The 101918-nt window shown below is 46.3% G+C and overlaps 6 protein-coding genes across 13 annotated transcripts; 4 read left to right on the top strand and 2 right to left on the bottom strand.

Moving 5' to 3' along the window:
- Positions 1–5462: 5462 nt before the first annotated feature.
- Positions 5463–21429, bottom strand: esrp1 (epithelial splicing regulatory protein 1). 4 transcript variants are annotated; one of them, XM_036539317.1, is made up of 16 exons: positions 21088–21429; positions 20643–20771; positions 19835–19939; positions 19350–19464; positions 18100–18198; positions 17932–17986; positions 17485–17595; positions 17136–17268; positions 16192–16234; positions 15349–15650; positions 13668–13889; positions 12575–12773; positions 10961–11129; positions 8787–8937; positions 6580–6707; positions 5682–5758 (listed from the first exon to the last, which is right to left on the bottom strand). In XM_036539317.1, exons 1-15 carry the CDS (start codon positions 21217–21219, stop codon positions 6624–6626), a joined length of 2049 nt encoding a protein of 682 aa, XP_036395210.1. In that variant the 5' UTR covers positions 21220–21429; the 3' UTR covers positions 5682–5758; positions 6580–6623. The 4 variants fall into 4 exon arrangements, with proteins under 4 accessions (XP_036395208.1, XP_036395209.1, XP_036395210.1 ...); XM_036539318.1 differs by having other exon boundaries at positions 12587–12773; XM_036539315.1 differs by lacking the exon at positions 6580–6707 and having other exon boundaries at positions 5463–5758.
- A 1981-nt stretch (positions 21430–23410) lies between these two features.
- virma (vir like m6A methyltransferase associated) lies at positions 23411–52115 on the top strand. Of its 2 annotated transcripts, none has more exons than XM_036539266.1 (24): positions 23411–23486; positions 26095–26207; positions 26657–26743; positions 28903–28951; positions 30414–30576; positions 30723–30857; positions 31439–31708; positions 32093–33275; positions 33730–34242; positions 35809–35963; positions 36784–36866; positions 37583–37676; positions 38511–39055; positions 39978–40213; positions 40556–40811; positions 42450–42667; positions 44662–44794; positions 46040–46195; positions 46936–47096; positions 47357–47453; positions 47677–47843; positions 48562–48908; positions 49012–49158; positions 51752–52115. In XM_036539266.1, exons 1-24 carry the CDS (start codon positions 23424–23426, stop codon positions 51970–51972), a joined length of 5592 nt encoding a protein of 1863 aa, XP_036395159.1. In that variant the 5' UTR covers positions 23411–23423; the 3' UTR covers positions 51973–52115. The 2 variants fall into 2 exon arrangements, with proteins under 2 accessions (XP_036395159.1, XP_036395160.1); XM_036539267.1 differs by having other exon boundaries at positions 31439–31675; positions 51752–51972.
- A 1040-nt stretch (positions 52116–53155) lies between these two features.
- Positions 53156–63613, bottom strand: rnf41l (ring finger protein 41, like). Of its 3 annotated transcripts, none has more exons than XM_036539605.1 (8): positions 63381–63613; positions 59701–59898; positions 58827–59118; positions 58272–58411; positions 56528–56690; positions 54681–54801; positions 53797–54068; positions 53156–53456 (listed from the first exon to the last, which is right to left on the bottom strand). In XM_036539605.1, the coding sequence occupies exons 3-7, from the start codon at positions 59030–59032 to the stop codon at positions 53802–53804; spliced, it is 897 nt and encodes a 298-aa protein (XP_036395498.1). In that variant the 5' UTR covers positions 59033–59118; positions 59701–59898; positions 63381–63613; the 3' UTR covers positions 53156–53456; positions 53797–53801. The 3 variants fall into 3 exon arrangements, with proteins under 3 accessions (XP_036395498.1, XP_036395496.1, XP_036395499.1); XM_036539603.1 differs by having other exon boundaries at positions 58827–59057; XM_036539606.1 differs by having other exon boundaries at positions 58827–59037.
- Positions 63614–63745: 132 nt separating this feature from the next.
- Positions 63746–89254, top strand: rad54b (RAD54 homolog B). The gene is made up of 18 exons (XM_036539581.1): positions 63746–63789; positions 64838–64991; positions 65116–65302; positions 69201–69561; positions 72433–72898; positions 77382–77430; positions 77511–77642; positions 78352–78636; positions 79139–79301; positions 79804–80029; positions 80904–81111; positions 81252–81391; positions 81676–81966; positions 85382–85557; positions 85849–86110; positions 87237–87303; positions 88320–88520; positions 89010–89254. The coding sequence occupies exons 2-18, from the start codon at positions 64839–64841 to the stop codon at positions 89252–89254; spliced, it is 3612 nt and encodes a 1203-aa protein (XP_036395474.1). The 5' UTR covers positions 63746–63789; position 64838.
- LOC118784884 (fibrinogen silencer-binding protein) lies at positions 68991–73318 on the top strand. Of its 2 annotated transcripts, XM_036539349.1 has the most exons (3): positions 68991–69561; positions 71050–71065; positions 72464–73318. In XM_036539349.1, the coding sequence occupies exons 1-3, from the start codon at positions 69161–69163 to the stop codon at positions 72953–72955; spliced, it is 909 nt and encodes a 302-aa protein (XP_036395242.1). In that variant the 5' UTR covers positions 68991–69160; the 3' UTR covers positions 72956–73318. The 2 variants fall into 2 exon arrangements, with proteins under 2 accessions (XP_036395242.1, XP_036395241.1); XM_036539348.1 differs by lacking the exon at positions 71050–71065 and having other exon boundaries at positions 72433–73318.
- Positions 89255–98923: 9669 nt separating the features above from the next.
- On the top strand, positions 98924–101765 carry gem (GTP binding protein overexpressed in skeletal muscle). Its single transcript, XM_036539248.1, has 5 exons — positions 98924–99034; positions 99452–99786; positions 99930–100006; positions 100297–100501; positions 100927–101765. The coding sequence occupies exons 2-5, from the start codon at positions 99459–99461 to the stop codon at positions 101202–101204; spliced, it is 888 nt and encodes a 295-aa protein (XP_036395141.1). The 5' UTR covers positions 98924–99034; positions 99452–99458; the 3' UTR covers positions 101205–101765.
- Positions 101766–101918: the final 153 nt, after the last annotated feature.

Below are 101918 nucleotides of genomic sequence, written 5' to 3'. Positions count from 1 at the left end.
AACACACAGCTCCTGGCTTGTCCTTAGTGAGTCAGAAGGAACATGCACTCACAAAAACAAACACAAGATCTGGCTATGGTATCTTTTTTCTTTTTTTTTCCGTAAGTGAGTAACATGTGACCTCCAGAGTACAGGGAATGTTGTCAGAACACGACTTATGTGTGTACTGTTCATCTTATATGCCTTGTTTTGTGGGATAGATAAACATTGGCATCTGATTTAAATTTTCTTGGCAAAAAATGTGGTAACACATTGTATTTCTCAGCAAAGAGTCTTGGCTGTTTGATGGCTGTGTTTTAGATGCGATCTTCCATTCCGTTTGCCTGTTGTTACAGCTGGTGGGCATTGTTTGGCATGTAATGCAAGGGTGAGATGAATCCAACTGCAATGGTGCAACAAATGTGTTTGGTGGCAGCAGACTTGGTGCGTGTGCAGCTCAGGAGTTCTCATGTTTTCAGACTGGAGGTTACCTCGCTCAGCGGTGTGGGCATGTAACGTGAGTTCCCGGGAAGAGCCAAGATCTCGGCAACGGTTTGTGGGATGCGGAAAAGGAGGTGTCGGAGCGCCTGAGAGGGCGTTGCGTTTTTTAGGGTGCTGTGTTTCACCACGCACTCCCGTCCCTTCAGGGCGTGGGGGCGCGATCCTGCTCAGCGGAGCTCAGAGATAATCTCCTTATTGTGTCACCTTTCCTCTCCCACCGAACCCCACCCCACTTCCATCCCCACCCCCACCCCCACCCCCCCCCCCCCCTCCCATGTTTGCCTTTCCATGCAGAAGAAAACCGCTGCTGCTGGGACACTACCCAGTGTCAAATGTTTGAGGGAAACAATAGTTTACAGTGCAAGGAGAAAGTCAAAAGGGTTTCCAACACCAGCCTCTTGGCTAGGTTGTGTCAACACCACCTCCACCCCTGTTGCCTGGGAGTATGGGGGGGGGGGGCACCTTTGAACAAAAACAACAACAAAATGAGGTTATTGTGTAAGAGAATACAGTAATAATGACCCTGCGCTGTTATGTAAGATTACTTACCCTGAAGAGAGGCTTTGGGCGAATATAATGCAGACCCACTTGAGTGTGTTTGCTGTGTGGGTGGGTAGGTTTGACCCTGTAGCCTCCAGCCCTGTTTTCAGATGTCTCCTGCTGAGGGGGCTTCCCTTCCTGGGTCAGGGAGCCATTTTCCACTGCTCTGTCCACATCAGCCTGATGCCCCCACCAGGACAAGAGTAGATGAATCTCAAGGATCATGTGAAACTGTCCATGCATTCATAGCAAATTTAAAAGAATAATCAAGAGTTAAATGAATCCCCCTGGAAGCTGCAGTCATAGTTAGACTTTGACCAGAATGCCAGGAATTCTCCCGCGACTTTCAAAATGGAGTGGAGTCACTGCGTCTAACGCACTGGACACAATGCCAGTGGATATGCTGAAAGCACTACATCCCTGAGGACTGTGCTATGGCATTTAATCTGATTCACAAGGTTTCATCTCGGTCTGCTTATGCTACTGGAAATTCCAGAGGGGACGCTCAGCTGAGTCTGTGATATGAGAATGAAGGCCACTTTCGTTACTCTGAGTGAAGAATAGACCACCTTTATGTTTCTGAAATATTACCATCCTTCATTGTGAATTGAAGAACAAAAAAACCCATGGAGGAAGGTTCCAGGATGATAGCAAATGGTTTGTTAAAGAGACAACAAACTCTTTTCCCTTTTCCTTTTAATCTATTCATTCCTAGGTAACCTTTATGGAGAGGGATTGGGTGTCTCTTTTAAATTTAAACGGCACTGGACTCAGGAAGTAGGCTGTGGGATGTGAGTTTGTCATTTAATCCCTGATGCCCTCATTGAAAGGGCAAGTAATGCTTGCTTACGTATGACTAACAGGATTTGGGAAGTAACTGAATACCTGTAATGGAAACATATTCAGAACACTAAAATACTGTGTTCTATTAGAGTTATGCATGTAAAATGAGTATATAAATCACCAAGACTCTAATGGTTGGAATTAGTTGTAAATACTTTGATAAAACATCTGTAAGTGTCAAAATGAAGCATTCCAAATCACATTTCTCCCTTTCTCTGTGGAACTGGGAGTGCAAATGCACCCATCCCCCTAGAGCAGCATTTCCCAAACCTCTCCTGGAGGACCACTTGTCCTGTATGTTTTTTTTTTTTTGAAATGATCAACTCATTATGAACTCCTGAAGCTGCGTAATAACAAACTGATCATTTAAATCAGCTGTGCTGGAGCAGGGAGATATCTAAAACATGCAGGGCAAGTAGTACTCCAGGAGAGGTTTGGGAAACACTGCTCTAGACAGCTTTGCTGCTCTATACATGTAATGGGACCAGGGGAGTGGTGGTGGAGGGGTGCTATGTATCTGCAGAGTGGCTCCATTCTCTGGAGGACTGGAGCCAGGACACATCTTCCACCAAGCCCGTGGACACACACCTGTTGCCAATGAACTCTCCCCTTGCTTATTTAAGGTGCCGCAATCTCTCAATGGGTGTGAAGTACTGAAGAGGGAGAAAAAAAGCAGTGCAGTAGTGCAGTGCAGTAGTGCAGTGCAGTAGTGCAGTGCAGTAGTGCAGTGCAGTAGTGCAGTGCAGTGCAGTGCCTCAGCTAATAACTAAATCTGTGCACCAAATAATTTTGTATGAGAAACCGCTTCGGTGTTTGATCCTGGGTTGTGTTTTGACTACGCTCTTGCCTGCTGGCTTGCTTTTGTTTACTGCACTGGTAACCAGCTTAGCCAGTAACAGAGAGGGACTCAGAGGTACAGGTAGGCTCTAAAGAGAGCTAGCATTTGTTTTGCTTTTATAATTTGTTTTGTGCCATTGCTGTGGACGCACAATACAATACAAATTCAGTGGTCCTTGTCATATTACCCTGTGTTTGGTCCTTAATTTTATTGCTCAACCCTGTGCCTCCCCTGTGGTCCTGTCACAATGGCTTATTTTTGGCTTGTTTTAAAATCAGTTATTTTGTGCAAGGGTAGAGTATATTTAAAGCTCCCATGGTTACTAGGTAAGCTCCTGGATGACTTAATCATAAGTTTTATTTGAATTAGTGATGCATTTGCTAAAGAGCTTTGATGGGATATTACTTTCCTAAAGATTACAATAACACACCGCTACACTGTTGAATATAAAAAAGTTAAACTATTCAATTATTGCTATTAAATTAATACCTAATTTTCATGAGGTAGTATAGAGGAGTGAAATGGTGTATTTGCAAATATCATGCCTGAGGCTTGAGACAAGTTCTCCACTACACAGTAAATCATATTAGATTTGCTTAGCAGACATGCTTAACTTAAAATATACAATTTTCACATTATCAGTTTATATAGCTGCATATTTACTGAAGCAACACTGCCTAAGTATCTTGCCCAAAGGTACAACAGCACACTGCCTGAAAATCGAACTGGCAAACGTTGGGTTACAAGTCCTGCTCTTTACCATTATACCACACTGTAGCCAGTGGCACAATGTAATGACTTGAATGAGTTTTTCTTACCGGTTTACACAACTGGATATTTGAGGAGGCAAAGCATCTAAAAGAAACGCATTTAGACATGTTCTACCACGGTGATGAATTCAGTGTTGTTGCATAAAGTCACTGCGTAACCTGCGTATTTTGGCTCAGGCTTCAGAGACCATACCATGTGTAAAATATGGAACACTTGACACACAACTGAATTTAAAATGTACTTTTTATTATTGTTCTGGTTTGGTCCATAATCTCTGCAGACCTCTTCACAATGGGAGACCACAGACAGACTTAACTACCTTCTATGTAACGTAGTGCTTAGTGGTAGATGTATCATTTCTACACATTACAGCGCTCTCTACTTCAATATGCATGCAACTCTGATCAAATATACTGACCAAAGCATATGTACATTCCTTAGACTGATTATACACAATATATTCCTAAATTTTTAACGTACAATTGAAAATAACTAGACATGCACATTATTTATGGCTACTTCACAATATATTTGCAGCAAATAATTTCACTACAGTATACTGTAGATATATCTTGTTCCTGACCTGAATATTTGGATAGTGACAAAAATGGTCTCCTTTTTATTGTCTTTACATATATTAGAAAAGCAAAGAGATGCAGGAATGATATGCAGCCTTGGTAAACACATCAATATATCAAGGCTAGAGTCGGGTATTGAACTTAAAGATTCAGAGTCATTACAGGAACAGATCAGAGGATCCATTCACAAGTTCAGCACCTCATTCTCTGTCTGCATTCATTTTGCAAAAGGTACAGCTCACAGCTTTCATGGTGCTTTTTTTTTTCTTTGCTCACACCACACACATCTGTGATTGGCTGGCGCACATCAAGTGGAACAACATGCCAATCAGCAGAGAGTGCACTGTTTGCAAAGGGAAAAGCAACTTGCTTCTGGTGTCTGACAGTAGTTTCCTGGTCCTAATTTCTAAGTGAAAATGTTTTATGTAAAAAGTTCCTGTGACTCAGAAAATATACACTCTGTAGATATCTGTGGATTCAGCAGTGCATTGCTTTTGGCAGGGTATGTAAACATCGTACAGTGTAGCCCTTTCTTCACCTTCATCATGCAACACAGCATTTCAAACAACTGCCAACAGAAAACAGATTACGAATGTGTGCGTGGTTGGCTAGGAATGTGAAACTCTTCGGCAAAACATATACAGTAATTATTGCAAGAAAAGTCTCGCTGCGTGCATCCTCTTTTCAGAGATACTCGTCTGAAACTCATTCAGCAGTATCCATTTCTACATCCAACAACAATCACGTGCTGCAAGCAGCCACAATAATGTGTTGATATATTGGCAAAGGCTAATATGAAACTGAAACATTATGAAACACTAAAAAATGCATTCTTGTATATTGAGACAATAATAGATTGGGTCTTATAGCTACACAGAGCTGCGTTAATTTTCCTGAGAGCCAATTTTTCAGACAGGCAAAATATTCTTAGAAAGCTTATGCACATCTAACACACGTGACACAGAATGAGAACCTTAGGCAAAGTGTTGTAAGTCACAGCTTTTTTTTTAAGCCAGTGACTCAATGGTATGAAGTGTTCTCTCACTTGGTGCACACACAGTGTGTGAACTTTTTCCAATCTATTTCAATTGTAAGTCCTCGCGGTCACACAGATGCCCTATGACAAGTATCCATCGACGGACCGCAGCATGAACACAACACACGACCACAATACAGGAATCACGTAAAAGATTCATAAGCACAACAAAGCTAATGGGCATTTCTTGCATATGCAAAACGATATGTCACCATGTAATATCTTTTCTAATGCATTAAAAAAATACACTGTGCAATTTATAACAAAGCTACTATTTGGCAGAAGCCACATAAAATTGGTAGAAAATGCACACATTTATGCTTTTACATATATATTTATATATAAATATAGATCGCTTAGACAATTTGCATACCTAAGCATGGCATTAAAATCCAATGGAAAAAATCTGCCAGGGAATGTTATCCCCGGTTTTAGTTTCCCTGTGTCTGGAGTCCAGCAGTTCCGCTGATGGTGTTAGCAGTGGGATCTCTCTGTGGCTGGTGACCCACTTTACAGCAGCTGCAGGTCAAGGAAGGGTCCCCCAAGGTGACTGTGGGCTCTGTCTTGCACAGGTTGCTTGGCAGAAAGTAAAGCTGGAAGGGTCACGAGAGCGTCGCTGCTGCCGGGCTGCCCACAAAGGCTATTCACAAGCGTCATCGATTCAGGGGGACTCTGCAGAAAGAGAAAGACAGAGGATGGGGAGGGTCAAGGTTTTGATGGTATGGATCAACAGCTGAATCATAGGTCAGCAACCCTGGTCCTGGAGCGCTGAGGATGTGTCTGGTTTTTGTTCCACCTGAGCTGTTAAACAATTGGATCAATTTTTTACAGTGAATTCACACAGGTGACCATGCGCGTTTGGTGGTGTACAGCACATCTGACACTCTTCCCTCCCAGCATTAATCCAGTCTGAAGATTGATCCAATCCCGTGATTCAAAACTCAGTCACATTTTTAGCACTCCACAATCAGGGTTGCTTTCCCCCAGCCTAAGTGGAAGACCATGTCCCGGCACCAAAGAGGGAGTCTCAGAATGCTCCCCTACCCATCACCTCTCTGTGGCCTACAGGTGCCACACCCACAACTCGCTACAGCACCACCTAACAACCAACGCCACCCCCTGTTCACGGAAGCTGTGGCCCATTACTTGCTCTCAGCAAAAGAGCAACACACCAAACAAAGGCAAACACGTGAGGTTCCAACCAGGGGAAAAACTCATTATCTTCCCAAAAAAAGAGAATGAGGAAATAGATTTTTTAGAGTCATTTCGTTTTCGAAACGAGTGTCCTCTGAAGCAAGTCACCGGCAACAGCAGCAGCATACCTGAACAGGAAAATCTCGAAGCGCAATTAGAGCTACACCGCGCAAAAGGTCGAATTAACCGAAATCTAAGTCGATTTGATGGCCAACAAACCCACACCGCTGGCACCAGGGAGACAAGACGAGGAGACAGGTGCCCTCTGACCCGACGGCGTGGCCCCAACAAAGCCTTACCTTCCGTTTCTTCAGGAAGCTGAACAGTACCAGACTGGGCCCCTTTAAATACACACCCACTCTTTGGGGTGAGCGAGTAATGTCCTTGCTTGGTCATGTGAGTGCACAAGTCCGTCTTCAGAAGCATACTATGGTGTAAGTTTGAACAGAAATAGTACACGCTAAATAACAGATCTTGTTCATATGTGCAACAGCTGCTCCCTACAGCACACACGTCTTATTGAGGAGAAAAAAAAAATGTTTGGTAGAACTGGAAACAGCAGAACACAGGTAAATAACAGTTACCAAGGAATTTAAAGGCTGCCTAGGACTGTTTAATGAACAATTGCTGGTAGATTCCAATAGATAAGCATCCTGAAAATGGAATTTGGAATGAATTTATTTAGAGTTTATGTTTTCCCACAGGTTTTTTTTTTTTTTTTTTTTTTACAGAAGAAATCTGCCTTTAAAAGGCACTAGGCTGATGTTGCACAAAGTAACTTACATGCAACCTAAAGTTGTATACAGTATTGGTATGTGACATAAATATATGCAACTGTGCAGTTGCACAAAGCAATTCACAGGCAATTTAAACTTGCAAACAATATTTATACTTATTTATGTAAGTACTTTCATTTGATATTGCATCTATCAATTCTACACTTTTATGGTATTAGCTTGTATCAATTGTTTATTCTTCACCAATTACATTAGTGCTATAATTTTTGTGAATGAAAAAATATTTAGCTAGTTGGCAAACTAGCTATTGATCAAACCCTGAATTAGTTATAATACCTGTACAATATCTGTATTACAATATCTGCATGTTGATTGGCTGTTGCATGAAACCAGTTGCATGAAGTTGAATTGCTGTAAACTTTGAGCAACTCGGTTGCAGTGGAGTTGCTCGTTGGTTGTAGTTGCATGATGCAATCAAGGTACAACTTTGTGGCGAGTGATAAAAATTTGCATGCAAGTTGCTTTCTGTAACATCAGCCTTAGATTGCAAGTTATGTAACCAGAGAAAATGTTAACCCTTTAGACTGGTTTCTTCCAAATTGATCTGCCCTCAATGGAAAGTCTGATTTATTTCTTATGGGATTACCATCCAACTATTAGGGATTTTCTACAGTAATTGCCAGTTGATATAATGTACATTTGCCATACCCGTACATCTTTAAATGGACAGATGGCAGAGAACATTACAAAATATTGTAGCAAATCAAGTCCACACAAGCTGCCTTGCAAAACATGCAGCCCCACCCTAGATAATAGCCTGATGAGTGGGAGAAATTTGCAGACCTGACAGGGAAAACCTGTTTCACATAGGTAAAGACAGACAAATACGATAATGTAAGGACTCCACTGAAATATTCCTTCTTAAAATTACTGATCAGTTTTCATTTTTAAACATATCATGTCAAGGGGTTTACAACTGTACCAGCACATGTGCTCATGCATTAGCTAATGAACACGGATATGTAGCAAAGAGTAGATCTGGTTTGCGCGTCACGACATAACTTGAGGCAATCTCACACATTGTCTTTGTTCTGTGTTTGACATGGAATGCAGCCAATCTAAGCACAATTCAAATCTAACACATCATGTATTCAACCATATTGTGAGCCTCAATATCAGATGTCCTCCCTGCAGTTTGAACCCACTGTCTTGATAAATGAGTTGGTATGGACAAATGAGATTGAGAAAAAAAAATGCTGAAACATGCATACAAAAAACAGTGATACTGATCATTCCATCAGAGTTTGCCTTTCGCTGAACATTCAATTTTTACAGTCATTCCAATGATGCAGAAATTGATAAATGTCACTGCCAGTAACAAGATGAAAACTGTTTTTTTTTTTTTTTTTTTTACCCAGGGTGTTCAATGCAAAAACCCACTTGGCGGCAGTGCACCCATTACCTTGCTACAACAGACTGGATTGAGGCCAAGCCCTTAGAAATGTACACCTCTGCCACAAAAGGGATATTCCCCTTTTCTATCAGTATCAAATCTCAGGTCCCAGGTTGAAAAATAATCATAAGACTTTCACCTGTTGTTCACTTTGCCCCACTGTCCGCACCTCCTTTTGTGACAGCATGACTTCTCCCCATTAGAAATGACACTAAACCTGCTATTAGCCCAGAATGTGCGATCTGATTGGGTGGTGCGCCAGAGTTTTGAGTTAATCTAACCTATCAGGTTCTGCTGCAGTCAACAGGACACATACCTGGTATCCCTGGAAGATGTTGAGGATCTCCTTGACTCCATTGTTATAGGTTAGGCCATGCATTCTGACCAAGGCCCCAGGTTGGGTGGCCAGGGCGGGGGCACTTGCAGGGGAGGGGAAGTAGTTGAGGCTTGTTGGTGATCCAGGGGGGCTTCAGAGGACGAGGGAGAGAAAATTGTGTCACTTTGATGCCAAGTGAAAAACATTCCCTACAACATGACGCTTACGCTGAATCAAGACAAGTTAGAAGTTAGGGCACATCATGTAGCAGCTTCCACAGATCACAACAGCCAGCCAATGGGCAGGGCCTTAGGAGGGGTCTGTGGGTCTGTGAGCCCCTTTGCCTCTGCAATGAGACAATAATGCTGACTCAACATACCACCTTTGGATGAGTATGGAGGTGTAACATGTAATTGTAATTACAGTTGCTTATCAATTTGCATAGCTTACAGTTTTTATACGTTATCCAAGTATGCAGGTGGATATCTACTGAGGCAGTCAGGTTTAAGTACAACAGCTGTGGCCCACCTGGGAATTAAAAAAGCAGCCTTTGGGTTACAAGCCCAGCTCTTTATTGCTACACTACACTGCTGCCGGTGTAAATGAGCCCAAGGGTTTTGCAGCCCCTCAGAGATTAGATCTGTAAATCCCCTCGTGAGATCTCTGCTGATGTTCATGCTCAGGATCAACACTGGAGCTTGCTGATGGTGGAGGAGCGTGCCTATCAGCTAGTGAGCTAACTGGTACCGTTAACTGAATCGAGTTAAAAAAAAAAATTGAGACGGACGTTGGGCCGGACAGACATCCTGACATGAATGAAGCACATTTGTTCCTGAATAGCACTCACAATATCAGATATCCACGTTTGCATGACATTTGCATGGACCAAGGGAGAACATCTACCCTGCAAATGCAAATGCCATTTCTGCCACTGGCCCGCTTCTCTGCCAGTGTCTCATTGGCCCAGAGATATGGGGTGCAAAGCCAATCAAATGATCATAATGAACCTGACACCCAGTGACAGGGTGGTCACTGTGACTTACAAACCCACCCCCTGTAATGTTACCATGGTGTAGTCCAGCGGTCAGGGCTGTACTGAACATGAGGAGATACAGGTAGCAGGATCAAGCCCTGGGCACAGCTCTGGGCACTGCCGCTCCACTTGAGGAGTAGGTGTGTGGCTCCAGGCAATGACAATTTACACCACAAAACCAAATGGCATAAATCACCACCCAGATAGATTAGAAATACACAACACAGCTTTCAAAAATGCGGCGAGGGCGAGCTCACTTGTCTCTTGGGACGGCTGGCCGTTTTGCACGCGGCAGTGACAAGCTGACCTTCGCTGAAAAGGGTGTAGTCACAGAGCCTGCGGAGGAGGTCACAGACTCCCACTGCTGTTTGCACTGGATTCAGATACTGCACTCCGGCTCAGTGATTAACTACCCTTACGGCGTGCCCTTTCCAACCCACAAACCTCTACGTGGAACCTGCAGTAACGTACACCACTCCTTTATTGGGCAAGGCCATTCATCTAGAGCTTTCTTAAATACACATCTGTGGCACCCTTCTCCCCTCTCTTTTTATTCTACTATAACATGTGTACTACAGCTGGACTGTAAGAGCAATTACTGATTAAAAAAATGCACAGCAACTGTGATGCACATCAGCTGCAATTTTCACCGCGCAACAATAATGTAAAATCCCTCTCGTTGGGTTTTCTCTCAGAGACAAAACGAGTCACCAGAATGTACTTTTGCTCATCCTGTTTCACTTTCACACATTAGGCTGAACGTTTCCTGACAAACCTGTTGTTTCATTAGAGCTTGCAGTCCGTTTGACTTGAAAGGCCTGAAAAGCCCACACTGCCGCGCCCCCGGACCGACAAGCGGTACCGCCCAGGCTAGTCTGACGTCCTCCCGTGAGCCTGCACACAGCGAGTGCCGGGGGCATTTCGCAACATGCCTGCAGCGCGCTGCGTCACGCGGGCAGAAACAGGATGCACCGGTGCGCAGACGGCCGTTGTGTAAAAAAATAAATTAATTAAAAAATCTGAAAACGGCACAGCTGTCGAGCGGGGTGACGCAGAGCCGGGAGCAGAGGAGAAGAGTGGAAGGAGAACAATAAACAGAACAATAAACAGAACAATAAACCTGCGTCCCTCCCGTTCCTACCTGGGGTAGTAGGCGGTGTAGTTCATGAAGAGCTGGGTGCTGGCGGGGTAGAAGGCAGCAGAGGGCTGCATGGGCCGGGGGCTCAGCAGGACCTGGGGCTGGTAGAGGGCGGCCTCGGCAGGCATGACCGCCGTTGGGGGAGGGAAGGCGTAGGACGGGGGAGAGAGGCCTGGAGGACAACGAAAAGGAGGTCAACGGGTCAGATAATGCTGGGGGCTGCAGCAGTGCTGTCCCTGGCTGGTTAATTGCCCTTTTTTCACTGTACTTTGCCCCCCCAGAGGACTTGATTGCTGGTGAGAGACATTTGAAGCAGCGGTGAAAGTTTTAAGAACCTGAGAATCATCCCATCTTTTTCCAGTGCGGTGTAAATTTTGGCAGCGTCCTTGCTGGGTAGACAATATGGATCATGCTTTTATGTGAATTTGCAGTTGTGATTATGGTAGTTTGCTGATCGATAAGCGAAGGATTTTGCTAAGGAAAAGTGAATGAATTGCCCAATACGAACAGATTCTGTTTCGGTAATGTGTGGCAGACACAGCATATGTTACAAACACAATCCGTTTTTTACACTTGGTTCATTGTTTGTATTCGGGGGAAGCTCATGCAAGAAGACTCTCACAATGGCAAGAACCAGTACCCACAAACAATGAAGACACATTTCAGTGTGTATTTTTCCATCTGTAAAAGCAGGGGAATTCCTGCCAGTCCTGTTCTCTGTACAGGTGAGTGTTTTTTTGCGAGCTAGCGAGTTTCACTAGTAAAGCAGACTGACACACCAGTCTTTCCCCGCCTCAATCCCCACCCCCCCTCTTAAGCCCAGGACCTCTAAAACAGCCCCACCCTCACCATGACTGGCCAGTGACCTGCCCACCTCCCTCAGGCAAGAGACCAGTGTCACCATGATTCCACTACGCCTATCAGAGCGCAGGTATGCTCACCTTGCCCAAGCTACAACAGCCACTAGCAGCCATTCCACTTGCATGGCACCTGCAAACCAGCAGGCGTGTCCCGTTTCATAGTTTATCACAGAAGAGTTGCCTTTTTTGCCTCACTGTATTTATACAGTGTAAGTTTTTTTAGACATGGTTTGTCACTGTTGCGATTTGAAAGGTGAGCAACCTGGTTTCTTTTCGCTAAAAGAATTGAGTGAGAGTACACCTAAACCAACCCAAACAAAAGTTACTCTTAAATTGCTTAAAGTGCTTTCCGGCTTGTTGCATTAACAAGGTTTATTATTAGGTTTTTCTTAAATTGTTTACAACACGTTCATGTAATGATGACTGATCAAGTCATGATTACATTTAATCAAATAGGTGTAAAATTATAAGAGTAAATAAAAATGCTGTTCACTTTCAGCACTTTCATCAATTTTTACAGAATTTCAGAGGTGGTTTTGGTAGAAGAAAGCATCAGAGTAACTTGGATTATCCACAGGCGAAGGAAACACAAACGTATCCCAGATTCCTTCTGATCTGCAGAGAGACTTTTTTTCCCACCCCCCGTAACATTCTGAATCAAAGAGAACCCAGAAAAAATGGAAAGATTTCAAAAAGGAGCTCCAACACCTACCAGCACGTAGCTCAGAGCAGCGCCAAGACCCCCAGCAAAACTTACGTCGTAACTTACATGGCGGCGGCGACAAGCCATTCCTGTTCAACGTGCCCCCCATTAACACAATGTTCATCTCCTCCGCAGAGCACTGGAACACCTCCACGTAGCGGTCTTTCATGGTCCGCTTGTGGCACTTCTGAGCCGCCAGGAAGGCCCTCTCTGCCGACTTCATCTGGATGAATGAGTCTCCAGAGGGTCTTCCCTGTGACAGAACCAATATGCAAGACAATGATCAGGTTTTGATCCGTCTCCTCAGGGAGAGGGGAGTGGGGAGTGGAGGGGAGTGGGGAAGTGGTCAACACTGGCTCCAATTCCCTTAAGCACTTGTTAGCGCCAATGATCTGCCACAGTTAATCCAAGTGATGGTCTTTGAGATGGCTGAATGGCTGAATGGCTGAAGACCCATGGAGTCCGCAATATTGCAGCTTTTCAAAGTGGACACTGCAGACATATTTGCCCAGCAGGAGAGGATAAGACTGGTACTCTTTAACCTCACAGTACACCTTTCCTGTTTGCCTTCACCTGTCAAAGTGAAAGTAGGTATGGGTGGATAAAGCCTCTTTTGAACACGTCAACAGCAAGACCTGATTATGAATGGCACTTCCTTGTATTTGACTTTAAAACCACCAGGAAACAATAGCATGTGGGATCAAGTCTCGACAAAACCTTGCACTCCAAAACTATTTGACATCTCAGTATATCCTTCATCAGAAATAAGGGTTTGACTTTGAACACCTCAGGGTGGGGAGGCTGATTGTTGATTTAATCATGAAAGCTATGCAATCTGCTTCAGACAGGCACTTGTGGTTACACTCACCAGCAGTTCTCGCTGGAGAATGAACCCCTGACACAACAGGAGGACACAAATGTACCCATTCCCCATCAGGAAGCGACCTCTGTCCCGGAGGGCCAACATCTTACAGCCTACCAATCACTTCAATTCTCGCACACATCAAAACCAATCAGGCGGACAGATACGCTTGATTGCTCAATGTGCCTCAGGGCGAGGTAAAGGGGGTGTTTAGCCAAATATGCAATGCAGCTCCGATTGGGCAGACTCCCAGCCGTGGGTGGGAAGGAGGGGGGAGGCGGGTACCTGCTGGTTCAGCACCATGTGGACACCGTGGGGCCGAATGTCGGCAGTGAACTCCCCCAGGAACTCCAGGATGTCCTCGATGGTGGCGATGTAGGGGAGCCCCCTCAGACGGATGCAGTCCCTCACCCCGGCCGGGGGCACGAAGGGGGGCTGAGGCAGCACGGGGATGATGGGAGCGGGGGCCACAGGGATGAGAGGGGCCGACGTGTACCTGTTCAGCACCTGCAACACACATAAAGCACACACCTGTGGTCAAGAGCTATCCATGTCACCAAAAAAAAAAGAAAAAAAAGGCGCACAGCTGTTGGGCTGTTAAGGCCACCAGAGCACTGGGGGTGTCCGGCACAGTTTCTTTGCTCAGTGCAGGCCCTTGTTTGAATAATCCATCATGAGCGCTCTGCAAGTCACTTAGGACCCAGAAGGCCCTCTGGGATATGTTATTGACCCGTCTGATGTTGACTCAAGACATGATTGGACGATTGCCAACAGGACATTTTGTTGTTTGCTGTCCTGAAAAGGGACAATAAACCTACCAGCAACATCGCATGCCACTTCCCTATTCCCTCATACAAAATACTACGAACACAGGGGCAGTGAGACTTGTCCACAGAGTTTCTCTAAACCATTGTGAAGGAAAAAAAGATTTATATTTTTAAAAATTCTGGCTACTTTTGAAGTACCTGTGAAATTTTTTAAAGACTAATTGAAGCACAAAGCAGTGCAACCTCTATTATGTGCTGTTAAGTGAGCTGAAATGCAATTTTACAGCTTTCTAAACAGATTACAATCAAATGCTTAAGGTGACAATGCTGGAAGAATAGGTTCATTCAGGGAAATTTGTTTATTAGTGGTGAGGAGCTAATCTTTTACAGCCTTTGGTGTTGGGAGTTGTTTGCTCAACACGCCTCAACTGTAATCCAGAGGGTCAACAAGCGAAGAGGTGGGTAAACAATGACATGAATGCATCAGTCCACTTTCTGACACTTAATTCCCTTCAATAGGCAGGTAATGACTAATGCCCGAGGTATCTGAATGCCTGAACTATAAATTTCGCACAGCAATTCGGCACCCTGGCATGCCGACTGGACTACCGGAACGACCTCGGGATATAGCTTGAAAACCCTCCTTTTATTCTCACCATTAAACACATCACAGCCATACTTGTTTGGAGCAAAGACATCCGGTTTCACAACTCTGCTTCAGCATTGCATAATAAACACCCCGCCCCTCCAAGTCAGTTCTCATTAGATGAGGAAGCAACTGCAGTAACACTCCTGTCTGTCCACATCAGTGCGGAACGACACTGACGCGAAACTCAACTGAAGCAGAATAAATAAATGCCAAGGATCAACAATTCCACTCTTTGATGACTAAAAAAGATGATCTTGTCGTTCTGCTTCAGGTCTTTGTTGTTTCATCGAGGCTGATCTTCGATGAGGAGACCGCCTAACCTAGTGTGCTGAAGTACGTATAAATTGTGCTGATTCAGTGGCAGGTAAGACCTGCAGGATTCAAACCCTATAAGCTTGGGGATTTACTATCTCTGCTGGATGGGGAAAAAAAATCAGGCCCCTTTACTGGAAGCCAGAGGAAAGTGGGTTCCAATCCCTTAACGGGGAACATTTCTGGTTGTTGCCGCCGATCCCTCCACTGAAACGCGGAGAGCGTGACTGCCACCCACCTGCTGCACCTCTGCCGCCGTGCTCTTGAACAGCTCGATGTATCGCTTCCCCAGGATCTCCTTGTGCTTCTTGAGGGCGTTCTGGGCGTGCTCCTCGCAGGAGAAGAGCACGAAGGCATCCCCTGTGGGCCGCCCGTCGGGGAACTTGACGAAGAGGATGCCGTCCTTGCCACCTGTGACGGGGCAGGTGGGGCTGAAGAACAGGAGCACGTCATCGGACGTGGCAGTGAAGGGGAGGCCCCGCATGCGCACGATCACCTGGTTCTCCTTGGATAGGAAGTGCGCCACCTCGTTTGATGTACCTAGGGAAACAAAGGACAATTTTTCAGTCATTTCATGGATCTGGACTGCATGTCTGTACAGGACAGTATTCAACAAATATTGCTGGCCTTTAGTCTTTTTTAGTGTATTTTGCTTTAGTCTTTATTGATTTCTCGTTATAAATACATGCATTTAGGAATCTCACATCTAGCGTGACATCAGTGAAGACCTCACAAAAGAAATGCAAAGAGAGGAAAAGAAATACATCTGAGGATCAGACTGTAACCGCAAAGTGTTACCATTTTAAAATGGTTACCTTGATAGAAAAGGGTAGTTTGCATCTATGTATCAGAATTCAACATATATAGCTTCCTATTGCCCTCATACATTGCGTAGACACATGCATTTAGAAATCCCACTGATCTTCACCAAGAAGAGGCAGTGAGATCAGTAGGAAGGTAAACATATACATAGTGTTGTGTTGTATCAAAGGAACAGACTGGAACTGCAAAAGTCACCGATCATTTTCGCTTCAGTAATGCTTTACTCAAGAAAATTATTAACTTAAAAAGCAGTCTTTACCTCCAGCTATTTTGAGAAAATCTTCACCGGTTGCCTTGTACACCTGCAACAGGAATAAAGGTTTAAATTCACAAACATGTTCTTGATGTTCCAAATCTCGAAGAAACAAAGGGGATGGAATATTGGTTAGAAGAAAAGTGAATATACACTATATGGACAAAAGTATTTGGCCACACCTGTTTTTCAGGGTTTGGGCTTAATGCTTCAGCGTACCAAGACATTTTGGACAATGCTAGGCTTCCAACTTTGTGGCAACAGTTTGGGGAAGGCCCTTTTCTATTCCAACATGACTGTACCCCAGTGCACAAAACAAGGACTATAAAGACATGGTTTGATGAGTTGGGTGTGGAAGAAATTGACTTGCCCGCACAGAGCCCTGACCTCAATCCCATCGAGCACCTTTGGGATGAACTGGGACGGAGATTGCGAGCCAGGCCTTTTAGTCCAACATCAGTGCTTGACCTCATAAATGCTCTACAGAATGAATGGGCACAAATTCCCACAGAAACACTCCAAAATCTTGTGGAAAGCCTTCCAAGAAGAGTGGAAGCTGTTATAGCTGCAAAAGGGGGACCAACTCCATATTAAAGTATATGTATTTGAATACAATGTCATTACAATGTAATGGTCAGGTGTTCGAATACTTTTGTCCATATAGTGTATCAGTATTGAACAATGCAGTCTCAACTATATGTATTTCCATAGTACATGCTTACATAACAATGATAAGTTAAGGCTCAGGAATGCTCAGAATAGTCTGCCCTCAAATTATAGACTTGGTGTCAATAAACAATGTGCAACAAGGAATGTCAGTTCCACCTCACAGAAATGTAAATTGTTAATAAGGAAATTAGAACTATAATGTTAAGGTGCAAATCCAAGCTTTGGTTTCATCTGGCTTTTAGAAGAATGCTGTAGTGCTGTCGGGCGGCTGATGGACAGACCTCGATGTAGCGGCTGCCCATGTGGTGCTTGTGCCTCTGCAGGGCCAGGTCCCTGTGCTCCTCGCTCACAAACCGGACCAGCGCCTCCCCGTTCCTCCGGCCCTGGGCGTTCAGACACAGCGCCGCCCCGCCTCTGGAAAACACGCAACACACATCCTGTCACACGGGCTGTCACTGGGGCCTGAGAGAGACTACGGAAAATGTGCTAGCATTTCCAAATAGCAACAGGTCCCACTGTTGCACTAATTAACAAGTTCCTGACTGCTCCAGCAAAATATCAGTGATCTCTCTAAACCGCATCTGCTTTAATGGATGGCTAGCATGAGCAGGTGGCGGTGAAGGGACTGACTTTGCGATGTTGAGGCCCCTGAAGAAGCGAGCAATGTCCTGGTCAGAGGACTGCCAGGGGAGGCCGCGGGCCCGGATCACCGTGTTGTCATCCACTCTCTCCATCTTGCTGCTGTGAGAGCCAATGTGTACATGTGTTCAAGTACGAGAACCCCGCAAACATGCCTAATATCTCCTAGCACTTGGTGTACTTTACTCCAGTACCTGCCAATCAAGTCACGTAAGAGCCCACTTAAAAAACGCAAAAACTGGTCTGGTCTCCTGTCGCCTTTACTTAAAGAATTTTATCCATTCATTCAGTTGCAGAACATACAAAAGTAGTAAGACTTTGCTCAATCCTTTACTCTTTAGGCTGACTGGTAAAGACCACATTTCAAATTGCTTTACATTTTAGCATTAGTTTATTATGAGTTTAGATGTACATGGGGAAAATATGTTTTCATCTCACCAGGTTCCAGTTTCAAATTTGTCATTCACTCTCTCAGGGTGGGTGAACTTGTAACCTGAGTGACAGAACAATTAAATTGAAGATCAGGATTAGAATTACCACAATGATCCCAGTGTCCAGTACAAAAGCCCATCGTTCTGTACATGAGAACAGATAACAACAGCTTACATATTGGGTCTGAAATGAGTGTGAGGACAATGTTGACCATGGTCTGGACCTTGAGCGATGCGAACGTGTATGCAGATGGATCGGCAGTTACGTTCAGATCTAAGTGTGGTCCTGGTTAAGGAAAGCGGCAGAAACAGCAAGAAAAATACATGTACTTCTTTTGAAGGACGAGACACATCTCTCTAAGCACTTCACTGTTTTGGACTTTTGGGGAATTTTTTAAACCAAGATTTTTAGAACATAATCGGATGTTCAAATACATATCTGAATGTACACACATTAATTTAAAAAAATGCACCTACTTCAATAACACCTAGGAATCTTTTGGCACCATTCAATCTAACTACTACAGTGCTTTACGCTTAATAATGAATTACACATCATTACACCAGCAGTAGTCACTTAATTTCAAAATTTTAAAAAATTGGAGTCTTAAAAAAAGCAACACTTGCTTAAATTTATTACACAAAGTTAGTGCCAAACCCTCAGTTGCTTCACAACACTAGAGTTTGAGTGGGGTTTCCACATCAAGGCCCTGCATGAGGGCCGCGCTTGGCCTGCCCTGACTGTGACGGTCGTTGTGCGGCGGGGGGCGTGAAGGGCCAGCCTGTTGACTAAACATGCTGGGCTTTGACACTGCTCTCCCCTATTTGCATTTCAAAACCCCCGGCTCCAGGAGCCCACACCCCTGTGTGTAATTCAGACTTCTCCTGCCCCACACCTCAGGGCTAGATACTACGCAGGGATAAAAACACCAGCCCAGCAGGAGTGGTTCCCATCCCTCCTCTTTCTCAATAACAGCCCTTACGGAGTCAGTGCCACACCAGCACAAACAGACAGCACCGGGCCAATTATCCTGAAATACTGGGGTTTGTATGACAGCTGAGACACAGGTAAAGCACTGTGTAGTCATAACATGCTGCATCATACAGCAAGTCTGTTTGCACGCTATGCAACCTGTCAGTCGACCGTTGCATAGCGATAGGTCAGATCAAATACTAACCGTGTTGGACATACATACTAGTCCAAAAATAGCAAACACCAAGTTGCCATTTTATGTAGTGCCCTATAAGTTCATTTTCACTTTCTGCAACCTATAAATATGTTTCCCTTTCCCAAGACTGACTGGATGTGAATCACGTGGCACAATTTAAAAAACAATATGTAAATACAAATTTGTGCTCATGGGAGCTTTGCTCCAGTGCCTGGAGCATATCTATCTGGTTTTTGTTTCCACAGAACAAGGATACAATCTGCCATGACTTGAATGTCCAGGTCCTTTAAATCTGCTGACGAAGGGAAGTTTTTCTTGAACTCTTTTCGAAGGTCAAAAAAGGAGTAGAAACAGTCAGGGAGCATGATATTCTGTAACAAAACAAAATCATAAATGAATAACAATAAAGTGCCATATTTAAATAACACAGATGATTTAATGTTTCAGCTGTCCTTCTGATTTAGGAAGATTTAAAACACTGAGTGAAGTGCATATTGTTTCTGGGTTTTAATGAGGAAATATTCTATCAAAGCACAGCGAGGGCTGGCCTTCCCTCTTAACAAATTTGTGGGGTTTTGTCACAATTATCTTACAAAGCTCTAATTTATATTTAGCTGAAAAAAATTGTGAGAGCAAAACATTGGACTCATTAACTCATAAACATTGAAGTAAGGCAAAACCACTGCGGGCTGATCACTCCCTGATATCCCTCCTGAAGACATTTATCCCCAGGTTTTTTACCTTGCTGGAAGCTTCAGGGTGAATTACTTGGCGAATGTGAAGCTGGCCATCAGTGCATAAACAGAGAGAGTTCCCATTTGTTTCAGTGCTCAGGCGTTGACTAAACTGCAAACCACAAAAATGATGATTTTACCTGCACCTGGAAGTCACATACTTTGAATCTTGCATTAACAAGTAACACAAGAAGTACAAACACAAAACAAAGAGGTACCTAAAACATACTGTTAATGCTGCATTTGTAAACTTTCACATCTAAAAGCATCTAGAACATCAAATCACATACATTAATGATGCTGAGAACATTTTAAGAACATTAGTTTCTGTTTCACATGTCATAAATTGAAGCACAATGGGTTCACATCATCATATTATTCAAATTTGCAAATTTGCCTTCATCTGTCGATCCAACGCTTCTCGTGACCTAACTGGCCTCCGCAAGGGTGACAGATAAAGCTGACAGATCACAGTGGAACGTCATCTTTGACTGCTGCCTTAATACAGTCATAATTGATCATATCATCAGTTATCATTTATCTTTAGGAACAACTAGTTTAAAGCCATAATAGCAGTGGCCCAATTTAATGCGAGCTCACAATATCACACATAGGCCTATTAATGTGAAATAAATTTACATAAAGTGCTCGCTCTTAACACATTGTTACACAGATGAGGTGTCCAGATGAGGTTATAGATACGAATGATATAATCCAGTGTCGAGTCGCGGGATCAATGCCCAACTAATATGAAACTGCAATTGTTCGTTGGTGCGTTTCCTGGTTTATAGGATAATACGTTTTAAAATGCTCACCTCATTTAAGGCATGTTCCAAGGGTTCTGCTGAAGAGATTGTTTCCTCGCTAATCCCACTTTCCTCTTTGCAATCATCTGTCAATTCCAAATGTTTGGGTCTGACGAAAACTTCATTCAGTTTCCCTGTCTGAAGTTTCAAAAGATACCGTCCTCAGACAATCGTGGTAGCATAAAGACATGCGGTTAAAACGTGGCCCTCAAGTGAAAACTAAAAATTAAATTAATCCAGGTTTGCAGAGATTAAAAAAAACTCAATAGTAACCTTAAATGTGTGCCGTAAAACGAAAATGTTCTATTGCATTTGAGAGATGTGCTATATCGGGTAATATCCTTATAACAACAATACACCTGGATGTACAGAATAGGTGTTTAGAGAAATACCCCCCGCCCCAAATGGTTTGTTTAAGATGTTCCGAACAAAGGAGAACAGATTTCCGAAATACCTTCTTGTTCGTCAAGTCCACAACTTGCCACACCAATTGAATGAGCTCCTTTTCGTCCGATCCCAACAGATCCCCACTAGCACCAGATGTTGTTGTGAATAACACCACCAAATAGTCTATATTCGCCGTCATGTTGAGAATAGAAAGAAAAAACTACTCTAAACGCACCTCGAGTAAAGAAATCCACCCCAAAGAAATCAATCCAGAAAATAAAACCACCAAAGAAAACCAGCCGACCCACACCTACAGACACCTACTTCCAAAGCTAGGTGTGTTTCACTGGCTACAGGTATTTAGTGGCTTTTTTGATTGCGTGAGAACCTATGCAAAACAGGCAGCACCCCTTCATAGCCTCGTAATGGCTGAATGTTCCCTATTTTTGTGTGCACCTACCTGTCTGCCACCCACGTGACTCAGGTAACAGATACCTGCCCTGTTATGGGCCCTCTTCTATTGGTGCTTTTAAACAGGGACGTGGCATTGCATATGGAGCAATCCATCATTCGCCGCAAGACCTAAATTATTTCCTACTTTTTGGTTTAATAATTCCAACCTGAAACACACTTTGCTGATTTACACTCACACGAAAATTATGGGCCTATCCAAATTATTATTTTGATAACTTAATAGTAAGTGGATTGCTTTATAAACGGCCGTGAATTGTTCGATTATCATACAATTCTCACATTCTTTCTCTTTTAATTTCACTATGATGCAATCTTCGCGACTTCTGATGGAATTGAATTAAAGTGTGTAACTTCTTTTGGGGGCTTTACGGATTAGTTGTTCGATTTAGTATTATTTATAGAAATGGATTTGGCTGTGGCGGATCTTTTCATTGTATTTTAAACTCTTGATGAAAGGCGTACGGTTCCGCTGCTGATTATATTTACGAGTGCTTCCTTTGCTTTGTATTGCTCACGTTGAAGGTTTTGTATGATATAATAACAATAATAACATTAGTACTGATAATACAAGTAATGAAAGCCTAATAATTATAATTACTACAAAAGCCTTTATAGGCTAGGTAATGGCATTAGCCGTAAGAATTTAGAAACGATGCCCCTCTGCAGTTTTCTTGGCCGATTTTATTTGAAACGTCCGGTACACGCTTCATATTACCACCATGGTAGCCTACGATATCTGACAGTATGTATTATACTTCCTAATCTCTTAAACTAATACGATATACATAGGTGTCCATAGGGTATTCTTGTTCAATGTTCGTAACAGGTGTTAGCGATGTAACCTAGGACATAGCCAACATGTCATACATTTGAGCATTAGGGAATATTTGGTAATAATGAATAGCCTACATAAAAATAAGTACGTACCATATAGGTAAAATGTTTTCAAACGGAAAAATCCATGTACGAATACTGTACATTGCAAAGTGCTATTAATAGACCATCCTAAATGCGTGAGAGGTAGAGGCTGTCGATACCTGAATTAAAAGGCACATCGCATGACGCATAATTAAGGAAGGAATAACAAGGAGGGATATCTTCGAAACCACTTGAATAGACCTACTCTGCTGTAATTCTACTGATTTAACTGTCTAACTGAAACTCATTAACGACTTTTGGTGTTGATGTTTTTTTTATAAGGGATTTATTGGTGACCACTTTTAAGGTGGATCGGCTTTGACCAGTTTAATAAGAAATGCACGAGTGGATGTAGGCTAATTATGCACATCACGTGTTGAATGCAAAAATAAATATTTCAAAACTAAAACCTGTATGTCATGTTTCGACCCTATGAACCTTAACAATTTGGTTTTGGACACACTTTGTTGATTCATGTAAATAGCCTAAGGCTCTTTCAGGTTTTTTTCATATTTTTAATAACCTCCTGAATAAACATATTAAGTACCCAAACCATTGATTATTATTCATTTTCATTTATTTTTAAAAAAATAAACATCCAATTTTATGATAGCTAGGAACCACCTACAGTTTCTAAAAACCAAAAGGTTTTACTACTTGTTATTATGCGGGTAAACAACAAAAATGGTCTATATAGCTAGAAGTGCAACCTACTGCCAACAGGTTGGATCAACACCAAGTTAGCTAGCTAGCTCTGCATGCATGCAATACTGGCTAGCAGCAACGTGCTGTTGTGATAAACAAAATATGATTGCGTACATAAAAAAACAACACTCAAACTAATCTGCCTCCAGCACCCCATCTCATCAATACATCTAACAGTGGTATTTCATGATAGCTTTCTAAGATATAGTATTTCTGATCTCCTCTTATGACCTCAACCAAAGGCTACACTATGTACCGGAAGTGCTCTTCATAACCCGGAAGTTTATGCCAATGTGAACAAGAAAGATGGCGGGGGAGTCTTCAATGGAGCTCCTGTTTTTGGATACTTTTAAACATCAAAGCGCAGAGGTAAGATATCAAGATTAAGGGTATATTGTTCAGTTATTACGTATACGTGCTGCATAGACACCAAGCATATAGTTCATGCACTGTATGGAAATCGACGAATAGACACTGTGAGGTACCTTGCTGTTACTGCATCATACGCGATGTTCCCACTGTATAGCTATCTAGTCAGACTCGTCATATTGCGATTGCAGTCACTGTGTTGGTTGTGAGCTATCTGAAATATTCACATTATGACAAACGCAAACTTGACATTACACGGTAGTCCTTATTCTGTGAGATATGAATCTGCATAATAATTAGAAAACGATACATGCCGACATTAGCCATTGTATTGCTATCTGAATAACTAGCTAGTAAATTACGTTCACCGATGTTAAGATGGCTAACCTTAACTAACAGATTTTTACAGAGCAACCCCAAGACTCGTTAGCGAGGTGCCAAGCTGCAAACTAAGTCACTTGGCTAGCGTGCAGCAATAGCAATGCATTAAAGCTAAACGTGTCAGGGAATTCAAATAGACACGAGGAGGCCCTTTGATGTCAGTAGGCGTGGCTCACTTTCCATTGATACGATGTTGTCATCGTGGCTAGTAAATGTGATTTTAGCGGTAGCAGCAAGTTCCACGAAGATGGGTAGCCAGCCAAATGACTGTATAGACTGCTTCATAATGCATTATAAAAATGCCAACGTTGCCTAAAGCACGTTCTTTGCCTTCCAACTACTCTGCGCAAACCTTTTCTCAGTGTACGAAACAGGCTGCGTTGGTCTGAGCTATAAAATAAACTTTTGAAAGAGGAATTCATTTATTTTCGAAGGTAACTACAGAAGAAATTAAAGTTACCATAAATTCAGCGGCCAACCCACATTTAGCTTTAGTTAACCCCATCGGGCAAGTAAAATGCCCTTACTACAATGTTGTGTTCCATCGTGAACGTGGTGCTGCATGGAAGATAAGGACGAAACTGCGTGGCTTTTCCATGTCCATGTTTTTTTTTGCCTCCAATTTCCTCCACATGTGGTCTTTTAAGTCAATTTAGCAGTAGTGTAGGATGACTCGGTCATTTTTTCGATTATATTGTCTTATTCGTTGGTCTCCCGCCTGGGCGAGACACAAACGTAGAGGACACATTTCAAGTTGAGTCAGTCTTAACAGATTGACAGCCTGAGACAGCAATGACAGGAGGGGTTAAGGATGAGAACATTCCTACTGAATAGACTGTATAATCGCAGAAAAATAAAGGCATCCTCAAGGCGCTAGAAGTGCCTTTTCACAGTGTTTAGGTAGCCCCGTAGGCATCATATTTGATTTGTATTTAACTGTTGATATAACCTTTGGCTGACTCTTCTCTGAAATGCATATGAGAGTACATTGTAAACATGTTTTGTAAAAGTCATAAAATGTACCAGAGTACTTTGGAATCCTACAATGTGTATACAGTGCACAGACAAAGGAAGAGTTGACACAGTCTTCAGTATGTGTTAACTTTTCAAGGCATTGAAAAGTTAACGCATCGTGCATTGATGTGCATTTAGCTTGGGTAATGAATATTTGAAGAGCCAGCATAGCTGAACAGTTTTATGTTTTGTGGTTGGGATTTACATACCTTAGAAATGCTGTCAGACCTCAATAATGACACTCCACACAAGTTCAGTTTTTCACTGGAATTAGTTCCGTAGTCATTTAAATTTATTTTCCCGGAGCATCTGAAGATGAGCCTAAAAATGGACCAGTGAAGTATATTTTAGGTGTTTGTTTAGGCATGCTGCTTAGCTTTGGATTAGCCATTGCAGTTCTAAGTGGTCAGCTGGTTCATGGATATCCATCTTTTGACCACAGCCCAATTAAAAGCTACTAAGCCAAGTTAATATTTGACACTTAATTTGGCTGTTTAACTTTCACTTTTGTGCTGCTGTGCTGCTCCTGGCTTGTGTAAACACTGTGTGTAATCACAACAGATTTGTTTATCTTGATTTTGAAACACAAAATAGACTTTTTTGCACCCAGTCTCTTTACTGTTGTTCATTTATGTAAGGAAACTTAAATTTCCTTTGGAAGGTAACCGCCTCTTACGCCTTCCTTTGTCATTAAAAAAATCCTGACAATATTAAATTTAAGGATAGAATACAAATAAATGTAAAGATCGTGTGGGTTAAATTGTCTCTCATATAGTGCAATAAATGACTTAGATCACTTAAATCACTTAGAGCTTTTAAACAGTGTGCAGGGACATAGCTTTCTATGTTTTTACTTTAATTATGTTGCACATGCACAAATTTTTGTACATATGTGTGACTTCTTTGTTCCTTTTTCTTACCTCTTTCTGAAGTTGTAGAATCACATAATAAATGAGAACAACTGTGGCATCACTAATCGTCTGTTAGTCTTAGCCTCCTCCTAATGTCTCAGTACAAGGGCTTGACCAATTGGTGACACTCAACGCGATGATCCTAACCACTATGACCTGTGCATGTGTTTGCTGTGGCCAGGCAAAACAAGACGTCTCATCAACGTTGACATGGTTCTGGCAATAGCACCTGTACAATGGCCGGCATCATTGAAACTGTGATTGTTGTTAATGTGTGTTGTGTACGTCTCGTCTCTCCTCAGCTCACAAACGTCGACGTGGTGCGGTTCCCGTGCGGGGTCCTGATCACCGAAGTTCGAGTCATTCCTCCCGGCATCAAAGCCCACAGCAGTCTCCCGGACAACAGAGCCTTTGGGTGAGGGACGGTTTTACCCAGCATTCCTCAGGGGTTGGGGGGGGGGGTGTATCCAGCAGAAGGAAACCCTTCTTATTGCAATGAATGAAATGTTGTGGGTTGGCTCAAAACCTTGCTAGGCCTGGATGTGTCAGGAAAGCACATCAAGACAATGTCATCCTCCGAGGGATGGTAACTTGTACAATGAGCTACATGAATCAAAAGAAGCCCTCATTCTATAGTGCTTCTCACTGAGTTCTCCTTATGACCTCATACCTGTGTCTTTGTATGGTCAGCATTAACAGTGTTGGTTAGGTAACTTATGTAAGGGACTGAGAGATTCTCTCACTGCCCCCAGGGGATCTCTCTCCTCCCACACATTCAGAGCCTCATAGTTTGCCCAGAGACCGGAGGCCAGGGCCGAGGTGTAACTTCCTCATGAGTTTTTCTGCTTCTTTTTTCTTCCTCAGGGAGACCTCGCCCCACGCGTTCCAGCTCGACCTGTTCTTCAACAATGTTGCCAAGCCCAGCGCCCCCGTCTTCGACAGGCTCGGCAGGTGAGCGGAGCGGCGGCTCCCGGCGCGCTCGGCACACGCTCCCGCTCGGAACGCGGTGTACCCTTTCCGCCTCCTGCCCCCTCAAGAGTAAAATAACGCCACAGTTATGCGGGTGGTTTGCCTAGTGTCCCCCAGTAGAGCAGTTTCTAACCTGCCGCTCAGAGCGGGCTGGCGATCGCGAGCACCGCGCTTGGCTGCTGGTCCAGTGAGCTCGTAGTTGAGCTGGTAGCCGGGTGTGGTGACTTTGCTAACACGCTCAGCTCACGCACCCGTAAATGAAAGGAGCACACCTGTTTGTAACCTGTGCTCCCGACTGGCGGGTACAAAGGGTTTAATTTTCTTCTCTACGTCACTGGTAGATTTGCTTTATATGTGATGGCTGTTTTGTGCTTTATGCAGCCAGTTCACCAGTCTTTACAGTTTTTTATTCTGACGCAGCTCATGCTGCCCATCCCAGAATTGCTCAGTGCAACAGGCTAATGTAAACTAATGTTATGTAATGCAGTTTTCAGAGGAATTTCAGAGGGGATCATGAACGGTGCTATTAAAGCAGAATGCAGAGATTTAAATGACACTTGCAAAACCTGAAACGGCTCTTTGCTGGTGGAAGCTGTTTGTGTTACTAATTGGCTCACAGTAGTCTTTCATGTTTTGTCTTTTGCTGTTGTGCTTTCTGCAAATAGCTGAGATTGCACAATCAAACTTGGCTGTTCCTCAGTGCCTTAATTCCTTTATGAAAATTATAAAAACCCGCAATTATTTAATCATCCCAATGTAATACTGTTCTTGACATTTGGTATGTTTGTGGTTGGAGGGAATAGCACACCTATCATCATGCTGATTAAACTTCCCTGTGAAGCATTTCAGTATATTTTTGAGTCATTGATGTTCCCATTGTTGGAAGTTACTGCACGCAGATGCTGTAGACAATCAAGGCCATCGTTTTTGATTGCATTTGAAATCAAACATCCGTTGACCTCATTTAGTTGTTGAGAGAGTGACCCCATAACGTAACCTTTGTGAGTAATGGTTGTAGGGAATCTGTGGAACCTGAAACCCCACCAGTTCTGCAGAAAAAAAGCTAGCCAAATCAGCCACCTGCACCCATCCAACTTAGGGTTGGCCCTGACAGTGAATTCAGTTTCCTTAAGTCATTCTGAATTTTAAATGGAACATTGATCTCTTAATGAATTCACCTCAGTTGACTGGAATCTTTATTATTTTGCACTTTCTTTGTTGTTTTTGACTAGTGTTTCACAGAATGGGGTGTGGGTAACACTATGTATGCCGTCTGGTTTTCTGGACCTACAGTGTGAAAAAACAAAGACTGTTTTTGCAGATCCCTCAGTTAAGCAGTTACTTAAGTCATTATTTCAGGCACAAAGATATATAAAGCAGCTATAAACTGTAATTGGGTGTCTTTAGCGGGTTCAGATAAGTGTTTATTTGTATGTCAGTTCCAGATGGGTATTTGATCGATGGCACTCTGAAACCTTATTAAGAGCTGAACTCTGAGGAAAACCAAGCAAGCCTGTAATTGACAGTGTGCTTTCCCTTCAGAGGACACTGTTTTTCGTTCAGATACTCAGACGTGCCTGGTGTTTCCCAGTTATAGTTCCAGTGGGCATGGAGACTTATTATTTTTTGAAAAACATGTAGACAGTTTCCCTTGTAAGTCACTGACCCAGCCCCTGGGGGAAATGAGACTGGTAATTATGTGTGCTGTGTATGCTGGAACGTATCCAACTTTTCACTTAAAAAAAGTAACAAGGTGAAATGACCGTTCAAGAAAAAAGTTATTTCCTGCTCTACAGCTAGACATTAAGTGTAAGGAAAAGGAAGACAAGCAGGGTTAAATATTGGCATGCTCAGGAGCATTTTGAGGACTCAGCCCAAAGCAGGTGTGCTGTATTGATTGCAGGGGAAAGAATACTTTGTTTTGATGGATGCTGACTGTGACCTTGCAGGTTAAAATGCGACCGGCGTTCAAGCTGGTTGTGTGCTTTGAATTGTGACAGCCTCGATAGTCTGGTTCTCTGTGCACGCTGACCTCTTTCACCCCAAACTCCCTGAGTTTAGACTGTAAAACAGCTGCGGTACAGTTGTGTTAAATTATCTGCAGCTAAACCCCATAACCAGCTCCTGTTCTCCCCCCACAGCCTGGAATACGACGAGAACAAGTCCATCGTTTTCAGACCCAATGGAAAGGTAAGGCTTTCGGCCTACTTTTAGATTTTATGTGTTCCACTTTCTTTGTTGTTTTTTGAAGCACTTCAGTTTGACTGTATGGTTACTTGAAGGATTGTCCTGACATGGTTATGGTCAATATAGAGTAGTAAATGTGCACTTTCCATGTTACTCTTTGTTAGAATACCATAGCTATCCTCTGTTGAATTATTTTGAGTTCTGAGACGTTTATATGTCCTTAAGATCAAGTATGTATTAGTAAACTGCATATTGGTAATGAAAGTACAGTTTAAATTATCATATAAAAACAAGTTTGTATGTGTGTATATATTTATGTATACGAGAGGCAAATTCCCCTCAGAGCTGAAATGGTCTGTCAGTGGCAGATCAAGGGCTGCAGGTAATGCAGGCGTAAAAAGATCATGCAAATCATACTCTGGTAGGTATGAGTCATTTGCGTAGTTCAGCGCTGAGGTGGTTGTGTCTCTGTCAGGAACAGGCAGGCTGCCCCTGGGGCTTCTGGGTAGGGAACGCCACACCCACCCAAATCACACAGCCCCAATGACCCCATCTCACAAAACTGGTCAGGTGCCATTAGATCTCTGCTGCTGGAGCTATGCTGAAAGGGGCGGAGCCAGGAGAGTGAAGCATTCTGGGTTGATGCTGATTTATGGAGCTTAATCTGTGACATGCAGTATTTAATTAAACTATTAAAGTAATTTGTCTTTTTGCAGAAAATGTATGTCTTGTTCAAGAACCTTGCGTGATTTTACTCCAGTCCAGGAAAGTCTCCTGAGCTGAACAGGTTTTGTGATTTTAAACTAATCCCAGTAACTTTCCTGAGTTGACACATTGGGCTTTATAAAATTCCATTCCCATTCAGTTTTAGAGTGGAAACCTAACATGGATCCAGGTGTGTGTGTGGGTTTATGGGTATACATTCAGAAGTAGGAAATTAATTGAAATTAAAGCCCTAGTGTTGTTGTTGAGTTTAATGTTATTTGCACAACAGTAATAATCATTGATTTTAACTTTTTTTTTTTTTTTTTTTACGTGACTTATGTTATGTGGCGCGCGTGTTACGTTACACGGTTCCTTATGTTTTCATTAGCATTATTAAGCTTCTCTTACTTTTCACCACCATATTTGCTATTCTCGGAATCACTGTTTCCTCAAAGCTAACGTTAGTTAGAATTTTCCAATCTAGTGTTCAAATCACAGTGGTTTGACCGTACGCGGGAAAGCGCTAATCACACCAGTGTGACGGTACACATGAAAGGGATAATATGTGGTTATATATCTGGTTTGCTCAGGAACTGTAGGGCAATACTTGGCACATTGTCTTGCCTGGTGTTGTGGAGTGGTTGTGGGTGGTAGTCCTGATAGGGTGGTGGTGATGTGCTATATGTTGCTCACAGTCAGGCCAGGAGAAGCCCTCCATCTCCTGTGTTGTGGCTCACACCTCTTGTTCTGTGATTGCCAGGTGAACACAGATGGCCTTGTGCTGCGTGGCTGGTACACCAGTCTGACGGTGGCGGTGTACGGCACAGCGGAGCGGTTGCATGGCCACGACAGGGACTCCCCGCCCCCGCCCCCGCCCCCTCCTCCCCAACAGCAGCCCGGCCTGAAGAGGAACGTCAAGCACGGTGCGCAGAACGGCCCCCTACCTTTCCTTCGGCCCCGGGCCTACTGTAATTTAACATTGACATTGCTGTAGGGTGCCTGTAAAAGCTGTCAGTCAGGCTGTGCATGTACTGTCTTCACTGATATGTGTTTGGTTTGGTGCTCACAGGGTCGTGTGCGTCAGACTGGGATAAGGAAGACCAGTACAATGGCAGCCCCCCCAGGCCACAGCCTAGAGGGCCCAGGACTCCCCCAGGGCCCCCGCCTCCTGATGATGACGAGGAAGAGACCGTCCCAGTGACAGGTGAGGGGCCTGCCTCCTTGGCCCACAGAGAGAGAAAATGGCATGCATGTCCAAGAGTTAGTACAGGCACAGGGTAACAAAACTAAAAAACAAAAAAAAAAAAAAACAGAATAAAAAAGAATTTTCCTGTGCACTTTTTAAATGCTCCCATGTGATGTGCAACAAAAATGGTCATGTAGGATGAAATGTTGCAATCAGAATCTTGGGAGCTTTTAATCAGATACATATTTCTTTATTCAGACTAAAGGACCAATTCTGTAGGAAAGGAACTGCACTCAGCCAGCAACTGAAATGTATTTCACATTTAAGAAAACGTTTAATTTTACAATGAAAAAGCACCATGTAACTGAACAGAGTTAGTTTTTTTCTTTAGCCTTAAAAACTAATTATTTTTAAATATAATTGGGGTTATTCCAGATATGATTGGAATGCAGGTCCTTTGGATGTGAGGCTCGGTCAGTTTCGGACACTGGCACCCCAGTAAAAGTGAACGATCTGTACAGGACAGAACATTTTCCTTTGTTAGACACTGTTGTTGGGAGACTCAGCTGTGCTCACTGTTTCCCCCGTTATGGTTCCAGTGGGCGTGGAGAAGGAAGAGGGCGGGGAGGGCCGGGATGACTACCTGGAGCCCATCTCCCCCGAGCGCGGCTCCCTGCCCCTGGAGGAGCCCTACTCGGACGAGGCGGAGCCCGAGGAGGAGGGTGAGGACGAGGAGGAGGGCGGCCCTGAGGAGGACGAGGACGAGGATGAGGACGCTCGGACGGAAGGCAGCCTGGTGGAGGATGAGGAAGATGAAGATGAGGATGAGGAAGAGGGTGAGGAGGAGGAGGAGGAGGAGGAAGGAGAAGGTAGGGGGGGTGGCGATGCAGGGGGGATGGGAGCGGGACTGCAGCCCGGACTCTGGCCGTCTCTCTCTCCTGTGTCAGATTACCCAGCATGCAGTTCTGGCTCCCCCGGCTTAACGGCACCTCGCTGTCACACTTAACAGTGGTCACCGCGATATCCCTTAACACCTGCTATTCTCAGTCTGCAACGAGAGTAGAAACAAGACAAGAAAGAAAGGTGACAGTTAATCTCTGGATTAACTCTAGATAGGGCCACACTGCATGTGAAACTAATAGACATGCATGCAGCTAGCGATTATTCTGCGTGTGTGTGCTGTGCTGAATGGGTGTAATGGCCTTTGGCGCAGGAATGCCTGTTTGTCTAACCGCTTGTACCCGGTGTTGCAGGGGACGATGGCTACGAGCAGATCTCCAGCGACGAGGAGGACCTGGAGAACGGCAGCTTCAAGCTGCCCAGCTTCGACATCGACTACACGGCGGAGGACCTGGCGGCCGTGCCCACGGTGCAGTACGACCCGTACGAGCGCGAGATCCGGCCGCTGCTTCACTTCAGCCCGCCCTACAGGACTAAGTTCGAGACGGAGGTGAGCAAGCTGAGGGAGGCCGACGCCGGGGGGGACGACGACGCTGCCGGCGGCACGCCGGCGCCCGCGGCCGAGGCGGCGGCCAAGCTGAACGAGCTGCTGGAGGCCCACCGCGAGGACCGGGGCGCCAAGTGGGTGACGGCGCTGGAGGAGGTGCCGGGCCTGCTGGTGAAGGGGCTGAGCTACCTGGCGGTGCGCGACGCGGAGGAGGCCGTCCTGAGGCAGCTGGTGGACTGGGCGGCGCAGGCGCTCTGCCTGCAGATGGCGCTGTCGCAGCCCATCGCCCTCAACGTGCGGCAGCTGAAGGCGGGCGCCAAGCTGGCGTCGGCGCTGGCGGAGTGCGGCGCCCGGGCGGCGGCGGCGCTGCTGGAGGCCGGCGTGGCGGACCGCCTGCTGGAGCTGCTCTTCGCCGAGCACGTCTCCTCCTCCCTCAAGCTCAACGCGCTCCGGTCCCTGGACAGCCTGATCAGCGCGCCGGAGGGCGTGGAGGCCTTCGTGGGCGGAGCGGCCGAGGGCCAGGAGAAGAGCGGCTACCAGCGGCTGCTGGAGCTCATCCTGCTGGACCAGACGGTGCGCGTGGTGACCGCCGGCACCGCCATCGTCCAGAAGGGCCACTTCTACGAGGTGCTGTGCGACCTGCAGAAGACGGCCGGGCAGTGGGCCGAGAGGCTGCCCCCGCCGCCCCCGCCGCCCGCCCCGGCGACGGGCGGGGCCGAGGGTGACCCGGAGGCGGAGCCCGGGCAGGAGAAGGCGGCGAAAGAGGAGGAAGGGGAGGCGGAGATGCCCATGGACATCGACCACCTGCTGGCCTCGTCGGACATCAGCGAGGGGGACCTGGAGAGGCTGACGGGCGTGCTGGACGAGCTGCTGCACCTGCTGGAGACCGCGCCCCACACCATGATCCAGCCGCCCGTCAAGTCCTTCCCCACCACCGCCCGCATCACAGGGCCCCTGGAGCGGGACGACCCCTACCCTGGCCTGTTCAGGTGAGGGCCGCACTGCTCCCGCACTGACACTGCGTCAGGACTGACCCAAATCCTAGCAAAGCAGAGTTTGATAATGGTACTGGTGAGGTTTTTAAGGGTTTTTAAAAGGGTTCTAATTCTCACCTGACACAACATATTTACCTATTTTAGGCTTTTCCCTGCCTGTCTTATCACATAACAGCCCCGCCCAGCCATTTTTTTGTTCTACCTGCGCTATATAGATTCCATATTAAATTAGTCCAGTGAGTTATTGCTGTGTGGGATTTGATTAACCATTATGAATGTGTAAACCTGATCCCTAACGTTTATTCAGATAAATTTTTTTTTTTTTTTTTTTTTTGCATAATTGTATTTTGATTGGACTTGCTTCGGATATGCTCTCAGCATCTGTTGTCACAAGTTTGGCTAGTTGTGTAAAAACCTCCTTAAAATCCCACCCGCATTTCCCCCACAGGTACATGCACTCGCGCCACTTCCTGGAGTCCCTGACGGTGGTGCTGTCCACCCCGGCGGCCAGCGTGCACCAGGGCGTGGTGCAGGCGGTGAAGGACCTGCTGCGCTTCCTGGCCCAGACGCAGCAGGGCCTGCTCTTCCTCATGACGGAGCACGACGCCACCAACCTGCTGGTGCGCGTCCTGACGCAGATCTCGGAGGCGGACGCGGAGGACGGGGGCGTGGCGGTGGGCGTGGGCGGGCCCGGCGAGCCGCCCGGCGAGGACACCTTCGCCGTGTGGCTGATGCAGGCGCTGCACACCCTGCAGGGTGTGGCGGAGCTGCTGGCGCACTGCAGCGCCCCCGGTGGCCTGGAGGAGGGCGACAGCGCGGAGGTGCTGGGCACGCTGCACGCCCTCTACCTCATCACCTTCAGCGCCACGGGCCGCGCCGCCGTCTCCCACGTCTTCAGCCTGGAGCACAACTTCTCCTGCCTGGTCACGCTGATGGAGCACTACTCCAAGGAGGGCCAAGGGTGAGCGCGCCGGGGAGGGGTGTGTCATGGGGAAATGTCCGTCAGCTTTCAAGAGCTCCCAGCAGCTGAGAGGCTCACAAGCTGAGACTCGGAGTGTCAGAGTTCCAGCCTCAGGGAATAAGAGGCTGAGACTGAGGGGCTCAGGGTTCCAGACTCTGGGAATAAGAGGCTGAGACTGAGGGGCTCAGGGTTCCAGACTCTGGGTATAAGAGGCTGAGACTGAGGGCTCAGAGTTCCAGACTCTGGGAATAAGAGGCTGAGACTGAGGGGCTCAGGGTTCCAGACTCTGGGAATAAGAGGCTGAGACTGAGGGGCTCAGGGTTCCAGACTCAGGGAATAAGAGGCTGAGACTCAGAGGCTCAAAACTATCAGCAATTATCCAAAAGTTTCTGGCAGTCACATTGAGAATACCAGTCCACCAGGTAAGCTGTGATTTGATATGACGTTCCTTCCTGTAAAAACAGTAGGGGCGTTTTCTCTCGTGTGCCAGATATATTCAGGTTACCCAAAACTAAGACATGTTCCCAAAACTTCTGTGTTACCTGTGTTCTCAGCAGCACTCTGTGTTGTGACACATTGGGGTTGTAAGTGTCTGATGAGAATTTAATTCTGCATCGACACGTTTGCAGTTTTCCAGCTGGGACACTAACATGCTGCACTCAGTGAAGAGCTCTGTGGTGTCCTCTGGGAGTGGAGAGCTTTGCTGAGCGACTCCAGGGGAGAACAATTGAGACGTCTTCAAAAGGCACTTTGGCAAGAGACTATGAAATATTAAAACAGCCAATCGGGGGAAAGAACAGATTGGCCTGCTGGGCTGGGTGTGGCAGGCACAGCAGACGCTAAAACCCGCAAAACACAACTGAACTCTAGCTCTACATCTGTAAACCTCCAACCCTGCGCTGTGAGCGGTTTGTTGCTAAGTGACGGTGATCACGACATGCTACTTTGACTCTTTCAAAGGAAAAGGAACATCTTATTTAATTGTGCGTGTTTTTTCTTTTTTTTTTTTGGCAAGGTGCACCTTCATCATCCTGTCCAAGGGACTGAATGTTCTTCCTCGCTAAATGTTTGACTTCAGGCCCTTTTTGAGATAATAGGTTCAATACCTTTCCATTGCATGCCTCAGAGGTCGATTCAATGCCAACATCGAGCAGGCCCATTTCCAAAGATCTCTTAATCCGCTATTGATAGATCTTCCTGATGTCAGATTACCCAGCACTTCTAGCACACTGGACAGGTGTTGGAGATGCTATCAGCAGTTCCCTCATTTCTCTTGTAATTGTCTGCATGATTGGTGCTTGAAGTGGAATTTGAATCTTCCTCCAGATGAAAAATGACATTAAGACCTTGAAAACAAACCTCAAGGAGTGTGATCGTAATGCACCAAGCATACAGGAAACTGGCTCTTGGCAGAACCCGTTTAGCAATAGCAATGCTGTGTGCCAACCAGACATTTTCCCCAGGTTTTCGTTAAACGCAGAATAACCTTCTTGCACTTGAGTTGGGTTTCTACAGTGCCGCCCTGTGATATAGCACTAAGCTGCCGTTGCCGTTTCGCCACTACAGGGAGGCCAAGGCAAGGAAGTCGGTGACGTACAACTACGCCTGCATGCTGGTGCTGCTGGTGGTGCAGACGTCGGGAGACCTGCGCATGATGGAGCACTACGCCGCCCCGCTGCTCAGCATCTGCAAGGCCGACGAGAACAACGCCAAGCTGCAGGGTGCGTCCCGCCCCCGCCCGCGCCCCACCCTCGATCCTGTGACATCCTTATGTTCAATACTGCCATAATAAAGTCAATGAAGCCCATTACGTCCATTACATAACATCTCATTTGATTAGTAGATGCTGTTATGTAGAGGGATATACACAGCAGCTTACAATTTTTGCACTTTATCTATACATACAGCTGATTATTTACTGAGGCATTTCTGGTTAAGCACCTTGCCAAAGTGTACAACAGCAGTGGTCTGGTGGGGAATCAAACTGGCAGTCTCTGGGGCATCGTGCAATTTTCTTGTATGCATTTGTCAGAGCCAAGTTTGATTAGCGTATTGGAGCAGGTAACAGGCATTGTAACAGTTAACAGGAATTAGTGAGGAGGAATTTGATGCCTGAACAGCAATATGTCAGTGCTGAGTGTGTGGCCCTATATTACAAATGTGGCAATTAATGCCCAGATTTTTCTTCTGCATGAAGTTAGAACTCATTAAGAGTTCAGGAGGTAGTAGAAAAAAAGTCATCATTGTGATTGATGTGTCTGGATCACATCCTCTGAATTATACGTATAACAACATTGTACTTGGACATGCTCTAGCGAGAGGGGTCACTGTGATTTTATTTTAGGTTTAATACCATGCATTCTGAGTTATAAAAATAATCCTGTTGTTGTTGTGGGGTTTAACATCTGCAGCGATCAAAGCAGCATACCAATCTGACATTGGCTCTCACATGTTGTAGTGTAAAGCACCACAAATGTAGCATGATCCGAGGTGGCGCCGGTCCAATGGCAAGTGAGCTGAGACTTGGCTTCTTTCTTCCAGAGCTGAGCAAATGGCTGGAGCCGCTGGAGAAGCTGCGCTTTGAGATAAACTGCATCCCGAACCTGATCGAGTACATCAAGCAGGTGAGCCAAGGGTGCCTGTTCCGAGCAGACCTCCCCTCCTCTGTTTCAAACAGGGCCTCTAAACCCCTAAAGGTCACAGCAATTAAGGCTTCAGGTGGGTGGGGCTTCGGCGGCTCTCACCATACCTCTGAATTAATCTGATAGGCGCAGACATCCCGGCGTGCCCCGCGGTCAGGCTACGGCGTGCCGCTACACGTCTCCAGAACACGCAGAGATCCAAGCCTCGCTCCCCCAGGTCGCCCCAAGCGCCTTAACCTTTCCCGCTGCGCATTTTTTCTGGGACGTCTCCCCCGCTCACCTGAAAGCCGATGCGCCTCTGGGGGCGTCGGCAGCGAGGGAAGCCTCACCAGCTGCGGTGCACTGATTTCAGAGTCTCTGACTGAAGCTGAGCGGTGACGCATGCATGTGCGTTTTGCATTGCGTGACGTTACTGTTTACCTAGCAGGCGCCTCTGTCTATGTCTTTTTACATGCTGATGTGCCATTGTCAGCAGCAGGATATTTACTTTGGTGATTTAGGTGTCTGCTCAGCGGCAGTGCCCTCACCTGGGAGTCAAACCCGCAACCCTTTGGGTGACGAGCCCAGCTCATTAACACTAGGCCTGGCCAAGTTGCTGCAGGAAGCAATCTTATGTGTAATCAAGTGGCTGTGCGCTCTCTTGTTTGTGAGCTTAATATCTGCACGTGGTACAACACGGGGGTTTTCTGTCTCCCCAGAACCTGGAGAACCTGGTAACTCCAGAAGGAGCCGGGCTGATCACCGCACTCCGAATTCTCTGCCACATCGCCTGCCCGCCCCACTCTGTCGAAGGTATGGTCCCCGAGCGCTCCTCTGACATTACGTCAGCGTTATTAAAATAGCCAGGCACGCGGAGAACAAATCCCACCGTCCCTTGACTGGAAACGAGAGGTTGAAGTACAAAGTGACTGAAGAGCAATGCTGTCAGAATGTGTACGGTGGCATATCTGCCGTCAGCACAGCCTGCTCTGAGCACTGAACTGCATTGAGTAGGCACAATTTACACATTTTTCTTCCCTTTCAACTGGTTGTGCTGCAAGAAAGACCTATTTTTCAGGATTGTAGCTCCCACTAGCTAGTGTGGTTCTTTAATGTTAGATGGAAATGTGAGTTATCACTTAGCCAAATGATTGTGATTTCTGTGTGACAGGATATGAGTTCTGGGTGTAGATGGCAGGCATGAGGTCTGTGTTAATGATGACTAAGCACTTGACTAAGTGTGAATGAGGTATCTGATCTCTATGTGAACGAGGAAGCTGAAATGTATGGGTGATGAATCTGGAAGCTGTGTGCGAGTGGTGAATCTGAATTCTGTGTGTGGATGATGATTAACCACTCTGTGCGTGAAAGAGGAATCTGAACTCTGTGTGGTTGAATCTGAACTTGTGTCAGTGATAAATCTGAACTCTATGGTGTGAACAATGACTGAGTACTCTCTGTGTGACGGATGAATCTGAACTCTGTGGTGTTTACACTGACTAACTACTCTCAGACGAATCTCTGTGTGCGCTGTGACCGTTGAATACGAGCTCTGCATATAATGAATCCGAACTCGGAGAAAATGAGTGAGGCTCGTATGTCTGAATGAGGAATGGAACTCCTGTGTGCCCCCCGGCCCCCCCGCAGGCCAGCAGAAGGACCTGAAGTGGAACCTGGCGGTGATCCAGCTCTTCTCGGCCGAGGGCATGGACACGTTCGTGAAGGTGCTGCAGAAGCTGACGGCGCTGCTGCTGCAGCCCTGGCGTCTGCACGGCAGCACGGGCCCCACGCTGCAGCGCGTCATGGTGCTGTCGGCGGCCGGCTGCACGCTGCGGCTGCTCAAGTGCATGCTGACGGAGCTGCTGCGGGGCGGCGCCTTCGAGTTCAAGGACACGCGCGTGCCCTCGGCGCTGGTGGCGCTGCACATGATCGTCTGCTCCACGCCGGCCACGGGCCGCCTGGACCCCGACGAGCAGCGCGTGCAGAACGACATCGTGGACATCCTGCTCACCTTCACGCAGGGCGTCAGCGAGCAGGCCACCGACACCGAGGAGACGCTGGCCAACAACACCTGGTCGCTCATGCTGAAGGAGGTGCTGTCGTCCGTGCTCAAGGCGCCCGAGGGCTTCTTCTCCGGGATGGCGCTGCTCTCCGAGCTCCTGCCCCTGCCCCTGCCCCTGCAGACCACTCAGGTACGCCCCCCCCCCCCCCCCCCCCACCCGGGCGGGATCGCCTACGGAGATCTGGGGTTTCTCTCAGCTCCGCACGGTGTAGCGAGCGATTAGGGAGGGCCCTGAAGACGAGAGCCAACCGAGGTGTCTGGACTCGTTAATGACACTTAAAGAGTTAATGTTCTTGTAGGATTTGCCAAAACCCCAAGTATGTCTCTGGCTGTTGAACATAGATTTGAATTGTCATGTGCATCTTTGCAGCTTTCAGGGTGTTCTGTCATTGTCCAGATTTACTGGAGTGGAAAAGGATTTGTGGTCTTGTTGTGTGAACACGATTGAGGGCGCTGTGTTTTTGTGGTAGTTCTCTCTTAATGTAGTGGATGATGCTGAATAAATGCAGTGTCTGTTATGTAAATAGAGTGGATGTTGGTGGATACGTAGCTTAAATGTCCTGTGGATGGTGTCGTAGATGTAGTGAGCGTTTCTCTGTAAATGTAGCGGATGGCGATGTGTGTGTCCATAGCTGTGCTCTATAGATGTAGTGGGTGTTGATCTGTAAGTGAGGTGGATGTCGCTGTGTAGATGTAGTGGGCGCTGCTGTGTGTGTTGCTGTGCTCTGTAGATGTAGCGGGTGTTTCTCTGTAAATGTAGTCGATGTGTGTCCATAGCTGTGCTCTATAGATGTAGTGGGTGTTGATCTGTAAGTGAGGTGGATGTCGCTGTGTAGATGTAGTGGGCGCTGCTGTGTGTGTTGCTGTGCTCTGTAGATGTAGCGGGTGTTTCTCTGTAAATGTAGTCGATGTGTGTCTATAGCTGTGCTCTATAGATGTAGGGGGTGTTGATCTGTAAGTGAGGTGGATGTCGCTCTGTAGATGCAGCGGACGCCGCTGTGTGTGTAGCTGTGCTGACGTCTGGCCTCCCTCCCTCCCTCCCTCCCTCCCAGGCGGTCGCGGCGCAGGACGCGGCGGTGGCCCTGAACACGCGGAAGCTGTGGGGCATGCACCTGCACGGGCAGGCACGGGCGCTGCAGGAGATCCTGCGCTCGGTGTGCGGCACCAGCTGCCAGCCGCTGCTGGCCATGCTGCGGCGGGTCTGCGTGCAGCTCAGCGACCTGGCCTCGCCCACCGCCCTGCTCATCATGAGGACCCTGCTGGAGCTGCTGCTGGAGGACCTGCAGCCGTAAGGGGCTCCCACACACACACGCACGTACTCTTACTGACACTTACACTCATATACCAGCACACGCACTTGCATGCACACACACTCGGACTCTCACAGACTAGCATGCATGCACAGGGAAATGCAAAAAACACACTGTCTGCTCTCTCTCAAGATTCTGCTAATGCCCAGAGTAGGTGAGCATATCCAACGCAGTGATTTGAGTTACTCAGTGAGGTGCATTTTGCGAATCACTGTCAGATTCCCCAGTGAGAGGGGGTATGGGGAGTCTCGTGATGTCAGTGCTGCTGGCAGTTCCCTCTGAACCCCACCCCCCGCTCTGTGTGTGCTCGCCCCCTGCAGGTCAGCGGAGGGGAAGGAGAAGGTCTGCACGGCGCAGACGGCGCGGCTCCTGGCGCTGCTCGACTCCCTGGCCTCGCACCGGGCCTGCAAGGTGTCAGCACTGCACCTGCTGAGCGGGGCCAGCCGCGGCGACGAGAAGCTGGCCGAGCTCTTCCCCTGCCTGGTGTCCCTGCTGGCGCCCTCCACGGACGGAAACCTGCACCAGCAGCACTGCGCGGAGCTGGTGGCCTCCTTCTTCCAGTCCCTGTGTGACCAGGTAACCCCGCGCTGGCCGCACGTCGCCCATCGTACCCCATGATCTGGGAGAGGGAGCATACTGTCTCAAAACAAGAGCAAGTACAGGTGACATTCCGTTGAATCCTCTTAGTAAGGCCCCCTCGCCATCTACTGGTAAAATAAGGTACTGCAGTTACTCTGGGGGAGCCGCTCACGCAACTGGTCATATGCATGGAGAAGAAATTTGATTTTGCTAGGGTTGACATTCACTAAAAACACTATGTGCACTGTGCTTATTAAATTGGCAGTAATAACGTGCTGGTGTCTGCAGTGATGAATCAGTCACGTTAATTGCAGATTATGCAATTCTAATTTAGCTGTGGACCATTTCCTTTCCTTAAATGACACTGTGACAGACACACTAAGCATGCCCAAACATATCTGAACAATTTAGTGCAGAGTGTGCTTTACGCTTGATTTGAAACGACGACCCTCTGAGTACTCTGTTTTTGGCCCAGCAAAATGTCCTTTTATAACATTGCTGCATTAAAAAGGATATTCAGACCAGGGAAGATCGGGTTGGATTCGATGGTCGATCACTGCTCGGCTACATTCATCTCTGTCACACTTTTCACAGCCGATCGCTCTCTGCCTCGTTCCATTGCTTTTAAACCCCACGGCCTTTTAATCTAGGAGGAATCTGAGCTGATTTATCGTGATTCAGATTCCTGACTGCTTCAAGCCTTTTGAGAGATTGAGGGCAATTACCATGCCCAGCATCACAGCACTTTGCTGGGGTATCGTACCACCATAGGAAGCAGGTGAACACATTGAGTTAAACTGAGGGAGCGGGCTTTGCATTCATTGTGTCAGAAGTCAGAACGGTTTTGACACGCTCGTTTACCAACTGTATTTTCTCATGCTGTCACAAACCAGAAATCTGACAAGGGAAGACCAGTCCGTCCTGTGAAGCAATTGTATGTCGGTGTGTTTTTACCTGGGTGTAATTGGCTGTGCTTTTCTCTGCCTGAACACTGTGATTGATTGACAGGGTGCGGCACCGGTTTCTCTTTAAGCCCTTCAGAGAGCGTATCTGTACTGAATGTTAACCTGTGCCAGCAGAGCTGCGAGGCCCCTGAAGGGGGAGGGGGACCCCACGCGGCGCAGCGGGGAGGGGGGCGTGGGGTTTTGCCGGGGGGCAGAGCCCGCCTCCATCGTTCATCTTCGTCCCCGTACCCTGAGTTCCAGCACAGGCCCGGCCGCCCCTGTCGCAGCTATTCGGCAGGGCAGGAAAAGCTGGTTCCACATTCTTCCATCCATGGTTTCCCTTTGTTTTGTTTCACCCCTCTCCAGGGTGCGGGCCCGATGGGTGTGCCCGGCAGTTTAAGAAAACACGATCACAGGGTTAGAAACTGAAAATATCCCGTTGCCGCAGAGCTGGGGGTGTAATCTGATTTTTAGAATGAACTACAGCTATGGTGCAAGTTTTCCCAGTTCAGATTCGCGCAGGCTTGGCAAAAGCCCGTAGGGATGGTTGGTTCCATTGTTCCTGGATTAATTATTCCAAATGATGCTGTGCTGAAAGTATTGCTCTTTGCTGACCAGTTGGGAATGGCAGGAGCGCTCGGCTGAAACGCTGCCTTCTAATCTAACGTGACCCCCCTGCCCCGTGTCCCAGGACATAGCCCTGATGGTGAGCTCCAACTCGGACACGCCCCTGTCGGAGGCGGAGCAGCTGGCCAACGCCCTGCCGTCGCGGGAGATGCTGTCGGCGGTGTGCGACGCCATGCTGGAGGTGCTGGGAAACCCGGACAGCAGCGCCGCCCTGGTGCTCACCTGCATCCGCACCATGATGTTTCTCACCGAGCACGAGTACGGCTTCTTCCACCTCAAGAGGTACGCCCCTGCCTGTCTGACCTCCGACCCCTGACCCTCAACCTCTAAGCCGCCCTGCATCTGCTTGCCAGACATGTAACTGGATCCTCAAAGAGTGTCTGTATTTGTCTTGGGGGGGGGGGGTTAAATGCTGTACCCCACACATCACTACAAACTTGTTCATGTCCACACAGCTACACCCATTTAAATTGTTCAGTTGTAACCAGACTGCATTTCTGTGAGAGAATGGAGTCTCTCATGTCTGCATTGTTGGGAGAAAAAAAAATACATTATAACTTCAAAGAATTGAAATCAGCGGCCTTTATTTTTTTAATTCTGTATAAGGGATGGGTAACACATAGACATATAACAGTTCATATGAATGCGTTGACAAAAAAGCATGGACGCACACCATTGACTTTCTATTCATTCATTTTCATTCATATTAATGCAGCAATTGGGATGAAACTAGGCACCTTGTGATGATCCTAGCCATCTTTGAACATTGAGTGTCAATGGCTTAGATTTAAAGCATAGGTTAAAGGTTATGTTAAATAATATTATATTGAAATGTATCACAGTGAGTTGTATCGCATCATATCTGAGTGAATTCTTGGATAGATTCCAATATAGCAGCGTTGGTATCAGTATCGTGTTGTTGTTGACCCAGAGGTTTGCGCCCCTGCTAGCGGAGCTGATCGGGACTGCGTGTGCTCCTGTGGCGTGTCTCTGCAGTGGCAGGGCTGCACTGGTTCCCCCGTGACAGCAGGCCGATGCGGTCGCGGTGATTGGCAGCTCGGGGGAACTCCTTTCACCCATGAGGCCTTTCCTCTGTGGCGTTCGCAGCCGGGAACGCCCTCGCTGGAGGTTACTGCAGCGCGGCTCGACTGCCACCGTCGAGCAGCTCAGAGGACCGTGTGCACACTCGAGCCGCACCTTCCGCCACAGCGGAATGAGAAACGCTGACCTGCCTGTCCCCAGGGAAAAGTGTCAAGTCTTTCTGTGCTTCAGGATTTTGGCATAGAGTCAGGTGCACACAAAAGTGCCTGTGAAAATACTTGTTGCAGCTGATAGTTTGTTAGCTTTGTCTTTTTGAATGACTTGTTTTAAATTACAGTTTATAGTGAAATTATAGAGAAAAGGGAAACATCAGAATTAAGAGAAGGAAGCTCCTACAGCTCTGCTTCAAACAGTCACCACCCTATTGGCTCTAATGCTTCAGGACTGCCACATACAGTCACTACAAACAGGGTACTCTGTGAAGCAGTGCTGTGGGACCTTCCTTCTGTCTTTCATATGAAATAAAGCTGAGTTGCCACCCTCCCCCTTTAAGCAGACCCACCTGTGTTTGCAGAGACAGTGCTGTACCCCTGACGCTCTCCCTCCGAGCCCCGCGGCTGTGAGAGCTCAGAGCTGAGCTGCAGCCAGGCTGCTGCGAGAGGCAGGCTGCCGCGGACTGCGTTTGGCCCCTGGTCACGGCGCACTTAATGAGGCCGTAAATCCTCTGTCAAACGCTGTCATTCGCTGACGCTTCGCCCCCCTCCCCCCAGCGCCGTCTCATCAGTTGTTACGCCATGAACGCCCTCGGCTTTGTCTGGAATATATGGGTTGTTTGCAGAGATCGCTTGGCCATGTCTGGGGTCTCCATTGTTATCGGAAATCGTTTGTCTTTGTCTGAAGACTGTATGGTTTTCAGAGATACCTGGGCTTTGTCTGAAATGCATTTGGATTTCTGAGATTGTTTGGCTTTCTCTGAAACCAGTTTGGTTTGTCAGACATACCCCCACATTGTCTGTAACGTGTGCGGCTTTTGGAAAATGCTTGGATTTGTCTTTGATCTGCATTGTTTTCAGAGCTCAGCTGGCTTTGTTTGAAAGTGTTTGGCTTACAGGGAATGCTCAGCTTTGCCTGAAATCAGCACCATTTTCAGGGGAGACATGGACACTGAAATAAATGATGGAGCAGGAGTGCTGTGTGCCTGACCTCTGCTGTCCTCTTTCCCTTTCCCCCGCCAGTGCCCTGAAGAAGCACGGGACGGCGGTGTGCGCCCTGCTCAAGAGGGTCATCTTCGCCTTCAACAAGGAGTCGGCCGAGCTGGTGTCCGCGCTGCTGGACTTCCTGCGGCAGATCCTCAACACGGACTCCCTGGTAACGCCCTGAACTCGACGACACACACACAGCCCGGTCACAGGGGGGTAACGCTGTCAGGCACCCCGAGAATGAGCCGGAATATCCCGTACACTTTCCCCACTTCCGCCATCTCAAACAGCAGTCACAAAATGTACCAAACAACCAAAGCAAATCACCTAAGCACAACCAGTGGGATTTTCGAGACACGGAGGTTTATTTTCTTGCCTGAGAGGCTCCTTGGCTGTTAGAACTAATCTGAATTATCGATATGTTGTTCAGTGTTCACATCAATTGCATAGACTAAGCAAAAGTGCCAGTAGCACCCTGTGCCAGAGTTCCTGTTCCCATAGTGCATTTGGTGCATTTTGATGTCACAACAGCTTCTGTGCTGTGATTGACAGCTCTGCAGGCTTGACTCTCCTTTGAGACAGTAGGTCAGCTGGAGAGAACGCGCAGCTGTACCTGGCAGAAGGCTCTGCTGCTCTGTAGAATCCTGTCCTTTTTCTCACTTCCTGTGTCCCCCCCCGCCCCTCCCCATCGGCCCCTCCCCATCGGCCCCTCCCCATCGGCCCCTCCCCATCGGCCCCTCCCCATCGGCCCCTGTGTTTGTTGTGGCGGCGTCTCTGCTGACCCTTGTGTTTGTATGTTTGGACTGCGGGGATCTCTGGAGATAAGAGGCCAGAGCATTAGCGATTTGGCCGACTGGAAATGAACAGGCTTATCTCCTGTGATTGAACCGCACTGTGTGTTTCTGTGTGTGTGTGTGTGTGTATGTTGTGTGCAGAGGGTGTGTGCCTGTGGGTGGCATAGAGATCTGTAAGTACATTAACAGCTCTCCTCTGTGCCTGTCTGTAGCAGGTGTATGAGAGCTGTGTGTGAGAGCAGTATGTGTGTATTAGGCCTAGCAGTTGTGTGTTGTGTGTATGTGGCAGCTGCAACAGCAGGTGCACATTGTGTTTGTGTGTGTGTGTGTGTGTGTGTGTGTGTGTGTGTATGAGAGGGAGAGAGAGAGAGAGAGAAAGCATATATGTGTATTAGCAGTGGTATGTCCTGTTTGTGAGCTGTGTGTGTATTAGTAGCACTCTGCACTGTGTGTGTTAGCTATATATGTATATTAGCAACTTCAGCAAGTTTAGAGCTGTATATGTGTATCAGCAGCCTAGTGTATGAGAGAGAGCTGTGTATGTATATTAGCAGCTCTCTCTGTGTTTGTATGCGAGGGCTGTGTATGTGTGCCATCAGCTGTGCGTGTGCGTGCCGCAGGGTTGCTGCGGCGACGAGGGCCCCGGCTCCATGGAGGTGGACTGCAGCGCGCCCCCTCGCTCGCTCGCCCTCAGCGCCGCAGACATGAAGCAGCTGCTGCAGTGGAAGCCCGACTCCCAGGAGCACCCGCTGCCGGAGCTGGAGAAGCAGATCACGGTAAACATCGCTTCCGCTCCCTCACACCGCCCTGCGCACACCCCTCTCCGCGCGAAACAACGCCGAAACGGGGGGCTCCTAGCGCGTCTCTCCTCTGGGGCGACGCCACGTTACACCGTTTGTTTATACGCTTATCCAGTAGCGCCAGGCTTACGTGTTATCCACTTTAGCTCACAACAACAGTGCCCCGCCCAGGATTTAAACTTGCACCCTTCATATGACAGCATATTTGTATGGCTGTGTATGCATCTGAATGAGATTCATATCTTGCTGCAGCGGTGTGGATATGCACATTGTGCAGTGATATATGACACTCCTCTCTCAGGCCTCGTCCTAAAATACCTCAGTAAACATCCAGCTTTATCAATGGATAAAAGCAGAAGCGCTCTGGCTATGAATTGTAATGTACTGTTAGTGTGTGTGTGTGTGTGTGTGTGTGTGTGTGTGTGTGTGAGAGAGAGATAACGCAAGTACTTCAGATGTAATGTAATATATATGTGTGTGTGATAACAGAAGTTCTCTGGGTGTAATGTACTGCAATGTGTGGGTGTGTCTGTATGTGTGTGTGATAACAGAAGTTCTCTGGGTGTAATGTACTGCAATGTGTGGGTGTGTCTGTATGTGTGTGTGATAACAGAAGTACTCCAGGTGTAATGTACTGTAATGTGTGGGTGTGTCTGTATGTGTGTGTGATAACAGAAGTACTCCAGGTGTAATGTACTGTAATGTGTGCTGCACAGGAGTACTGCAAGGAGGATGACTCTTTGGAGACGCTGTTGGAGAACGTGGTGGGGCTCAGGCAGATGCTGGAGAGTGCAGCGGACACGCCCTCAGTCCAGGAGCAGGAGACAGAGCCCACACTGCCCGCCCCCGACAGCCTGCAGGCCCAGTTCAACCACAGGTACCTCCCGCCGCTCGCATACCGGCCTGAAGGACCTCACACACAGAGTCTGTTTGCGTTTTCATGTCTGAACCAACAAAACTTTGTGTCACATTTTTTGGGTGCATCTCCGCATTTATTTCACAATTCCATTCCGTGGAGCACCCCTGACCTCAGAGAGATGCATGCAGCTGTGGTGCGGTCCTGACCAATCCGCAGCCCCCATGTGCTGAGGAAGTAGGGGGAGAGGCTGGACTGAAATCCTCTCGTTTTCTCCCCAGGACCGTCTACGTCCTCTCTGACGTGTTCGACGACCAGCTCAAGGCCCTGTGGTTCTCCCCTTTCCAGTCTGAGGACATCGACACCGAGCTGGACATGGTGAGCTGAAGCTAGCAGCCGGCGAGCGCTGCACTGCACACGTGTGTGTGTGTGTGTGTGTGTGTGTGTGTGTGTGTGTGTGTGTGTGTGTGTGTGTGTGTGTGTGCGTGTGTGTGTGCGTGCGTGCGTGTGTGTGCGCGTGTGTGTGCGCGCATGTGCGTGCATGATTTCGGGCATTGATGCTAGGGTCCAGCATCCAGACAGGTGTGTCCCCCTCTCTCAGGTGAAGGTGGACCTGGTGGGCCTGGCGGAGGAGTGCTGCCCAGACCTGGACCTGAAGGCGGAGCTGGAGCGCTCCTTCCTGACAGAGCCGTCCTCGCCCGGCCACACCAAGGCCCCCAAGGGCTTCAAGCTGGGCAAACACAAGCACGAGACCTTCATCACCTCCAGGTGCGTCCCGTTCACAGCGCGGATCCCTCGGTAAACCCTGCCTTTTGTTGCTGTGGTTCAGCTCCCAATTGTGTGGGTGTCCACTGGCATTGTTATTAATGCGCACACTCTAATTATCTGTCTCTGCTTGTAATGCTGCCAGACAGGCTCTGGAGATCAAAGTGGCATAAGAGAATAGGAGCGTGCGTGGTATCACGGTGTGCATGTGGCTGAAGCAAGGGGAAAATTTTGACGTGTGCTTGTTTTTTCCTCTAATATTACCCACCGTATCTGTCAGTACCGACTTCAGAGAAGCTGGCCAAATGCTTCTTGCCATAAAAAATAAACAGAGGTGCAAAAGTTACAAAAACAAATTATTTTATTTTAAAAAACTGACGAACAAAAATAACCAGCCTGAACACAGCTAAACCACCTCAAGTCTCTCTAGCCACATATCTGTGTTTTATACTTCATCAAATATCAGGTGCGGCTTGTTAACCAATGGCAAGTCTGCTACATTTAAACGGACGAGACAATGACAATTACAATACCAGACAATTAAATGAACCTGTTTGGAATGCAACTGGTAGCAGTGAGCTCAAATAGTGGAAAGGCAAAGATCCTTAACACACATTTAAACAATTAAAGAGTTTTGGGGGACAGGTGAAGGCCCACAGGACAGATCTTGAAATGTTGGTCAGGTGTAAAAGCTGCATTCTGTCGCCTCTCTCCCTCGCAGTGGGAAGTCGGAGTACGTGGAGCCGGCCAAGCGGGCGCACGTCATGGCCCTCCCCCGGGGCCGCGGGCGGGGCGTGTTCGGCCAGCTGAGCCGCCCGCACGACATCTTCCGCCAGCGCAAGCAGAACACCAGCCGGCCGCCCTCCATGCACGTGGATGACTTCGTGGCGGCCGAGTTCAAGGACATCGGGCCGCCCGTGGGCCTGCTGCAGGCCAAGCGCGTGCCCAAGGGCTCCCCCAAGGTGCCCACGCGGGGCCTCTTCACGGGCAACCGCGGCGGGCGCGGCACCTTCCACAGCCAGACGCGCTTCTTCACCCCGCCCGCGCCCAAGGGCGTCATCCTCTCCGGTGCGTCGCCTACGCTAAACCCCGCCCCCCTGTAACTGTTTGTCATCCGCTGCCGTTGCTGTGCCTGACTGTCTCCGACTGGCTGTCCCTGCTCGTCTTTTAGGGAACTATAACCGGCGAGAGGGCGGCCGCGGGTCAGGATGGAGCGCCCAGGTGACGCCCGTCACGCACCGGGGGACGTACAGCGAGGCGAGGGGCGGACAGAGCAACTTCGCCCGAGGCCCGCTGCCCTCCAGACAGCTCCCTGCAGGTACAGTCCAGCTTCATGTGCATGCTCTGTCCTGAGTCACCCTTACCTGTCAATCTCAGCGTGTCATCTCTGACTCCACCATCAAAATAAACAGTATCTTCCTATAAACCAGTGAACCATTCTTATTTGTATAATACTGCTGCCCAGTATCAAGTATAAAACATCACTGGATTTTGTGTGCAGTATGGGTTTATTAATTGTTTGCTTGTGTTCAGCGTCTCATCTCCTGAACACTGTTGTGAAAATGTTTCACTTTCTTTTTTGAGTTGAGCAGCATCAGCAATTCCTATTTTTACCAACAGGGTGTATTTAGGAATCACAAACACGAAAGTAACTTAGATGATATGGAAAGGCACGCTGCTCATTGAAAAACAACAACAACAATAATAATAATAGATTAATATTTTGTTTTTATAGTGCTTTTCTGATACCCAAAGACGCTTAACTTGTATCACAGCAGCAATGAACTAGTATGCCACGCAAAACAAAAAGATGCCAGTAAGACACATGTGCTACTAAGATCAATAACGGTAAAGCAGTTACAACAGAGAAAATTGAAGTGAGGAGCCCTTGGCAGTGGTAGTGGTAGAGAGCAGCATTCACAGTACAGGCCCTTTCTCACTGTGCTACGCTTGTAGCTCCGCCCACCCGGTGTCTCCCCAGGGAGGGCGAAAGACGTACAGGCAGGTGCAACTCGGAGGCAGTCCCATTACCTTATAGAGAACACCTCACCGGTGACTCACCCCGCCATACTCGGATAAGTAGATCAATCATGTGGGCCTGCAGTTTGTGCTGCTGTCACATGATTGGAGGGAGAACAAGTGCTGAATGCCTGTGCTGTCTTCCTGCTTGGCATGGTGACATTGTTAGGGTTGTAGTCCCTGAGGAGGAAATATTTGATAATGATTATTGTGTGGTAAAAGGCTCTCTGAAGCATCTGCTTATTCTCACAAGGGGAATGCTGACAAAAGGCTAGATCTCCTAAATGATTTTACATGGGTTGGATCGTAGGGTTAATGGTATGATGGTAAAGCGATAATTTAGCAAAGAGATGAACTGAAGTTTGAAGACTTCAGAAGATGTAGATGGGGGTTAACATACAGCAGTCATAAATTATTCATTAAATTATCTCTCAGATGAAGAGTTTTGTGTAGAATTAGTTGCAGGGGGAATTTCTTCCCTGAAAGCTTTAAATGGGAGGGGGATCTGTGCTTAGTGTTCATGTGGGGTATCAGTGGTCCTCTCAGCAGAGAGACGAGCGTTTATCTGAAGCAAGGCGTTTCCCACCTTCACTCCACCGCAGTGGAAAAATCCGAGGCGTTGTCCTCGCTCTTCTTTTTTTTCCCACAATACTTTTCACATGACATTTTTCAGCCTTTTGTTGCGCGGCGTTCGGGGCGCAGCCTTCCTGCCCGAGCCAAGCTCATCTCGGGAGCTGCTTTTGTTCTGGGCGAGCTCACGGAGCGCCCCGGGGCCATTCAGGTGTTTGCAGAGAGAAGCCTCCGAAACCGGAAAAACCAGAGCAGCCTTGGATTTTGGCAGAAAACAGGGCCCGGCCAAGAGGAGGGCAGCTTGCGCGCCGTCAGCCAATCGGAGCCCTGACCTTCACGTCCCCCGTAGTTGGCGAGGCGCTGACTGCCCTTAAACGGGTCACGTCGACTGCATTTACAGTGTTTATTTGCTTAGCAACTTCCACAGCACAAATGTCACACTGGTGGATATTTGCTGAAGCAATCTGGGCTAAACGCCTGTTCAAGGGTACAATAGCAACGCCCCACCAGGGGTGGGGATCAGCCCAGCAACCTTTGGGTTGTGAGTCCTGCTCCTTACAACTACACACACAGCTTCCAAACAGTCAACGTGTTTGCTTTACCTGATGTCATTGTTTCTGCCGTCTTGTGTGACCAGAAGTTGTTGGCTATATGGGGAAGAGGAATACTATTGAGTGACTGGGAAAGATACTAATTTGTGCATTGTGAGGTTAATGCACTTCTCACAGATAGCTATCCAAATGGTAAATATGACAATTCTGTAAAGAGGCCTTTTATGTACATTTATGACTGTGGAATCAGATCCTGTGTCTGTGCATTTAGTAAAGAGTGCCACCCATGGGACATGACTGGTACTACACACATGGGCCTTATACTGTGTGAGTTTTAAGTTGTACGCTGAGAGATAGCTGTACAGAGTGTTTCGAAAGACACCCCATAGGGATTTGAATAAATACAGGGAAAAAAATCATAATAAATGTACAAATATTTGGCATGAACTTTATTATATTTCTGCTTGATGAATACATGATTCCTGAATGCTACTCTGGACTGAGCAAGTATTCTTCCCATGGTTCACTCAAAATCCTGTTGGGGCACAAGTTTTTAGGCTTCATTGTACATTTATTTGGAGATGTTTCTAAATATGAGGGTTGCTGATTCAGCTGTTGGAGCTGTGTGCATGCGTAAGGTGGTCTGTGTGCTTGTTGTAAAGAGGTTGTGTACATGTGTGAGTGCTGGGCTGTGTGCTTTCTGTAAGGTAGGCATTGTGTTGGGCCTGTGGGTTGTGCGCCTCTGCTAACCTGTACGCCCCCTCCTCACAGGTAGCTACCGGCTGGCTCCGAGGGACCGGGCGCCGCGCGGACGAGGGACGGGCCTGTCCTGGATGAGCGGGGGAGGAGGTGGAGGGGGAGGCGGCGGCGGCGGTGGGGGAGGCGGAGGAGGAGGTGCCGGGGGCGGCGGCTCCCGGGGAAAGTTCAGCAGCGGGGGGAGCGGGGGAGGCGGCGGCGGCCGCGGGAGGCATGTCCGCTCCTTCACCAGGTAGACCCGCCCGCCTGGCGGACAGACTGTGGACACAGTGAACTGACCGCTGCCGCCAGCGGCCCTCAGGCTGCCCCCAAAGGAACCGCGGTGCTAAAGGACCAATGATGATGTCATCACAATGACCTGGAGGCCTCAGACTCACTCCCGCGGTTTCACTTTACAGATGATGCTTTCTGTTGTGTTGTTTTCCTTTTGTTTTATAAATGTGTTGAAATTTCAATAAAAATGATGTAACTAGGTCTGCTTCTTTTTTCTTGTAGGTGCTTTTTCACACTGCAGCTGTTCTCATGGAATCAGGAATTCTGCTTAGGATAAAATTTATCATGGAATCCTCAAATTTATGACACTTGGTAGTATACAGAGAAGCAGAAACATTGTTCTTCGGTTACTTTATTCAAAATTAACATTATCCTGAAAATGTGATATGTTAACAACCCTCACACTAGTTCAGTAATTTCACATACCTGTAGACAAAAATATATATTCAGTTTAAACTAAGTGAAAACCTGTTAGTGCAAAACATCCATGTGACATACTAAATAACAACTATAACGGACAGAAATGTTTCCTGAGCTCTGCAGACTCCCATACTGTGTTACTGTGAATTGGCATCCTGCTCCAGAGTCATGGTACACAGAAGGAACTGCACTGATGGACTGGAACGGTCCACGTCACAGGACTATATTGTTTGAATGCGCTGATTGTGTCTCAAGTACTTCCGGGTGATTGTTAGCGCTAATCCTCATGACCTTTGCTATAACCCTCACAGTCACGGCCAAGATGTCTGATTGTGCTGAAGTAACTTCATTTAATGCGCACTGCTTTGTGCTGTGTAAATATTAGCCTGCTGTGAATGCTGAAATGAGAAGCAATTATGCTACCTTTCTCCTCTACATTTAAATGATCCTTCAAATAAAACATAATTTGTATCTACAAATTAATATCAGGATAGGTATTTTACAGTTAGTACTTTACATTATGTTAATGTACATATGTTGCATAAAGGTAGAGTAATTAATGTTAGTTAAGTTGCATAATTGATTAATGTTATTGTATACATTTTTACTAGCCTAATGTTTCATTCATCTACAAAGGATAAAAGCTGAACTAATGGACTATGGAAATAATGTGAAAAGCAAACAAACAAAATCACATGCACTCACGTAAATATGACAAGAGGCTGGACACCAATCACAAGACAGCTGAATTTCAACATGACGCGTTTGACGTGCAAAATCGTGCGCAAATTTCTTGTTCAAAGTCACACCAATCACAATTGTGATGGTAAGGATAGGAACTTCAAAAACTTCAACGTACAAAGACTTGAGAGGAACTGGAATGTCATTGAAGCAATAGGAATATATATATAGAACAATTTCTTGTGGTTGCGTTGAAACGGCAGTGGCAGCGGGTTGTTGAAATGGCAGTTTTAGGACACAGTTCTCCCAGTGCTTGGAATCCAGTCTTCTGTGCTCCACTGATAATCTTAAAGTACGGTGGAAAAAAAAAAGAAATTAAGACATTCTTAATAATCACACACTTGCACCCCACTGCACACACACACACACACACATAAATAAATATATATATATATATATATATATATATAATTATACAAAGCGAATAAGGAGCCTACTGTACACAGATCCGCTCAGCATTAACCATGGCTGCTGTACAGCACAGATCTACTTAGTCCTGCTTTTAATTTTACTTGAATGGATAAAAATGGCTGCATCCTTAGGCACTTAAGCGTATATAACACGGGAACCTCTGCCCTGCTGGTGATGTGTGAATGTTTCGGTGATGGAGGGCTTGCGTGGCATACCCGGCTCAGATGACGGTGACCTCGCGGGGCTTCCTCTTGATGCAGTCGAGGGTGAGGCTGCGGGCGCTGCTGGCCTTGCGCAGCCCCTCGGCGATGGGGCGCGCGGGGGGCGTGGCCGGGGCGGCGGCTGGGCTCCGCCCCTCCCTCTGCAGGCTCTTCAGCAGCTCCAGCAGCTCCCTCTTCTCCAGCTCCGCCTGCTCCAGCTCCTGCCTGTGAAGACGCTCCGCCCCCAGCAGGGCGCGCACGTCCGACATCACCCGTGACAGCTGGCCCTGCACACGTACAAGTCACACAGCGCCCCCCTCAGGATCCGTACAGCATGAAACCCTCTGATCTTTTCTTTTTGGAGTTGTGAGCGAGGTGTCATGAACCTTAAAATGGGCAGGGCCATTGTGTGATATCAATGCCCACTTGTTATGGAAAGGACTGTCTCAATTGGATCATACAAGTCAGTCATCGACTGCACCCATAGATAGCTACCACCCATAATGGGGTTCATGAAGCCGTACTAATGTGCAAGGAGCACACACACACACACACACACACACAGTAGCTGCAGCAGCAGTAAGAGCAAGGGCTCTGGGGAGTCTGTCTAAGTCTGGCTATGAGAGACCTGGGCTTCAGAGAATATGGGTAGCATCTTCAACACTGAACTCAACCCGCTGCTGCTACACTGTCTCTCACACGCCCCCCTCCCTAACAGCAGAGGTAAGAGCCAGGGAGATACAGGTATGGATCAGGCAGGTACAGGTGTGGGCCTGCCAGGTCTAAGTATGGGCCTGACAAATACAGATATGGATGGAGCAGCTATTGGTGTGGGTGTGGTAGGTATAGATACAGATTGGGCATGTATAGATATGGATCAGGCAGGCGTGGCAGCCTACCTTCAGCTCCTCCACCTCGTTCTTCAGCAGACTCTCCTTCTGCACCATGTGCCTCCTCTGAGAGTCCAGCCTGGACTCCATCTCGTGCCTCACCTCCTCCACCTTGCAGATCATCTCCGACCTACAATACAGGGACGCGTTCAAACAGGGACAGCACTCAAAAGGGACTCAAACAAGGACTGCGCTCAGATGGGAGCAGAGCTCAAAGGGGGCCTGCACAATGCTCGTTTTCTCTCCCTGTGGGGTACCAGCAAGGTTACCTTATCCTGTTCTATGGGTGAACCGATGACAGCACTTCCACCGCCATGATCCATTCTCCCATCTAACCAACTACACTGTTTTGACATGTTCCCTTGGAGAAAATTAATTTAAGGTGACTCTTCCCAGCTCGAGAAGGGGGGATCGAGTCACGAAATTCCCATAGCCCTGCCACACCTGATGACACTCGGCACACCTGTCACCGAGGTGTCACGTTTCGGTGAGCAGATGTCAGGAGCAGGTAGGCATTATTCACAGGTGCTTTCTGAAGTGGCCGGTGAGATAACCTCTTCCATCCTCTCATTGTTCAGGAGAATTCGAACCTGGGCACATGAACAATGTTTTTTGGAAATGACACATTCACAAGGGAGTTGGATTCCTGTTACCAGTAGTCCTGAGGGTTTCGCATACATGCTGTTTTTCGCGTAACTAGTTCAGTTTGATTGTGCTTGGACAACTGAACACTGACTGGAGTTTGACATTAGTGTGCCACTGGTCCTTTGTGAAAGAAGCGTGTGGGTGGAAGGGTGTTTGTGCTGACAGACAAATACGAGTAAAGCTTTTTTCAGTTTATTTTTCATGTTTGCCCTTTAAATCAGTAAAAAAAAAAAACAGTATTCAACCTAACTGAATAAGATTAATGGACTGTTCAGTTGTTTTAGAGCATAGGACAACTGAACCAGTAATTAAGGTTCATGCAGAGAGATGCCCCATGTGTTGAAACCTGTTGAATAAACCCCTTTAAACCCCTTGAGTCTTCCATTATTAGCACATCATTAATGCACTCTAACACATTTCTTTCACACAGGATGTATGGCACATTAAAAAGGGATGTTAAATACCGATCAGTGCTAAACTGACAACTCAATTAAACCTAATTAACTAGAACCAGCTGGAGCCAAAAGCACGGTACGCAGCCTGCCCCCAGGAGCCAGGCTGAGCAACATGGTTCTGAATGACAACAAAATTGCCCGCCCCAGGCCTTAGAGACTGGGAAGTTCTCCTTGAGACCAAAAACTCTAAGACACAAATGGGCTTCACAAACGGGCTTAATCCCAGGTGAGTGAAACGCTACTCTCGGCTTTGCCCAAATCCTGGCCTCCCTGCTATCCATGATCGACTTATTCGTGGTTTCACTTTCAAGCCCCGGGGGTAAAACAGATCTGAACCCCACTTACACAAAGTTACATCCAGGGACACATTGTTTGGAAGACGAGTGAGAAATCAGTACCAAACCTGCGAGTCTTCATGAGCTGCCATACTACTTTCATAAAACCTGACACTTGCTGCCTTGAAGACTATTGTTAGAAATCGCAGCTGAAGCCATTTAAAGACCCTCAAATCGTAAGCATAGACATCAAATATAACCACTGAGTAATGTGTGGTGTCAGGCCCATAGACACTGGCATGGTTCACAAAGAAGAGGGATTTATCAGATCCCCTTATTTTCTGTGCCTTCAAAACTAATCAGGAATCAGCCCGTCGAGCACTAATCCTAACTCCAGCCATTTTGTGTGAGAGGTGGGCACTGGTCCAGGATCAGCGCTCAGGGACAGGCTCTATCCGCAGTGTTTTGCGGCCCCGCGTACCGCAGCAGCTCCAGCTCTGTCCGCAGCTCGGCCACGCAGTTGTGCTGGGTGTCGTCGCAGCTGAGGATGGTGTATCCGCAGCCGTTCGGACACTCCCTGCTCCGGAACTCACACACGGAGAGGTGGGCCTCCAGGGTGCGTCTCTCCACCTGCATGGGACAACCTGGGAAGATGGGAGGGTTGAGAGGGGGGGAGGGAGAGAGGAAGAGAGAGGGAGACAGTGGGAGGGGAATTGAAAGACAGAGGAAGAGAAAGAAACGGGAGAAGGGGAAGAGAGAGGGGGAGAGTGGGAGGGAGGAATAGAAGAAAAGAAAGAGGGGAGAGAAGGGGAGAGTGTAAGTGAAAGAGAGGAAAAGAAAGACAGGAGAAGGGAGAGAGGGGGAAAGTGGAACAGAATGGGGAACATACCTTAAATGCTATCCAAAATAGACACCAACCCACTCACACACACCCATTATTACACTCCACTGCAATTCAAAGGGATAAAATCTGGGCAGGGACACAGAATGGAACATTAAAAAGGGCACGCCTTTATATCTCCCCTCATATCCTCATTCCTCTCTCTCTTCTAATCTGCTGCTGCTGTGCCGACTTTTACATTTCCCACACACTGACATGCGAGATCCTGGCTCAAGGAACGGCTCTTAGACCCGTTCAATGACACCATGCAGGGACCCAGTACAGATGATCAGTTTCCTATATCCCCCACTGAAAGGAAGACTCCATCCCAGTAACCACAGCACCACACTGCACACAGCAAACGGTAACTCAGGTCCACTCTTAACACTCAAGAAGTGTACATACCACACAGGTAACAAATGTACACTCCACCTGGCAAAAACAGTTCACACACAAAAAAAGATTGCAAGACAATAAGTAATTACATATTATAATTACGTAACTGCAAACAAACCATAAGCAACTGCAAATAAACTGCAAATAAATAAATTTTAAATAAATAAATGTATAAGTTTCCTGTTGTATCTTCCGAAAGTGAGACAGGTGAGGTGCGTGACTTTTTTGACTGAGGGGAGACAAACTGACCCCCTGCGGCTCTGATCCCATTGGCCAGGTGCTCCCCTTCGAGGGGGGTCTCCACGCTCCGTTGGGCACCACCCTTCAGGGACGCTCATAAAGAATTAAGAGGAAAATGACCTGCGTAGCCCGGCCCACCAGTGCTTAGTTTGTTCTGACTGAGCCAATGACAGTGCAGGTGGGCTGGCGGATGTCAGCTGGGGAAACTTATGCACCAAGAGCCCTTCAAATGCATTCATGACATTCTTACCCTGCCACTTTCAGGAAGCCTGTGTAGATTAAAATGTGTGGGCTTAATCTGTGAGCTCAACGTTTTCTGTTTGACAAAATATTTCAAGACCAAACAAAAACAATAGTTAAGTAGAAAAAAGCACTGGTTATGATTAATTTTTGCAACTTATTAATGAAAAACACTGGAATAGTGAACTGTCTGCCTTGTACAGCTCTTCTATGAAAAAGGAAAAAATTTGCCGGAACCTTACAATTGACCATGTTAATCTAATTTGAGCCAGAATTCAAATTATCAATTCGAAGTTTGTTGGAAAAAAATTCAGCAAGTGTTTAAAAATTAACACCAGAGAAAGATAACTGCAGATTCCACGCACACAGCAAATAAACAGCCATTACAAGGAGTATTTATGAATGCTTTTAGGTCCAACCAGATGCTTTCCCAGGGTTTTGCATGGCGGCTGCACGGCGGAGGGGGTACCTGCGTTGGTGCAGCCCACCAGGCCGTACTCGCACTCCCTCTCGTGCCGGTCCACCGACTCCAGCGAGCACACCATCTCACAGCCCTGCTCTCGGTTCCGGCACCGGATCTGCAGCCGGCTCAGGTCGTTCCGCATGTACCTGCAGCCGGGACGCGTGCCACAGGTCAGCCCAGAACGGGGCTCCGTTGAGCTTGCGGTCCAACTAAGAGCGCTTAGCCTAACCACGCCTCTTAGCCTCTGTGGCCGAATCAGTTAGCATGTTCGGCAGTTAGCCATATTGTTGGAGGTTTAAAACCAACCATGTACACCTATGTTTTTGGCTGTAGTGTGGAAAAGGGGCTGGACTTAAGGTCATAAGATCAATTCCCATCATGTTGGAACACCATCATTGATCATCAATGAGTAATGTGAAAATGTAAGTCAGCCTGGATATGGGACATGTGTTCATGTGAATGTGATTAGTATTAGTATTATTAGTAGCAGTAATGGTGGTAGTACCAGTAGTATTGGCATTATTATGATCACTGGGCAGATCTTGGTGGTGGTGCAGTTACCTGAAGAGAGGTCGGAGGTGTGCGACGTCCAGAGGCTGCCGGTCCTCGGGGCAGTTGTGGTGGTGCACCAGCCAGCCGTGGATGCAGGTGCTGCAGAAAGCGTGCTCGCAAGGCGCCTGCAGGGGGTCCTCCAGGACGTCCCGGCAAACGCAGCACAGCAGGCCCTCGTTTACGTACCCCACGAAGCGCTCGATGTCATATCCCATCCTCTCTGATGGCAGCCCGCGCACGCTGGCCGCACAGGAGGGGAGGAGTCAGACACAGGATGTCCCTCTATGGCACTGTACGTACTCTATGGTACCACAGATGTTCCATAAATGAAACAGGTATTCAGTTCTGTGTGGTTCACGCTGAAAGTACTGTCTCTGTCACTGCTGAAGCTAAAGAGCAAGCATGGCAACACTGAATTTACACTGTCACCAACTGAAATCCTCCTAGTTAAAGAGGGTGGATGGAATGCAGGAGCTGAATATCTGGTCCTAACATAGACTGTGATGGCATGTAAAGTGCAATACTTCCTGTTTGCGTTCCTTTAATAGGATTTTATCCATGTTAATAAAAACAGGGTTACAGAAATATGGAATGCTACTGCAGTTATATTGGGCCATGCTGCTCAAAGCACACACAAATTATCATTTATAAACAGCTGTTCATAACCACATGTGGGTTCCACTCAACTGTGGAACCAAACCAAAATGCTCAACAATTCTATAATATCACTAAATGGGGAGTCATTTCAGTTGCACGATGTAACAAGCCTGTTTTAAAGACATTGCTATTCCACAAACCTGGTCACAACTGTGTGCTTGCGCTACAATACCATCAACCACCAACTCTCAAAAGCAAGCCACACAGATTAAAAACAGCCACGTACCTGAGAGAAGCACCTCAGTTCCACCCTCCTCTTCCTCTCTCTTCCCCCAGGTGAGGAGTCCCCTCCGTCCCCTCTCTCAGCTGAGTTCCTTTCTTCTCTGTGGCCTCCAACCGCGGCCGTGGGCAGGCAGACAATGAGAGAGGGCCTATCAGCTGCCGGGTTTCCCTAGAGACGGCAAGTTAGGGCTCAAGCAGCCAGCTGTTGGACAGAGCAAACAATAAGGCAGTGTTCACAGGGGGAAAGCCTGAAGAAGGCACCTCCTCCTCCACCTCCTCCTCGTCCTCAGCCCACCCCCACCCCACCAGGGTCCTCTCACCGGTGGGTTACACAGGCGTGCCACACACTACGACCCCAACGGAGGCTGAAAACAACCCCACACAACCCCAATGCTGCTGACAGCTATACCTAGATCTGCTTCAACCCCAACTTTGCGAGTGATGGATCTAAGCAGGTATGAAGCCTGAATTTTCGGACAGGTTTATATTGTTGTGGCTACAGCTGAAGTGAGAATGTGGCTGTGCCTTTAAAAAGCACACCCCCTGAGGCTCTCTGAAACCTTGCCCTGAGGAAGGCTTCGGCCAAAACATGGACTGAACCAAGACAGTAAAAAGCCGTGAGACAGAACTGGTCATTCCCTTGGCTCTTATTTTCCCACTGATAATAATAATAATAATTAGTTATAAAAGTTAGCAAGTATTTATGAATCTACTTTAGTGTATGCCTGCTACATCTGCATAGACTTTCCCTGAGGTTCACTCTCAATTTCAACCTGCCAATTCGATGTAGATCTTAAATAATAATAAATTTTCTATTTCTCTTTTTATCTGTTTTTTTTCCTTCCATGGAACAGCTCTTGGTGCCCTTTAAACATGAGCAACCAAAACGCATCCCCATAAACCGCCAACAGAAAAAACAGAGCCCAAGAGATTCCACAGAAAATTCTCTAACTGTGTCTTTTTATGACAAAAACGAGGCTGCCATTACAGATCTGATCTATTCCAGGATTCAGGGTGCCTCCTCTGACTGTCTGTACACTGGGATCCCCCTCAGATCTCACTGGCCTGCTGACAGTCAGCTGTGCTCTCTGTGAACCCACTGCCACTGAGACCTTTTACACTACAGGCTCAGCCACCACCATGTTGTTTGGTGTTTTATTGTGGCAATATGGACCCATTTTACACACAAACATGGTGACTGCTGAACACAGCCAGTTCATCGCCCTTTGCTACACTTAATTTGGTGTCTGAAAGAATAAGATATCAGTAAACATTTCGGCAGATGCATTCACGTTACCAAAGAAATACATAATGTTTTATTAATAGTAAACTGAGCTATTGTGCTAATTAAAAATTAAGCTAATCATGCCCCCCAAAACATTTCTATTCAGTATTATCAGCTATATCGTGATTTTTCTGTAATTATAATCCATTTTCCATCTAACCTTTCACAGTAAGAATGTGCATGTTTGCATGGAAAACCAAGCATGCCAATGCCCTCTGGGAAGAGCACACCAGCCAGGTACGTTCAAAATAGAATGGTCATATGACAGAGGATAGCAGATGGCACCGCCTAGCAACAAGAACCGTACTCAAAACCGCAGGAACTCTTAGATGTATGGACAGCGTTATGAGATCGCTAAGCGCAACAAGAGCTTAATCAACTTGAAAACCGAAGTCAATAATTAAGTCCTAAATTTACGTTGGCGACTACACTTGGCAACGAGGCACCAGGCGACAAAGCTGGACGGGTTCCAACTTTTCGCTCTGATATTTGTCTTGTGACAGCAAACTATAAAGTCAATCATTTTGCCGTAGTCATTTTATAAAAACATTCCTTATACACTTCATTTACACTCACACCCCTCTTCACACCCTCCCGGGTGAATGTCACAAATGGATTTTTAACGAGCAAGCGCCACCGATGTTACCAAGCGGAGGTCATTCTTTCCTGTGCTCGTATCGCAGCAACCTTTTCAATGAAAAGACCTGAGCAAACGTTTTGAAGTGGCAGAGGCTTACTGCACATCTCGTAGTGAGAACACTGCGATGGATGTGAGCAGTGAAAATATGTAGCTGTGAGTGACCTTCTGACCTAGTGACTTTCTCAAAGGATGACATTGGCTTATTTTCCAAAAACAAAATACATTTTTTTTCTTATCTGCCGTGCCTCTGAAGGCAGCATTGAATACGAAAAGGAGAGCGGTATTTACAGAGGCAAAGTTATTTAACGGGTGAAAGAACACCTTACATAACTACAGCTATGAATAAAAAATAATCTCAAACATCGGACTGTTACAATATTTTTCAATATTCACAAAACAAAATCAATTCTATAGATTCCCTTTCAGTGTTGTAAAAACATACTAAACCCTAAAGAAACCCCGTGATTGAATACATAGCGCAAACCAAAATTGCAACTTGACATTTTTGTCACTGGAAAGAATAGCCTCGAGGTTTATGCTATGGCTTATATAATTATCTATTTTATTCTATGAGTACCAATTCGTATCACATACCATGAATCACAAAGTATAGGCCAAAACAGATATCGAGTGCCTGTCACGTGCGCATTCTACAATTTGACCTTCACACATTTTAACGTAATTTTAATGCTTAAATTTAACTGTACAAAGGCCTTCATTTTTCAGTTTAGTAGTACGTGTATTGCCTGGCGAGAGATATCAGAAAATTCCCAGTTTTTATATATGAGATGTTTTAATCACACAACTGGTTCGAATATCTTAAACGATCCCTGCTGCCGTGGATGTGACAGGATTAAGGGAAGCTTACGATCTCTCAGTCTTTGATTGGATTATGGGCTCGCTGACAACATCACATTTAGCTTTCACATGGCAAAAATCAAAGAACACGGTCCACCCCAGTCCCATAACCTATGAGATCAGAGCTGCAACCGAACCTCCGTCACCTTCACTTTGCAGTAATTTTTGTCTTTTTATGTTAAATTACAATTATAATGACAAACGCATGGAAAACCCGAAAATGTTTAAATGGTTAAATTTGTCCATCGACAAACAACACTAAATTATAATACTAAATCATCTCTGCATTCAAAGTGCACAAAGACACAAAAGTATCACATCCTTGTTACATCACATATTTGCACAAACTAAAAGGGCTTTAACAGAAATATGCATCACACTGCCAGTAAATTGGAGAGACATTACAAATGCACGAAATGTTGCTGGCTAACAAGGCGCTTGTGCATTGAAAACACTTACGATCGCACGCACAGTGCTAAATAGAAAATTGCATAGTTAGATAAATTTTAGTTTTTTAGATGCATCTAGCGATAAACAGATCAAGAAATCTTCTAATGTCAAAAAACACTAACGTTAGTTGTGGCTGGCTGATAATGTTAGCAAGTTATTTATCGTCCACAAACGACATCAGTATTATGTGCTTTTAATGAGAAATTGGACCAACTGATTAAATAGTATTACATCAGTTAGCGAACTAGTGTAGATAGGCTATCTAACGTAGCTCGCTGCAGTCTATTAACTTACTGGGCTCACTACTAGCTAGACTAACTAGCAAATATTTTAAAGATCGCTAGCCTCGGTTCGCAAACTAGCTCATACGTTATAAACGGTGACTGGCAAACTTTATACAAAAAAGTGAAAGTGTTGGTCGTGTGTGATTGATGCTCTCCGCCACACTCACCCGTTAACGGTCCAACTATTTCGGTACCCGCTGTCTGTTTACCAACCACACATCACCACTTGCCGCAAACGTCAGGGAATTGTCGTGAAGTTTTAACTAGCTAAACTGCTACCTATTGTGGTTTGTTTCGACTCCCGTTTAAACAGTTAAATTTGTAATGTGAATTACACCACCATCTCTTTAAATGATACGTAAAGGAAAGGAGGATGTCACATATCACGGTTTGTATTATATGCAGCCATATGCACAGTATTTGTGTACACAGCGAGAGGGAGGTATTTCCTGATTAAACCCATCCTCTCGCAGCGTAGCCAATGGAAAGCTGCGTAGGGCGCCTTCGCGGGAGAATTGATGTAGCCAGACTGGCTGAATTAAGTAGATGACTGAAGACTTGCAGTGAAAGGCGCAGGTATGTTTATAAAAATACTGATAATTCTTCAAATGGACAGTTATGAATATTAGAGTGTCTTTCACACGCCCGTCTGTGAATAACTGGCAACAACTAACAATACGACATGATACGTATAGCTATGGGGGCTAGATCATACTGACAGCACGGCTGCTGCCGGAAATTGTGCTACAGTGGCAAACGTTTGTTTTACCCTAGACTTTATTTTAAACAAGTTCTAACTATGTTAATTGAGTAGGCTTCGTAGCTATCTATAATGTTCAGCATCATCACGATAACTTCCAAGACTTCCAAGACACAAGACTTCCAAGTGATTCTGTTTCATAGCTAGTCACATTGTCTCCGAAAGAAGGCTAGATACTGCGGCCAGCAGAGATTATATTGCTGGTGGATTTCAAAGCTGTGACTAGTGGAAAGATTTCCTGGAGGTGTTTTGGATTTTAATTCCCATAAGTAATCCACGGTGTAAATCATATCCAGGTGCAACTGTCATTTTACGTGTAAAATTGTGAGAGAGTATTGCTGCTATTTTTGACTGGGACTCTTAAGTGCAGAAATATACCATATTCTTGTCTACATTACGAATAATTTCAGCGATTGGTACCTATGGTTATGATACTGATGAAGATTGTTATAACAATGATAATACATTAACCAAGAGGTATTTCTCTTAAAGTACACCCCACATTTTCGCAAACCGTAAGGTTTAGGTTTAATCTTGTGTAAATTCTTCAGATAAATAATTAATTTTCTATGAAAAGTCTGATATTTAGTGGGAAAATGATCCTTTTCCAGCAAGCTGGTAGTAGAATAATGTAACTCTAATAGGTCTCTCTTCTTCATGGCTCTTTGCAGTGCACTGTACACTCTACCTTTATTCTGCGTCCCATTTACCTGTGCAGCTTGATACATTTCGGGATTGAGTATGTCACCACCTGTGATCCTGTTGTTTCGGTTCTAGGAGTTATGTTCACTACCAATACAAATGGTAACACAGTTCTGCAAAGTGCATTTGCTGACATGTGCGTGTTGCTTGTCTCGCCTTTAGCATGCGGCGATCAGGGGCTCCCAGTCAGCTGCATGGAAATGTGGCCAAAAGGCCCAGGTTTGTTCCTCCTGGGGCCACCCCGACCAGCCTCGCCCCCAGGCCCGAGCCACAGACCCTGCCCCCCCAGCTCGCTCCCTCCAACACACCCAACAAGGTAAAGCAGGGGTTACTCTCTCAGAGCACCACTTCATATCTAATATTTCTTTTTTTCTTATTTTTTTCTGAAGCACTCATGATGCTAAGTGTTTTGTTCCCCCATTTCTCTCCATTCCTTATAGGTTAGGAGTGCGCTTTCCAAGAGAGAGGAAAGAAAGAAAGATGAAGCCCCTGTCCTTTCGAAAGCTCTGGCAAGAATCCTAAATGCCGTCCCACAGAGGGAATCCAAGGAGAACTGTACTGAGCTACAGGGTCTTGCCTCTTTACCCTGTGAGGAAGCACGCCCCCCAGAGGACAGAGTCAGCACTGGTGAGATGAACAAGCCTGTATTTCCTCATTCACTGCTCCTGCTGTGTTTTGGTATCTGTTTTTTGTTCATAGGAGTGTTTACCTTATTAATTAATGCAAATCAGAGTTAATGCAAGTCAGTCTGTTTGTTCATGGGCATTGGGTTACAGCAGTTGTTACACAGATCCACTGATCTTTATCTTGTATGGATGTGGCAGTCTAATCATTTGTGCCCATATTCAGACCATCCTGATCACATATTGCACAGTGCCAACTCAGAGCATCTAAAGCAATAAATGGCTACCCTCTGTATTACACAAACCCCAATTCATTATTTAAGTGGATTTCGAGTAGAAATGTAACCTCAGTGATGCTGTGCCTCTACACAGACAGAAATGACTCTGACTTGTGTATAGAGTGTCAAAATGAGGGTACTGTAAGTGACTCTGTGAGAGACCCCAGCGGGGAAGGATGTGTCAATTAAGCAAGATGGCTCTCTGTGGTAATAGTGGTGGTAATTCATGCAGGTTGATGTTTCGCAGCAGAGGTGGTTGTCGTCTTTCTTTTTGCAGCTACTCAGGCAGGGCTTCGTAGAACCTCAAGTCTGCAGCATAGCCACTTTGCAATAAGGTGCTGAATTCACAGACATGTGAAACAAGTTAATCTCATAGATTAGAAAAAAACAGTCTACTATATACTGTAATCCTGTGCTGTACGTATGGTGTGTAAGCATGGTCCTAGACAGCAAGTGTTTTAAGGATACCCCCTAATATTTTTGTCTGGGGTCATTTAAAGGTGTTTTGATAGTGCAAGTAATCAATAGATTATTTTAAAATATCAGATTTTGTGGTACTTGTGAATAGTTTAGCTGTTTTTGTGAATAGTTGGTTTGCTGTGTGGGGGAAACCGTGTTTGTGTGATGAGGTGTACACCGATTTGTCATTTGCTGTTTGAGCTCTGTGGAAGTGGCTGTCCACTGTGTTACCATTCAGATGTTCTAAATGTTGCTTCTCTGATGGTTTATTAATGAAGATGCTTATCAATGTGGAGATGAGAGTGGAGAGGGGAGTGAGAAGAACTGAATTTCAAACCAGATGTTCTTTCATCGATTTGCATATTACACATATTTCAATGCATCACAGTGCATAATGTGATAAATATTTCAGCACCTGTTAAACGAATAAATAACAAGATAAATGATGCACAAGCAGTGTTCATACAGGGATTAATGGATGAAAAATATCATTTGAATACATTGTCATAGTTCTAATACATCCTGCACTGTTACACTTGAAACTGATGACGCCAAGGAAAATTAAAAACAACTTTATGCAGTTGTCTTTCTGAAATGGTCACCATGGCATCCAGCACTTAATCACATAGTAACTGAGGCACCCAAGAGAAAATAACAGCATGCAGGTCCTTGAGGCACTCATGTAAGAGCAGGAAAATATAAGGCATTCAAAACTCATCTCAAAACATGGAATGAAATACAGGCTCACATTTTTATGGAACAACACAGACTGAGTGAGGACATTGCTGGAACACAGGCTGCCACTGGAGTCTGTGTTCATTTGCTGAGTGGTGGGGAGGGTTCCAGGTGGCTCTGATGTGTCTACTGCCCAGACAACAGGGCAGCCCAGCAGCCTATAAAGGCTCAGGGGTAAACATTGGACACACTGACAAGGCAAGGAGTGATCTGGGTGTATGGAAAACATACACACAAACAGAACCTCCTAGCAAGATTTCATAGAAGTGAGAGCTTGTCTCTTGTAATTCCGGTCATACACAATGTGAAGTCAGTCCTGGAATATCCGGAACAAGTTTGGAGCAGATGGTCTGTCTGAAGTTTCTGCTGTCTACGACTGTTTGATAAATTTCTCAGGACTCTGGTTTCAGGTTCAGATTAGGCACTGCTAGGTCCCTTTGATGTTGGACACACTCACTTGTTGATCCAGGATTAGTTGCAAGGGATGCTTTCGGGGGCACACCCATGCTTTGAGCAGTGGATCTAAAAAAGCCTGACTATGCAATTAGGAATCTGAGTGGGTGGAAAGTCTGGAATTCAGGCATGATTTAACTGTGGTTTAATTTCCCCATAAAAAATACATTAAAGTTGCTGGCTATTGATTTGCATATGGTAACTGAAAATCTCTGTCAAAATATGGCTAGGAACTGCATTATGTATAATAATATATGTTTGTGGATAAATCTGAAATTATTTTCACGGTGTTTCAGATACACTCGTGGAGTGGGCTTTTTCCCATAGGGTGAAAACTTTGATTTGATGACTGTTCTTCGTGTTGCTTTGAATTTAAACAACATGATTACAGGTTTTTAATACTGACAACACACCGCAGGTGGCTAAAGGCAATAATCTATACAGATTCTAAATTATATACACTTCATTTAAATGTTTTCTATTATTTTTTTCCTTTCTCCTCCGTGGTAGCTTATATTTCCTAAATTGAATACTCCGCAGTACAGAGCTGATGTAGATGAACCTATATATGTTGATAATCATGCTTCATTTCTGTGATAGTATTTAACAAGTAAATAAAGTACAACGCTGTTGTATATTTACATTGTATGATTGCGCTGGTTACGCTATTAACGGACAAAAAATATTAACGTTACGTTGAAAAAAGACAGCCTTTACGCGATGAGCAGTTCTCATTAACGGTTCGATGGTGGTAATACAAAAATGCGCCATAAACGTGAAAAGTATGCGACCACGACAGGATACGAACGCCCTGAAACGTACGATTGGAGCACACCGGTGCTGTAAATTCACTCAGACCTAAACCCACACCATACACAATGAACTAACGCTAGTTTACAAGCTCGCTACGATGGAAGTGATTCGTATTTTCTGTACAGTACAAGTAAAACGCATTTGCGATCTTTCTTTGTGCTGGGGTCAGAGAAAGACAACGGTAGTAACGCTAGCCATGTATTAACGCGTTGTGGGTGTAGATTAACTTAATGCTGAAACTTGAGCTTCGGGTGAAACCTAACCAGCCGCAGGGAAACGCGGCGTCTGATTGACGGCAGGTCCAGCATTATGCAAATGAGCGCGGGTGCCGCAGCGGCAGCGCGAGGCAGATTAGGGCTGTGTTCGGGATCAGTGAGCACACGCGCTCTGCCTCCTCTCCTGCCCGTACTTCAAATTAAAAGCAACTAGTGTTTGCCCGCGTGTACTTTCTCTTCAGTCTAACTCGCCGATCACCAGCCGTACGGACTATTTTTCCTTTCTGTTAAATTCTAGAAGCGAAACGGTTTGTTTCTTAGCTCTACAGACCGTCTGTTTTGCTGTTTCAGTTTCTCTTTGTGCAGATAACAACCGTTAGAGCGCTGCGGTACACCTCTTCCGCACATGCTGTTATAGACCAGTGGGTTAACGATTGTGTTTGAAATGGAAAAAAAGAATATCATTAGCCCGTTTTTTCCCTACAAGCACAGATATCTAGCTCTTACTTTCACATGCATTAAAAACCAAAATGTGCTTGGTTGGTTTACAATTTAATAGAGTCTAGATCTGTATGTAGGTCAGGCTGGGTTTAAGCAGCTTTCCTGAATCTGCGTCAGCTTAAGCTGAAAGGAATTTCAATAAAACCCTCCCTGGTAGGCGTGGGCCTAAATGAGGCTGGCCTAGTTAAGCCTGATTTCTTTTTGTGTGTGTGTTGTGTAACAGAGGGGGAGAGGGAGGCTGTGTGTGTGCATGTGTGTGTATGTTTATATGTTTGAGAGAGGGGGGGAAAAAAAGGGGGCAGAGAAGAGGTGCAGAGGTAGAGCAGGAGAGAGCAGACACAGGAAAACAACACAAACAACAGGAAAAAAAGAGAGAGAGAGGGAGAGACCGGCACAGCATGAGCAAGAATGGCTGCCGTGTTCATGGCTACAAGCATGGTGGGGAAAGCCAGGTCGTCCAATTTCACCCTCTCGGAGAAGCTGGATCTGCTGAAGCTGGTGAAGCCCCACATTAGGATTCTGGAGGAGCACACCAACAAGCATGCCGTGATCGTGGACAAAAACAAGTGCTGGGACAGCATCGCCGACCAGTACAACGCGCTGGGGGGGGACCGCCCCCCCCGGACGGCACAGGGCCTTCGCACCTTGTACAAGAGGCTGAAGGAGAGTGCCAAACAGGAAATGGTCCAGAGGAAGCATGCCCAGCCCGAGTACCGGGGCAGCATCTCTGAGCCCACCAAGAGGGTCATGGAGATGATCCCTCACCTCTTCCACCCCCTGCAAGAGAAGGAGCACAGCGCCATGCACAGGTAAGACCCCGCCCGCCGCTCCACCCCAGACAGGCCCGCTCCAACCCGTCCCAGACACCAGGTGCTGTGGACGTCGGAACGACCCCCGCCCCAACCCCTTACTCTCCGAAACGCCCCAGCGCGTTCAGTCGGGTTTGCACTTTCTAAAGAGGCGTGCACATAACTGTCAGGCGAGGTCCAGCATGGTCTGTAGCAAGCTTCTGCCTGCTGGAGGAGTGTAGAATTTCCTGGGCTGCATTGTGTTGCCGTAGACGCACATGCACACACACGCACACTCACACACACACACACACACACACACACAGAGGCACTGCAATCCCTCCCCTTTTTCTCGCGGGTGTAATGCCAGATTAAAGAGACAAGGACACTATTGTGACTCCGTTCGGGAGTCGCTGTCCCAAAAGAGGAGGGGGCGGTGTGTGTGTGTGTGTGTGTTAGGGGGGTGGGGGAGGTCCTGCGTTCTTCGCCTTGGCTGCAGTCGTAGCTCCTGCAGTTTTGGTCTTTTTTTTTTTTTTTTCCTTTTTTTTTTTTTTGAGGGGCAGGGGAGAAACACGGAAACAGCTGCAGGCAGTCTCGCTGAGAGCAGACGTGTGTTGAGCAACAAGCAGCGTGCCTGCATTTGCTGCGACGCAGGTTTTCCCCTCGCCTTTGTCCGGGTCACCCCGGGTCCTCCTCTCGGAGCGCGGCGTTCCCCTCTTTTTTTAATCTTGGTGAACCGCGTTGAGGGTGCATCCAAAAAGGAGAGGAAAACAGTGCTGTTGTTTTCTGACAGAAAGGAATTTAGCGTGCCTAAGCCACGACCCCACTTCCCTCCATTGTTCCAGAGGATAATTATTAATATCCTGTTTGCTTCGAATGGCAGATATGTGATCAGTTGATTCTCTGTGCACATCTAGAGGACTCTTATTTTTCTGTGTGATCTGCTGTGTTCCATCTTCTTTAACAAGCCAAATAAATTTCGGTTATCATTGCCGCTCTAATGAAGAATATTATCGGTGCACATACAGCATATATCTATAGCTAAGCCCAGTCATGGATCCAGTGAACAAGCGCCATGCTGAAAGGAAGGTGGCACAAGGTGGTAGATTGAAGTTGGGAAAGAATGAGCTCTTTAAAGTACAGATTTAACTACAGCAACAAGTACTGAGATCGGGAACCCCTGTTAATGTTTAAAAGTAGAGTTGCTCAAGGAAGGAAGGTCAGTTAAGGTATTACGTTTTTTGGTATTACTCCCCCCGAGAGATTGTTATTTGCTCAACGTCTCCAAAATAATGAGCCGCACTCCGCAGGTACCTGGCACAGGTAGCGCAAGAATAATCAGGACCAATCTTTTAAGTTACGCACTCACTAAATTACTGTTTTTGGGTTATGTTTTGAGGCTTATAATTGTTTACAGAATTTGAGAGATTACTGTAGTCAGTGTTTACTTCCAGATTAAATTTTTTCTGTTTCTTGTTTTTTTTTGGATGGGGTGGCACTGGCACAAAGACAAGGGGAAGATGCTGTTTGTGGAGATACTATTATAAGCACTTTACAGCAAAGCTTGTTGAAATCAGGCTCAGTCAGGCCCAGTAAAATAACACCACCACGCTAATTATATTTTTTATTCCAAACTAATTCTACCCTACATCCACTGTGCTCAGTTTTTATTTGTGTTGTTTAATCTCAGCGGAACCCCCACATTTCCATTCACCCTTATATTCCCATTCATACATTAAGGCCTATAACCCAGAACAACCGAGGCTTTGAATGTTTTTGGACAAAAGAGAAATAAATATGTTTTTAAGATCAGTCATTAAAACAACAACCCAGTGTGCAATGTATAAATTATTGTAAAATAATGATGATATTAATGTTAACAACAGCAACAACAGTAAAGATAATATGTTAGTAATAATGTAATTAATAATTTCAGTAATAATTTAAATTAATAAGGTGTTAATAATACATTTACCTAATCGTTATGTGCCTGAACATGTTGGAGATAATGGGGAAGTTTTCAACCAGGTCAGTGCAACTACGCAAAAAATCTAGAGGAGAGCATTTTAAATATATCAGATCATAATCCCATACGCGTAACTCCTGTTTAATATTCAAGCCAAACTTAAATTACCTTAAATTACCTTATTACCTGATGACACTGACATCATTTCAATTAAATTGTGCATCAGTCGAAACCCATGCAGTCAAGAGAGTTTAAAGAGGCCTTGGCAGCAGTCCATCAGTGAGCAGAAGTCGTGTTCATGTGGCAGACCAGATGGACTGTTTTGGTTCTGCCACTGGGATGTCCTAAAATACCAGTGCCACGAGCCAGCAGGAGACTCATGTGCCAGCACTGTCCTGTAAATAACATCAATTACCCCTTATTCACTCGCATATTCACAGTGTGGAGAAACCCAGACACATTCCTGCCATAACCATCTAACCACAAACACAACAGTGCACAGAGCTACACAAGCTAACTTTTTCTCTTGTTTGATACAAAACTCTTAAGAGCTGTGCTCATTTCTGTTTGTACTTTCTTTCTTCTGTGCACCTATGCTTAGTTTAGGTTTACAACTTGTTTGGTTCAAGTGTGGATTTGTTTCTCTTTTTTTAATTTGATCTATGGTCAAGCATATATGCACAGCTTAACGTTAGCAAGTTCGTTTCACCATCTCAATAACTGTAACATGCTGCCATAGTTTAGTCTTTTTCGTAATGAGGAAATGCCAGTATTATTTTGTTTTTTGTAAGAAAAAGGCCTCAATTCATGTGTTTGTGCTGTGATTCTGACCACAGACCATGTAGAGAAGAGCACGCAGCCATTGCCTTGGTTATTTGGTGACCTGTGTGGCGCGGGCTCTGACTGGCTGACTGTCTGTCCTTCAGGGTGTTCTACAAGCACGATTCGCCCATCGAGCAGCCCGGGAGCAGCTCCTCCCTCCCACCCCTGTCGGACTACCAGCCGGCCGCCGTGGCGGTGCAGCTGGACCACGACGTGGACGTCAAGCCCCCGCCCGACCTCACCATCCTGTCCACTCGGATCGAGGGCGACCGCGAGGACGAGGACATCGGCTCCGTCCAGGGCTTCGACGGCTCTATCTCGCCCTGCCCGTCCTCGGTGAACCTGGCCATGTCGCCCTCGCCCGTGCCGCTGCGGCGGGACCTGTACGCCCGGCCCGAGGGCCTGCGGCACCTGGCGGGCCTGGAGCAGGAGACCCTGCAGCTTTCCAAGGAGGAGCACGAGCTGCTGATGGACAACCAGAGGAAGATGGGGCTGTACATCGAGGAGAAGCGCGAGGGGCTCAAGAGGAAGCAGCAGCTGGAGGAGGAGCTGCTCAGGGCCAAGATCAAGGTGGAGAAGCTGAAGGCCGCGCGCCTCAGGCACGGGCTCCCCATCCCGCACATGTGACCTCCCCGGGAGGGGGGCCTCGCCCTCCGGCCTACGGGCGTCTGACTCCCGGCACCAGGAGTGCTCCGGATTTGCCTGCGACGCCAAGCGGAGACCCCTTCTTTCCTCTGCAGAGCTGCGGCTGAGCTGGACCTGGCCAAATCACTGTTTCATTGCAGCTCTCGCAACAGGAGGTGATTCTCTCTGATGCCAGAATGAACACCAGTGGCTCCCCCCCCGATTGCAACGACTGTGTGCCCCTCTTTTACTGATCGATCCTTTTCTGAAAAACCTAAGTTTTCCCCCACAAAAAGTCTAAACTCCAGGTTCTAAACTCTGGCTTCCTCTGGTTGTTTGCCGTGCTCTTTTCTCCCTTCAGTGTCTGTCCCCCAGCTTGGCACCGATGTTGTGGAGAAGCTGGCTGACGCGTCTCACAAAAAATGAACAGGAAGAACAAACAATCAAAAAAAAAAACTGATTTATTTTAAAACCAACAGAAAAAGAAACCAGCCTGAGTGCGCAGTCAGCTAAAAAACGTGAGCATACCTGTATTTAAGATGCCTTTAATTAGGCAGATGTGTCTCATTAACCAATGGCTGGTTCACACAGGCAAAGACAATCATCAATTAACAATTGACAATGTTTAATTGACAATTAAACAGTTAACGTGCATGAAATGGAACTGATCGGTGAGCTCAGTTATTGAAAAGTTTGGAAATGGACGACAAACCTTAAACATTTAACAAAGTGACAATTTCACATGGTTTGCAGACTCTCCGTAGGTAGGCCAACCCCGGTTGTGCTTGCCTGCCGAGTTGATAGGGATCGGCCCAGCACATGAAGCAACCACCTGCCACGTGAACTAAGCCAGACAGTCCAGTCTCAGCTCTACAGGAGAAAAGAGGGGCTGAGGGACAAGGAACGTCTGCTTTTGCTTTGGAAAAGTGCGTTTGCCTGTAAAACTGGATTCAAAAACCACAAGAAGGGGAGGAGGACTGAGGTGCAAAAGCTAGAGCTGCTTGTTCAGACACCCTTGAGAACACTGTATAAAGTTTCCAGCACACAAGTAGTGCGTTCATTAGACGGTCCAAAGGTTTGCGTTGTTTTCTTCATGTTTTTTTAGATACAATTGTTCACATCTCTTTCATACATTTTCTCAAACATAGACGAGTCAATGGAGACACATAGTGCATCACCAGCTGGGCTATGTTAACCTGACGCGTGTTCCTCAAATTGCGGTTGTGGGAATGTCGTTCCTGAGAGTAAAATAAAGCATTTTTTAGAAGGTTTGTTTTAATTTGTTTTGATTTTTGTACTCCTCTGATGCCCTGTTTGCGCTACACATTGGAGAAATTGATAATAATCGTTGTGGACCATACTTGAAGAGAGTGAGGCCTTACTCTACTGTCACTTGTGCAACCTCCTCTAAAAGAAAGAGGCCTTAAATTGGTGATATGTGGAGAATACTATCCTAAGGCTTCTGAGTAACCTTAAAAAGTGAGCCCATTGCAAATGGCCCTACAGTTTTGCAGAAAAAAATTGGTTGTGGTATTAACAGGGTTCATAAGATGTATGACCCCATTTCAAGGGGTAAAAAATATATATATTTTAATTTGGGTGGGATAGTGAAAGAGGATTATATTATATTAGCCAGCTTGGTGAGTGTCATTGCCACTTGCTAAAGCTGTCCCATCACGGCTCTGGTGCCATTGAGTTTACTTGTTGAACCTTGTGGCTTGGTTTGTGTTTCAGTAACACTGTGTAGGAGAGGCCTGCTGGATTAGGCCTGGCATTGGGTGCTTATTATCTGCTGCTCTTCTTGGCAGAACATGACCCTGAAGCTGATTTTCGTTTTTTCGTTGATTATTAGTGTATCAGGGACAAAGCTGAACCTAACTGAAATCCTGTCCTAACAGAAAAGAAATTAAAAGACTGGATATGGAGGAATGAAGAACTGGTGAATTTGCGGTTTTGCGGTGCAGTTGCAAATTACCCATAATTGCTTGGTATTTACTGTGATTTAGGTTTTTTTTTTTAACTGCATGGCTTTTGACCAGGATCCTTTGTGTTTCTGCCTTTGACGGTTGGATACATTGATTGAGTTCCTGCCCATGTGTACAGACACTGCAAAAAAAAAGTGGTTTATTTGGTGTGTTAACCTGTGTGTTGCCTTTTGACCCCCAAAAACATGTCAGCTGTGGACAAGAACAAGATGCTGATTTCACTGCTTATCTGATGCATCCCGAGAAGGAAAACATCCTCAGAGTGTAAAAGGTTTACCTCAGCTCCCTTACATATGGCATTTCTGATTACAAACATTATGTGAATATACCATTTAACTGCCCGTAATTGCACTGTGACACAGGTTTCATTGAACTGCACAGCTTTGAACCAGGCTACTTTGCGTTTCTGCTTTTGTTCCTCCACTCTTAGGACGGTGATTGAGTTCTTTTAGTGCACAAGGTGCCAGAGTAGTTGGAAAAACTTTAGCATCCCTATCTCATGTCCTACATTTCCTGCTGAGGTAACTTACTGTCTACCTTCAATGCACATGCCTATGCACCTAGCATCATCACTACATGATAGAAGAGTTTAGGGGGATTATTGCATTAAACCACATATAGACCATACATAAAGACTGAACAAACATGACAGTGGATAAACGCTGTTGGAAATGTCACAGTAGACAATTCAAACTACCAAACATAATAGTCTTTATATTAAACAAATGGCTTCAATACCCTGTGTTTTGCAAACACATGAATTAGAAGCCCAGATTTATTTTCACACCAGTAAGAACCTCTGCAACCTGTAAGAACTTTGATAGATGCCAAATTCTCTCTTTTTTTCCTATATTTAAAAGAAAAAACTGCAGTAGGTGGTCATGTTGTTTCTGCCAACTCCAGGTTCACAAAAGCAAGGCCTCTCTCAAGGTTTGTCACAGCCTGCCACTGTCACAAAGCAATGCCATGGACAGCACCAAGCAGCACTGTCAGAGTTCCGCTGATCGTTCTCCCCCTAAAACATTCTCCCCCTAAAAACTTTTACTTTTCACTAATTACTGTGTTGCTATCTTACAAAAAATTAAGGAAGAAATTTTTTTTTAAAAGTGTACCAGGTAATGCTTACATGTGTCTGTGTTCATAACACCGCAGAGCAGCCCCAGGCTGGAAGGTCAACTTGGGTTATGAGCTGTAGGAAAGTACCAGGCTTTTTAGGGATTGAAGGCCTCATTGGCTTAGTGACCTCTGCTGGCTAATTTTGGAATAGCATGCATGTAGAAAAAGTGAAGTATTTTATAAAATGGCAGGCTCTTCATATTAATATGGATACCAAGTAGTTTAATCTGCAATTGTGAGTGATATTTTCTTGACCAAAATAATAAGGTTAGTAACCACATGTAGTCATATAGCTGATGCACTTACATGGGAATGTAACTTGTATCACATTGTTCATAACATGTGCTATACATACAGCAACAAAAGGAATACTACTTTATACATTTACATTTTTATGAAAAAGATGTTTTTACACTTAATTTGATCATATGACCCCAATGGATGGCAATCAATCATTCTGACTGAGCATGATATGAAATGCTTTGCTGCATTGCAACATCTGCATTGCAACCTACTGAATGTCCAGGCTGGTGAAAATGATGAGAGACTGAGGGAGGAGCGAGTATGGCCTGGCAATCAAGAGAGTTTTCTGCTTGGCATCTGGTGTCTCCACAGCCAGAGATTTATAACCTGGTAAGACCTTGCAGAAACTCAGAGCCATCAGTCATGGGCTTTGATCTGAGACTCTACAAGTCACAGCACCTCTTCATCATGAGCCACAAGCCTTGACATTCAACAGGCCGTCATGAGTCACAAATGATGAATTAAGCAAACCAGTGCCAAAAATGTTCAAGTAAAGTGTGCTTCCTCATTCTGAAGAATGTGCATTCATTATTCGGGTGGTGTTTTTAGAGAATATCGTCACTGAATCGTTCCACTTGTATTTCTACATGCATGTGTTCTGTTCTGATCTCTGGATCTTAACTGATGCCATTTGAAACAGTGCTCATATTGCAGAATCATTGCTACAGTTGGTCTATTATGGCCAGATATTCAGCTCCAGTGGTTTTCCAACCTCTGGTTTGTAATAGGAGGTTCTGCTGCGATCGTATTTCTATGCACTCCTGTGCATGCTCCATTTTAGACCACACCCCTTCAAGAATATTCATTACAGCCCGGAAAATGAGAACACTTAATAAAAGACATCATTTTTAATTGGGCTTGCACTGAGCTGACTGTCTGGTGCATATATAAAAATCTGTGCATTTACTTTATTGTTTCATTGGTTTCATTGTTTCTCCCATGCTTTGAAAGCTGAGGCTCTGTGAATGCTGTTCCCCCGTGGGAGTGACTCATGGTTGTGGGGCTGCGTTGTGTTTGGTGCTCAGGTTCCAGCTGCCCTCCAGAGGCCGCCCGGCCGCAGCATCCCAGGGGGCCGTGCGGCTCCCCCCCAGGTCACGGTCAGTCACACCCGTCGCCGACGGGCCGAACGGGGCCGGACGGGCTGACCAGCGCGGCGCGGTACTTCAGCGTGGTGTGGTGCAAGGCCTCCAAGAAGAAGCACAAGAGGTGGGAGGGGGACGCGGTGCTGGTGGCCCGAGGGCGGAGCGTCGTGCTGAAGGACATGGAGGGCAGGGACATCGGGCGAGGTGAGGCGTACGCCCGCAAAGTGGCGCCAAGGGTGAGCGGTGGGGCAGTTCTCAGGGCCGGTGTTCATGTTTAGTTTGGGCGATGTCTCGGCTAGCGGTGTCTCTTTACACAGGGTGATGTAAAGTTTGGCTCGCAGTCAGTGGTGCTCTTCAGACTGAAGTGGGAACAAGCCTGGATTTGTAGAAGAATGAAAGCTGGACCGCTCATGCCTTTGTGTTAACTGCTGTTTCCCTCTCCTGGTGTAGTCTTTGCAAAAGTAAAGTGCGGGGATTCACAGATTTTTACATTCATTTCCTTTTAGAGTACCAAAGTTGTCTTACAGTATTCCAAAGTTACAAGATGTGTGTTGAAGATATTTGTCTTTTTAAATGCAACATGTCTTCAGATTACACTTAAAATTGCTTCAGTGTATTTTCTGTTACTTTTTTGCTGCACATCCATAAAAGATGCTCTGTGCTTGTGGAATCTTGTAATTGTAATGAACTGCTATGCTGTGATGATTTTTTTACTGGTGACATTAGATGATAATGCATTTGTGATGATGTCATAGATGAGTGACAGGAAGTCTCAGACCCTTTAGCAGTAACAGTCTGTTTGATTTCGGACCTGAAAAATTTGAACCCAGGAACTCTCTGGAGGACTGGCATACCTCCATCTATTGGTAAGTCTTATCTCTGAGATGAGTGTGCAGCTCTGCCTCTCCTGCAGGGACCGGCTATAAGTCCTCGGAGCTGGAGAGCCTGGAGGAGGGCCAGACCCTCATGGTGGGTGGGAAAGAGATCGAGGTTATGGGCACCATTTCGGCAGAGGACTTCAGCAGTGGCCGCTGCTTCCAGGAGGCTTCAGCGGGGGCAGAGACGGCTCCCGCGGCGGTGCCCATCACCCGCCCCATTTTCAAGCCCTTCTGCAGACCCTCACTGAAGGGCGTGGCGGAGAGCCAGAGGGCCACCGAGGGCCCGGTCTGCACACCTCGACATGACCCACAGGCTCCAGGTACAGCACCTAATTCCATCACCATGGAAACACTCTTAGGAGCATGTTGAACAGTACTGATTTGGTAGATTCCTCATTTGCAGCACTTAACTACAGCTATGATAGAAACAATTATCATCATTCTTATTGGCTTAGCAGAAGGACCAGTCCAAGATCACTTGCATAGCTTTTTTTTTTGTTTTGCACTTACTTAATTTACACAGTTGGATGTTTATGAAAGCATTTCCAGCTGTGCACCTGCCAGTGTGGATGTATTCTCTCAACCCTTGTTAACCACAGCACCCACGCTTAGTAGATGCAAATTAGCAAAGTGGCTAAAGATAAATGGAAACTGGGAGGTTAAACGTTCTGTGTAAAATGTTCAACTGTGCTGCTCCTCACTGTGTCAGTGTCAGTCGGTAGCCGTATTGAATCTACAAATCGGCCAACTTTTGCCAAACCTTTTGTATAGTCGTGAAAAGTGTCAAACAGATATAAACCCTTTCATGGTCTCTCTGTACAGGAGCCTTGGTCATGCCCCGACCGTCCGAGAACCACCAGTGGGTGTTCAACAAGACTGGACTGCCCGTGGTGGACGTGGTGGTGGACCCACACCTCACCGCTCACCTCCGACCCCACCAGAGAGAGGGCGTGGTCTTCCTCTATGAGTGCATCCTGGGAATGAGGTGCTGGTCTGAGCTGCGTATCCTGACTGCTTACTGTCTCTCATTACTGACAGCTGTGAAGCCATTCTGGGGGGAGGTTGTGTGTCACCATGGGGCTCAGATCCCAAGGGGGTTACTGAACGGGTGCCATTTTACCTTGAATACAGTTCCAAAACGCCAACAGCATAAAAATGGTGTGTGTGAGTGCTCTTTCTGACCCATTGTAGCATTTTTGACAGGATGAGCCTGGGTTACTTTAATCCTTTGACTGTATGACTGCCCTATTTTGCTACTGGATGAGAATTATGCCGTCACTCTTGAGATGACATGATGACTGTGTCAGTGGCCCTTTGACTGGGTCAGTGTGTTTCTGGTACACTTTCGTAAGGTGCGGTATGCGTGTGTGTGTGGTTATGGCCTTCACAGAGTCAGTGTTTTAATGGTATGCTATAATAAGGTGTGAGAGTGTGCTCAGTGGGACAGAGCTCATGCTGATGGCTTTGACTCTGTGCCGTGCTGGCAGGGCGGCGAGCCGGCAGGGGGCCATCCTGGCGGACGAGATGGGCCTGGGGAAGACCCTGCAGTGCATCGCGCTGGTGTGGACGCTGCTGAGGCAGGGGCCCTACGGCGGCCGGCCGGCGGCGCGGCGCGTGCTGGTGGTCACCCCCGGCAGCCTGGTGAAGAACTGGGCCGCAGAGTTCCAGAAGTGGCTGGGCAGGGAGCGAATCAACGTCTTCACCGTGGATCAGGTGACCAGCCGGGGGCGGGGCCTTACCGAGATGAGAGAGGGAGATCCTCACATGTGCTGGAGTGGTTCATCTGGCAAGACGCTATGGCCTGGGTTCAAAACCGGCTGTGCCATCTGCGGACTGGCACCAGGAGCCCGCTGTGGCAGTGTAAATTGACTTTGGTCATTTGGGGATGGGGTGGATAGGTCAGCCGGGGTTTCCTTTTCTCACTGCTGTCAGGCACCCTGTGATTCCACAGACACCTGGGAATTGCTCACATATATTGCTCTGCGTTTGGATTGCCTCGGTGCTCCGGTGCAAGTACAGAGATTGTTGCGCTGAGACGAGCCGAGGGCACAAATAACGATTCCAAACAGGGCTGCATAAAGGGGAAGAAGAATGAAAAATGGAATGATTGGCTGTCTTAAATGCAGCACAGATATCACATTTAAGAACGGAAACATTTCACCCTGTTGCCCTTCTGCTGAGGTGCTAGGTGAGGTGTTAGAAGAACGTATGTTTCCCTATTTTCAGAAACTAAAGCCAGAATATTTCAGTGAGTCTGTACATTATAAAAACATTTTATACATCTGTGTCTTTTTGTTTGTTGACAACCTCCTGATACACTGGAGCATATGATATCCAGGTGATCCCAAAGTTAAGATGAACACCTGTCCACCACCCAGAAAGTTAATTAGTCAATGAATTAAAGTCTTATTTTCAACAGCCAAGGGACAGGAGGTAGATTCTCTTGCTGATTTTGCTTTTTGATTAGATTGTTAGATCCCAGGTACACCAACTGCATGAGAGAGGCGTGTCTCTGAGTCTGCTGCTGCCCTCTCTGATTGGCTCATTGCTGAGAAGAGTTCTGATTGGCGAACGCTGTTTTCCCCAGGACCACAAGGTGGAGGACTTTGTGGCGTCGCCCCTGTACAGTGTGCTGGTCATCAGCTACGAGATGCTGCTGCGCTCGGTGGAACAAGTGGCCCGGGTGGAGTTCAGCCTGCTCATCTGTGACGAGGGCCACCGGCTCAAGAACAGCGGCATCAAGACCTCCTCCGCCCTCAGTGGCCTGGCCTGCCAGCGCAGGGTCATCCTCACGGGTCAGCCTGCTTTCTACTGCGGGGGGAGTGTGTGTGTGTGTGTGTGTGTGTGTGTGTTTCTGTATGCATTTGGATGTGTATGGGGATGGGGGTTGTGTGTGTCTACTATGTAAAAGCCTGGTGTCTCTGCATCCCTCCAGGCACTCCGGTCCAGAATGACCTGCAGGAGTTCTACTCCATCATCGAGTTTGTGAACCCTGGAGTGCTGGGCTCTTCTTCTGCCTACAGAAAAGTGTACGAGGAGCCTATTCTCCGGTCCCGCCAGCCCACCGCCACGCAGGTACATGTGTGTGTCTTTAATCTGCTCATCTAAACTGTGGCAGCGTTGGAAATATTGCTTTTCAACCTGGAAGATCAGCCCAGATTTAGCACAGAGCTGAAGTTGCTCATAGTGATTGACGTTATTGCCAGTGACATGTGCATATGACGCTGATCTTCGTTCATTTGATTTAAGCGCTTGTCAGATTTCCATCTTCAACCTGGATCCGTGTAAAAGGTTATGGAAACAGTACAGGTACAATGACACATTAGTCACAGCACTCGGTCGCCCTGTTCCGCCCGCAGGAGGAGAAGGAGCTGGGCGAGGAGCGGGCCGCCGAGCTCGGCCGGCTGACGGGCGCCTTCACCCTGCGCCGGACGCAGGAGATCATCAACCGCTACCTGCCGCCCAAGCTGGAGTGGATCGTCTTCTGCCGGCCGGCCGCGCTGCAGCTGGAGCTGTACCGCCGGCTCCTCTCGCACCGCGTGGTGCGCGCCTGCCTGCAGGGGGCGCTGGAGAACAGCCCGCACCTCGTCTGCATCGGTGCCCTCAAGAAGCTCTGCAATCACCCCGGCCTGCTCTTCGCCACCGTCCAGGTGAAGGTTCACCAAGCGTGTAGGGGAGTGGGGGGCAGGGGAGCAGGGGGGAATGCAGGAAGATGCTGTTGTGGATTTATGTGTTTATGGTGTGGATGTTACCTACATTTACACATTACATGTCCCATGCACAGAAGGACACTCAAAGATTGTTGTCAGTTTGAAAATGGCAGCATTATTTTGTCTTATTGGATTCAAACTGTCCCAAAGGCTCCAGTTACATTCATGTATTTCCTTGTGGTAGCATGTTTTATCTAGTGATAGACACACATGCTGGCAGCTCCCACAAACCATAAAGCAATAAGCTATGCCAGACAGTTACCACAGCAACCAGCTATCCACTAGCCACCGACCCTGTGAAGGTAAGACTCGGTCAGGCTACAGTTAGACCTCAACTGTGCCTCAACCAACCTCATGGAGTGGGTAGCTTTTTTTTTTTTTAAGCAGAATCTTATTATTGTCATTTAGCACATGCTCATATCCAGATTTTTTCTATCCATTTATACATCTAGATATTTACTGCTGCAATTGTGGGTGAGATACTTTGCCCAAAGGTACAACAGCAGTACCCCAGCAGTGAGCTGAACCAGCAAACTTTCAGTGCCTTACCATTGCACCACACTGCTGCAATGTGGTTATCAGTGTATTTACTTGAATATCTATGACTCATGAAATTTCTGTTACAATGTTTACACTTTATCAGTATGCACAATAGTAAATGTAGGTTACGAGCCAATGTGGGCTGGGTATCACAGACATGACACATATTTATACATTTCTATTTATAAAATATTCATTTGGTCATTTATTCATTCATTGAATGCCAGTGATTTGACACCAGAGCTAGAGTGACAGTCTGGTATGTGTTTTTCTTGGTGGTCTTTACTGTAATATTTTGTATTTGATGGAAGGCTGTTGTTACCCCACAGCAGGGCACTGTGGTTGTCCTGCTGAGAACATAAGCGTATGATTCACTTCATCACTTCTGCAGTGTCTTAGAGATGGTTTGACAGTGGAAAAGCCATCTGAATCCATCCCTCTGACTGGATCTGTATAATCCAAGGCTATTGGCTGCTACATACACCCCGTTGGTCAAGTTTTATGGGCATTCAGTCCCTGTCAGGCTCTCTGACATACTAAGATCTACACACCAAGGATGAAAACATAAAGTGAAGCACAAACGCTTTGGACTGACTATGAACAATGTAAACCATATGCCATGGCAGTCTCAGTCACTACAACCCAACTGAACCATCAACCAGTTTTCAAAGCCATCAACAAAACACCAAGTGGTGGAATTTCTTGTAGAAGATCCCTCCAGTAGTATTCCAGACACTTCTAGAATGTATGCCAAGGCATACTGAAGCTGTTCTGTTAGCTTGTGGTGACTCAATGCCCTATTAAGATACATTGTGATGGTGTTTCCTTTATTTTGACAGATAACTGTAAATCAAAGCGCAAAGGCTGTGGACTGACCTTAGATCATGACCATATTGAGGCCACCATGTTACAATGTGTTTGCCAACGAGTAGATTCTATCAGGCTCAATCTACCTCTGGTTCATGTAGAACACGGAGCCCACACACCTCGCCCCACTCAGGGTGGTCCTGTGTCTGTCTGCAGTGCCTGTCCCCCTCAGCTCACAGCAGCTCTGTGAGAGCAGCCGTTAATCAGGCGGCACAGAACGTTTCAGCGGTTTGTGAAAGCGTGCAGGCCCGCATTGTTTGCACGGTTGTCTTCCGCACCAACAGAATGACTTTCGATCCACTTCGAGCGATGCAGTTGTCGGAGGTCCTTAAGTTACATAAGAGCGCCAATACGGCAGGTTACATACAGCGACATACCTCACACCTCAGTGCGTGTGAGTCAGGCTCCATCGAATGCCTTACACCCGTGTCCCACGCACACAGCGGACACGGCTGCCGCACACACGCGGGGCGCCTTCATGTGCGAGCCTGACCTTCGCTTTTTCACGAGAGAAATCGTCCAGTGCTGGATGCCGCATAGCTGGCTTCGGCGGTGCTTTTTCTCGTCCTTGCTCTATTGTGCCTTTAGAATCAGCTTTGCTTGTGCTCTGATTAAATGTCAGCTCTTTCCGCAGCCAAGGTTGCAACAAAGGCTGGATCGGGGCGCTTACATAAGGCCCTCTCAGTTCAAGGTTCCTCAAACTCCTGCAACAGGCTCCTCACAGCGTTACTGAACCTAAGCACAGCCGAAATTTTGGGCACCGTTAGAAGCTGTCGATGTGAAACTGGACACCTCTCTTTGAGGACCGACCTAGTTTGGAAGGGTCCAGTAACGCTCCATCATGCTGAATTGGGCAGCTTCTTAATAGTGTTATGATAATCGATGGCCAGCCTATAAGTTTGGTGTACTGGTCTCCAACAGGGTGTTTGTCCTTCTTGGGGTTAGAAAACAGGGTGGTTAAGCTGATCCTGGATCAGTCTCTAGGAGCTGAAAGTAGTGCTATCCACATCAACACACAGCGTAACCCTCTCAGTACATTCTAACTTGAAACTGACACCAGTATCTAATTACTTTTGCTTATCCAAATATAGACCGTATACCAAAATGCACTTCTGCTCATCTCCCTCCTTTGGCTTTGTCATGGCTTGCTTTCAGTTGTAAACTCTGGTGGCGCTCTAATGGATGGCGCCCTCTGCATGCCATCGTCAAACACTACATCTCTGCCTGACCTCCACATCCTCTGGCAGCCAAACAAATCTGAGAGGATTTGATCTGATCCCAGACTCTCCTCTCCCCTCGCACTAACATCCCTAATGGCACAGGCTTTTCATTACTGCCACACTACTGTTAAAACACGCCCATATGTGGCCCATGTCATGTCAGCTTCCTCACTGTGGCCCTCAACAGCATGTTGACTGCAGCACTGTGCTATGCATTGACACCATTTCATCCACTTTACGGATGATTTCTGCGCCTAAACCACTGTTAGTGTAAGGTAAATGACTGAATGTAATTAACCTAATGGAGTGGATGATGTGAAGGTTCACTCTCTCTGCTGAAAAGATAATGACATTATGGGCCTGAACTTTAAATCATGGTGGTGGTGTCACCGTGGTAGTGTGTTCTTGATGATGATTTACTCGTGGAAATACAAACAGTACTAATACTTTTTAAAAATGTTAAAGTAATGAACAAAATCTGCCATTATACAATTTGTCCTAAGTACTCCCTGGAGAGATGCCAGCATCCTCATTTAGGAAGCAGTGATTTGCAAAATGCAGCTCAAGTGGGCTAAGTGAAGTAATGTTGCCTGACTGAGCTTTGTGTGTGTGTGTGTGTGTGTGTGTTTGTACATCTGTGTTTCTGTGTGTGTGTGTGTGTGTTTGTATATCTGTGTTTCTGTGTGTGTGTGTGTGTGTGTGTGTGTGTGTCTGTATCTATGTGGCAGGAGAAGGGGCCCGTTGGTACAGACAGCAGTGGGGTGGAGAGCGCACTATTTGAGGGTCTGGGGGAGCTCTTCCCTGAAGCCTACTCCACCGGGGGCATCAACACCGCCGACTCAGGCAAGCTCCTGGTGCTCACCGACCTGCTGGCCGCCATACGCCAGATCAGCCCGTCCGACAGGTACGTGCACATGCGACAGGTACACACACAGGACACACATGAGCCACCAGCAGGGGAAAAACCATGCCCACCCCATACACTACACATTAGTATTTGTTACTCCCCTCAGGTGGTCTGTAAAAGGGCTGTAAAAGGGCTTTTAGTTCAGCAGTACAGCAGAGGAATAGATTTAAAATTAGACTGTCCTTTTGGGCGTACCCTTTCTTCATAAGCTGGCCCCGGGCTGTGTCTGAGGAGCAGGGTGAGAGTCCCTTCTGCAGCCGTGCATGTGACGCTTGTTCGCTCCTGCAGGGTGGTGCTGGTGTCCAACTACACCCAGACCCTGGACCTCCTGCAGGATCTGTGCTCCCACCTGGGCTACAGCAGCTGCCGGCTGGACGGGCAGACGCCCGTCTCCCAGCGGCAGAAGCTGGTGGACTGCTTCAACGGCAGGTACTCCTCGGACTTCGTCTTCCTGCTCAGCTCCAAGGCCGGGGGTGTGGGGCTCAATTTGGTGGGTGCGTCCCACCTCGTCCTGTACGACATCGACTGGAACCCAGCCAACGACATCCAGGTGAGGGCACTCATGAGAGAGAGTAGCAAATGCACAGGATTAGAAAGATCCAGGTAGATTGGCCACCAAGCACTGGTCCTGGGCCAGTATTCACCTTTTATGATAGACTGATGGTGGCAGGATTAGCGTGTGGGTAAGCTGTCCTTGGATCAGTAATTCAGGGCAGAGAGTACTTAGTCTGGTAAGGAAGGCAATGACGCTCTTTGGCTCTGTAACTGTAGCATAACAAAATGCTGTATGCATTGCCTCTGTATCCCCAGACTGGTGTGCAACACTGCAGTTGCAGTCTGAGATCTGACAGCAGAGGGCGCCGTTGGTCAGCGTGACTCGCGACTCCTGACCTTGAACGCAGAGAGAAAATGCAGATCGTTTCACACTTACTCATAAATCGGATTTGACGTCCGCATTTAAAATCACATTCTGACAGCATGTAATCTGCTGCCTATGGTGTGATTTGTGACTAATTCCTTTTAATCTTTTCATGTGTTTAAATCATTTGCATAAAGGCGAGCTGCAGCAGCTCCAGCGTGTTCCTTCCTCTGCGTTCGCGTCTGAGGCCCGGCCGCTAGCTGCTCGGAGGGAAGGAGGAGAACGATGGGAACGGGGGGTGATGGGGTGCCTCAGGGCCTGGGGTGGCTTGTGTGACACCTCTCCTCCCTGAAGAGTGTGGCTCTGGGGTGAATGGCAGGAGTTAGCACTCGTAGCAGTGGAGGTGGTTAAAGCTCTTTGTGAGTCATGTTTCCCCGAATGCGAGCTCCCTGCCACCCTGGGAGGGCAGACACATCCCTGACACTTCCTGCTGTGCATCGGGGGGGTGGTGCCCGGGCTGGCAGTGACTCGGGGGGGCAGGGCAGGGGGGCTTGGTGGCAGTAACCTGCCTTCAATCTGTAACTGATATTAGTATGTGTGCACTAGGCTGAATGGTGTCAATTGTGCAATAGAATGATTGCCAGGTGTCAGTCATTGGTGCACAAGGATGAATGGTAAGTGCTAGTTGTACAGTGGGATAACATTCCGATATCCGTCTGGGTTACCTTATGCTGACAGGCAGGTGTCAGTCAATCATACAGTGGGTCGATTGGCAGGAGTCAGAAAGCTGTTTGACCTTTGACCCTTCTCTCCTCAGGCGATGGCCCGGGTGTGGAGAGATGGACAGAGGAAGACCGTTCACATCTACCGCTTCCTGACCACAGGTCTGGGCCCTGGTCAACATAAACTACAGGGTTCATTCACCTCACTTTCACTCACAAACCTGCACACCCACACTTTGACACGGGATGAAGATGGTCTCTTTTCAGAGCGCCATGCTAACCTCAGAAGGATAACGCTCAAAAGTGTTCCGGAAATACTCTTTTCTCAGTCTCGATGGGGGGTGTGAGGGCTCAGTCGTTTGTGGCAGCTCTCGGTGGTTGGAGTTTCAGACGCTTCCGAGTGGCTGTGGATTAATCACACGCTGGGAATTACTCACATTTTTTCCTTACTGGTGGCGGTCTGGCTTACCCGCCAGAGCCGTGTAATGCCGCACAGATTAGGACAGGCTTCATTAGCGGGAAGTGACAGGCAGGCCCGTCGGGGTTATTAGGAGTGGCGCAGAGACTGCTCAGCCCGACCCCCCGCTGTGAGAGCACCCGGAACACTCCGTGGAGGTATGGAAGGGAGCGGGGGATGACGTCAGAGCGCCCTCGCCCCCCGCGCGGCCCCTCCGCGGGAGCCGTGACCTGCGGCCTCCCTCACGTGCCCCTCTCCCATCTGCAAATCCAGCCCTGCTCCTGTAGCTTCTCAATAAGCCAGCGGTAGCTTCATCACTGGCTCTCTGTAAGGGCTCATCCATAATGTTAGCACCTTTGAAATACCAAAACGTTCCATTGTCATCGCCTCAAAGTACTGTTAAGATTGATGGCTCTCTGTATTCATAATTCAATAACATTTTAGAGACTTAATTGACTGACTTAATTATTCTAATGAACTAAAGGTTTATTTATATAAAAGTCTTTCTCTTTGAACCAGGTTAGTTCCTAGTTGCAAGTGTATTCTGGACTTGCTTTTACCGAAATGCTTGCTTGCCCTGAAATGAAGGAATGCTGTCACAAATATTACTACTGTGAGAGACATAAGTGTGGTTAAGGTCTAGCTTCAGTTTTGAAAGCTGTTGTAGTGTGGTGTGTGTTTTTGACACTGTGTGGGGCTTTTTTTGGGATCTGTCTCTAAGGCACGATAGAGGAGAAGATCTACCAAAGGCAGATCAGCAAGCAAGGCCTGTCGGGGGCGGTGGTGGACCTGTCCAAGCGGGCCGAGCACATCAGCTTCTCGGCCGAGGATCTGCGGAACCTCTTCACGCTGCACGAGGGCTCGAACTGCGTCACCCACCAGCTGCTGGGCTGCGGCTGCGACGGCGACGGCAGCAGGCCAGGTAACCCAGCGCGACTGAGCTGGGGTCAGCCTCCACACGCCGATCTCAGCCCCAAACTGCCCGCACAGCTGTCCTGGGGTCAGCAGTCATGTTCCCATCTTGGCCTCAAACACATGTGTATGACTGTGATGGGTTCAACTGTTCTGTGCTTACAGAGATATTGGGGTTTTTTTTAAAGGAGTCATTTAAGCAGAAGTGGCTATATTCCTCTACTGAATTCTCTACTGAATATGAATCATATCGTAAACATTCAAAGCATGTTCATATGGGCACCGTTGACCGCCATGTTTGTCTGAGCCATTTGCATAACTAATAAATCTGACCTCATTTTGAGGGTACACCAGATTGGAGCGTCACACAAAATGTGGTATCAAACATAGGAGAGGACCTGTAAAAGAGACTGCAGGACTCACACCCGCCTCACCTGGCACAGGGCCTGCTCTGGAGCTGGTTATGACAGAGCGTGTTTTTTTCCCTTTGTGTTTGCAGGTAAGGTGGAAGAAGCGAGACCCACAGAACAGAGGCCCTGTCAGCTGGGTCGCCGTAGCGACAGGCCTGGCTCCCAGAAGCACCTCTCCATGTCAGAGCTGATGCAGTGGAGGCATTACTCGGGCGGAGTCCCCTCCTTCTCCGACCCCTACCTGGACAGAGCTCGGAACCACATCACATTCGCCTTCCAGAGCACAACCACTGAGGCCCAGACCCCTTCTACGCTTAGCCCCGCCTCTCTCTAACATAAAGCCCCGCCTCTCTCTATGATACCAAAGAATAAAGCAATTTGCCTTCCTCACTAGACTTCCTTGTTTGGAAAGCCTCGCTGCGTGACATACTGCTGTGTGGCATACTACAGCAGTCATTATTTGATTCCTTTGATGAATGTTTATTGACAAAACATTCATTGGTTTTAGCTGTAGTTAAATATTGTTGTAGTTGAATATAAGTATGTGAGATGTCACTTTGTCTAATAAACCAATACCAATGACAAATGCGGAATTGAAAAGTGTTTTTACTCCTAAGACAGGTTTCGGAAAAATGCAATAGAAATTATAGTTGCCACAGCAAGCATCGTAATTTTAGTTGCTGCAAATGAGTTTGCGCACTGCTCCACTCTCTTGTAGTACAAACAGTGTTTTTATGAGAGCACTTTGTCATGTCAGAGGTGTTATTAAGTTGCATGCTAAACATCAGGCCAAAAGATATGGGTCAAACACGGGCGGTTTTTCCATCAAATAAGTCACGTATGGAATCTGTAAACAGGCAGTGGGGGATCCGTGTGGTATGTGTTCAAGTCTGCCAGTGCCACCCACCTGACTATATGGGACATCACACAGGGGTAATGTTTGAGTTGAAAGGGAGGACCACATCAGAATGGAGAGAGAGTTGCCTTTGCCGTCAGGTGATGTAAGGCAGCTGAGAGGAAAGCCACAGTCTGGTGTCTGCAGAGACAATACTGAAGCAATGAGACACACATAGGGGGAGCAGAAAAATGAAGGTTAAATGCTTTCTTTCATGACTTTACATGCAACATTGCAACAGATAAAATAGATTTCTCTATTTCTTACATGGATGCCATTTGGGGACAGACCAGGTATTTTAACCAATTTGTTGCTATAAGTAGCAACAAGGTTAATTTGTATGTAGGTTGTCAGTCAATCAAGGGAGTAATCTTAGCTCCACTTGCCCCCTGAGTTTCCAGTATTGTTCCTGGCTCACTAATTAGTTAATTAAAGCCGTTTTATCCAATTAGGTTGTTCAAGTTGTTCAAGGCCACAGTACCTGCAAGGCGAAGGTGTGTGGTTTTACAGGCGTGGGGCAGCAGAATGGAAGCCATGCACAAAGTCTCAGCCTTAGCTGAGAAATAGTCCTGGACCCAGTATAGATTTACACCCATTTTATGGGCTTAGCCACCTTGGCTGCATTCTGGTGCTCAAATTTAAACATTTTAGGGATCATGAGACTGGTACATCCAGTTGCGGGGTGTCTAGGAAAAACTTGGAAAAGAATGGCAGCAAAGACGCCTCGCACGTCAAGTCCTTTTGAGGTTGCTTAATCCACTATGATGGGTTCTTTTCTGGCTAGCAAGTGTCATTAAAAAACCTCTCTCATTGCCTTGTACTGTTTTGTGTCTCTGGGAACTTTGATATTGGATTTTGTACCATTTGAAATGCATTATACATCTTCAAAAGATATTGCCAGAGAGTCAGAGAGGCTTAATACATACTGTCCTGAACTTCTCTTGGACTCATCTCTTTACAGTTACGAATAACTTTTTTGTTAGATGCTGTGGAAATCAAGACAGACATGCTTGTTTTATCATCTTTGTTCCCATCAGTGAAAACCTGATTTCAGGTTACAGAGGTGTTAAGCTGTACTGAGTGTGCATTTCCTCAAATCTTCATAATGCTTGGCTATCCATGTGAAAGCATGTATGCTGTCTGCTCAGGGTCACTGCTGATGGGTCAATATCCAGCCTCTAGAGTCAGGGAGATGCCTCCGCTGACAGACCGACACAGTTAAGCTCATGACTTCCGGATTTACAACCGGATGAATGATTGACAGTCATAAGCGTTTGTAAATGTTATACAATGTTTCTGTGGGACAGGGATAAGCAGCCACAGACGGTAAGGGGCTGTTTTATGGCCCTGGCTGAAAGGGAAACACAGGGAAACAGGCCCATATATGGAAAGCCGGGAGCTGGGGGGAAAATCCTCCCCCAACTCCTGCCCCCTGCCCCAGATGGGACCCCAGAAGTGCGGATTTTGAGGGCGGGTCACAGAGACACCCGGCCGTCCCATCTGGTTGAATGAATCACAGGGCGATGTGCAGGCCTCTCCCAACAGCCATTTGGAGGCAGATCACAAACACAACAGAAAAAAAGAGATTAACAGCATAATTATAATTATTTGAAAGATTCCATCTGAAGCAGATCGATGAGACAGAAGGCCTTGGCCGATTTGCAGGATCTGTGTTTATATTCACGTGTTGCTACAGTTTTCTTGTTTGTCTGACTTTTAATCAAATCTGACATGATTGAAGTCATGGAACAGCTTTTTATGGGAGTGCCTGGCAACTTTTCCCATGTTGTGTCTGTTTGTGTTGGTTTGGGTCATTAGTGCTCTCATTCGGTTCTCCATTATACAGCCATACCGCAGTTAATGAAGCCTCAGAAAACTCAGCTGTTTCGTTTATGAAATTAATAAGGAAGTTCATTATTAACAGTTTTTCAGAATTCAAAAGAAAATTTATGCTTGTTTAAAAAAAAAACATCTCCAGAAATCACAGCAAGCATTTCAAAGCGCAAGTCTGTGTCACTTGCTTTTAAAAGTTGACAAATTTTGTCTACATTATCAAAAGATGATCAGTGACGAGGTTTGTCTCCCTTTTAATAAATGTTTTCTGTCACATCTGTCCCTTAATAGCTGCCATTCTCAAGAAAAAATTAATGAAAATTTCATCCAGACGGCCACCAAATGCAATCACTAGTAGCTTTCCTGGGCAATAGAGGAGTCCTAAATAAATTTCTCAAGGCACCAGAATGCAGATCGTAAGAATCAGGACAAATGAGAAACAAAGCAGCCTGTTGAACACAGTCCATATTCAGTGCAGCATGTCAGTGGCATTAACAGCTGGAGCTGGTGATTATAGCGCCAGCCTGATGACAAATGCGAGCGTTGATTTATTTTAATTTGTGCATGTGGAATGTACAAGTATGAAATGAATTTGTATTTCACGTTTAAGGCATATTTGATGTTATTTAATAGTTACGTTTTTGTTAATTACCCCGATTTTTTGAAGGCCAACGATGTATCCTTGTATATGCCATGTTATTTATATCTGTCATAATGAAACTTCTCAGAAAAGTGTGCTTATAGAACTTATATACCTCGTTAAGCGGAGTCTGCCTGAGGTCAGTTACAATAAAGAAACTCATATCTCTGAAACAGTGTACAAACTAGCTGTTATATTTCGAGATGAGCCACAAAACTCAAAGTGCTTATCTTTACATCCACAAATGCAAAATTTCATTTATATGTTTTTATATGTTTTTATTGGGTCTATACAAGATGCCTCACATCCATAACACAACAACTTATTTTTTTCAGCTGCTAAGGGAGTGTGAGTGAGGCGACACTACAATGTGTCACCTAAAACAGAAAGGTGGGCGACCGTCCTAAACCCCTGACCCATGCGGAGTCTGATGCTTTCCAGAGATTGACCCAACATGGGGTTAAGGAAAACAATTTCATAGCTCCTGTTACCAGGTAACCAAAGAGATCGCCTTATGCTCAGAGGCAGTGGAGAGGCTCCGGGAGCGACATTGTCTTCTTGCAGGTTTTTCTGTGCTCTCCGTCCTTGTCTGACAGCAAAGTGAATAAGCAAATGAAAAGGCTTTTCAGCGGGCCGAGGCTGAGCGTTCTCTGTGCGCAGAAAGGGATGGCATTGGCGTTTCGCGAGTGTCCGAGCAAGAAGAATGCCCCTGCTCACCCCATCCGTTTCTGACTGTCTCGCGTGCAGCGGCCCTGGCGATCCAGCAAATTTGCCTCCCAACCAGCTTTCTGCAGCCCTCTCCCAGTCAGCCAATAGTAATTAGGCTTAAAATGGCAACTGCAGAGCTTGGGATAAAACAGCACTCCGATCTCTTTGTCCTTGGCTAAGCCATGCAAAAAGCACGTATTTGCCTAAAAGGTACGCAGACAATTCGCAGAAGAGACAGACTAATGTCCTACATGGAACAATGACTGTCTGATGTCATCCTGGATTGCATTTTTTTTTACGAATGGCATTATTTCATGTAGTATTAATTTCTGGTCAGTTTTTATTATAAGGGGGAGCTTTAAAAATAATATTGTAGGAATTGCTACAGTTAAAGAAGTGCCTCACCAACTGTGGTAAACTGGGCAGCAAAGCCATGCCTAATGCAGTGAACCTCACTTCAGGAGCCATATGTTTATTAAAAGCTTGGCTAGGTGTCCGCATTCCACTCTGTTCATAAATACAGGCGCATATGAAGGATTTCTAGCAAGCTGCTCCAGGCATACTCAGATAGGAAATTAACCGTGAATAACAAAAGAAAACATTCCCACAAAAGAGTAAAATCCACTTCTTTCGACTTTGTTTTCGAGCCACCCAAGCTGAACATATCTCGTGTAAAAAATTACGCCTGTGCTCATCTGGGAGGGGAATTTGGTGAAGTACACCACAGAATCATCTCAGCAAAGCTCTGATAGGCTGTGTAGTGTCATATCAAAAGTCATGGGACACGGGTAGTTGTGAATAAAACATCTTTATTCCGAGACATGAATTGTGCGATGACCCATCTTTGACCTCAATGACTGCTTCGATACATTGTGAAAGACTGTCTACTAATTTGTGTAAGAAAGCTGGTGGCATTGTGCTCCATTCCTCCTTTAAACCGTGAGCAAGCTCTGCTGCTGAAGAGTGGCATCTTGACCTTGGCCTAGTTCTGTGTTCCAGTTCATTCCAAAGAGGTTTTGTTGGGTTGAGGTTGAAGCTCTGCAATTTTCCAGTGTTATTCTCTGTAAACCACACTGCGAGCCACACCTGTAGGCAAACTTGTACTTTTCCTGCAATCAGATGAGTCCCATGGCGGTTGGTAGGCTGATGTATGTTATTTAATAACTGTTTTATCAGCTAATATCCTCCATTACTAAAGCCATGTGGCTGCGGTAAGTATTCCTCTATTCATAATCTGATGTATATTTATTTAGATACATAGTTATAAATGGAGAGAAAGGGAGTGTGAAAAGTGGATTTAAAGTAATGAGACATTGAAGGGGTTTCAAAGTGATATTAATAGTGCTTCTGTATGTGTATGGTGTCATAACTGAGCAAAAAAAGAAAAAAAATGCAAAAGTTACCTGGGAAATTCAAAAGGAACGTCAATAAGCGTGCATTTCATTAAAAGAAAAATACTGAATCCCTCACAGTTTACTTATAAGGATTGTTGAGCTGCACAGCATAGACGGGGCTTGGCTGTGAGCAGGATTATCCACGTTTCACAACAATGGGAAATATATGTACAAATTATTATTTATTTACATAGCAGAGACCCTTATCCAGTACTGCTTTCACTGGTTTACATTTTTAACAGATCATCCATTTATGCAGCAGGACATACACTGACACACTCAAAGTGTTGCTAGAGGGTACATCAGCAATACCCCATCTGGCAGTGCAGTCTGTAACCTTATGGTTACAAGTCTAGTTACCGCACCACTACAGCACACTTCTGCCTGTATAGCAGTGAGTGCACGTGTCACTGTGTTCAGTGGAACCAATGCAGACAAGAGTGTGAGAGATATTCTGCAAGCTGCGGGGCCACACCAAGGCCAAGTGCTCCTTGAGAGCATTTGTTGCACCAACGTTAACATTTAAGATAAATGAATGCACCGGCGTTTTCAGAGCAGTGGAGGTGGGATGGAAGGGCCTTGGCTTGAAGGCTCGGGCGCACATGGCACAGGTTTGCAGGAGTCTCACATCCCCAGCTGGAGGAATCTGAGTGCGTGTAGGAAATGGAAGGAGACGGGGGTGGACACGCAAAGAGAGCATCGCAATGCTCAAAGGGAAAGAGGTCAGTAATGCTGCTTATAAGCCAGCATGTGGCAACGGTGGTTAGGAACAGACACAGGTCTTGTAACCCAAAGGTCGCTGATTCAGTTCCGCAGTGGGACACTGCTGTTGTACCTTTGGCCAAGGTACTTAATCCTGATTGCCTCAATAAATATCCAGCTGTATAAATAGACAGCATTTAAAGATGATAAGCAACGCAAGTTGCTCTGGTTAAGAGCGTTTGCTAAGCAAAAGGTACCATTGAATGGTAGAAGGAAGCGTGGGATTTTGGTGCTTCCTCCCAAAATGAAGTTATCAAACTGGAGGAGGGGGAAAGGAACCCCTCCAAAGTAATGCTGCAGGTTCAGGCAACTCAACTGGACAGGGCAGAAGTTATAACCATTGTACTGGAAAATGTTAATACGCTGCAGTTATTCCCAGATGATCTCAATTTTTTTTTCTTTAGCAGAAATCTAACTTGACACACAAAAAACACAGAGACCTTTGCAGACATGTCACGGTGTATTGTTTGATTGTGAAGGCCGCTGCGAGCGGATGTGATCCTGCTGATTAGAGTTGCTTACAAATGCAGGGAGATGCAAATTTACCCCCTCCCTTCACATTAACAAAAGGTCACGCTGTGAAAACAGACAACAGAAAATCCTGCCTTATCCATCCAACACCAGAACCTCACATGCTACAAAGTGGAAACATTTATCCATTTTTCACTAATGCCCAGAGACGTAGAGCCATGCAAATCCTGCCCATAAAACAGCAGAAGACCGTAGTGCAAATCCAGCAGTGCGTGTCCAGTCCATATCGTGGCAATTGTCATATCCCAGATTGCACAGCACCAAACATAAATCCTGCCCTCGCTAATCCCTCTCTGAACTAAAGCTGTCCGTGGGCTCATTGACTTCTCAAGCCCCTTTACCAAAAAGGGCACGCTATGTTCTCAATAATGCATTCAGATGTGATTCACATGGTGTGTTTTTCACTCAGCTAGGCTTGTCATATGATATTCAATAAAGTGCGCTGCATAGTAATCAATATTAGGACAAACAGCAAATGCTGGCATTCACACAGAGCAATGCTTCAGGTGCTGAGGTAGTGGATGGGTCAGCAGTGTGGCGCAGGGAGCCATTGTCCATAGCCTAAAAGGTTGCCAGTTCAAATCCACAGTTGGACACTGATGTTGTATCCTTGGGTAAGGTACTTAACTTGAAAATTGCCTCAGCCATGTTAATGGATAACATTAAAACTGTAAGCTGTGTGAGTTGTTTTGGATAAGAGTGCATGCTAAGCAAGTGTAATGTGAAGGAGACCCTTTGAAGGGTGTTTCAGGTTCAAGATTATGGCCTTTGTCTTGTTCTGTTCTCACAGTGCTTAAGGGCTCAAGTCACTCTGTCTCACCACCACTGGCATACAATCCAGTTTCCTAGTTCGGGGCTTTTATCTCCCCTGACTTCCTCTTAATTACCCTCTATACCCCTCTGTTGTGAAAATCCAAGGGGGGGAGTGGGAAGTCACTGTTGGGCTCTATTTAATGGTAGTAAGGGATTGCCTATGGGCACCTGTTCAGCAGTGGCTAAATTTACTTAGCACAGTCTGTCTCAACCCTGACCTTTAGTAAATCATGGTCAAGGACAATGTGCCAGAGATTATAATGTGGAGTTAGAGGGTAAATTAGGGATTTGATCCACTCAAATGATGCCTGAAACTAATATTTAATATTTCCAGGCTTCCATTAATCTAGCATCCATGGCACATTTTAACAACCTTCCAACCTTTCCCTCTCCAAACCTTCTAAACATTTGTTGCATTCTAAATGTCTCTCCATTTGTTCACCAGAATGAAATGTCTTCACCTGTCCCACGTGTAAACACACCCTCCGGATTTGGACAGCAGCGTGGAACAGTGAGATTCACGGGGGGGGGGGGGGGTCATGGAGACATACTGCTGTCTCAATGGACTTCAGAGTATGTGCAACATGTAAACGAACAAGGCCATCTACCGATTGTACCAAAAAAAAATGAAACCGTCACACGCCTCTCAGTGTGGAGTACAGGCACCTCTTTTAATCTCTGCCGGTGTGTGCTGGTCTCGTCTTCTGCCCTTTCCTGTGTGTGCAATGTATTTCCTACAGCAGCGCGGCGATCAGAAACCGCTTAACCCCGTCCCGCCACAGAGGTAGGAATTTTCCTGGGCCTGTCAGCATTTTAATTGTCTCCCCACGGTGACCGCGGCCCACAGCCACGGCCTATTTCATGACTGTTTAATCTGGTTCCTGCCAGCCAGCAGCAGGATGAGCTGGGTGTCAAACGGGGACTTGCACCTGGTCCAGCACTTTGCCAGGATTTTGCCGTTTTTAAACGTTTTTCCAGTCACTGGTGCAGGTGCTTAATTCCGCCGTTGCTGCCATACCCTTTATATAGATGCTTTTCCAGAAATAAATAAATAAATAACGATAATCCAGCAATTACATTAATAACCCCTTCACTGCTTCCCAGAAATGCAGCACTTTTGAGCATACATATCGAAACAGATGTCACTGCACGGGCTGTTTATGTGAGCGAACATCTTCTTCTGTAATATGTTGTGCATTTGAGGGCTAAAATAAATGAGTTTATTTTCCATCAACCCAGGTTAATTTGACATGTTCAATGGGCCATTCAAGACATTTTAAGACATTGTTTTAACCAACTTCGTCTCGGAAATAATTAATATTCTTCTACTTCCACATATTGCATGTGATGTTCTGCGTGCCTTATAAATAACTGGGATGAGAACATCTAGTATTTGATTGTCTATTCATTGTGACTCACAATAAATAGTATTAAGGATGCAGAGAAATAACTGAAAACTTCACTGTGTCACACGACAAAGCACACAGATTTCCCACTAACCTAATTCTACTGCTTTGTTTTGTGTTTTGTTTTGAACTGAATCCATTAGAGTTTGTGGCAGGGAATTAAATTAGTGGTCATTACTTTGTAAATGAGACTGGGAAGCTGTTTGTTCAAATCCCAGGTTGAGGAACAACATGTTTTATTTTATTTCAGGGCACCCAATCAAATGTCACCTCAGCTCCTTTGCCTTTGCCAGATTGAATGCTTGGATCCATTTAATTTGCATACCATGTGTGAGGTCATTACTAATGATAAGATTAGTTTTGAATGATTGTACTGTCTGTCAGTGTGTTGGAAGCTGTTCTGCTGTTAATAGGTGTGTGTGTGTTTGTGTGGTTTGGGGGGGGGGGGGGGGGGGGGGGTAGCCACACTGTCTATAACATGAAGGGTTTTCATCAGTTACCAAGTATAATTACATTATTTAATTAATCGTTGTCATTAAATGGGACTGGACACAGTGTCAGTAAGTTAACGTCTGTAACAAGCTAAATCAGCCCAAAGTACCATAACATATTAAGGAACAGAATACTAAATATAATCAATACATTGATTATAATCAATAAAATATAAATGCCTTTGCCTAACATCTTGACACAATAGCAATTATAAGTAGCAGTAATAATTTAAAAGAAACTTTTAAAATTTTAGTACCCTTTCCTGACAATTTGACTTTGCATTTATATGCTGCTATGGTCAACCAGCATTGTGCTCCAGTGTTTCAACAGCTAGACGCCATAGACTGTGCTTATCCATATGAGATGGATAGGATGGGGGAGGATTCCTACCCCTTTTTCTGATGGTCCCTCCGCTAAGGACTCGCTCGGAAGGGAGGGAAGAGTGACGTCAAGGAAAGCCCTTTTTGCATTGAGCCCTTCTTTATATAAACCAAGCGAGCCGAAAGCGCATTAGACACAAGTAGCGATTTAGTTGGGATTATTAGCGCAAAAAGCAAGAGTTCAGAAGCGCAGACCTGCACGGACCTCGCTCTTTTTCTGGGAGCAAACGGCACTGAGGCTTTCTTTAGGGCTCCGAAATGTAAGGGCGCATGTTTTATGATGAAAACCACTCCTCTCGGAATATCACGATTTATATATTTTCGTCTTCTGTTACCGTCATTTTGTCGGAAATTTAAATTGGCTGTTTTTCTTGGGAGATTCACATACTGTCAGTTAAAGTATGGACTTTGAGAGCAGTTGGTAAAGCTTGTTGTCAGGTGTTGATAGAGGATGTTTACAAGTTTTGTTCACCGTTAACGAGAGGAAAACTTACTTGAACACATTATTTATATAGACAACTTTTAATGATGTAGGACCAGAGAGACGAGCTTGTCATTTTTGTAAAACGCTGTTTAAAAATCATGTCATGTCAATCACTTGTATTGTAAATACATGTCTGAATTTTGCACCGTTCTTCTGTTGTCACTGTTGATAATGTTGAGTCTCGGTCTTTCAGCTGAGAGATGACCCTGCTCGTCACTATGCGACGCCACAGCTTGCGGTTGCAGCACCAGCTGCACCGCTGGAGCATTTGCGCGGATGCGAGTCACCTGCTCACCGACGAGCCGTCATCCAGCATCGCCCGCTCCAAGTCCTGCAACAACTCCGCCGGCGACTCGTGTAGGGGGAGCTGGTCGTCGGACTCATCGGACTCCGTCATCTCCTCCGACTCCAGCAGTAACGTCTACAACGTGGTGCTGATCGGAGAAAACGGCGTCGGCAAGTCGGCGCTCGCTAGCATTTTCGCGGGTGCCGCGGACAGCATGGGCAGCGACAGCGAGCTGTATGGAGGTGGTTATCGTCGTACATCAATCGTTGCTGCTCGTTTTGTAGCTTTGCGAATTGGTGTGCCTTGTACGGGTCAGGTGATGACTGTATAAGTGGCAATGAAGAACTCCCCAGCGAAATCGCTTTTTTTTTTTCTCTTTTTGAAGGTGAGGTGTGTGAACAAACTATGACAGTTGATGGGGAGAGCGCTGCCATCACGCTGCTGGACACCTGGGATCCTCAGGTGAGCTATACGAATACTTTGGGTCAGAAAATTAAACTGCATGTAAAATGTCAAAAATCGCATGTGCTGTAAACCTCGTTCCTGAAATGTTTTAGTTATCGAGTTAGGATTTAGTTACTATTTGACTACATACGAATATACGAGTGCACGCCTTGAAACGGCTTTTGTAAGCGGCAATGGTCATTACTTGATATAAAAGAAACCCCGTGTCATCCTAAATTTAGATTGCGGAAACTGGAAAACCATTTTAAACAGTGCGTGTGTTGCATGTCACCCTCTCTCCTTACCAGGATGAGAGCAAGAGGAGCCAGGACCAGTGCATGCAGGCAGGCGACGCCTACCTGATCGTTTACTCCATAACAGACAGAGCGAGCTTCGAGAAGGCGTCCGAACTGCGCATCCAGCTGCGCAGAGCCAGGCAGTCCGAGGACATCCCTATTATTTTAGTGGGCAACAAGTGTGACCTCGTGAGATGCAGAGAGGTTTCTGTCAACGGTGAGCTTTATAATAGAATTTTTATTACTTTACATTGATAGAAGCTATGTATTGTTCGTCAAGATAGCAGCGGGTTTCAGATAAATGCATATTACATAAACCTGTGTGTATTTGTAACTGTTAGCGGCCACATTTATAATCATGCCTTTAACTGATAATTTACGTCTGCTGAGTATAGAGAATGTTCCAATACAACAGCGTAATGTGTGGTATCTTTTAAAAATGTGTTAAATTTGCATTACACATCAGCCTGCTCAGTGACACATGTCACCGTTCGGCTTAAATGGAAGTCATTCCACTGACAAAAGATAGGCTATATAATTGCTAACTGGTAGACTAACATCTTTGTCTTCGGTAACTATGTCTCGGGTCTCACTGGAGCTTGAATGATCAATATTTCACTGTTTTTTTTTTTTGCCTTGCAGAAGGGCGAGCGTGCGCAGTAGTCTTTGACTGCAAGTTCATCGAGACGTCGGCTGCGATGCCGCACAACGTTTGGAATATGTTCGAAGGCATCGTGCGGCAGCTGCGGCTCCGGCGGGACAGCAAGGAGGCTAACGCGCGGCGCAAGGGCCTGAACAAGAGAAGGATGAGCCTACCCAAAAAAGCCAAGCGATTTTTGGACAAGATCGTGGCCAAGAACAACAAGAACGTGGCATATCGCCTGAAGTCGAAGTCCTGCCACGACCTTTCCGTGCTATAGACAAACCCTGGACTGTCCCGTTCAAAGACCTCGTCAGTCCTAATCAATCTATATTAGATTGCATTGTAATGTAAGGTCGCGGAAGTTGAAGTCTTCTTTGTCCTTTCTGTCTGGGACAGGATGAAGAAACACTCATAGGCTTCACGACTTTCTGACCGTCAGATATAACCCATTAAAAGACAATAAATTCAGAATAGTTTGCTTCTGAGTGTTAGCCAGAACAAAAATTGTTGAAAAGAATGATTTAGACAATTTTTTAAAATGTTCACAGGGTAGTCTATTTTCAGTGACAAGGAGTCACACGTGTCTCAAATAACCTGTTTGCATTGTTATATTGTTTAAGGTAGAGGACTATAGTTTCTGCTTAATCCTGCTTCATGAGCTCACAGTTTAAGTAAATCTTCCCAAGTGCTTTCACATGGTAACCATGGCAACCTTAAATAACCAAATAAGGTGATCTTTTATTTATGTGTGTTTTTATATGTTGCTTAATCAGAGAGCTTCAGTATTCTTGAGAGCTGCTTGTCTCCTTTCAAAAGTTAAAATTAGGAGCATTTTTTCATCATGTGGTGTCCAATCAAATCTAAATCTTTGTAAATTACAAAATAAAATTGATATTTTTGTACAATTATATTGTCTGTTGGTTTCAAGTGAAGCCTCATCACTACATTCTGTAATTCTTTGCTTTGAGCAGAGCTTGTGAAAGTACCAAAT

Source organism: Megalops cyprinoides, chromosome 10, assembly GCF_013368585.1.
Source record: "Megalops cyprinoides isolate fMegCyp1 chromosome 10, fMegCyp1.pri, whole genome shotgun sequence".
NCBI classification, from domain to species: Eukaryota; Metazoa; Chordata; class Actinopteri; order Elopiformes; family Megalopidae; genus Megalops; species Megalops cyprinoides.
This window is presented reverse-complemented; position numbering and strand designations above follow the sequence as displayed.

Coding starts and splice junctions, on each gene's coding strand:
- esrp1 (XM_036539315.1), bottom strand. CDS start 21,219: ATGACGGCGAATATAGACTATTTGGTGGTGTTATTCACAACAACATCT. Junction 15,651..16,191: donor TTTTCTCAAAATAGCTGGAG/GTAAAGACTGCT, acceptor TTGTTTCCCTAG/GTACATCAAACGAGGTGGCG. Junction 11,130..12,574: donor GCCGCCATGTAAGTTACGAC/GTAAGTTTTGCT, acceptor GTTGTCCTCCAG/GCCTCTCTCCCCCGTCCTAC.
- virma (XM_036539266.1), top strand. CDS start 23,424: ATGGCGGGGGAGTCTTCAATGGAGCTCCTGTTTTTGGATACTTTTAAA. Junction 31,709..32,092: donor GGAGGAGGAGGAAGGAGAAG/GTAGGGGGGGTG, acceptor CCGGTGTTGCAG/GGGACGATGGCTACGAGCAG. Junction 36,867..37,582: donor TGATCGAGTACATCAAGCAG/GTGAGCCAAGGG, acceptor CTGTCTCCCCAG/AACCTGGAGAACCTGGTAAC.
- rnf41l (XM_036539605.1), bottom strand. CDS start 59,032: ATGGGATATGACATCGAGCGCTTCGTGGGGTACGTAAACGAGGGCCTG. Junction 56,691..58,271: donor GGTGGGCTGCACCAACGCAG/GTACCCCCTCCG, acceptor CCATCTTCCCAG/GTTGTCCCATGCAGGTGGAG. Junction 54,802..56,527: donor ACAGAGCTGGAGCTGCTGCG/GTACGCGGGGCC, acceptor CCTGTATTGTAG/GTCGGAGATGATCTGCAAGG.
- rad54b (XM_036539581.1), top strand. CDS start 64,839: ATGCGGCGATCAGGGGCTCCCAGTCAGCTGCATGGAAATGTGGCCAAA. Junction 81,112..81,251: donor GCGCAGGGTCATCCTCACGG/GTCAGCCTGCTT, acceptor GCATCCCTCCAG/GCACTCCGGTCCAGAATGAC. Junction 88,521..89,009: donor CGGCGACGGCAGCAGGCCAG/GTAACCCAGCGC, acceptor TTGTGTTTGCAG/GTAAGGTGGAAGAAGCGAGA.
- LOC118784884 (XM_036539348.1), top strand. CDS start 69,161: ATGGCTGCCGTGTTCATGGCTACAAGCATGGTGGGGAAAGCCAGGTCG. Junction 69,562..72,432: donor GAGCACAGCGCCATGCACAG/GTAAGACCCCGC, acceptor TCTGTCCTTCAG/GGTGTTCTACAAGCACGATT.
- gem (XM_036539248.1), top strand. CDS start 99,459: ATGACCCTGCTCGTCACTATGCGACGCCACAGCTTGCGGTTGCAGCAC. Junction 100,007..100,296: donor TGGACACCTGGGATCCTCAG/GTGAGCTATACG, acceptor TCTCCTTACCAG/GATGAGAGCAAGAGGAGCCA. Junction 100,502..100,926: donor CAGAGAGGTTTCTGTCAACG/GTGAGCTTTATA, acceptor TTTGCCTTGCAG/AAGGGCGAGCGTGCGCAGTA.